Source organism: Dipodomys merriami, unplaced genomic scaffold (assembly GCF_024711535.1).
Source record: "Dipodomys merriami isolate MVZ:Mamm:240054 unplaced genomic scaffold, mDipMer1.0.p SCAF_1031, whole genome shotgun sequence".
NCBI lineage: Eukaryota > Metazoa > Chordata > Mammalia > Rodentia > Heteromyidae > Dipodomys > Dipodomys merriami.
The window spans coordinates 41576-185754 of NW_027202307.1; the positions used below are offsets into that span (position 1 = coordinate 41576).

General features: G+C 45.6%; 1 protein-coding gene across 1 annotated transcript; it reads left to right on the forward strand.

The window, feature by feature from the left end:
* Positions 1–27419: 27419 nt before the first annotated feature.
* Positions 27420–74842, forward strand: LOC138810424 (anaphase-promoting complex subunit 4-like). The gene is given in 27 exon segments (XM_069997529.1): positions 27420–27488; positions 27822–28138; positions 46100–46173; positions 46288–46315; positions 46414–46458; positions 47325–47409; positions 48051–48182; positions 49714–49797; positions 51569–51655; positions 52414–52478; positions 53587–53688; positions 55875–56008; positions 57538–57562; positions 57947–58002; positions 59766–59812; positions 61516–61599; positions 61858–61914; positions 63839–63932; positions 67837–67934; positions 68760–68821; positions 68907–68945; positions 69027–69131; positions 71541–71613; positions 72055–72230; positions 73680–73803; positions 74616–74682; positions 74685–74842. Coding segments are annotated over 27 exon segments (2487 nt in total).
* Positions 74843–144179: the final 69337 nt, after the last annotated feature.

Sequence of the window (144179 nt, forward strand, 5' to 3'; positions counted from 1 at the left end):
CATGCGTGCCTGCGGCCTGGGCAGTGAGGCAGGAATGCGCATGTGTGTCGTCGGCCAGGTGGAGAGACAGGAGGGGAATGCGCATGCGTGCCCATGGCCAGGGCTGTGCTTGTTCATCTGAATCAAGAGGCAGGAAAGGAACACACATGTGTGGCCTGGGAAGGCAGAGTTAAGAAAAACCCTTATACCTAAAATCAGTTCCCAAAGGAAGCAAAGGGTATACACCATGTCTGTCCTTACACGTCTGAGATACAGTGTGTGTGAAAAGAAAATGCACTTCTTTGAAGATAGCAGGAAAGAGGGGGGCAGGGGGAGGTCTGAGTGGAACATACTGGGGCTTCTTTCTTTCTTTTTGTCAATACTGGGGTATGAACTCAGGGCCTGGTTGCTGTCCCTGATCTCTTTCATTCAAGGCTGGAGTGAACAGCTCCACTTCCAGTTTTCTGGGTTCACTGGAGATTAGAGTCTCACAGACTTTCCTGCCCAGGCTGGCTTTGAACTCTGATCCTCAGATCTCAGCCTTTTGAATCACTGGGATGACAGGTGTGAGCACTGTCTGGCTCGTTGGCCATTTTTGAGGTAGACTCTCACTTTATGTCCAGGCCAGCAGGGACTGTGATCCTCCTGTCATCCTGTCTCCCTCTGCTCACTGCCCCCAGCCATGCACTTCCCCCTAGCTGGAACAGCACACACCACCAAGCCCCCCCCCATAAGGTTAAGATGGTGTCTTGAGACCCTGTTCTCTTCCCTGGGCTGGCCTTGAACCATAACTTTCTCCAATCTTTGTCTCCCAAGTAGCTAGGATTATAGGCTTGAGCCACCACATCTACTCCAGCTCCTTTTGATGTTTTTTGAGACATGGTTTCACTACAGAGCCTGGGTTGTCTTTAAAACTACAACTTGAAAGCCTGAGATGTGGGTTGAGTGTGAGAACAACCTCCTCGCAAGTGGGAGGCCCTGCGTTCAGATCTGAGCGTAGAGAATCCCGAAGAAGAAAGGAAGGAGGAATGGAAGGGGGTTCAAGAGAGACACAGAAAGACAGAGAGAACATATTGAACTGGAGGCATTGGCTCAAGTGGCAGAAATCACCAAAACCACCTTCATGGAAATATAGAATTTCTTGACAATAATTTAGCTTCTGCACTTGACATCATTATTTAGGACTTGTTATGCTTTAAAAAGTTATTTCAAAGCTGGGTGCCAGTGGCTCACGCCTGTCATCCCAGTTTCTCAGGAGCCTGAGATCTGAAGATCGAGGTTCAAAGCCAGCCCAGGCTGGAAAGTCTATGAGACTCTGATCTCCAATGAACCACCAGAAAACCGGAAGTGGAGCTGTGTCTTAAGTGGTAGAGCACCAGCCTTGAGCTGAAGAGCTGAGGGACAGCACCCAGTCCCAGAGTTCAAAACCCAGGAGCAGCACACACACACACACACACACACACACAAACACACACGTGTGCACGCACGCACACACATACACACATGCAGAGTTACCTCCATTTAGGAAGTTCATTGTGTCAGTGGTAGTGGTGAAAACTTTGAGGAAAGTATCCATCAGTGGTGCTTTAGCTTAACCATGCTGCCCCCTGCTGGGCACTCCAGAGCACTGTGGATTCTAAAGCCCTGAGATGATAAGGTTCTTGGGGTGCAGATCCCGATAGCTGTGGGGCGCATGCTTGCTGACTGCACCTAAGAAGTACCCCCCACCATCCTGTGACTCCTCAGCCCAGGCTTTGCCACCCACCCTCGCTGGCAGTTGATGGGTTGAAGTTTTTCTCATGTTCCTCCCTAGCTCTTGGGAGTCACTAGTCCCATTCCAAAAACGTTCCTTTTTTAAAAATTATTATTTTTATTTTTTGTGAACATACTGTACAGAGGGGTTACAATTACATGGGCAAGATAATGAGTACATTTCTTATCAAGCATTGCAGCCTCCTCCTTTGTTTACCCTTCACATCCCTTCCCAGCCTCCCTCCCCCCCCCCCGCTCCCCCACCCAATCCCCCCACACACACACCAGAGTTGGAAAGTTCATCCAAAAACTTTTCTTTATAGTATGTCTGAGTGCCTTCGATGGGATCCCAGGGATTAAAGTTAAACATTAGAGCCCAGTGTCCCTGGTTCGTACCTGTCATCCCTGCCACTCAGGAGGCTGAGATCTGAGGATCACAGTTCAAAGGCAGCCTGGGCAGGAAAGTGCATGAAACTCTTATCTCCAGTGAACCACCAGAAAACTGGAAGTGGTGGTGTGGCTCAAGTGGTAGAGTGCCAGCCTTGAGTGAAAGAGCTCAGGGAAAACACCCAGTCCCAGAGTTTAAGACCCAGGAGCAACACACCCACACCCACACCCACACCCACACCCACACCCACACCCACCCACCCACACACACACACACACACACACACACACACACACACACACACACACACTTAAACCTTAGGACACAGAAAGGGTTTAGGGAGAGGTAAGGTAGTGATTTGGTATATAACTTATGTATGTATATATGTATGTATGTGCTTATTTATTTAGTTGATCATGGACTTGAACTCAGGGCCTGGGGGTTGTCCCTGAGCTCTTTTACTCAAGGCTGGTACTCTACTACTTGAACCACAGCTCCAAGTCTGGTTTTCTGGTGGTTCATTGGAGATAAGAGTCCTGCCCTAGGCTGGCTTTGAACCTTGACCCTCAGATCTCAGCCTCCTGAGTAGCTAGGCTGATGAGCATGTGCCTGGCAGGCATTATAATTTTCTTCTTTTTTTTTTTTGGGGTCCGGTTGTGGGGCCTGAACTCTGGGCCTGGGTGCTGACCCTCAGCTCTTCCGCTCAAGGCTAGCAGTCTACCACTTGAGCCACAGCGCCACTTCCGGCTTTTTTCTTTTTGCTTATGTGGTGCTGAGGAATCAAACCCAGGGCCTCAGGCATGCAAGGTAAGCGCTCTACCTCTGAGCCACCTTCCCAGCCCGAGGCATTATAACTTTCAAGGCCTCATGTTGAGGGGTAGAGCACAGCTAGAGGTGGGGTGTATAGCAGATCACTCTCCTCCACAGGCCCATGGCTTTTCAGGGCCCATATTTGGTCACTTTGGGGTTATACAGAACATTCTCTGTGCTTTACCATCTCTGCGTTTCCACACTATTTATCTATCTCTTTTCATGGGTCTGACTTCCAACCCAGACTGAAACTCAGAGGTTAGGAACTGAGTCTCCATTGTGTGTGTCAGTCCTGGGGCATGAACTCAGGACCTGGGCACTGTCCCTGAGCTTCTTTGGCTCAGTGCTAGTGCTCTACCACTTGAGCCACAGCACCACTTCCAGCTTTTTTGTAATTTATTGGAGACAAGGGTCTTACGGGCTTTCCTGCCTGGGCTGGCTTTGAACCATGATCCTCAGATCTCAGCCTCCTGAGTAGCTGGGATGACAGGTGTGATCCATGGTACCCGGCTCAAGAGCTCGGTTTTCTAATCTCTGTATCCCCAAGACCTGGCAGTGTTGAGTGCAGGGGCGGCCTTCCCTGAGAGAGGCCTTTAGGTTAGAATTTGTTCACAGTGAGCTTCCGCTCTTTCTTCTCCATGGTGAGGAGCCTTAACTCAGGACAGCACTGTGGGCATTTGGTGGCTGCTGCTGAGGTGCGGATGACATCTCATTTCCATGGCAACAGGCCTATATACTGACAGTGTTCCTTGGAGGGTGGGGGTGGGGGGATATATATATAGATATAGATAGATAGATAGATAGATAGATAGATAGATAGATAGATAGATAGATAGATAGATAGATGCTTCCTCCCACACTGGAAGAACATCTGTTGTATTTTGGCATTTCTAGTCACCTATTTGCCCCCTCTAAATGTATTTATTCTGAGTTGTCTGTGTACTGTGGTCTGGGGTGGGGAGATGAAATGGATTCAGACAGGAAGAGAAGCAGAGATCAGGTAAAAAATAAATAGGGCTGGGAAGGTGACTCAGTGGTAGAGTGCTTACCTTGCATGCATGAGGCCCTGCGTTTGATTCCTTAGCACCACATAAGCTGAAAAAGCCAGTAGTTCTGTGGCTCAAGTGGTAGAGCACTAGGCTTGAGCTAAAGAGCTGAGGGACAGTGTCCAGGCCGAGTTCAAGCCCCATGACTGACAATAAATAAATAAATTCAATAAATAAATTATTAAATAAAAAATTAAACAGAAAGGACACCAGGCACTGGTGGCTCATGTCTGTCACCCTACTACCAGGAAGCTGAGATCTGAGGATGGAGGTTCAAAGCCAGTCCAGGCAGCAAAGTCCACGAGATGCTTATCTCCAGTGAGCCAGCAAAACCTGGAAGTGGAGCTGTGGCTCAGGTGGTAGAGTACCAGCCTTGAGTGAAAAAAGAAGCTCAGGGTGAGCATTCAGGTGCTCAGGTCAAGCCCTAGGACTGAGGAGAAAAAAAAATCAAATAGAAGATAATTAATAAGGAAAAATGAAGGTCCCCCTAAGAAAAAGGTGTCAGATGAAATTCAGAGGTACAGACAGCCATAGTCTAATACAAGGGAGGGGGGGAAGTGGGGGAAAGGACAGGAAGGATGAGAGGGAGAAGGAGGGAGGGAGGAAGGGAAGGAAAGTGAGGGAGCAAAGAGAAGAAGAGGAGGAAGAGGAGGGAGGGATGGAAGGAGGAAGAAAAGGAAGAGATATATAGAGGTAGATGAGAGATGGATGGGTGGATGGATAGGAGCAGAATGGAGAGAGCGAAGGGAGGGAGGGATTTTTCTTGTAGGTGACCAGGTAGAGGATGCAGCCCTGGGGAGTTGTGTTAGCAGCACTGGTGCCTCTTCCTGGCCGCCATGTTCCCAGAGCTGGCGTGGTGGCCGCACAGACATGGGAAGGCCTGCGGAGGTGGGCCCACCGGCTCACCGTAGACATAACCACAGTTTGTTGTTCTTGTGAGCTAAGAAGAATAAGATTATTAGGAAATAACATGAATTACATGAATAATATGAATATGAATTATTGGAAAAGTTCAACTGAACACTTGCAGTCCATTGACTTAAAAAAATTTTATTGTGGGGCCAGGAAGGTGGCTCAGTGGTAGAGTGCTCGCCTAGCATGCATGAGGCCCTGGGTTCAATTCCTCAAGACCATATACACAGAAAAAGCTGGAGGTGGTGCTGTGGTTCACGTGTTAGAGTGCCAGTTTTGAGCAGAAGCAGCAATCCTGAGTTCAGGCCCCAGGACTGGAAACAAAACAAAACATCCAAAAATTTACTGATGATGTGACATGCAGAGGGGTGACAGTGACATCATTCAGGTCATGAGCGCATTTCTTTGTGGATCATGTCCCCCCTTCTCTCACTCTCTCCCCCAGCTTTTCCCTCCTGTCCCCACTCACAAGTGATAGAGTTCATTCTCCACATGGTGTCCAGTGAGGTCCACGGCTGCCTTGATTCCCCTTCTGTCCCCCTATTTCTATGCCTCCCTCACCCGAAGACAGAGAAACCCACACAGGAGACCAGAGATAAGCAAGCAAAAGTGAAGAAAAATCCTCTTTCCATTTCTACTCTTTTTTTTTTTTAAGTAAATGACATGCAGCTCACCAAGGTGAATAACGTGTCAAAGACACACGGAGAGCACACACCGAAGTTCAGCCAGGGAATAATGTGGGCACATCTGGACTCAGACACCATTCTCTTGCATGCATGTATGTGTGTGCATGTGCACGCATGGGTGGGCACACATCCATGCGCAATGGGCACACATGCACATTGCACACACATGCACATATGTGCATGCACAATGCACGCACACGCACACACACATGTACAGGCGGGTATTCCTGGCAGGACCGGGGTTTGGAGCCAGCCTCCGGCTTGCTCTGCAGGCACTCCACTGCCCACGCCCTCAACCCACCCTGCCTGAGTTAAGGTGTTCATTTGGTCATCAGCAAGCCGGTCACACCAAGCTGCCCCCGGTGGGTACCTTCCCGCCTGTGGCCACGAGGGGTCACCCGAGGGTCGAGACAACTCCAGGGTGGATTCCCAGAGCATGGCCAGGTGGGATTCGATCAGAAGCTCCAGGCCCCTCGTCTGCCTTCGGTGGGTGGGGCGGGAGTCGGGGGGTGGGGGCCCTCAGGGTGTGGGTCGTGCACAGGTGGCATTGATCCCCTGGCTGTGGAGGCCTAGCTGCCTCACACAGATACAGACACACAGACATAGACAGACACACACACACATGCCCAGGCATCTCTGCCCCCCCAGGCCCGGGCCCATGTTTGAAATGCAGACTGTCATGTGAGGAGGCCCGTGTGCAGTTTGTGTGCACTGCCCCTCTGCCCACGGGCACTGAGGGGCCGGCGGGTGGGCGGGGCTGGGTCCAGGAAAGACCCCCCAGAGATGGCAGTAGAAGCAAGGGGGTCTCCCTGTGTCCTTATCCCCATCGGTCCATCTACCCATCCATCATCCATTCACCCATCCATCCACCTACCATCCACCACCCATCCATCCACCCGCCATCCATCCACCCATCCATCCATCCATCCACCCACCCATCTATCCATCCATCCACCCATCTGTCTATCCACCCATCCATCCATCCATCCATCCATCTACCCCATCCATCATCCACCCATCCATCCATCTTCCATACATCCACCATCCATTTATCTATCTACTCATCTGTCCATCCATATGTATGTAGCTGTCATTTATCATTTATCCACTTTCAATCATGTATCATCTATCCATCTATCTCTTATCAATCATCTACAATTTATCCAGTCTATCAATCATATTATCTACTTCCCTCCTTCCCTCTCTCCCTTCTTCCTTTCTTTTCTTCCCTTCCTCCCTCCCTTCTGTTCTCTCCAGCTCTCACCCATCTCTTGTCTGTGTCTGTCTGTCTGTCTGTCACCTGTGGAGTTGGTTCTTGTGACTACAGAGTTTGGCAGCTGGGATCCTGCCAGTGGCAGTGGGGTCGGTGGTTGTGGTGGGTGTTGTGTCTGGAGGCTGGGGGGTGGTCTGCTGCCCCCTGCTGGCCTCCCTGCCTCGGTGGATCCGGTTCTCCTCCCAGCTGTAGTGACTTGCAACCCCTGTGTGGCATGATGCTGTGGCTGCACTGGGCTGTGAATGAAGAACTCATCTTCTGTGAAAGTGCTTCCCACATGGACTCTGGGCATGACCAGGCCCCTTGACACTGACATACCAGCAGAGCTGGGCGTGTGCACAGCAAACCCTCCGTCTCCCTGCCCAGAAAGCCATGAGTGGCCACGTGGTTCTGAATAAATCTGTGACACGCTTGCACTTGAGTATTGTAAAAGTCAAGAATTCGGCCCTGTGTCCCTTCTGGAGGCCTTGGACAGGGAAGGCAATGAAGAAAGTACACATGATGTGAAATACGGAAGCATCAAGTATTGTTTATTACCAGTACTGGAATTTGAACCAAGAACCCTGTGTTTGCTAGGCAGACGCCCCACAAACTTGAGCCCCACTTCCCATCTCCTTTCACAACAGTGTTGTGAAAGCCCCACACCTCCACTCCTAGCCAGCCTCAGGCCTCCTTCTTCCTCACTCAAGACTTCTGTCTGGCTGAGATTATAGATGTTAACCACCATACTTGTATTCTCTGTAATTTTTTGTTTTTTGGGCCCAGGATGGCTTTGAACTATAATCTTCCCAACTGCCCAGAACCGGATTTGTTTGGACGTCTTCGTGTTACGGAGCAATGGAGATTCAAGAGGATGACGTGAGTGTCCTTAGGAGGAGGCAGGGGGCACAGTGCTCGTGTGGGGTGTGTGGGGCCTTACACGAATCTCGGTTCATGCAAGAAGTGGCCAGGGTGAAGGCAAGCAGATGGCGGAAGCTCAGAGCAGGCCTTCGGGAAGGAAGTGGCGCTGTGGCTCAAGGGGTAGAGCACCAGTCTTTGGCCGAAAGAGCTCAGGGACAGCGCCTAGGCCCCAAGTTCAAGCCCCAGGACTGGCACAGAAAAAGAAAAAAAGGAAAATTAAAAAAGAAATAACGAAGCTAAATCACAGCAAAGACGTGCCACGAGGCATAACAACATCTGCCTCGTGTTATTTCTGTCACGGAAGCCATAAGGAAGCTTTGAAATTTCCTTTTGCTCCCTTTTCCTTTATTTTTTCCTTTTCCTTAAACAAACAAGGCACCTGCCTCCCCACAGCCAGCGCCACCTGCCCCGCGCTCAGCTCTGCAGAGGACATGGTCGGAGAAGTGAAGGAAGGCACACGTGGTGTGGGGTTGGTGGCTGCCCTCTCTACATTAGCAGTGTTTTGGGGATCACTCGGGTGATCCAAGTCAGATCGGTCTACCTGGGCTGGCTTTGAACCTCAGTCCTCAGATCTCAACCTCCTGAGTAGCTGGGATGACAGGTGTGAGCCACAGCAACCCACTTCCTCCCTCTCTCTCTCTCTCTCTCTCTCTCTCTCTCTCTCTCTCTCTCTCTCTCTCTCTCTCTCCCTCCCTCCCTCTTTTCCTTGGGCTTGAACTCTGGGCACTGTCCCTGAGCTCCTTTTTTGCCCAAGGCTGACGTTCTACCACTTGAGTCACAGCAAACACGCCTAGTTTTTTTTTGGCGTAGTTTACTGAAGATCAGAATCTCTCAGACTTTCCTGCCCGGGGATGGCTTTGAACCTCGATCATTGGATCTCAGCCTCCTGAGTAGCTGGGATGGCAGGCGTGAGCCACTGCGCCCCGCCTGCTTCATCTTGTTTTGGATGCAGAATCCAGGCACTGTTGGCTGGTGGTGCATCTAAGCGAACCCTGGCTAGGTTTCTCCCTCCCTGCATTTTCTCCTTCACCTCTGTGCCAGTCCCTGGGATCTGGAATTATCCTGCCACAGAACCTCTTCATCTGTTCCTCAGTCATCTGCCTCCCCAGCCTGCCTTCAGTGCCCATTCCCTGGCTCTGCTCCACTGGAGTTTGTGGTGATATCATCTTCCTCCTCCTCCAGCTTTGGGCCCCACCACACCCCAAGCACTGAACTCCTGGATGCTGAGCTCTGCCACGAACCCTTCCTTCATCCTCCAGCCTCTGCCGACTTCATTTGATTCTTGCCACACCGTTGGTAATTCTCTATCTGAAATCGCTTCCAGTCTCGCAGATCTTTGCAAAGATCCTTCTGGAATAACATGTGGTTAAATGGCCACTTCATTTTGGTTTCATTTCTCCACTTGGCTTAACAACAACAACAACAAAGGCCAGTCCTAGGGGCTCACGCCTGTCATCCCAACCACTCAGGAGGCTGAGATCTGAGGATTGCGGTTCAAAGCCAGCCTGGGCAGCAAAGTCATGAGACTCTCATCTCCAATGGACAACCAGAAAACTGGAAATGGAGCTGTGGCTCAAGTGGTAGAGCACCCAGGTCCTGAGTTCAAGCCCCAAGATAGGTATACTGTACACACACACACACACACACACACACACACACACACACACACACAGATGAGATTTCAGCCCTCATGGAGTGGCAGTGTCTGCTCCTGCCAGTTAACACCATCGTTTTCCCTTTTGTCTCGGATGATGGTGTTTTGCACATGGCACCATTAGACCAGGGGTGAGCTGGAATTGTCCTCTCACCGGCCAGCCCCGGCACCTTGCAGTGGATGTTCTATGGACTCCTTCCTGTGTGTTCTGGTGCCTTCTTGAACAACTCCTTGAAAGACCTCCCACGGTATTTGTCAGCTCCGGTCAACCACCTCTGCAGGCCAGGTCAGCCAGTGGACCAAACCTTTCTCCTCCAAGGAGAGAGAAGTAAAACGTCAGAACACTACATATTGCTCACAGGGTGGGAATATTAAAAAAAAAATTAGGTTATCATAGACTGTCCTTGGAAAATTCTGTAGCCCCAATTCTGACCTGAGCCAAACCATCGGGAAAAAACACTTCTCTACACGATCTTCCTCCCTGGACATGGCCCGTATCATACATACCGTATCATACACAATATATAGTATATATTACATATACTGTGTACTATTTAATATAAGTTATTTAAGTATAACACATGTATAATGTATAGTATGTATATATTATATAATATATAAACAGTATATTTAAATAACATTTAGACTATAACATATTTAAATATATATATATTTAAATTATATATTATTTAAATATGTATATATTTAAATATATTATATTTACTATATTAAATATAATCATATATATGCATATATACATATATGTGTATATATATATAGACCTATATCTATATAGATATCTATATTTATGTCTATATCTAATATCTACAGATCTAGATCTATCTATCTATCCATCTATCTATCTTTCTATCTATCTATCTATCTATCTATCTATCTATCTATCTATCTATCTATCTATCTATCTTCTGTTTATCTATCTATCTATCTACAAGTCTTTGCTCACTTGGGCTTGAATCTTTGTATCCTCTGGAAGGTTCTGGAGCTTTCCAGATGTCTGAGGAGAGGCTGATGTGGGATTGGCCCCATGTGTGGATGGAGTTGGGGTGTGGAGAAGTGCAGTGGCCCCTGGTCCCACAGCAGCACACACCGGGGTCTTCTGCCTGGGAATAGCCCCTGGGTGGATGGGGATGCATGTGCATGTGCACACACACAAACACACACACACACACACACACACACACACACACACACACACACACACACACGGCTCCTCAGAGAGCGTTCTCCAGTTCCTGGTAGACTTTAGGAAGGCGTCCATTGGTCTCCACGTGTAGAATGTTGTTTGACTTAAAAGCGTGTGTTCTCCTTTGCATCTCTCCCGCTGTCCTCCAACCAACCAGGTGTAAGGCAGGGCACTCAGAGCAGTCAGCTGCCTGCACACGGGCCCTGGTTAAAGCCCAGCAAACTCACCATCAGGAGAATGGAGGCAAGGCAGCCTCGCCATGGCTGTGAAGCTTGTTTGTATAGTGCATGTCAAAAATGACCTGGAGGATGAGGTCTTAAATGCAAAAGCTTTATGGGTGCTTGGGGGCAAAATAACAATAAGAATAACAATAACAATAGCACAAATATAATAATACTAATAACAACAACAATAATAATTATAATAAATGAAATAACACTCCCCCAAATGAGACCGTGAGATGTTCAAATGCTACTTATATCTTTTGCTTTATGCACTCTCCAAATGTAATTTGAGAAAATATGCCATTATTCTCTTTTTTTAAATCTTTGGTTGGTTGTGGGTCTTGAACTCAAGACCCCGGATGCTGTCCCTGAGCTTTTCTGCTCAGGGATGGAGCTCTACCACTTGAGCCACAACTCTGCTTTTGGCTTTTTGAGTGGTTCATTGGAGGGATAAGAATCTCACAGACTTTTCCTGCCTGGTCTGGCTTCTAGCCATGATCCTCAGCTCTCAGCCTCCTGAGTCGCTGGGATGACAGGCGGGAGCCACCAGCGCCTGGCTGTATACCATAATTATTTAGAAGCTACTAGAATAAAAAATGCAAGGAAAGGAATTGACTATTCTAGAAATCTCAGGTTGAGGAAAAGTGCACGCTAGGGAAGTGCTGTACACACAGCTCCTTGGGCGTTTGAAACAGGCCTTTCTGGATACCTCCGGCTGTCCTTGAACTTGATATTCCCCTGGCACGCTGGGACTACAGAGGTGTACCATGACACTTGGCAAACAACATCTGTATTTAACAACCTAGTCGTCAGCCTGAGCTCTAACTAGGGCTGTTTTCTCTAGTGAAGCCGCTCTTAACTCCCTCCTTCCCTTCCTCTACTACCACCACCATCACGTGTGAGAGCCATGTTCTTCAGTAAGACAAGAATTGTGTCCTCCTAAAAAGAGTCCTTTGTTGGGGCTGCTACCATCATCACCGCAAATGGTACATATACGTCACAAAGTTCCTAGAGAGAGAGATTGGGTCACGCAGCCCATGAATGGACACAGAATTTAAGTGTCCGGCTGCCAGCCTTCAAAAAAGCCAAGTGAGGGCATTCGAGGCTCTGGGTTCAAATCCTGATACTCACTCTCGTACACACACACACACACACACACACACACACACTAACACACACACAACTTAGAGAAGAACATAGGTTGAAGATGACCTCATATGTGACAATGATTCATTTTCTTTGCAGATTTCCATGCGCATCTATAGACTAGCAGTAGCAAAAGCAAACAAAACAACAAAACAGAACTATGGTGGCCCTCTCAAATTGAAAAAATGAAAAACAAAGCCAAATTAAGCCCATGGTTCTGTCAGCTTCAGGCCTCCCACCAGGCAGAGAAAGTCGTTAAATAACACGAGGAGAATGCTCTAGAACCAATATACACACTGTGCCGAACAATCCGGTACTTGAGACATTGAAATGATAATTGTCCATTTGGTGACAATCATACAGATTAAGGTTAATTTCTGTGATTCTCAGCCACTCAGGAGGCTGAGATGTGAGGATCGTGATTGGAAGCCAGCCTTGTCAGGAAAATTGATAAGGCTCTCATCTCCAGTGAACCACCAAAAAGCTGGAAGTAGAGCTGTGGCCCAAACGATAGAGCACCAGCCTTGAGCACAAATTGCTCAGGGACAGTGCCCAGGCCTTGTGATTAAGTCCTAGGCTTGACACACACGTGTATTTTTGTTGGTCATGGTACTTGGACTCAGGGCCTGGGCGCTGTCCCTGAGCTCTTCAGCTCAAGACTAGCGCTCTACCAGTTGAGCCACAGTGCCACTTCTGGTTTTCTTGTGGGTTATTGAAGATAAGAGTCTCAAGGACTTTCGTGCCCTGGCTGGCTTTGAACTGCTATCCTCCCTCCTCCCCCCACCCAATTATACCCCCCTCCCCCCCCACACCGACATTGTAAAGTTGGTTTTGACATGACATTTTGTACTTCTCATTGTTGCAACAGGTCCACCTGAATCCTTAAACGACTTGTTTGTCCCCATCTCCTCCACATGTTATACTGACATCAAATATAGTGAAAGTGGGGGTTACACTGTGGGGGAGGAACATACAAAGCAACAAAGAAATAATCTTATAAATGCGTTAGAAACACATGCATGAAAGAAACGAAAACATTAAAATACATATTTAAGGGTTCATTTTCCTAACATCACATTATCTGACCTTTTCTGCTTGACTCATACCTATACTAGATATTGCAAATAAGGGAAACCATAGGACCTATGCTTCTTTGGGCCTGGCTTACTTCCTTCCCTCCTCCCTGTCTTCCTTCCTTCTTCCCTCCTTTCCTTCCTTCTTCCCTCCTCCCTATCTTCTTTTCTTCCTCCCTCCCTCCTCCGTCTTCCTTCCCTCCTTCTATCTTCCTTTTCCTTCCCTCCCCCTTCCTTCTCTCCCTCCCTCCATCTTTCCTTCCTTCTTCCCTCCTCCCTGTATTCCTTTCTTCCCTCCCTTCTTCCTTCCTTCCGCCTTCCCTTTTTTCTTCACTCCTCCCTGTATTCCTTCCTTCCCCCTTCTTCCTTCCTTCCTCCCTCCCTTCTTCCTTCCCTTCCTTCTTTCCTCCTGTCTTCCCTCCTGTCTTTTCTTTCCTCCCCCCGTCTTCCTTCTTCCTTCCTCCCTATCTTCCTTTCCTCCTCCCTGTCTGCCTGCTTGCCTTCCTTCCTTCCTTCCTTCCTTCCCTCCCTCCATTGTTGTGTCCCCTGGGATGAGGAGCTAAGGTACAGAGAACTGGCACACAGACTGGGCTGAGCTGTGTAAGCCTTGGGGTTGGTTTGTGGGAGATTCTTAGGAAAGTCTGGGGGTTGGGGTGGGGCTGGGACTGCTGATGACAGGGCATGGCTGGGGGGCAGACCAGAGGGCTGGTGATGAGAGTTTTGAGGTTCACCTTTGGTGCTGACAACAGGTGGGGTAGTGCGTGGTACAGTATCTGCCCCAGAAGCATTTTCCTTGTGCCAGAGGTTGGTTATCATGTGTGTGTGTGTGTGTGTGTGTGTGTGTGTGTGTGTGTGTGTGTGTGCATATGGTGTTTTCTTTTTCCAGTGCTGGAGTTTGAACCTGGGGCTTCATGCTTATTAGGCAAGTGCAGTACCACTGAGCTATAGCCCAGGTACTGTTATATGTATATGATGTTGTTGACCTTTTATTTTTGATGCCAGTCCTGGGACTTGAACTCAGGGCCTGGGTGCTGTCCCTCAGCTCTTCAGCTCAAGGTTGGCACTCTACCCCTTGAGCCACAGCCCCACTTCTGCTTTTCTCATGGTTTATTGGAGATAAGAGTCTCACAGACTTTCCTGCCCAGGCTGGCTTTGAACTATGATCCTCAGATCTCAGCCTTCTGAATCTCTGGGATGTCAGGCAGATGCCTGGCTACTTCCTTGCTTTTTAAGTTCCCGATTAAGAAGACAGATGTCAGCATCTGCTTCCCACCTAGGCAGAGCCGAAGACTGATCATTAGGGAAATTTAAACTTCATTAATTACCCCATGTTCATAAGAGGCTCGGAGAGAACAGGAGTGCTGCTTAAGTAAATATGTTCTCCTCCCCAGGTGACGGCTCCCCTGCCATTCAGACACAGGCATCAGGGTTGGCTTTTTTGCCATTTAATTTTAATTTTAGTGGGTTGGGCCATTAAAAAACATTTGGGTTACCGAGCATTTGATCAGCTTCTTCCAGCAGGTTCTCTCGCAGAAACTGCTCTGTGCAATTTTGAAGCTACAAGCGATGTCTAAATCTAAAGTGGTTTATTTTATGTTACGTGTTTATTTTTACTTTAAAAAATTGTTATTATAAAGGTGATGTACAGAGGGATTACAGTTCTATAAGTCAGATAAAAAGTACATTTCTTTTTGGACAATGTTTATCTTGTGTGTGTGTGTGTGTGTGTGTGTGTGTGTGTGTGTGTGTGTGTGTGTGTGTGTGTGTGTGTGCTGGTCATGGGGCTTGAACTCAGGGCCTGGGTGCTGTTCCTGAGCCTTTGGATTTAAGGCTAATGCTCTACCACTTGAGCCACAGAGCCACTTGTGGCATTTTTGGTGGTTCACTGGAGGTAAGAATCTCATGGACTTTCCTGCCCAGGCTGGCTTTGAACTGAGATCCTCATATCTCAGCTTCCTGAGTAGCTAGAATGACAGGCGTGAGCCACTGGCGCCTGGCTCTAAGTTTGCTTATTTATTTTTTATTAGCACAGAGCATTCCATCTGTGAATAGCTGCAGCCGCCATCTTCTGGTTCCTTTACCCGGGAGTCCATGAATGCTTAAAGATTTTTCTTGTCAATTGTAGCCCAGGTTTAAGGGGACAGAGAAATGTCAGTTGATAAGTGAATGTTTCATGCTGAATTGTCCCATGTCAAGATTTCTTGACCTCCCATTACCCCACCCCTCACCTCCCAATCTCCGAGACGCTGAATAAAAATTGTGGTTATGTGTGTTGCTGTTTGATTGTCTCTTGCTTTAAAATTTAAATATTTTCCTTAAAATTTAAATACTTTGTTCATTCTGAGTCTCAAAAAGTGATTTCAAGCCAAGCACCAGTGGCTCACGCCTGTCATCCCAGCTACTCAGGAGGCTGAGATCTGAGGATTGTGGTTCAAAGCCAGCTCGGGCAGGAAAGTCCATGAGACTCTTATCTCCAATGAACCACCAGAAAATCGGAAGTGGAGCTGTGGCTCATGTGGTAGAGTGTCAGTCTTGAGTGAAAGGCTCAGGGACAGTGCCCAGGCCCTGAGGTCCAGCCCCAGGACTAATAAAAAATAAAAAAATAAATCTCACAGTTTTATTTCCTCTCCTTTTTCCTCCCCTCTCCTTGATAACTCAGGCTTCTCATTTGTGAGTAAGCTGAAATACAAATTCCTAAAGACTCCCTTAAAAAAACTGTCTTCCTCAAAACCTCTCCTTTGCAAGTTGTTATAACTGATTGTGACCGTCTGTTTGCACGGCTCTCACTATTTTTCCTTTTCACAAATCTGACCACCTTAGAAGCTGAGATCATTCTTGAGTTATTTTGGTCCATCAGTTGCCTGGTGAAATTTAAAAAAAAAACCCACATACAACCCAGTAAACACTCAATAAAGACTGTATAAATAAGTAAGTCTTCCCCTTGGAGATCTTTCATGGACCTTTCTCTCTTCCTCATTTGGTACCTTAATTATGTCAATTACTGTAAGTGTTCCGTTCCTGATTGCTGCAAGAATTCAACCCATTTACCCTCGAAGAATGGTTCTTATGAGAAGCAAGCAAGCCGGACATCAATGTCAGGAAAAGGACATCATATCACCACATATCTGATGCATCTGGGTCCAGGATTTCTTCGTTCTGTCACAGCAGGGGTCATGTTTTCCCTGAGGGGGTCACTGCCATGACTCTCAGGGGCTTTAAACATTGCTTGTGGTCCAGTCCCACACACACAGAAGAGTCATGAGGTCAGACTTCACTGATAAACCTTACATGACTTCCCCAAACCAAAGACAGCCAGCCTTCCATATTCACCTGGGCCACATCTATGGGTCCAACCAATGGTAGACAGAAAATCTCTGCATCACCGGCCACCAGTGACTCATGCCTGTAATCCCAGCTATGCAAGGAGGCTCATGGTTCCAGGCCAGCTTTTGCAAAAAGTTAGTGAGACTGCCTGCCCCACCCCCCACCTCAATAGAAAGAGCATGGTGGCACATGTCTATAATCTCAGCTATATGGGAGGTGTAGGTAGGAGGATCAAGGTTTGAGGCAGGCCCAGGCAAAAGCATGATGCCCTTTCTGGAAAAAAAATAGAACCTAAGGAAAAAAGTATTTGAGCTTATGTTTCAAATGGTAGTGCTTCTGCCTTGGAAGAATGAGGCTCTAGATTCAAATCTTGGTGCGAGCCCCAGAAAAATCTTTTGGTGTTCTATTTCTCTCCAATCCTCTTTCCCACATCAGCCTCTAACTGGCTCCCTGTACCCCAAGTCGTCCCATCCCACATTGCATTGCAGACCGCAAGTGAGCTGTGCATTTCCACTGTTGAACTACGGTTTCCTCAAGCACGATTGTCATCAGAAAGCTAGCACTGGAAATAGGGCTGATTCTCATTTTTTGGACTTTTTTTTTTGTCCTTGCACCCCCCCCCCACCATGGTTTTAATTCACTCGGTTCGCAGCCGGGAAGCTTAGCCCAGCAGTACGGAGCTGGTGCCACTGCCTTGCTCATATGTCATATGAGCATCAGTGGCTCATGCCTGTCTTCCCAGCTACTCAAGAGGCTGAGATCTAAGGATCACTGCCCAGGAGAACTCAGTGGACAGTTCCCATGCAGGAAAGAAACATAAAGATGAGGGTGAGCAGAACCTCCATTTTGCTGAGTTTAGAAGCTTTGTCCCTCAAGGAAGAGGAAGAGAACAGTTGAATGAATGAACCTGCCAATTACCAATGAATGAATGAATGACCAGCAACTACTAACCAACTAACCAATCACCAATGAATGAATGAATGAGCCATCAAGTACTAACTAACCAACTAAACAATCACCAGTGAGTGAATGAATGAACTATCAACTACTAACCAGCCAACCAACCAAACAATCACTAATGAATGAGCCATCAACTACTAAGCAACCAACTGACTAGATAAACATCCAACCAGCTAACCAATAACCAATGAAAGAATAAACATCCAACTAACCAACCATCAACAAATAAATGAGCATCAACTACTAACCAACCAACTGACCAGCCAAAACTAACCCAAAAAACATCCAACCAACTAACCAATAACCAATGAAAGAATAAACATCCAACTACCAACCAACCAACAACAAATGAATGAGCCATGAACTACTAACCAACCAGCCAACTAGCTAAAACTAACCAAAAACATCTAACCATCAAGCTACTTACCCACTGCCAACAAATGAGTGAATAAACCAATTACTAACCAGCTAACCAACTCACCAAACATCCAATCACCAACAAACCAATCACCAATGAATGCGTGAATGAATGAACCAACTGCCAACCAACCAATGAATTAACCAGCCAAAAAGCCAACCATCAACCAACCAAGCAGGCAGGCAAACACTGAATAAGCCAGCCAGTCCACGGCTGCCCACTCCAGTCCACGCAGCTCTCTGTGGTCCGGGATCTGCAAGGGCCACCTGGAAGCCTGGAGCATGGAAGCCAGGCTGCCCAGATGGTGTGGGAGGTAGGGGAGGCAGTGGGGAGGAAGGAGTAGGGAGCAGACAGTTGGGACAGGAGCAAAGAAGTAGCAGAGAAGCTTACTGAACCACACCCAGGCATGCTCCTGTGGCTGCTCCTGGTGTCTTGTCTGTGTCATGTGTGATCCAGGTAGAGCCCTGTGGTTCTGACTCTGCCTGCCCGTGGCTGGGTGAGATCTCCATCCAGGCCTTGGGCTGTGAAGTGGGGTAACATGACAACAGATGAAGCAGGTCCTCCGGGTTCTCAGTCCTGGGTCTCCACTTGAGGTTTCATGAGGCACCAACCATGCACGCAGAATGCTAAGGCCCAGCCACCGGTGGCTTTCTCTTATCCAGCTACCTCTACGGGTGGCATTCTCTGGCTATAGCTAACCAGAACAGAGTGAAGCAACAGGAAATATATATCATATGAGCGTCAGTGGCTCATGTCTGTCTTCCCAGCTACTCAAGAGGGTGAGATCTGAGGATCACAGTTTGAGGCTAGCCCAGGTTGGGAAAGTCCATGAGACTCTTAGCTCCACTGGACTGCAAAATGCTGGATGCAGGGTTGTGGTTCAAGTGGTAGAGCGCCAGCCTTGAGCATAAAACAAAAAGCCAAGGGACAGTGTCCCAGGCCCTGAGTTTTATTTCTTCCAAGGTGGCTGTGAACCTGGCACATTTCCACTGTTTCAAAACCATTTCCTCTTTGCACTGACCACACAGAGGAGGCAGCTCGTCCAATTGCTTGTGCCATGGGCGAAATAAAAGACCCTGGCTTGCTTTGGCTTTTAAGCACATTTTCTTTTGCACATGCTTTCTTGTCCCTCCCAAATGGAGCCATCCAATTACTCTCCTCTTTGGTCTTTTAATTTCACATTTTTTTTCCTTTTTCTTTTTTGTATACTTGGAGACTGCACTGAATTCGCAAGCAAAGCACCCAAAGAGCATTTAGATGAAAAGAAATGTATTTTACCTTGTAGCCACGTCACCTGGACTAGCCCTTGTGTTAAACCAAGTGAAGAAAACAAGGTTCTTATCACTATTATTATTATTACTTGCTCATTGTGGGGCTTGAACTCAGGGCCTGGACACTGTCCCTAAGCTTTTTTTTTTCCCCTCAAGGCTAGCACCCTAGCATATTAAGTCACAGTCTTTTGGGCAGCTAACTGGAGATGAGAATCTCACAGACTTTCCTTGCCAGGTCTGGCTTTGGACTGTGATCCTCAGATCTCAGCTTCCTGAGTAGCTGGGATGACAGGCATGAGCTACCAAGCACCAGCCACCTTCAACTTTTCTTGAGACTCCTCCCCTCCAACACCACAGTCCCCTCTTCTGCAGTTTCCTCGCTTAAACCTGGGGTGCTGGCCATTCCTTGTAGGCCTTTCATCCCCTGCCTCACCATTCCACCAGAACATGCGAGTGGGTACAACCTCCCTCCCCAAATCTGGGAGACATGAGTCTCAGCTTCGCCTGCTCTGAGAATAATGATGAGGCCTTTGCTGAATTCTGAAGGTCATGGCCGGGTGGGAAGGTGGAGTTGCAGTCTCTTTCCTGTGCCATCTGTTCCCCGTGGATCTCGATGCTTCTAGGTACAGCATGTCTGAAATCCCCCATCATCTTTTCCAAGTGGGTGCTGGGCCTTGCTGGTGCGTTGGGGTCTGGGTTGGCCACAGTCGTGGTTGACACTGAGCGCTTGTGGTGCCTTGTGTGACTGGGTGATTTGTGTGTGTGTGTGTGTGTGTGTGTGTGTGATTTTTTGGAGAAGGCATGGCATGGGGTGTTAGAACAAGTGGGGGAGGGGAAGAGAGAATGCTGGACATCTTTTCTGAGCAGAGACACAACGAGGAGGGGAGTGGTTTCCTAGGAGATGGAGCTCTTCTTTATTTAAAGTTTTCCCAAAGAAAGATTTCTGTGCTGGCTTCTGTTCAGTTACTAGATGAGGGGGAGACAGCCTGGGAGGCCCCACTCAGCTCTGCTCTCCGTCAGGAGCCATTGTGGGTCAGCTGAGTCCCCCCCCCACCCCACCCCTTGTCCTCCCTGCTTCCCTTTCCTACAGCGATCCTACCGAAGGCAGTGGGGCTTGGCTTCCCAGGACTGAGAATCAGTACCTTGTTGGAGAGGGAGGAGGACTCTGTTTGCCTGAGTGCTTGTGATAAGTGTCTCGGCCAGTGGAAGGTGATAGGAGTCAAAACATGGGTGAAAGCACACGACGGCTACCACCCTGCCCCAGGCCCCTGATTTCAGCATCTTCCTCAGCTCAAGGGGCGACCAGTCTTCCTCAAGGTTGAGCGAGGTTGATGCGGACAGCACTGGGATATTGCACAGTGCTGGCTTGGGCTCCTGGTGTGGATCTGGGGAGATCTGAGGGCCTGATGCTGAGATCTGAGGATCAGGGTTCAAAGCCTGCCTGAGCAGGAAAGTCCGTGAGACTTTACTGCCAATGAGCCACCAGAAAACCAGAAGTGGCACTGTGGCTCAAGTGGTAGAGTGCCAGCCTTGAGCTGAAGAGCTCAGGGACAGTGCCTAGGCCCTGAGTTCAAGATCTATGACTGGCACACACACACACACACACACACTCACAGAGTGGAATGGCTCAAGTCTCTAGAGCTCTAAGTTCACACAGGAGTGTAGGGTCGGAACACGTCTTGTCACTTGGTCCCACAAGCATGTCAATACTGTAAGACAGCTATTCTCTCTGTTTTTTTGGTGGTCATGGGTCTTGAACTCAGGGCCTGGGCACTATCTCTGAGCTCTTTTGCTCAAAGCAGGCCCTCTACCAACTTAAGCCACAGTGCAACTTCTGGTTTTTTGGTAGTTTATTGGAGTCAAGACTCTTATGGACTTTCCTGCCCTGGCTGGCTTTGAACTGTGATCCTCAGATTTCAGCCTCCTGAGTAGCTGGGATGACAGGCGCCTGGCTTGTAGAATTCTTGCAAGGGCAGTGAAGAGCCGGGCAGCTGGCAGGGTCTGATCAGCACAGCCAATGACACCCGCAGCGATCACCCATCTTTGCTCCCATCCTCAACCAATCAGTCGCTGTAGGCCTATTTAATTAAATCTACCAGTTGATCTGATCACAGGAAGGTTTCCTTTCTTATGGACATAGACACTTTAACCACTGGGAAGATATGCCCTACATTTAACATGATGAATTGCCATTTTGATTCATATTAAGTCTCTGGTGAATCTGTGTAGTGTAGGTCAGCTCTCCTGGATTCCTCCCACTCCACAGGGATCCAAAAACTCAATTAGTTGTCTTCATTAGTTACTATCTCTTCTTCTCATTAACTAATGGCATGGGTCTCTTTCTGGGCCACCCAACATGTTATTTAACATTATTCTGTCTCAGATTCATACAAGGCTTCAAAAGGTAGACAGGAGCTGTGGACAGGAACCGTGGACAGGAGCTGTGGACAGAATACATAGCTCAGCTACTCTCAGGGTTGATTCCAAATCGTTCTATGTTGATACAAGTGTCAAAAAGGCAGATGGGCAGGGGCAGAGGGAAGATACCTGCAGTTTCGGTTATCCGTTTTCTATTGTTGCTTTAAGAAATCATCACAGCCTATTGCTGGTGGCTCCCGCCTGTCATCCTAGCTACTCTGGAGGCTCAGATCTGTGGATCAAGGTTTGAGGCCAGCCTGAGCCAGGGAAGATCATGAGACTCTTATCTGCAAGGAACCACCAAATTAAATAAATAAATAAGGGCAGATAGAGAGTTGTGGCTCAAGTGGTAGAGCGCCAGCCTTGGGCAGAAGAGCTCAGGGAAGTGCCCAGGCCCTGAGTTCAAGCCCCACAATCGACAAAGAAAAAAAAGAAAAAAGATCATACACTGGGCCTCACTCTGAGTCTGGGAAGAACATTACCATTTCATGAGATCCTGATGGTCTCCTGGGGTCAGGGGTCAAAATCATCACAAAAGCTGCCCATGTGTCCTCAGAGATTCACAGTGAACTTCCTCAGGCCAAACGAAGTATCTAGTCTTGGGTGCTGTTTAACTTGGTTTCTCAAATTTGATATTTTAACATTTTGGGGTGAGTGTGTGTGTGTGTGTGTGTGTGTGTGTGTGTGTGTGTGTGTGTGTGTGTGTGTGTGTGTGTGTGAGTGAGTGCCAATCCTCTGTCTTGAACTCAGGGTCTGGGCACCGTTCTCCACTTTTGTGCTCAAGGCTGGTGCTCTATCACTTGAGCCACAGCTCCACTTCTGGCCTTTTGAAGGTTCATTGGAGATAAGGACTTTCCTGCTGAGCTTCTCACCACGATCCTCCAATCTCAGCCTCTTGAGTGGCTGGGATGAAGATACAGACTACGGGGCAGTTCTTGTTCTCACTGGGCCAGCCTGGACTGAAGAAGAGCACAGGTTAGCAAATCCATCCCTGGGGCCGGCCCGGACCACCTTGCTGTCCATCGTGTCCCCTGTGGGTTTTCTTCATGTTCTCCATGCTGGTGTACTGAGGCTGCCAGCTGTCCCCAGCTGTTCCTAGCTCTAGGCCCCCTTTCTGGGCGCAGGGCTTGGACGTGTTTGTCGAGGGCATGTGTCCTTGCTTTCTTGGCTGGTGACTTTTCTGACACAATAGCTTGGGCACACCCTGCTGCCTTCCATTCTCTGCAAACATTCCAGCAGAAGGCCTCCACAAAGGCGGCTCAGCACCTGGCCAGTCTCAGACAGCAGGACTTAACTGGGCCTTTTCAGGATCGACATGAGCTGGCCCCACCCTCAGAGACAAGAGGACAGGGGACAGACAGACCCCCCCCCAGCCCTGTGAAGGACAAGCAGCCCTTTACTAGTGGGTTCCATCAGCCCAGGGAAGGATTCTAAGAGGCCTTGTCTTGCCTTGCATTGGGGCTTATTGGCTGGTTTGTGGCTGTTTGAACTGCACTGCATCAGGGAACATCCTAGTACTTGAGACACAAAAGCCACAGGCCTTGAATGACCACAGGAGGGCCACTAAATTGTGCTCCACATCTTGGCACAATTGAACAATGCTTAGTTAGGTCAAAACTTTGTCTATCATTCTCACAAAGACCCAAGTGGATTTCCCATGTCTGTCTTTTTTTTCCCTTCCTTCCTTTTCTCTCTCTCTGTTCCCTCTCACCCCTTTCTCTTTGATGCCAGTCCTGGGGCTTGAACTCAGGGCCTGGGTGCTGTCCTTGAAGTTCTTTGGTTCAAGGCTGGTGCTCTATCACTTGAGCCACACCTCCAGTTCCAACTTTTCTTGGTGGTTCATTGGAGATCAGAGTTTCACGGACTTTCCTGCCTGAGCTGGCTTCCAACCACGATCCTCAGATCTCAGTGTCCTGAGTAGCTAGGATGACAGGTGTGAGCCACCAGCATCTGGCACTATTCAGAGCTATTTTTATTTAATGCAACAAATTAGGCAAGTTAGGTGAAATAGTTAATATTCCAGAAGGATACAAATTCTCAAAAAAAAATTCCCAAGAAGAAATAGAAGTCTAAATAGGTCTGAAATATATAGAGGTTGAATTAGTAATTAAAAATCTTCCTACAGTGCCACCCCAGTGCCAGCTGGTGTCAATAGCAAATTTTACCAGGCCTTCAGAAAATTTCAATAACACCATGCTAAATAAACATGTTCAGGAGGAAGGATGGGCTACGTTCAGCTTGACAGTGCTAGTGCAGACTCAAACCCAGATAAAGGGGGCACAGGACAAGGAGCCAAGGAAAATCTCTTCCCAGGAGTGTAGCAGCATCCTCTAAAACCAAAAACGTTCCAGAAAGTGAAATGAAAACCACAATGAAAAAAATCTCTAAAGACACACAGAAATATCCACTGTCAGAAAGCCCCACATTCTTATACACTGGGAAAATTAAAATTTTTAATTTTTTTGTGCTTGTACAGGGAATTGAACTCGGGTCCTTTTAGCCTTTTATTATGATTGAATTTTAAAAAAGTTACATACCTGTCATCCCAGAGACTCAGGAAGCTGAGATCTGAGGATCACAGTTGAAAGCCAGCCTGGGCAGGAAAAGTCCGGGAGACTCTTATCTCCAAGGAACTACCAACAAAACCCAAAGTGGAGCTGTGGCTCAAGTGGTAGAGTGGCAACCTTGAATGAAAAAAGCTCAGGCAATTTGATGTTAGTACACTAGACACATAGATGTAAATATGACAATAAAATCCCTATGTGCAATTAATTTATGCTAATCCAGAAGGAACAAAAGAAAGCGACTCAGACACAAGTAACTGTGCCTTGCCTACGGCTATCATCGGAAAAGCATTTACTAGCATTCACTGATAATTATTACACGTGAGGTTGGAAATTAGCAATTTTCTCCTGTCATTCCTTCAGCATTTATGACTTGCATGAAAAACCTTTTGTTTCCATTGTTCACTATGTGGGGCATCCCAAGGGAGTAATGATTTATATAATGAATCATGGTCAATAATGGTCATTATTGATTTTTGCTTATACATTTATGTATATTTGGTGTATATGCTGGTCCTGAGGCTTGAACTCAGGGCCTGGGTACTGTCTTTGAGCTTTTTCACCCAAGGCTGGTGCTCTACCACTTGAACCACAACTCCACTTCTGGTTTCTGGTGGTTCATTGGAGATCAGAATCTCATGGACTTTCCTGCCCGGGCTGGCTTTGAACAGCCAATCCTCAGATCTCAGCCTCCTGAGTAGTTGAGATGACAGGCATGAGACACCAGTGCCTGGCCCAAGGATATTTTAATCATGATCCTTGGTGATCTCAACCTAGTTTTCCCTGTCCCCTTCTCCACCCCCACCCTACCCCCAGCCCCTTTGGCTGGGTATTTTGAAAGTGATGCTGAGCACTCTGGAGATGAAGCTGAATGCAAGCGCAAGTTGAACTGGAAACGGGTTTAGTGAGATGTTATTTATGAAGCTCGAATCAGCTCCTTAGAGACTTAGGTTGTTGGTAGCTTGCCCCAGAGAGAGAAAGACTTTCTGGTACAAGAACAAGTCACAATTGCCCTGTTCATCTCCTTGCTCTTTCTGGATGTGAAGCTGTGGGATAGATAAATGGATTAAAGTAGATTGCTGGCAACTGTGAAAGTGGAAGGAAAAAACCTGTTGAAATTGTTCTGGGAAGGGGAGAAAGAGTGCTAGAAGGGGTGGGACTGCAATATATTGATAATCTGTGTGGAAATGTACAATGAAACACCTGTAATACTAATACAAGCTAACGTATATGCATATACATTATAGACATACAGAAAGAGGCACTCTGTATTGCATGCATGCATGCATGCATGTATGTATGTATGTATGTATGTATGTATGTATGTATGTATGTATGTATGTATGTATGTATGTATCTGGCATTGCCTCTCTCTCAGTCCTCGGTGAGAATTTGTTTTTCTCAATAAGCATTGCTGGGGAATACAGTCAGACCCCTTGTCTCATTAGAACGCACTTTCCTTTGGGGTGGTGAGGAGGTGTGCCAGGACATCATAATTTGTCACATCAAGGAATGGCGTTTCAGATTTGAAAAAGCTGCCTGGCTCCTGATATAGTTTTAATGAAAGGTCTGTGGTTCACAGAGGCCAAGTTGTTTGTAAAAATGTGTAAAAGTAGCCGGGTGTCAGTGGCTCACACCTGTCATCCTAGTTACACAGGAGGCTGAGATCTGGAGGATCATGTCTGGAGTCCTCGCTGAGATCTGGAGGCCGGAGTCTGGAGGCCCAGCAAGGGGCAGCAAAATCGGCTGGACATAGTCCCCTGTGGACAAAGCCGGGTTGCCATTCCGATTTTAAGGAGAAGTCTAGAACCAGCGGGCCGCAGTCCTGCTAGGTCCTGCACAGGAAGCCGGTGCAAAGTGGGCCGGGGCCTGGCTTGGCGACAGAGCACCCACCCGAGACAGACGGTCTGCACGCGAACGAGCGGGTGTGAACTGTGAACCGTGTGAACAGGCGTGACAGGTGTGATTCCAGCTCGAGTGTCGGGGAGGCTGGGGACTGCGGGGTGCCCTGGACCCCCCATCCTGCTTGCACTTATCTCAGTCTGCACCTTCCCAGGGATCAAACTCCGGGCCTTGAATTTTGGGCCTGCAGGCTGCACTTTCCCCTTGAGGCTGGCGCTGCACCGCTTGAACCACAGCTCCACTCCGGGTTTTGTGCTGGTTAGCTGGAACTCTGGAGAACCCCGCAGACTTCCCAGCCTGGGCTCTGATACGGGTTCCAGGGGAGATGGCGGTGGCCCTCGGCTGCGCCTAGGCTCCTAAAAGGCTGGAACCAAGCCTAGCATGCGCCTGGCCACCTGGCCAAGGCCACCGTATGCAAATTACCGCCTGTCAATCATACCTCTCAACCTATCAGAGGCCCCCACGGAGGAGTTTAGCCAATCAGAGGCACCCAGGGGCAGCCCCGCCCACGGCCTGGGCCCCTTCATCGCCTCAGCGGCCAGCAGGAGGCTCCGCCAACTGGGGTTTGGCCTCGGGTATCCCCCAGTTCGACCCAGTGCCTGGCGCTTGATGTGGGCCGCCGCCCCCAGCTAGGGTGCTCGCGATCCCGCAGGGCAGAGGCGGGGGTGCAGGCCCGCTGGTGGGGCACGCGCCTGCGTGTGCTGTGTGTGCAGCCTCGGGGGTGTGAACCCCAAATCCAGCCATGGCCCGGCCTCCTGTGCGGTCCTGGGGTGCTGCCGCGCCGCCCGGTTCCTCCCAGAGTGCTCCAGACGCCAATCAACCAACTGAGGTAAACCTGCCACGGGAGGGAGGCGGCCCGACCCTTGACCCCAACCCCCGCCCGCGCGCACGGAGCCGCGGTGAGCGCCCAGGGTCGGGCCTGCGGGGGGCGGGGCTGGGCTGCGGGGACCTCGCTGTCGATCTCTGCGGGTTTTGGGGGTCGAGGGGATCCCGGGGGGCTTGTTGTGGTTCTCTGCGGGTTTCGGGGGCGGGGCCGGGGCTGGGCCCTGGGGATCCCCCTGGGCCCTGGGGATCCCTCCCTTCTCCCGGGTCCTGCACGGGGCTGGCATGGCAGGTGAAGCCCCTGAGGACGCGTGCGTGCAGAAGGGGCGGGACAGTGCGCAAGGGGGATGGTGGTGGGGGCGTGCGCAGGGGACAGCGGGCAGTGCGCATATGTGTAAGGGCGGGGGGAATGGCAGCGGCAGCGCGCGCGGGGGGGGGGGGGCGGGAGCACGGCGGGGGCCTGCGGGGCTGAGCGTGTGTGAGCCAGCACAGGCCTGCGAGCGGAGCCCCGGTTGTGGCACGGGCACCTGCAGAGCTGTCTGCACAAGCCAGGGTAGGAGGAGGAGGAAGGAGAGGAGGAAGAAGAGGAGGAAGGAGGAAAAGGAGGAAGGAGAGGAGGAAGGAGATAAAGGAGGAATGAGAGGAGGAGGAGGAGGCCCCGCCGCCGCCACCGCCGCAGCCGCCAGCGCAGCCATGATCCGGGTGCCCCCTACCTGTCAGCCCCCACAGCCCGGGGCTTCGGCCGCATCAGCCGAAGCCAGTGTGAGTGACTGCCGGTGCTGGCCCGCGCGTGCCCGTGTGCGCGCCTCCCCCCCCCCCCCCCGCCCCCCGACCCCCTCGGGTCGCCCGTCCCGGCGCTGCCCTGCGCCCCCCCTTACACACACACACGCACTCGGGGTGCGGTTCTCCCCCTCCACTGCTACCCACTTGGGATGTCTCCTGGAGCACGCCCCCCTCCACACTGACCCTCTTTCTCTCTCTCTTCCCCCCCCCTAGGAAGGGGCGGCGGCGCCATGCTCCACCGCCGCCAGGGGGACACAGCTGGCTCCCTGCTGCTCCACCCCAAGCTTCCACTGCTGAGCCTCTGTGAGGAAGAGGAGGGTCAGGAAGAAGAGCCAGGCGCGGAGCCCCACCGACAGTAGGAGCCCCACCCTCGGGCCACTGGAGGGGGGAACCGGGGCCACCCACCGACCGACCCACTGGACTGCCCGCCAGCCCACCGGCCCGCCACCCCGCCACCCATGCTGGGGCCGCCCCACCGTGCCCTCGGACCCCAGGGCCAGATTTCCATGCAAGCTCCCTGGCTCCCTCCCAAGTGGATATGACAGGCAGCACCCCAGGCCTGAGCCACCCACCAATGCTGGCCGCTGCCCTGACCGGCCGGGCTACAGGTTCGGCTCTTACCCATACAGGTGAGCCCCGCGCCGGCCGTGCCCCCCCCCACTCCTCACAGGGCTCAAGGGGCTCCCCGCACCCCTGTCCCCTTCCCGGACCACACACACACACACAAAAGGGGTCTCTACTATTCATTCCCTTCAAGTGATTCTTTATTCATTTATTTTTGGGTCTCTCACCCCAAAAAACGGATCTGAAAAATAATGCTTTTTTTTGGGGGGGGGGAAGACTTCTAACAAAGAAGGCGGCCTCTTTCCCCTCCATCATCAAACAGGTTTTATTGGGGGATCCTGGCAGGGGGCAGGTGGGAGGGTGGGTAGGCGTCTGGGTGAATGATGATTTTCTAGTTAAATGCCATTGTCTTCGCCAAGAGCTCCAGCTATCTATTCTTTTTTCTTTTTTTTGGGGGGGGGGTCCGGTCGTGGGGCCTGAACTCTGGGCCTGGGCACTGTCCCTCAGCTTTTTAAGCTCAAGGCTAGCGCTCTACCACTTGATCCACAGCGCCACTTCCGGCTTTTTTCTTTTTGCTTATGTGGTGCTGGGGAATCGAACCCAGGGCCTCATGCATGCAAGGCAAGCGCTCTACGACTGAGCCTCCTCCCCAGCCCATGTGCTCCAGCTATCTAGATTCCAACCCCCCCCACTTCTCCCCTTCTGCCTAATGTCTCCACCCCCACCCCCACCCCCCTATCTCCTGGCTCCATCTTTCCACCCCATCCTAATGATCTGCACCCTTACATTAAAAATCAGGAGAGAGGATTACAGCAAGGGTCACTGCGGCCATCTCGAGGGCAGACTGCTGGTCCCGTGCTGCCTCCCATCCCTGGAGGCCAGGTCGCCCAGGGGTCCAGGCTGGCTGGAGAGGCAGGATTGCCAGGTTCCACCCCCCCTAGGGGGTCGCTGAGGGAGACCTTAAAATCCTGAGCTGGGCAAGGAGGGACTGTGTCTGTAATCTGCTTTTTCATTTGGATTTGTGTGTGTGGGGGGGGGGAGATTTCTTTATTTCTTTATGTTTTTCAATCATCCTCCACACCATGTGTTCTCTCTCTGAGCTGTAAATTTCTCCTGTGTCTACACATCTATTTATACCCACACATTCCTCCCACCTCCCCCTTCCCTCCCTATTTTTTGGGGGCAAACTGCTGGAGCTCCTCAGTTGCAAATGGCTCTCTCCCTGAGTTCAAAATGCAGGGTGTGTGGGAAGGGAGTCCACACGTGAGAGAGCTTTTGTGCTGAACAAAGGGATGGTACTGACCCCGCACGTACGTGCGTGTGTGGTGTGTGTGTGTGTGTGTGTGTCTTACCAGCCCTGAAAATCGCATGGATACTTCCATTTCCCCCACCTTCCCCTTTCATCCATTTTCACAATATGGCAAAATGTCGGTTAGGCAGCATCTTAATGTGTGTGTGCATGTGTGTGTGGGGGCGGGGGAGGAGAGCTGAAGAAAGACTTAGTGAAATGATTCTTCTATGAGCCACTTGGGCAAGCCAAGGTAACTCTTGAGGGAAAAACAAGATGGGATCACGACCCAGCTAGGGGTGGCAACAGCTGGAGCTTCTGATCTTCCAGGGCCCACCTTCCTGCCTCACTCAACAGACAGCTGCAAACTCAGGGAACAGGTACACACCAGCCTGAGCTTGGGATCAAGGTCTGGAAGGAATCTAGAGCAGAATCATCAATAATGCTTTCCCGATATCTCATCCCTTTCTTTATGTGTGTTACTTATTTTCCCATCTCTGGTCTTAAAAAAGCGAATCAGCAATGCTTTGGAACCATTGAGATGGAGAGTCAACGGAAGGCGCTCGTCCCTCTGCCCTGTAGTAGATGATTATTAAAAAAAAAAAAAAAGAATTGGCCAGAAAGGGCGGATGGATGTCAGCCAGATGCCCAGTCATCTCCTCTTGTTTCAGAGTGTGTGTGAGACTCCAGTCTGTGCCCGAGGTGTCTCAGAGTGAGAGGTTCGAGTCCCACCGCCTCCACACATCCTCGAGGTGCTTGCTCACTTTGGAGGTCCCTCAGCTGGCTTCTCCACCTGCTTGCTCCAGGAAGGAGGTGGGCTGGGAGAACTCTTCATCTTTCTTCAGAATAGCTCAGAGGCAGGGGTGGGGTGGGCCATGATTGCAGGTAGAGTTCGCAGGTGAGTACCTTTGGGTCTCCCAGTGATTGGCGTGGAGTGGGTTGGGGCGATGGCAGGGTCTCAGCCCCCGTCCCTCCCCACTCACCCAGTAGGACAAAGCCAGGTTTCCAGCTGTCATGTGTGGACCCCAGGACCCACCAGCAATGGGGAGGGAGGGGTGACAGAAGGTGGGTGCAGAGGAAGAGAAGAGAAAGGGCATGAGGAGAATGTGGAGGGGCAGGACCCGAGTGGGGGTGAGGGGTTCCGACTGGCCAAGGCCTTTGGGGGAGTGGCCACAGGTGGGCCTTTGTGGGGTGGGGGGGACCCCCAAGACGAGGGGTCGGGGTGAGGGGGGAGCCTTTGTTCTCCTCTCCTCCTGGCTGCATGAATTGCCAGTTGGGTTGGCTTTTTGTCTCCTCCTGCCCCCTCCCCCCTGTCATGCATGACGAGGTTGCTGGTGGGAGCAAAAGTAGTTTTAATAGCAACAGCAATGAGGAGCACGCATGGTATGCAATTAAGACAAGAAATTAATAGGAAACCAAGACTTCCCAGGAAGGGTCAGTGGTGCTGTGAAGCGAGGAGTCCCAGCCCCCCTGGGGGCCGTGTTTCTGGGTTGCCGGGCTGGGGTCCCTGCATGGAGATGGTGGCCCATGGGCTCCGGCCTGCCTCCTCTTCTCACTCATTGGCCTTGGCTCTAGGAAGCCTGTCTTGTCTGAAAGTCTGCCTCTGCTACTGGGTGATTTTTTTCTTAGGGGTGATGCAGCAGGCAGAGGAGTAAGTGAGGATAAATGGCAGGATAGGGAAGGGAGGAGAAAAATCCCTCTCGAAAAATCACCCCCTCTGCACACCAGTTGCTTTTTTTGGCTGTTGTGGGGCTTGAGCTCTGTGCCTGGGTGCTGTCACTGCGGGCTTGAGCTCAAGGTGAGTGCTCTACCACTTGAACCACAGCACCACTACCTCCAACCTTTTCCCAGTAATTTACTGGAGACAAGAGACTCACAGACTTTCCCACCCGGGCTGGCTTTGAACCTCTATCCTCAGATCTCAGTAGCTTGGATGACAGGTGTGAGCTGCTGGTGCCTGGCTTCTTTCTCCTCCTTCTTTTATTTAGTCTGGTTGAGAAGAGCGGCTCCTACTGGAGGCGGAGGGAACTGTAGGACCTTGCATCTAGAAAGATGGCAGCAGATTCTTCCCTGTCCTCTTGGCTTTTGGCCTCATGGCCCCCATGGGTAGGGCCTGGTGCAGGGGAGGCCAGGTAGGGAACAGCACCGGGGCTGAAATCAGCAGATGGAGGAAGTGATCTTCAGCAGGGAGAAGCAGGCTGAGTGGATCTGGCTCTCAGCATGTTTTTTACATCATAAGACATCTTTCCAGATCCTTCTCATCTCTGCTGGATTTGAGGATGGGGCGGGAGAGGACAGGGAAGATGATGATGGCATTTTATGTTTCGCTGTTCAAGAATCAACTGACAATGACATCTGTGCTCCCCTCTGTGGGCTGACGTCCCTTCAGTTGTCTGAGGCAGGGTGTGAGGAAGGGGCAGGGAGAACTGGCCGTTTGACTGTGTGTGGTTGGGCGTGGTGGTTCCAAGCTAGTGTGCTTCTCTTTCCTTTTTCCGTTTTGAACTTGAACTTGGTCCCTGACCCTATTGGCTGGCACTCTATCAACGGAGACACGCCTCTGTGGCTATGTGTGGTTCACGCCTCTGTGGCTATGTGTGGTTGGGCATGGTGGTTCCAAGCTAGTGTGCTTTTCTTTCCTTTTTCCGTTTTGAACTTGGTCCCTGACCCTATTGGCTGGCAATCTATCAACGGAGACACGCCTCTGTGGCTGTGTGTGGTTGGGTTTGGTGGTTCCAAGCTAGTGTGCTTCTCTTTCCTTTTTCCATTTTGAATTTGAACTTGGTCCCTGACCCTATTGGCTGGCACTCTATCAACGGAGACATGCCTCCTTCCCCCCCCTGCAGTTCCTCTTTTGAACTACAAAGATAAAGGTTGACCCAAGGGGGTGGGGTGTGGATGGTCTTGGCCAGGCAAGGCTCTTCTGTTTTGTTTTGTTTTTCAGCCCCATCCTCCAAGCTTCCCTGACAATTCTAGAAAGCTCTTCCTCACAGTTGACTCCCATTTTCCCTTCTCTGCCATTGGGTGTGCACAGCCCCATCCTCGTGGAGTCCCTCCACCCCCCTCCCCTACCCTCTCTGTAAATAGAGATCAAAAGGGGAGTTATGGGTCTAATGAGTTGTTCACATTTTATTAGAGTGGATCTCCTCTTTCAACCACAAGGGATTCTCCAGAGACAGGAGATTAGTGGTGGGATTGATGTCCTCTTCCAGGATGCCGGGGCTGGGCCAGCAGCAGGCAGTCCAGAGAGGGGTGGGCTTCAGGGCCTGCCCAGGCCCTGGCGGTGGCACAAAACCCATTGGGTGCCTCAGCCCCTGGGGGCAGGAATGGGAGAGTGGTGGTATGAGCTGGAAGGGCGTGCTCGTGGTTGGATGTCCATGCTCCTCCCAGGTTAGTGGCCTTGTGGCCTTTCTCTGGGCCTTCTCGAAGCTACCGGCACCTGCTCAGGATTTTGGGTGTACTTGGTGCCCCGAAATTCTCTTCACGCACCCTGCTGGAGAACGGGAAGTATGTGAACTTCTCCAGGGCGCGGAGAGAGATTTCAATTCAGCACTTGTATTTAACATTGTTGAGTGACTAGTAGCACCTAATGAAATACACACGTGTGGACTAAGTGAAGGAATGAATGAGTTAATGAAGCTGGGGGCAGGGGTTGTCTGGTCTGGTGGATTAGAGGAAACCGGAAACGTCCAGCTCTGACCTGCTAGAAAGATGTCCACTGCCGGCTTCTCATTTAAGAGATGGGGGAAAGTGAGGCCCAGGGTCTCCAGGTTGATTTGCCTCAGGGCTGGCGGCTCCTCAGTACCCATGTCCAGTGGGTCTTCTTTTAATGGGTGATTTGCTTTCTTATTCTTTCTTTGGGTCCCCCCCTTTGTAATTGATCTTATCTGATATCTTGGCATCTCTTCTCTTTCACATTGTCTTCTTTTAGTTAATTAGATTTTTTTTTTTTGGTGCCAGTTGTGGGGCTTGAGCGCTGCCCCTGAGTTTTTTTTAATTTTTAATTAATTAATTAATTTTGATTTTGCTCAATGCTGGCGGCTCTGCCTCTTGAGTCACACCTCCACCTCTTGCTTTTTGGTCTCACAGACCTTCCTGGCCTAGGCTGGCTTTGAATATTGACCCTCAGATCTCAGCCTCCTGAGTGGCTGGTATTGCAGGTGTGAGCCACTGGTGCCCAACTTCTGTCTTTTCTAAGTGTGTGTGTGTGTGTGTGTGTGTGTGTGTGTGTGATTTCTCTATTCAACTATTCAATAAATACCTGCTACAGACAGATTTGCCAAACATGGGGTGACCACTGGGGCTGGACTCTGTTCTCTGCCTTCTAGCACTGTGGGAACAGAGTGCTTGGAGACCATCTCAGGGCCGGGTGAGATATCTCAGGAAGAGTGTGTGGGGAGAGAGGGATAGTCCATATTACAATTAATTTTTTTTTTTTTTTGCTGGTTGGGGCCTGAATTCTGGGCCTGGGCACTGTCCCTCAGTTCTTCAGCTCAAGGTTAGCACTCTACCACTTGAGCCACAGCGCCACTTCCAGCTTTTTTGCTTATGTGGTGCTGAGGAATTGAACCTAGGGCCTCAGGCATGCAAGGCAAGAACTCTACCACTGAGCCTCCTTCCCAGCCCACAATTGATTTTTTATTGTGATGATAAAGATGACGTGCAGAAGGGTGACAGTTACATCAGTTGGGTTGTGAGCTCGTTTTTCTGTGGACCATGTCTTCTCTTCCCTCGCTCTCTCCCCCAGTTTCTTCCTCCCGTCCCCATCCAGGAGTGGTAGAGTTCATTCTCCACGTGGTGTCCACTGAGGACCACGGCTGCCTTTGTTCACCCTCTGTCGCCTCATTTCTGTGCCTCCCCTTCCTTTGTTGTTGTTGGTTGTTTTCTGATGCAGATCCTGGGGCTTGAACTCAGGACCTGGATACTGTCTTTTGCTCAAGGCTAGTGCTTTATCATTTGAGCCACAGCCTCACTTCTGGCTTTTTGCTGGTGCCTTGGAGATAAGAGTCTCACAGAGTTTTTCTATCTAGGCTGGCTTTGACCCACGATCCTCCTGTCTCAGCCTTCTGAGCTCCTCAGGTGACAGGCCAGAGCCACATGTTCCCCACCCATATTTCAGTTTCCCCCTGAAGGATGAATTGCAGGAAAGGAGGAGAGAGTGGTTTCAGGAGGAGGAGGAAGGACACAGGGAGAAGGAGCTGGTGGAGGGCCCAGCCCTCCGTGTTCTGCACCCCCACTCAGGGAGACACATAACGAGGGGCACGTGCATGCATTCTCTGGCCAGCGGGAAGGGGGCCGGCTCCCTGATCTAGCCGCACCAGAGCTGTCCAGCTGAGGGGCTAGTGAAGGACACACGAAGCAAGCTTCCTCCCTGGCCACTGGCTTTCTTGCTGGCCAGGAGGAAGAAAGGGAAGCTGCTGGTTGACTCTCGGCCAAGACAGAGTTGGATGGGGGCCCAGGCCTGGCTGTTCACAGCGAGGGGCTGGCCTGGGCCCCTGTGTTTCTGGAGTGGTGAAGGCCGTGCCGTGCACACACTGGCCACTTTCACTGGGGGTGCAGAGCAGGCCGGGTGAGGGGTGTGGGGGGGATTGGACAGAAGGGGGGTGCCCAGGACAACCTCTGGGCGTGTCCCAATCCTGTAGCACTTCCTTCCTCAATGTGGACAGAGGAAGGGGCGGGGGCAGACCCCACGCACGGAAGCACCCAGCCCCTGGGGTTGTGGTTTGGACAGATGCCGCCCCCAAATTGATTTTTCACCTTCGAATCTCCACGCTGTGGTTTGCATTCGGAAAGACAATTCACAAACACGAAGCGAGGCTCAGCTGAAGATGTGCTCACTTGCTCTCCCCCCCCTCTCTAGCTCTCTCTTTCTCTCACTCACTCAATGGGTGGGTGCTTTCCTCCACTAGCTGGGCACCCAGCCCTTTTCACTTTAGCTGCTTTTATTCAGGTAGGGGACCTCAGATGGTGATCTTCCCATGCATACCTTTGGCATAGCTGGGATTACAGGTGCAAGCTCTCATACCTGGCCTTTAGCCTGAAGGCCAGATGTGGTACTCTGGGGCTGGAACTGTTGGGGATGAATTTTTAGGGGTCTCTGAAGGGCAGCGCCTGGAGGTAGAGGCACAAGACTATGCCTTTGAGGCCAGAGCAAGAGGGGAACTGAGGAGAGGCCAAGGTGGATCTATAGATGTCAGGCCTGGCTGGGGGTGGGAGGTGGACATGGTGGTCAGAATCCTTCACTGGACTTCCGGGTGTTGTAGGGGGGTGGGAGAGAGTTGTAGGTGAGAGCTTCCTTGGCCTTGAACTAGAGCCACAGCTCTACTTCCCACCTCTCTGCCGGCTCATTGGAGATAAAAGCACTTCCCTCCTCCCGTCTTCTGGGGCCCCATCAGGTCATGCGGATGTCAAAATAGAGGTTGGTGGAAGAGTAAAGAGGGGAAGGAGGAAGAGTGAGGAGGAAGAATAAGGAGCAGGAGAGGAAGAGGAGGAGAAAAAGAAAAAGAGAAGGAGGAATGAGGAGGAGGAAGAGCAAGGAGGAGGAGGAGGAAGCCTTAAGAGACACCTTTGCTCACCTGACTGTGGCTATAATCACTGATGGTTAGCCTGGCTGGCTTCGTCGTTTTTGCACAACCACCTTTTTTGGCTTCCTCCTTTCTGTGTTTTAAAATAAATGGGAACCCAGATGTACAGAGGTAGGAAAAAGAAAAAAAAGCCAATCAAGATCAAGATTTATGGATCTGTGTTCCTGAACAAAGCCCAGTGCATTCATTTATTTACCTATTTCTTTTCTGCTATTTTTCTTCTGGATGCCTGTTGGTGGAGGTGGGTTGGGGAGGAGTGGTAGTGAGTGTAATCTGGGTTTTCGGGTGTGTGTGGTAGGTTCTACAATATTCAGGGAAATCAAGTCACGCCTCATGGATCTGTGTTTTCAGACCTTGGCTGGTGGGCTCCACCTAGGCAGGGGCAGTGATCACAGACAGACTGAGTGACCATGGCTGGGAGTTCCTACCAGGCAGGCCAGGTGTGCCTCTGGAGTGTCAGAATGGGAGCCTTGCTTGTGTGTGTGTGTTTCTCCTTGTTAGAAACTCCAGGAATTGTTGATGAAACTCAAGGGTCATTATTTGTTTGATTTGCACCCACCTCTGCTGGAAATGACTTGAGAACAATTCCACTTTGGCCTACCTAGGGTTCTGGGCCGCAGGTGCCCTATCATAGGGAGGGGCACGTAGAATCTACTGGAGTGAGACGGAGACTAGACTTGAAGGGAGGGAAGGCCTTGCCGGTCTAGCTGTAGTCATGTAGGAGGAGGGCTGAACCAATTGCACCTGTGTTGGTCATTCGGTCTTCATCTAGCTTCATCCTTCTGTGTGGATGCTGTTTCCCCAAATTCCTCCAACTCCATTTCAAAGCTCTTCTCTCCTCTAGTTGCATCCCAAAGGGGGTGTCCGCTGCAATTCTTGATTGTTCTCCTCAGCTAGAAATAAGCTCTGAGCATGTCTGTCCTCGAACTCCTGTCCTCATCTCTGTTCCTAGCATTTTTCCTAAGTGGTTTTGGGGTCAGGTCTTATGAGGGTTTTTCACCCCTTCGTCATCCCAGGTCCTCTCTCTGTCCTTCCGTTTTCTGGAACAAACACGATCTTACTTCCTTAATCTTCCCGACCTCTTATTTATTTAGTTGGTCATGGGACTTGAACTCAGGGCCTGGGCGCTGTCCCTGAGCCTCCTTGTGCTCAAGGCTAGCACTCTACCACTTGAGCCACAGCGCCACTTCTGGTTTTCGAGTGGTTCATTGGAGATAAGAGTCTCACAGGGACTTTCTTGCTCATGCTGGCTTCGAACGATGATCCTCAGACCTCAGCCTTCTGAGTAGCTAGGATCACAGGCATGAGCCATTGGCGCCCAGCTGTTTTCTTTTAAAATTTATTCTGTGCCTATTTACAAAGGTGCTTTGGTTTCAAGAAGAAAAACCCAAGAAGGTTACTTCTGAAATACACACGATCCTTTCAAGAACCTTCTCCTGGAGTCTGTTTTGCCGGTGAATCCACATTTATTTACAGAAAGCAAGATGAGAGCACTTAAGGGAAAACACAAGTAGGTTTCTAGACATAGGGAACTTGAGATCATTAATGTTTTTGAAAAAATAAAAAAATAAAGGGTGGGGTGAAAGCTCTACAGGCCTTTGGTGTGAATCTGACTAGGATAGTCTCCCATTGGTACTTGTGACTGGTCTCTGCTGGTGGTGACTTCCGGCAGCTACGGTGCTGATGGGATAGATGTCCTTGGAGGCTCGTGGCTGGCCCTTGGCATTCTGTGTCAGGTTCATACGTGGAGGCCTCAGGAGACTGGCCTTGTGTGATTCTCGCTGCCCTTCAGAGGCACAGAGACAGGGGCTGCAGAACTTGGGGTGGCACTGATACCAGCCAGGTTTCCGAGTAGGTCTCCTGAGAGTTGAGCTCCTGGTGTGTGGCCTGCTGGGGGTGTAAGGCACGGTTTACATTGTAAGTGAAGGAACTCCTTATCCGCACTGGCTTTGGGACGTCCCCCAAAGTGCCCTTCTAGAGCCTTGTCTCTTCGCACATCACACAAGGCTGATTTGGTTCGAATGAATGACTAGAATTCCTGCAAAATAGCCCATTTCCAGGTTTTGATGTACTTTGTGGAGGACAAGAGGGCGGGAAATTGCCCCGCACGTGGTGATCCTGTTTCCCACAAGGCTGAGTTCTGGCCGCTGTCCTCTCCACCTTCCCCTTTCCTGCTGTACATATGTCCCCAGCGCCCCCCTGTGCATCTGGGAGACCGTCTACTCTCCTGCGCCTGTCTCTGCCTGCATTCTGTCTGTGTATTCGGACTCTATGTGGAGATTGACTGTGATTCTCCCTACTCAAGAATGGCCGGCGGGAGTGCTGTTTCAGTGATGGGTTTTTTAATCATTGTTGTTTTTAAAGGAGCTTTCCAGAAAGGATGTGAAGCCAGGTGTTGTCACTTTCTCCTATCATTCTAGCTACACCTGAGGCAGAGATTGGGAGGATGGAGTTTCTAGATCAGCTAGGGTAAAAAATTCAGGAGAATCCAGGTGCCTATTGCTCATGCCTGGAACCCCAGTTTCTCTGAAATTTGAGGATTGAGGTTCAAAACCAGCAGAGGCATAAAAATCCTCGAGACTCTTATTTCCAATGAACCACTAGAAAATCAGAAATGGAGCTGGGCTCAAGTGGTACAGCACTAGGTCTCTAGCAAAAGAGCTAAGGGACAGGTTTATGATCATTGTCTGAAAATCCATGGGATGGAATGGCTTCCTTGCTCACCCATGATCATAATAGGCTGAGGTCTCCCAAGTGTGTAGGTGGCAGTACAGAATTGTGTGGTGAGTTCAAGGCTGGTGCTGTACCACTTGAGCCACAGCACCACTTCTGGTTTTCTAGTGGTTCATTGGAGATCAGAGTTGCACAGACTTTCCTTCCCAGGCTGGCTTTGAGCCATGATCCTCAGATCTCAGCCTCCTGAGTCACTGGGATGACAGGTGTGAGCCACTAGTACCTGATGTATTATACCTGGTGTATATAATACACCTGCTGTATTATGAATGTATTTTGTTTTGAGATTTCTCCGATGCAGCCAGCAGCTTTGGCGGCATCTTGGATACATTTCATGTCTTGTCTCTCCCGATGTCTCTTAGAAGCATGTGGGTTCTTTGGCCAGTGGATGAGCTCAATACTTCTTGAGAACCTGTGGGACCCCTGGGTGTCTGTTTATTTAGAGGATGTGGCCCCTCCGTCCGCAGCCTCCCCTGCCAGCCGGGTTGGGGGGTCAGTGGCTGGCATCCAAAGAGAGCAGGATCTACGGGGTCATGCGTGTGGGGCAGTGCTATTTGGGTGTGGTGGGGGACTGGGACTGCCCTGCAAATGCAGAGCACAATCAGCCTGGGCGCCGTGTAGCAACCCCTCCCCCCCAGCCTGCCCCCCATCCAGACTGAACAAGACTCTGTTCTTTTGCTGGGAACATTTTTGAATTTCAACCTAGAGGAAGGGGCAGATGGGTCCCTGATAGTATGTCATCATCCCCTCCCCTCCGCTCCCCTCCCCTTCCTTTTCCTCTCCCCTCTTCCCCTTCCCTTCCTTTCCCTCCTTTTCCCTCCCCTTCTGTTCCCCTTCCCTCTCCCCTTCCCCCTCTCCCTCTCTCCTCTCTTCCCTCCCCTTCTTCTTTTCCTTCCTTGGAGACAGTGTGCCTGTATTTGCCCCAGAATATCATTCTTTATTCCTTTGCATTCAACACAGTTTGACATTTTGCATGATTGTCTGGGTACTAGTATTAGATGTCATCTTATCCTTCTCTAATAATAATTTTAACAACCAAAAGTCAATTGGTGTGTGTGTGTGTGTGTGTGTGTGTGTGTGTGTGTGTGTGTGTGTGTGTGTGTGTGTGAGTGTGAGTGTGTGTGTGTGTGTGTGTGATAGTACTGGGGCTTGAACTCAGGACCTCCTTTGCTCATGCTCAGATTTTTCTCTCCTGGCTGACACTCTACTACTTGAGCTATGCTTCCTGTCTCTAAAAAGTCAGTTTATTAAAGTGATACTTTAATAAATTAGTAATTAATTAAGTGGAGTAAAGGTACTCTACCATTTGAGCCATGTATCAAGTTCATTGTCGCATTTTTAAATTTATTGTGCTTGTCCTGGGCTTTGAACTCAGGGTCTGGGCGCTTTCCCTGCGCTATTTTTGCTGAAGGCTGGTGCTCTACCACTTGAGCCACAATTCTACTTCTGGCCTTTGGTGGTTCACTGGAGATCAGAGTCTCATGGACTTTCCTGCCCAGGCTGGTTTCAAACCTCGATCCTCAGCTCTCAGCCTCCTGAGTAGCTGGAATGACAGGTGTGAGCTGCCAGGTGCCTCCATTTTAATGGGGGGGGGTAATCTATTCTGAGATCTTGGCAGAACATGTAAGTCAGGGAGTCACAGATGCTCATCTGGAACGTTCTCCATGTCCTCAGACTTCCTCCAAGGAAGTTTGTCTGCTGGTTCTCCATGGAGGTGACCTTTGGGCTGGCTCTTGGTTGGAGCTCTCTCCCTAGTGTCTGACTGGTTCAGCCACCCTCCCGTGAGGCTCCCCACTCCTGAGTATCGCCTCTGTGGCTACACGTGTTACTCTGGTATCTTTGCAATCGCTGGCCTAGTGCTCTTCAGGGAGGTCAGCCATGAGTCATATGCAGACGAGGCCCCAGGACCCCTCTGACTAGTGTCAGCGTGTCCATCGGGAGCTGAAGTAGAGTCGGCTTTCTCGTGCCTAAATAAATGCCGTACTTCCTGGGGGTAAAACTCATGTTATCTTGTGTCAAGTCCTGAACAGAGGATTTGGCCTGGGCTGAAGTGTGTGTGTGTGTGTGTGTGTGTGTGTGTGTGTGTGTGTGTGTGTGTGTGTGTGTGTCTGTGTCTGTGTCTGTGTGTGTGTCTGTGTGTCTGTGTGTGTGTCTCGGTGTGTGTGTGTCTGTGTGTGTGCTGGTCCTGGGGCTTGAACTCAGAGCCTAGGTGCTTTTCTGAGCTTTTTTACTAAAGACTAGTGCTCTACCACTTGAACCACTGCTCCACTTCTGACTTTTTGCTGGTTCATTGGAACTAAAGACTCCCATCAGACTTTCCTGCCCAGGCTGGCTTTGAACCACGGTCCTCAGATCTCAATCTTCTGAATGGCTAGAATTGATAGGTATGAGCCACTGGAGCCTGCCTCAGAACCCCACCTTTTATTTCAGTGTTCTCTCTGCTTCTCTGCCAAGGTGTACATTCTCCACAGGCATGGTCTAATGCTGTGTCCTTGTTCATAGGGATTTTGTTTAACATCACTTATGTGTTTATGTGTTGCAAGCTAGCTGGTATTCAAAGGACATTTAATGCCCACCTTTGCCTGCTTAGTGTTGGGAGAGCAGCAGGAGAAGGGGATGGAGCAGAGGTCCCAGCTGGGACTTTGGATGAGACCAAAATGTGGGTTGTGTTGGACTTTATCCCATGAGAAGATAGAAGCTGGGGTGGGGTCCTCAAATTGGGTAAAAATCTCTGACTGGGGGAAGACTCTCTTGATTTTTCAATTTGTTTTCCAATTTTTATTTTTATGTAGGTCATGGGGCTTGAACTCAGGGCCTGGGTGCTGCCCTTGAGCTCTGATTTGCTCAAGAGTAATGCTCTACCATTTGAGCCACAGCTCTACTTCTAGCTTTTTGTGGTTCATTGGGGATAAGAGTCTCACGGACTTCCCTGCCTGGGCTGGTTTCGAGCCACAATCCTCAGATCTCAGCCTCCTGAGTAGGTAGGAAGACAGGCGTGAGCTACCAGTGTGGAAAAGGAGAGGATGGGAGAGACCGTTGGGAAGACAAGCTAGAGCAGGGCCATGGGGATGGTGCCATCTGCCCAGGCCATGGGCAGCTTTGCCCTGGCTGCGGTGGGGGAAATGTCTGCCTGTGTCTGCTCTCTCAGGTCCCCAGTCCTCAGGGAGGTGAAGGCCTGCTTGTCTAGTGGAGCCTGGCTCACAGGTTTTCTGCTGGCTGGGCCAAGCTGTCAGCTCCCTCCTATTGGGAGATAAAGAGGAGAGGAAAGTCGTGCGGCCCACATTGGCATCACCCCGGGGCGAGGTTCGCATAGGGCACCACAGCCTCTCCTTGCTCAGGGAATGGCAAAGAGCCGTCTGCAGCCACTGCCGCCGCCTCCAGTGTAGAGAGCAGAGGACATGCAGGGACCCCCAGCTCTGCAAGGAGTGTGAAGGTGTGGGTGATCGGAAGGTTCTAGTTTCCAGATCTTTCCTTCCCGCCTGCCTGTCTTCCATTGCCAGAGACAGTGCCAGCCCTCCCCTCTCCCCTTTGTGGCTTTTTCTTACATGTCAAAAGAAGAGGGTGTCTCTCATTTACCTAGAATTTCACTACCTAGCTAGTCCCAAGGTGTTAATGCTCCTAAGGTCATAGAAAATGATAATAAGAAATACTGGTGTTAGAGGAAGCATGGTGTATGTGTGTGTATGTGTGTGTGTGTGTGTGCGTGCACGCATGCGTGTGTACACACATATGCACCAGTCTTGGGGCTTGAACTCAGGGCCTTGGCACTGTCCCTGAGCTTTTGTGGTGGTACTCTACCCCTTTGGGTCACAGGCCCCTTGACTGGACCCAAAAAACAAACAAACAAAAACCAAAGATTATCAGTGTATATTCTGGTTGTAAACAAGTGTCACATAATCCAATATTGGGCAAAATTAGATTTCTTTTTTTGGGGGGAGGGTTCCAATTGTGAGGCCTGAACTCTGGGCCTGGGTGCTGTCCCTCAGCTCTTCAGCTCAAGGCTAGCACTCTACCACTTGAGCCACAGTGCCACTTCTGGCTTTTTTTCTTTTTTGCTTATGTGGTGCTGAGGAATCGAACCCAGGGCCTCAGGCATGCAAGGCAAGCACTCTACCACCGAGCCACCTTCCCAGCCCCGTCCTTTGGAATTTTTTTAAATGGTTAAACATTTTTCATAGCTCGAATTCTATCTGTTGGAGATACCTCTTTGGAAAAATGTGGCTTCTTGGCAAAGATAAGTGCAGTAAACTCTAACTTTGTTCTTTCTATACTCCTGTCCTCTACCCTTTGGTCAAGCACCAGCTGCCGTTTGCCAGTCTAATCAATGCCATCATGGCCTTTTACCCAGAAAATATTTCAGCAGTAGTTGTACAGGCTCGGAAGCATTCTTATGAATATGTATGAATAAGTGTGAATAAGATATGCATAATGTAAATAAGTAGGTCACACATGAGGACCCCCTGCTTTGACTCCAGTTCTTTCATTTCTGTGTGGTCTTTTGCCTCTTGCTACCTCTTCTATCGTGGCTGGTAGGGCTATGATGACTGAACTTCTCTGCCAGGTGTTTCACAGTGACAGTCCTTTTCTGAGCTGTGGTACACATCCAGTCAGCTCTGTAAACTACTAAATCCTAGTGTCAACTTTGTCTGCATCATTAGTACTCTAAGAAAAAAGCAAATTGCTTTTGTAAAGTGAATATATATTCTTCATTGCTTAATTTTTATCTAGGTAAATGTAAGGACTTAAAATTCTTTGACGGGCTGGGAAGGTGGCTCAGTGGCAGAGCACTTGCCTTGCAAGCATGAGGCCCTGGGTTCGATTCCTCAGCACCACATAAGCAAAAAGAAAAAAGCCCGAAGTGGTGCTGTGGCTCAAGTGGTAGAGTGCTAGCCTTGAGCTGAAGAGCTAAGGGACAGCGCCCAGGCCTAGAGTTCAGGCCCCACTACTGAACCCAAAATAAATAAATAAATAAACAAACAAATAAATAATATTCTTTGAAAGCTTATCACTGAAAAGTAGCAACTGCTTTTATTTTGGTGAACAGTTTTCCACGTTGCTTGATATGTTCAAATAGAGATCTATGTGTGTACTTTTATTAAGTCAGTGAGCTGTAAACCCTCTGTACATCACCTTTATAATAACAATACAATTTTTTAAAGTTAATGATGCTTCCTATTTTCATACATAATTTTTTTCTTTTTGGCTCAATAGAGATAGATTTATCACATTAATGTTAAATGCCTGCATAGCAATTCACTCTTTCATATATTCTAATTTACTAAATATGACTCCTATGGTGGTTTTAGGTAATTGTCAGTTTTGGGTTTTTATAAGCAATGTTGTATAAACATTCTGAGTACTTGAAATAACTCTGTGTAATTACTCCTTAGATTAATTACTAGAAGTAAAATTTCCAAAAATGCTTTCAAAATAGTATAGACAAGTAAAGCTTGCAGTAAAGGTAGACTGAGGGGCTAGTGAATCTGGGTGATGTTGAATTTGGGGAAGGGAGGATTAAAAAATTTACTTTTCTGCAGGGAGCCTGTGGCTCACGCCTGTAATCCTAGCTATTCAAGAGGCTAAGATCAAAGCCAGCCTGAGCAGGAAAGTCCATGAGACTCTTATCTCCAATTCACTACCACAAAACCAGAATTGGCCCTGTGGCTCAAGTGGTAGAGCACTCACCTTGAGGTGAAGAGCTGAGGGACAGCACCCCGGCTAGAGTTCAAGGCCCAGAGTTCAAACCCCACTACCAACCACCCCCCCCTAAAAAAATAATTTTTTCCCTCACCTCCTCCTCACTGATTAAATTTTACTAACTTGATATCAAATAAATTTGTAAATCCTGAATGTTAACTGACAACTTGATGAAGGGCCTGAAAGAAATAGATAACAAGGTGGTAGCCTGGCATTTGAAATATACATGAATCCACAGTGATTAATCCGTTATCAGATAATCAGTGAATCTTCTAGAAAGTGAGAGAAGCAGACCATATTTGTACTTCCTATCCCAGCTCACTTACTTGCTAACTGTGTTCTCAATACTTGGTACTCATGGTTTAGAATTGTTTCCTGTTAAGTCTAGAAACTCAGGATAGCTACTTTGTGTAAAAGTGTGAAAAATACTTCTAAATTCCCATTCTTTCATTTGCTAGCTTATCTGTTTCCAGTCTTATCTGAAAATGACAAGGGGAAATAAACCTATTTATAAGCCAAGTGCAGTAGTACATGCCTATAAACCCACATGCTGTTATCCCAGCTACTGAGACTGTTGCAAAGTTTATGATATAGTCTCTTGTACCTGCTGTTTTGTCAGATGGCAAATGTATGTAAGCCATAGAACCAGTAATTAAATGATATATTAATTGCACTGTTCTGTAAAGTTACTTTTAGTAGCAAAATTTCTTAGATTTGAGTTAAAAAATCATATATTTTCAGTATCCCAATACTGAGTATATATGAAAGGTGGATTTTGTGTGTGTGTTTTTGTTTTTGTTTTTATCTGGCATAAGAGCTTGAACTCAGGGCCTAAGTGCTGTTCCTAAGCTTTCATGCTGAAGGCTAGTGCTCTATTACTTTGAGGCACAGCTCCACTTCCTGTTTTCTTGTGGTTAATGGGAGATAAGAGTCCCACAGACTTTCCTGCCGAGGCTGGCTTTGAACCATGGTCCTCAGATCTCAGCCTCTTGAGCAGCTAGGATTACAGGCACCTGGCCGAAGGTATTTTATGCTAAGAAAGCTGTTTTTGTTTTTGCTTTGGGTCTGGTTGTGGGGCCTGAACTCTGGGCCTGGGCACTGTCCCTCAGCTCTTCAGCTCAAGGCAAGTGCTCTACCACTCCAGCCACTGCGCCACTTCTGACCTTTTTTTTTCTGCTTATGTGGTGCTGAGGAAGCGAACACAGGGCCTCATGTATGCAAGGCAAGCGCTCTACCACTGAGCCACCTTCCCAGCCCAAGAAAACTGTTGAATAACAGTAGGTCCATTTGTTTTTACAAACAAAAGAAATTTCTGCTTTTATCATTTCTTATTTGTGATTATTAGACAGGTAAACTATCTGTGCCATATCTTTACTTTTTGTTGTTGTTGGTTGTGGGGCTTCAACTCTGGGCCTGGGCTCTGTTCCTGAGCTCTTTAGCTCAAGGATAGCCCTCTACCACTTGAGCCACAGCACCACTTCTCATTTTCTGGTGGTTTATTGGAGATAAGAGTCTCACTGAGTTTCCTGCCCCGGCTTGCTTTGAACGGTGACACTCATGTTTCAGCCTCCTGAGTAGCTAGGATTATAGGCATGAGCCATGAGCCAGGGTGTCTTGTATATCTTTACTTCTTAAAGTTATGGAATGAGTCTTTAAAAAATATATTTTTAATAGAAAGAGAAGTAACTTATTACTGTTTGTGTAATGCCTGTTTCCCTTCCTTTTAGTGTTCTAATATCGTTCTATAATGCTGAAGATGAGTCAAACATTCTCTTACCCAAGCTGCCCACATTACCAAAAAAGTAAGTATCAGAGTTGTATTTCTTTGGACTTAATCTTGCAGGTTAATCTGCTTTAAATATTGGTACATACTTCTCTCATGAGTATCATTTTACCTTTGTCTCTCCTTTCTCTCATTATAGCAGCACCTCAAAAATATTTAGGTAAAATATACTTTTTTGTTGTTTTCAAATAAAATAATGTTTTTTTTTAGTTGAAAGAACATGGTTGAAAGATGACTCAATTTATTTTTATATTGTAGTGAGGAGAATTCTGATGAAATTATTAAACGCTTGGGAGATGTCAGGTAAATCTAATTTAAATAAGTCACTTTTCATATTGGAGGAACATTTCCAAATTTTCAGGAGCAAATCTTTTGTTATGTTATCTCATTGTAGACACGCTGTGTCTTCAAATAATAGATGTCACCGTCTTGCTGTTTTTACTGTGTGCTCGTTCTTTGTTTCGTGTGTTAGCAGTAATGCAGTATACTTGTTTTTAATAAGTAAAAGGGGATAGTACTAGAATTTTTAAAATTTCAATTTTAATTATCCAAGTTCTTCATTGTGTCATATCCATAATAAAACTGTTTTGTTATTGGCTGTATGTGAATACAATTATTAGTATGTTATGTTACTATAAATGCTTAATGTTAGCTATAAGAAATATATATTGTTCTTTGGAAACAAAAGAAATGGCCTGCTGTGATTGAATATTGAGAGTTGCTGTGTTTGCTTAGTGTATCAGTTTTCCCCACAGAGGAATTTTAGCACTCAGATTAGATTAAAGCAGTAACAATTGATATTTTGGCTAAAAAAACCACAGTCATCTAAAAGAGAGAAGAGGAACCAGCAGGAGGGAGAAAGGAAAAAGAGATGGTGAGGGAAGGTGAATATATATGTATGACAATACCAGCATGAAGCCCTACAGAAACTTAGGAAGGAATAGATAGGGAGGAAGGATAGTTAAGAAAGAGTAATATAGATTAGGAGTAAATTTGATCAAAGTGTATTATATTCATGTTGTAAATATCACAGTGTAACACTTTTGTACTATAAGTTCATGCTAATTATTTTTTAAAGATAGTGTAGAAATAAAATCCACAAATATAAAAAACACCCACAATCATCTGTGTTGTTCACTGGTTCTCTGCTTGTTACATTTTTTTATTAGATTAAATATTCTTGTCCTTGGAGGAAGCTCTGGATTTATTGAGCTTTATGCTTATGGGATGTTCAAAATTGCTCGAGTCACAGGAGTGAGTTTTTCTTTTAGGTTTCCTGTATTATTTCTCTTAAAATATAGTGGCTAGTTTACTTATGGAATAAGAATAACATAGTAAGTTTTATTTTTATTTTTTCAGTTTCAATTTGTTTTTAAATAATTAGAGGATTTTTTAAGCTAAAATAATGATATTACTATAGAGATGAGAAACTTTTGGTGGAATTACTCATGCTTTTTCCTTTAATGAAAAGATTGATCTGATCCACTTGACTGTGATTTAACTGGAGCCTAATGAAAGCTATCGGAAGCCACTCTTTGTTGAGTACTGAGTCTCCTACTACTGCTAAATCAGTCTTCTCCAGAGCCTTTTTCATCTCGCTCTCACAATTCCCCAAGGTGTAGAAAATATCATAGCCTTCAGGGAATTTGTTCATCAACCTTTGATGTGCAACTGTTGATGGGATTGGGATCAGAAGTTTTAATGTTTATAGGTCTTTGTGACTAGGAGGAGCCCTTTACCTGCTTTACCTACCTTTACCTGCTACATGAGTATAGCTGAAACCAGAAGTGTGTGTCACAGCTTTCTAAAGTTGTGTATAAATTGTTGCTTCCAGTATTACAAAGTGCACCCTAGCAGTGATACCACATGTATGAGGGTGTGTGATTATTTTGCAGATTGCTGGCACTTGTCTTGCATTGTGTCTATCAAGTGATTTGAAATCATTATCAGTGGTCGCAGAGGTTTCCACTGGTGATGCTTCAAAGGTTTCATACTTTCAGCTATGTAATTGTAGAGATTAAGAATATGTTTTAGTTTTTCAGTTGTTTTTTAGGGTGGTTGGTGCTGAGAGTTGACAGGACGTACGAGCATGCTGTCCACCACTGAGCTGGGTCCCCACCTCTGTGGGTTTGTATCTATATCTCACTGTATTCTAATGGGCAGCAAAATAAAACATCTCCGTGGAGTTTCTAAATTGTACATATTGAATGCTGTTGTAGTACTATTATTTTCCACATAAAAACAATGTTTTGATGATCTACAAATTGGTTCCTATAACAGAATTACTTGGTTTTGAGCATTTTCTTGGGACTCAGTTATTAGTAATAATAAGGGCTGATATTCATCATTTATTATATGCCAAACCCTTAGTGCCTTAAACACAACAACATATGGATAGGCACTGTTATTATACCTGAAGAAAGTACTGGACACATACAAAAGCTCATAATTGGAAAGTGATACTAGGCAGTCTGCATTCAGGTTCTGTGCCTTTTTTCTCCTTCTAATGAGAGGAAGGCTTGCTTTGTAATCCAGACTGGCCTAGAACTTCAGGTTCTCCTGCTTTAGCCTCCCAAGTGTTGGGATTACAGGTGTGCACCATTAGGCTCTAAACATGCTTTTTGTGTAAAACATTTAAGTATTGGTGAGGGCTCTTTTATTGTGTGTAGCATACATAATAAGATTAGGAAACTGTTTGGGCTCCTGTTATTTAGATTGTACCTTTGCTTTGCCAAGAAAACTTCCCCAGTGTTTCCTCTGAAAATCCTATATGTTTATCCTAAGTATGTGTGAATTTTCAAACAAAGTAGAACAAAAGGATAGAAGATGTGAGGACTGCTTAGTGTCTTCAATAGCATGCTGTTCAGTGTTCCAGAGCACCCTAGACATAGAATTCACAACAATGGTAGTACACATTTGTGTCTTAAGGCTGAGCAACTGTGATCACCAGGCTGTATTTGTGCTATAATAGAGCAGCTCTTTTTTTTCTGTGAAATTTGTAAAAGTTTTTTTTTTTGTTTTTTTTGTTTTTTTTTTTTTTGTCCTGGGGCTTGAACTCAGGGCTTGGGCACTGTCCCTGAGCTTCTTTTGCTCAAGGCTGACATTCTACTACTTGAGCTACAGTGCCATTTTTGGCTTTTTCTGTTTATGTGGTACTGAGGAATCAAATCTAGGGCTTCATGCATGCTAAGCAAGCACTCTACAACTAAGCAACATTCCCAGCTAGTAATAGATTTTTTTTTAATGACAACTTCTGTGCGATACAACTGGTAAGGGATATTTTCTTTGTTTTTACCAGTAGTATTTTAATGCCTTTTGATGCCTTCCCTTGGTTCTGATGCCTCCAACTTGGTTATGTTTCAAAGGGGACAGAATTATGATTTGGTCTTCCTGATACTTAGTTACATCTTTGCTCCTCTTTAAGTTAGAGGATGCACACGTGTGCGCATGCACATGTGTGTGTATGTGTGTGTGTGTGTGTGTGTGTTTTACAGGAACAATTTATCTTTAAAAAAGTAAATACATCTGATTATGACTCAATTTATTCTTGTTTTTCAGCTTGAAACCAATCTGCTCTACTCCTTCTTACATGAAGTAACTCAGATGGCCAGGAAGTTTATTCACATTTCAGCTCTGTTGCAGGTATTTATTCATCACTTGCTTTCTAGTAGTATCTACTGTAACATTTGTAATTTTATTTTTTAAAACTGACGTCAGTTGGATGTCTATTCTGCTAATCTTACAATATTTATTAAAGCCAGAAAAAGTAATTTAATTAATCTACTCATCCAATCCTATCACCTCCAAATGAAAGGGAAAAAATAGTCAATCTTTTAAATGTTCCTGTTAATGTTACTTATACTTTATTGCAAATAAAATAGTCTTTTTATGATTTTAGGTTTTGATCATAACAAAGATACCCCAAATTAGTAGATAATTTTGTAGGTTAGCAGTTTGGACTAAACTCAGCCAGAAAGTTGTGGTGATCTGTACCTGGTATGGCTCATATCACCCAGCTTGATCATGCAAGCTGATATGTGTCCCTGGCTGAAGTGGCTTTGCCTCTGCCCTGCATCCCTCATCTTCTAGCCAGCTAGTCCTGTGCTGTTTCTAGGGTAGTGGCAGCAAAGGTTTCAAGAGTACACATTGAGGGATGGGAATGTGTCTCAGTGGTAGAATGCTTGCCTCACATGCATGAAACCCTGGGTTCGATTCCTCAGTACCATGTACACAAAAAAGGCTAGAACTGGAGCAGTGGCTTAAGTGGCAGAGTGATAGTCTTGAACAAAAGAAGCTCAGGGACAGTTGCCCAGGCCAAGTTCAAGCTCAGGACTAGCAAAAAATTAAATAAATAAGAGTGTAAGTTGAACTGTGGTTGGTGGGACACTTCTATAATCCAGCAATTGGGAGGCTCAGGCAAGAGTATTATAATATCAACTTGAGTTATATAGCAAGCTTGGGCTATATAACAAGATCCTGTCTCCCTCTCCGTCCCCTCAAAAAAAAGTGCAAGTCAAGATGTATAAACAACTTGAAAGCCCTGGCCTCAGCAGTGTTTTTTCTGCTATGTTCAGTTAGAGCAAGTTATAGGGCAGCCAGGTGCAAGGTGAGGAGAATAAGTCAGGATAGAAGAACTGTAAAGAATTCAGGCCATTTTTTTCATTATTGTTCTACCACAGCCATTAATTTACTTGATGGCAAATGTAACTAGGTGTCGAAATCTTTTAAGGGTCCTCTGACAGTTTAATAGTTGAACAAATTAACATTTTGACAGTGTAATAAAACACAGCTTAAATAATAAAATGTAAAAGATGTTTGTTTTACTAGGTATAGAAATGTTCTTTTGAAATGAAGGAAGGGGTAACACTGTGCAAAAAAGAAATGTACTCATTACCTTTCTTATGTAACTGTAACCCCTCTGTATATTACCTTTACAATAAAATTTAAGTATAAAAAAAGTTCCTTTCTAAAGTTCTAAGAATCATTGATTCTTTGGTAAAAATAGTTGTTACCAAACAGTTAGACCCTGGTGGCTTACACCTGTAATCCTAGCTACTTAAGAGGCTCAGATCTTAGGATCATGGTTCAAGGCCAGCCCAGGCAGTAAAGTCTATGAGACTTTTAGCTCCATTTAACCACCAGAAAATAGGAGGTAGCACTGTGGTTCAAGGTGGTAAGGAGCTAGCCTTGAGCAAAAGAGCTCAGGGACAGTCCCCAGACCACAAGTTCAAGCCCCACAATTGGAAAAAAAAAAAAAAGAAGTTACCAAAGGTTAGCTATGGTCTTCTCTTTTCCTTTGGCTTAACTAAGTTAATTAGGGTGGTTGAAAGTAAGTTCTGGATTTTTTGTGACCTTAAATAGCACATATTAGGTAGAATGTGGGTTTAAAATATTTTTTTCTTTTTGCTAATAGTATATAAATTTGTCACTGACATGTATGTGTGAAGTATGGGAAGAAATACTGATGCAGATGGATTCTCGTCTCACTAAGTTTGTGCAGGTAATGTAACTGATATTTCCTGTGGAAAGAGTTTAAAAGTCTATTTGCTTTATATGCTATATGAGAAAGGTCAGTTTAATTTATGAAATATTAAGACCATAATTTCTTCAGACAGCTTGGCCTAATGACTATTTTCACAGAAAATATTTGCAAAAAGGAGTCTATATTAGGTTTTGTTACTATAACAAAGTACCTGAACTTGGGTAATGTATACAGAAAAGAGGTTTATGTATCTTCCAGTTTTGTAGACTAGAAGTCCCAGATTGTGTGGCTCTGTTATTTTCTTCCTCTGGGAGATGGCATCTTGGCAGAGGGATCACTTTGTGACGCAGGAACCAGAAAGTGGAGAAGGGTGGTCTTGCTCTTTTAGAATAACTCACTCTGCAGGATCTAACCAGGTTCCTATGAGAACTACATTTTCTTCACATAGCAGCACCCTCAGTGACCTAACCACCTCCCAGTATGCCTTACCTCTTAAAGATTCCACTACCTCAGCAGCATCATAATACATGAACCGTTGGGGGACAAACCATATCAGATCCATAGCTGACTCTTCCACCATTGGAACAACTTAATGCAGTGGGTGTGCTTTGGGAATGAGGAAGCTATTGAAACAGCTGACTGGTTGTCTCCAGTCACTGAACCTCAGATATTTCCTGTATATAAGGGCTTGAGAGAAGACAGAGGAAAGAACAGTGAGTAGATGTACTTTATAAGCTGCAAAACATGTACCACATATTTCTTTTTATTTTATCTAGGAAAAGAACATAACCACATCAGTACAGGATGAATTTATGCACTTGCTGTTGTGGGGGAAGGCAAGGTAATAAACTCTTCCTTTTCCTCCCTTCTCCCCCGATTGGTTGTAGGGCTTGAACTCAGGGCCTATGTGCTGTCCTTAAGATCTTTTCGCTCTACCACTTTGAGCCACATCCCTGCTTCCAGTTTTTTGAGTGGTTAACTGGAAATAAGACTCTCACAGAGACTTCTCTGTTTGGGCTGTCTTTTTTTTTCTGTACTGGAGCCTGAACTCTGGGCCTAGGCTCTGTCCCTGAGCTCTTCAGCTCAAGGCTAGCACTCTACCACTTGAGCCACAGCGACACTTCAGGCCTTTTCTGCTTATGTAATGCTGAGGAATCCAACCCAGGGCCTCATGCATGCAAGGCAAGCACTCTACCACTGAGCCCAGCCCTGTCTGGGCTGTCTTTGAATCACAATCCTTAGATATCAACCTCCTGAGTAGCTAGGATTATAGGCATGAGCCACTGATGCCCTGTTTCACCTCTCTCTCCCCTTTTTAAATCAATTGATTTTAAATGTAAATAAAAATGAATAATTCATTTGTCCAAATGAAATAGAAAATTCTGGTATAAAAAGAGTATTAGGAGTATAGATCTCCAGGTTTTTTGATACACCCTTTTGGGTTAATGTGATCATTTTGTACAGAAATTTTAGTTTTTATGTTGCCAAACTAAACTTTTTCTTTTTGGTATCTTAGAACTTTCCCCATCTTAAGCGCATGAAAAGGTTAATCTGTATTTACTTCTGGAATTATTTTTTATGGTTTTCATTTATTCCCTCCCGTGTTTCAGATGTGATTTCCATGGTGCTTTGTGGAAACCTCTGCCATCCTTTTCCTAAATGCTTACATTGGTACAATATGGCTTAGTGAGCATTGCCCTTTGCCTTACTAAGCCAAGTCCTTTTTAATATGCAGTGTATCCTCATGTGTACTTAAGTGTGTTAGGGTTATTTTTTTGTTTCTTTTTGTATACAAAAGAAAGTTGTATTTTTTTAAGAAAGTTTTATTTTTGTTGGGAGTAGTTTTACTTTGTTCCAAAATCTTGTTTTTTTCTTTGAAATCTATGATTTTAAGCAATGTGTACAGATTTTAGATGGAGAAATGACTAAAACATCCTTTTACATTGTAGTGCTGAACTTCAGCCCCTTTTGGTGAACCAGCTAACTGTAAAGGTGCTGTTAAAGTCATCATATTCCAGTATTCAGAAGTTGGTTATAAGTCATTTGCAGAGGTATAAAGATGATGGACATTGCTTTGGTCTTTCTGAAAATTTACCTTTATTGTCTGGCATTTTCTTCTGGAATCTTTCCTAGCTGAATTTTTTTTTTTTTTGTCAGTCATGGGGCTTGAACTTTGGGCCTGGGCACTGTCCCTCAGCTCTTCAGCTCAAGGAGAGTTTTCTACCACTTGAGCTACAGTGCCACTACCCTGAAAATTTTTTAATAATAATTTTTAGTGAGATTAAGTGATTATATAAATGTCACAAATTTCATAGTACTGTAGGATAGTGATATTTTGTTAAAATCACAAACACATTTTAACCTTTGCAAGGCAAATTGTCATTATCTTGGTCTATAAAGTTTGTGAATTCTATGAGCTTTGACAATATTTCTTCTGCTTTGGGTGATAAATATATTTCTTTCCTTTTGCTTAGTGTTAGCTGTTCCCTCTTTCCCTCTCATCCCTCCCTCCCTTGAGTTCTTTAGTTCATTTTCATCAATGCCCAGTGTAGCTGATGGGTTCCTCTGTTGTATTTTTTCACCTGTTTCCCTCTGATTCCATGCCCTCCTCCTAGCTTCCCTTAGATGTGTGCACATATATACCCCATATGAGGTCAAGAACATGGAGTCATTTAGAAATTATATGGCAGATTAAGTAGATGTCCTTTGTTTCTTGAGTCCTGTTTACTTTGTCGTATTTCCTTGCGTTTTGGATTTTAACATCCTCATATCAGGAAGAACATGTGCTATTTGTCTTTCTGCTCTTGTCTTACCTCACTCACACTGATTCATTTTAGTTCCATCCATTTCTCTGCATCTGGGTTGTTTCTATATCTTGGCTATTGATTGTGAATAGTGCCTAGCTGAAATTTTTGCATTGGCATTTGAAGGGGAATCTTGGCACACTCAAGGGTAAAGATTATTTCTGCTTCATGAAATAATTTTTCACTATCTTTTCACCAAGCAAGTCTCCCATCTGGATCCCCCCACTATACTATAAGGTATATTTTGAAATAGGGCATATATTCCTTTTTTTGTTCCACAGAGAAAATTGAGTATGTTGTATATTTTATCTTGTAAAACATATTGTGTATTTTTCATTCAACACCCTAGAATTTTGTTCTGAGTCTCATTTTACCAGGATGAAACTGAATTAGTTATATGGATGGCCCAAAGATAGTACATGGCAGAGCCACAATTCCTTTTAGTGTTCCAGGTCTCGTGTTGTTCCTATCCGTAGCTGCTTGAGTGACAGTTTTACAAGCGGATGCTGAATGTTCAGTTTAAATTTGTATACAGCCCGTTATGTAATGCCTTCTGCACTGGTCTTTCTATACTTTGTTCCACAAATGTCTGGTCTTTTTACTCTTCTTTTTCCTTTTCTTGCAATGCTCTGGGTCAAAACCAGGGTCTTGTATATGCTGGGCAAGGATTCTACTAGTGAGCTATATCCTCATCCCTGTAGAATGTGTATTCCTCAGTAAATCCAATAGAATACCTCTCACAGATGCTCCTGTTCCCTTCTTTTTGATCAGTCCCCATATTTTTTCACCAGTCCCCATATTAACTCATATTACACTTATACCCTTGTCCTATGCATTCCCCTCAAGGTATTTATGGCCATTGGGAAGATTACACTGTATGATTGTGTGGTTGAGACCTGTCTCCCCTGTTATGCTGTAATTTCTGTGGTCACAAGGACCTGATTCTTGTCAGCTTTCTGTCCCTAGCATCTAGCACAATGTCTGACACAAAGTTGGATCTCAAAAACTATTTGTTTAGTATCGGATAGATATGGGTGAACAAGATTGCCTACTGGCTCTCTTTAAAGTGCCAAGATTGGGGCTAAGGGGTAGCTTAGTGGTTGAGCACTTGCTAGCTTATGCAAGGCCCTAGCTTCATCCCTAGCATTGCGCCTCCCCTCAGATAGTGCCAGGACTGTGAAACACAATTTGTTCATATAAAATTTAATCGTATTGTCATGTATATTCATTTCAGTAGATGATAGCCAGATGATTGTGCTTATGTTTATAGAACTAGAGATACAATTTTTTTAATGGCAAGAAAATTAAATAGTTACCTTAAATTTTTATTTCTGAAAAATTGGAACTGTCTACCACTGCCTACCACCCTGACTAAGTAATGATACTATGTCTCCTGTGACTAAGTAATGATACTATGTCTCCTGTTGTGCTAGTGGCTCAGAGTCTTTATTGTATTATTTGAGTGAACTGAAAGGAATGGCTTCATGGAAGCAAAAATACAAACCCCTTGGACTGGATGCTATGGGAATTGAAGGTAGTGATTTAATTTCTCAACAGAATATATTAGGTATAGTTTACTTATTTAACAAGGACTATTTCTTTATATTTTTTATTTCCTTTTAGATGCTATTGATTGTGAATATTTACATTTGAAATTAATAAGAACCTTACACACATACCTGTAATCCCAGTGCTTGGTATGCTAAGGCAAAAGGATTGTAAGTTTATTTAATCATACAAAGAGTTTCAAGTCTATGAAATTTAACTTTGATTCAGTTTTTAATCTATTTATATTTGGCTAGTATGTCCAGTACAGTAAGATACAGTTTAGGAATACATTTTACTTTCTCTTTCTGTTGAGCTGTTTTTCTTTTCTTTTCTTTCTTTCTTTTTTTTTTTTGGTGCCAGTCTCAGAACTTAAACTCAATTCCTGAGTGCTGTCCCTGAGCTTTTTTTCTCAAGGCTAGCATTCTACCATTTGCTCCATTTCTGGCTTTTGGTGATTAGTTGGAGTTTATGAATCTCCTGGATTTTCCTGTGTGGGCTGTCTTTGAACTGCAGGCCTCAGATCTCAGCCACCTGAGTGTCTAGGATGAGGCGTGAACCGCCACAGCACCAAGCTTCTCAGACTCTCTTGTCATTCCTGGCTGTTGGCTCTTTGAGCTTTCTGCACTTGGCTTCTCCTGGAGAACTTTGTCACTCACCAGTATTCAGTACTTCTGAAACTAGTTTTAAGTTGTTCTTTACTCTTTATTTTTCTAAGTTTATAATACATATGCTTCCTCCTGTTCACTGTCATTATGATTGGGCTCTAGAAAGTGAAAACCCCAGCACTTGCTCAGAAGACAAAGTGAGAGGAGAAATGACATTGCTTTTCCTGTGTTTTGGAATATTTTTGGAATTTACATTTGCTGAGAGCAAATATGATATACTAAGTTTTCTAGGATTACCTCTCACGATGAATAGAAAGTATTTAACTTCTTGATCCTCTTAAGTAGAAAAAATGTCACTACGAAGGGTTACAGATGGAGGAACAGAGCAGTGGGGGAGGGCTTTAGTGTGGTCTGGTTGTGTTAGGTAGGGGTGAAGGTATTAGTTAGGTAGAACACAGAAAACTTTGTTTTTCACTGGTGCTGCAAGAGAATGTTAGTTACCTTACTTGATAACATAGGAGTGCTGCAATCTTTGATTTCCTAGTAGGGTGATTGATACTGATCCACCTCTCAGTGATATTATGAAACATAAAAAAAAATACTTGTACTGCTGGGAATGTAGCTCACTGGCACACTGTTGTCTAGTATGCACAGGCTCCCGGTTCAGGTCTTAGGACCTCAAGGAAAATCAGTACAGGTATTATTTGCTTACTGTAATTATCACATAGAAGTAAACTTAAAGAGTTTATAAAAATTGAACTCATCTCTGTATTCAGAAAGTTCACCAAAATGAAAATGAGTTTGATTTATAATACTTAACGTTTTTTCATTTGTGTCAAATCCAAGAGAGTTCAATTTTTGAGACCTCATTTATTTGTTGGACTAAAAGATTAGTTTCATAAAATGATGTCCAGTGGTATCAGACATTGTGACATAACATAAGTTTATAGTAGTAACTTCCTCTTGGAGTCAGTTTTTTTTTTTTTTTTTTACTGATTAGTAATTTTTTAACAAAAAATGTGGGAAAATTTTTTCCTCACTTACTTGCAGAGTTAGGAAAAGAATTCATATGTCACAGAATGCTGGGAAAGATTCAGTTTTTTGGAAACACAGTTACAACCAGATAGTATCATTTATTTGCTTAATTTTTGAAAGAATCGAGATGTGTTTTGTTTTTGATTGCCTTAATTTTAGGAATGTAATAATGTTTGGCTTGTAAAATCTGCTCTTCTAAGGGCTTAAATCCTGACAAGACAAAGAAGAACAGTAAGGTTTATTTTACTCTGTGACAGTTGAACAGTACTACATGAACTGCACATGACTTTTTTTTTCTGATTTGTTTATCTTTTCAGAGTTATAGACATTAGTATAAAGAATTTCAAGGCATTTTTCCAGTGGCTTTCTGTGGGTAAGTTAACTTTAACATTGTTGTTTTAACACTTTTGAAAACTGTGGAAATACATCTTAGATTTGAATTAGTCTGTTAAAATTTCAAATACTTATAAAATAGTATAATGAGCCTCCTTGTTTCCTTCTTTCACCCAGCTTCAACTGTTGTCCATCTATGGCAGTCCTATTTCACCTACTCCATGATTCCCCCATAGAAGTATTAAAGCTAATTTGTAACACCTGTGCCCCTTACACTCACTAGTACAGTGATCCCTTACCTATCTTGGGAGTTAAGTTCCAGACAACCCCGTGATAAGTGAAAATCCCATGCTCTATTGTGGTTCATTTATTGCTCTGGAAAGTAACTACCTGATAGGTGAGGGATCACTATTTCTGGTTTGTTTCGTTTTGTTTTTTAACCCTGGGATGCAATGAAGCTACAATACAGCGAGGGACAACTGCATTTCCTTAGGTTAAAATTTAATGTTTGAGCCCTTGCTATATATTGGGCACGGGTATAAGATTTTCAAAAAGCCCTTCAGTAGCTTGTGTTACATTTTACACTCTGTTCTTCAGTCTCTAGAGCTGTGTGGTCCATGGTGGTAACCACTAACTAGCCTGTGGCTGTTGAATTGATGGAAATCATCTAAAATTACACATTTAGTTATGTAGTCAGGCTAGCCTCTTTGAAGTTCCTAGGACTCACAGATGATCACTGACAGCACAGAACTGGGATCTTGCTATTACATTTTCATGGGCAGTGGTGCCCTTGCTAAGTGGTACACAGACTTCTTTAGGACTTTCTTTGTAATGCCACTACGTCTTTGCCATTGGGTAGGCAGTTTAATTAACAAATACCTGTTGACTTCACATGAGATGGTTTGATCACCACTCTGAGGTACTTGCATTTTTTTAGGCCCATTTATACTGCTATTTTTGTGAAGTATATTCTTTAAATAATGAAACAAACATTTCTCTCCAACATATGCAACATTTAGTTTTATGTCTCATATTTGTTAAAATTTAGAGTGAAATACAAGATAAATTCCTTTTGATATGCTAATACTGCAAAGTGTCCAAATGTTCAGTTCTAATATTACAAAAGCAGACTTTATGCTTATCACTCTACTATAGTTACTTTTGTTTAAAACCTGAATGTGATCTTAAGTTACTTGAATTCTTGGTTGGATATTTTTGTTTGTTTCCTTTTTTTCAACTATATGATTGATAGTTGGAATAGGGAACTGGAGTTTTTTCAGGCTAGCTTGTTGCAGATCTGAGTTTTAATTAGAATAAATTGCAATATTAAAAGTAGGACTTTAGAAATCCTTTCTCTGATGGGATTAGTGGTTTAGTTTTACTTATAATTATTGCGTGCTCTAACTAAGCATCAGCAGTAGAAGAGCAGTGAGTAACGGCTCAGTTCTTATCTCCAGAATGTGACACTGTTGTCACCCTGGCTTTGTCACTGACACAAGGTTATAACTTTGTTGTCTTTTTTTTTGTAAAATGTAATTTCCATGAAGGCATTTTTACTGCTCTGTCCCCAGCAGCATAATCAATAAGGTTTTGTTTGGGGTGAGGACCAACAATCCTGAATATATTTTAGATCCTGATTAAGTCAGATTTTAGTTCATACTAAATTGTTCAAAGAGAAAGTTTTTTGTAGTAAAAAGAAACTGTTCAAATGGAAAATTTAGTTCAGTAAACCTCATTTGGTCTTTGAGGTATATCTGTAATAAAAATTACATTTCAAGATAATTTTTAACTTTGTATTTCCAGCCATGTTGAGAATGACCGAAGACCATGTGCTTCCTGAGCTGAATAAGGTATGCACAGAAGTACTTATGGCCAGCCCTGTGTGTCAGCAGGTTCCATCTCAGTAGATTCAACCAACCACCAATGAAAAATATTCTGAAAATAATGCATCTGTTCCAAACATATGTACTTGTTTTTCTCTTTACTATTCCTTACACAATACAACAATAGTTATTTACATCGTATTAGGTGTTACAAGCACTCTAAATGGGATTTAAAGTGTACAGGAGGATGTGTTTTCTTATATAAAGATCTTGAGCACCTGAGGATTGTGTTATCTGTGGGGGTCTTAGAACCAATCTCTCAGATAACAGGGGACACCTGTGTAATTTCCTTACCTATTGTCCTGATTGAGCTCAGCCTTGCTCATGGTTTTGGTACTCTTACAGAGTTAGATAACAGGACGTTGGTCTTGTTATCTAAATAAATTTGAGTGGTTGCATAATATTTTCATCTCGCGGAATACTGTTACGGATATTTGAATTTACAATTTTCATGTTTGAATGAGGTTGTATAATTCTTACAACATAGCATCCTTATACTCTTTAACTGCCTTAAGTCTTTTTATTATTGTGAAAATATTGTACAGAGGGGGTTACAATTACATGGGCAAGATAATGAGTACACTTCTTATCAAGCATTGTAGCCTCCTCCTTTGTTTCCCCTTCCCATCCCCGCTCCCCCACTTAACCCTCCTCCCCCCCCCACCAAAGTTGTAAAGTTCGTTTTCGACATATGACTTGTACATCTCATTTTTTTTAGTCCAGTCGTGGGGCCTGAACTCTGGGCCTGGGCGCTGTCACTCAGCTCTTCAGCTCACGGCTAGCGCTCTACCACTTGAGCCACAGCGCCACTTCCAGCTTTTTTTTTTGCTTATGTGGTGCTGAGGAATCGAACCCAGGGCCTCATGCATGCAAGGCAAGCGCTCTACCACTGAGCCACTTTCCCAGCCCTTGTACATCTCATTGTAGCAATGGGTCCACCTGTATCCCTACTTAAATGATTTGTTTTTTTCCCTTCCCCTCCACAAATTATAACAACATCAAATACAGTGATAGCAGGGGTTATTCCGTGGGGGGGGGGGACATACAAATGAACAAAGAAATAATCTTATAAATGTGATAGGAACAATCGCATGAAAGAAAAAAAAAACATTTGAATACATATCTTAGGGTTCATTTCCCTAACATCAACTTATCTGACCTTTTTGGCTTGACTCAGACATATACTAAGTATTGAAAACAAGGGAAACCATGGGACCTATGTTTCTTTGGGCCTGGCTTCCTTCACTTAATATAATTTTTTCCAAACCTTTCCATTTCCTAACAAATGGGGAAATGTCATTCTTTCTGATGGAGGCATAGAATTCCATTGTGTATATATACCACATTTTCTTGATCCACTCCATCTACTAAGGGGCATTTGGGTTGGTTCTATATCTTATGCCTTAAGTCTTAAATGCATTTTTATTTTCCTTGAAATATAAGTACTTAAATGTTGTACCTAAGTTGAAGCCTGGAAATGAGCAGTTTCTTTCTGTGAGGATGTGGAAAGAAGCATTCCCTGAAAGCGAGCTTAGAGAACAGCCAGCCTCCTCCTTGCTCTCCACAGCCCACTCACCTGCACCCAGGCCCAAACTGTGGATTCAGGCAAATTATTGGGAAGCTTTCTTTTTACCGTGATTTGTTTTCTTTTTGCCCCTTTTTGTTAATAGATAACTCAGAAAGATATCACATTTGTTACTGAATTTCTTACTGAACATTTCAATGAGGAAAGAAATAGCTATTTTTACAATTAAGTCACTTTGAAAATAATCACAGCAAAGATGGTTCATGGTTAAAAAGTAATGAGCAATTACTTTTATAAAAAGACTAATTTTAAAAAGACTAAACATAAAGTCTATAAGTAGACTTCTGTCTGTATGTATCTTACAATCTGCAAAAAACTAAATGCAATGGATAGCTGTTTTATAAAATACATATTGAGTTTGTTAATTTTAAGATTATTTTCTTAATATTTTGAGCTTTTAGAAATAAACTATGTTTGTTCTTTCTAGGCTCCAGACTTTTCTAATCGAAAAAGAAAATACTTTAATGTTGAAAAAGTTGGTCAGGTATGGGCTTTCTATTGAACTTGGTTTGATTTTTAAGAACGAATTTTAAGACTTTGTACTGTTAATTCATATTATCTAAATTTTATGGAAAATAATACAATGCCAGTATAACTGGCATTGTTGTTTATTTTCTCAGCTGTCTTTGATGTACAGCTTAATAGAAGACAGCTAATTTTAATGTCTACCTATGTGTTTATTCTGTTTTAATATGCTAATTTGCTTAATGTATATAAGGAAAATCTAACTTCAAGCAGGTGTGTGTCCTTGGAAAGGAGAAAGTACTGAACTAGTTTTGTCCTTTAACTGAGGATATTCTTTAATATTATACAAAATCCTTCCAAGTGTTGGTCTCTTGGAAGTTTTTAATGTGGAATCTAAAATTGTGTTTAGTAGACACTTCATACTCAGTTTCATTAAAAATCTCTCCATCTTCCTTGCACTTTGAAAGGCACTTTTACTCATGCTTGTTTTCATAGCATCATAACTTGGTCTTTTTAGAAATATTGGTTCTGTGGCTTTTACAGATCTTTTTAAGTACTGACGCCTTCCATTATACATTATAAATATGTGACTTCAGTCTACTCTAATCAGTCTTTAGTTACTGTGAAGCTGTCAGGCACTCAGTAACAGATGCAGGTGCCAACATTTTGAGTTTTGCTTAAAAGTTGCTTTTTTTTTTTGAGACAGGGTCTTGCTCTATAGGCCTTAAACTTGTGATATTCCTGCCTCATCCTCTTCTAAGTGCTGGAATTACAGGCCTTTAGAACCAAGTTTAGCTGAAATGTTATTTGCAATAAATATTTTAGGTTGTTTTGTTCAAAGTCACTTTATTTTCAAAAAAATACCTGCCAAAAGTAAGAGTTTGAGGGGGTAGAGGGATGGATGAGTATGCATGTTCAAAGGGGTAACATTGACCAAGACATATTTGTCCATAAGCTGAACCATGGCAACTCCTTGTACATCTATTTAATAAAATAAATAAAAATTTTAAAATTAAAAAATACCTCACAAACATCTAAGTATGAAGAACCAGTTTGTCCCCTAGTCTTTTGTTTCTAAGTAAAAATGGAATGTCATTTTTAAAATATTTATTTATTTATTATTGTGAAAATACTGTACAGAGGGGTTACAATTACATGGGCAAGATAATGAGTACGTTTCTTATCAAGCATTGTAGCCTCCTCCTTAGTTTCCCCTTCCCATCCCTTCCCATCCTCCCCCTTGGAATGTCATTTTTTATAAAATGTCTGCCTTTACAACTGAAACAAGACAGTTTCAGTTTTTCTTCAAGACAACTTTGCATGCTTTGATGTGTTGTAAAATCACCCGTGTGCCTCCTAACTCTGACTCAAAAAACGTTAAAAGATCTGCCATCAAGACTTGAGAATTAACAATTTAATAGTTCTATCAGGATAAATGAAACTGAATATGTGACAAAGAACACAAGAATTTGGTCTACTAGGTGAGGGGTGCAGGTACTGGCTGTTCTTTCTTCCACACCTTCAGTGCAAATGTTGACACCGTGAAAGGGCAAGTGACACCTTGGCACTAAAGCTGGCATTAACCTTGTAGTCAATGGAAGCATGCTGAGCACTCTCAGGGATGGGGCTACACTGTGAGAACTGCCCTTGTGGAGCATACTGTCAGTTGGTACTTGTAAAACTAAAATATAGCCCTGATAGGTAAGGTTAAAATATATCTTGAAAATGAACCACAAAATGTAAACTCTGGTTTCTACATTTACTATACTCTGACCATTTAAGTCATTTTCATGTTGTCTAGAATTTGTCACCTCACTTAGAAAAATAATGTACCTTCAGAGAACCTGGCAGTACAACAAGATAACTTAGTAACTAGAATAATGTTAAATACAGATTAGAGCCTGAATCATTGCTTAACTGAAAAAAATTTAAACTATTTTTAGTATTTGAAAGATGAAGATGATGGCCTTGTGTCACCCCCTAACACGGAAGGAAACCAGTGGTATGACTTCCTCCAAAACAGCAGCCATCTTAAAGGTACTTTATGAACCAAGCAGATGTTGGCCATGTTTATACATATTTGAGATTAAAGAGTAACCTCAAAATTTGTCTAATTTCTTCAGGCTTACTTGGCATGTCCATTTTATTTGATTAGAGAACAGCATTTTAACAAGTAGAGTATGATGTCACCATGATAGATAGAAAACACCCTGAAATTAACTGTGCTGTGGTACATTAACTATGCTGACACTAAAATTATTTTTTCCCTCCTGACACCAGCCAGTTATGATACCAGCTGAAGGTCCTGCAATGCAATTCATTGCAATTATGACACTGAGCACCCACAATGATCATTAGCCTCCAGAGGGAGGAAGGCTCAGTCTGCTAGACTCCTCACATCACATCAGTCCCAAGAGCTAGGTTCCCTTACCCACACCTCTGTGGGACTTGACTATGGGACATATGTCCCAACTTTCTCCCTTAAGTTGGCATAGCTTCCAGACTGGTGTACAATGCTCAGGAACACATTCAGCTTTCCTTTCCAGACTGTTTGTAATAAAAATTTAACTTGGGCATAGCCCAGTGGAAAACATCATTCAGGGTTTGATATGGAGGAAGAGGCCACAGCTTTTAGATCCTCCCAGCACTCAACATGTTCATCAACCAGGGAGCCATCCAAACCTCCCCAGTGTCTTTTTTTTTAATTATTAAGAAGGTTAGTAAAGAAGGGTTATGGTGGGCTGGGAAGTTGGCTCAGTGGTAGAGGGCTTGCCTTGCATGCATCAAGTCCTGGGTTTCATTCCTCAGGACCACATAAGCAGAAAAAGCTGGAAGTGGCTCTGTGGCTCAAGTGGTAGGGTGCTAGCCTTGAGCTGAAGAGCTGAGGGACAGCTCCTAGGCACAGAGTTCAGGCCCCAGGACCAGAAAAAAAGAAAAAGAAAAAGAAAAGAAAAGTTATGGTTACGTAAGGCAGGTAAAGATTACATTTCTTTTTTTGACAATGTCACCCTTTCCCTTGCTCTCTCCCAGTTTGTCTTGGGTTTTTGATGGAGGCTTCATTATAATGATTTAGTCACTGGGGTAGAATTCAACCCCAAGCCCCGATTCCTTTCCTGCAGTCTGGCAGATGGAGCTGAAACTTATAAGCTTCTGGTTAAGGCATAGACTTTCCACGCCACCCAACCCTGAGGCTTTGCAGGAACCTGCCAGAGTGGCCACATTAAAATTGGCCATCATGGGCTGGGAAGATGGCTCAGTGGTAGAGCGCTTGCCTTGCATGCCTGAGGCCCTGGGTTCGATTCCTCAGTACCACATAAGCAAAATGAAAAAAGCCGGAAGTGGAGCTGTGACTCAAGTGGTAGAGCTCTAGCCTTGAGCTGAAGAGCTGAGGGACAGCGCTCAGGCCCAGAGTTCAGGCCCCACAACCGGACCCCCCCCAAAAAAATTAAAATTGGCCATCACATTTACTACTCAGGATATCTGGGTTTCAGGAGCTGAGTTTTGGGAACTGGCGACAAAGGCAACATGTTTTTCTGTAATTACCTAGTATGTCACCTCTTGAACCTTAAAGTGCTGAAATGATTATTTTTTTTTACCTAACACAGCTGGTAAGGGAAGTGCTGAGTGTGGGAGAGACAGTCTCAGAGCCATTTGAGCTGGTGGGCCTGAGTCACAGCTTGATTCACAGCTCTTTTCATCCCAGGCAGTTCCAGAGGCCCAGTAGGCCTCTTTGTTTTTTTTCCTTTTAAGTTGGAGAATAAGATGAGTTCTTATGGATATTGTAATACTGTATAAAAAAGCCATTTTAAAATAAAAAGCATACTGAATACAACAGCAAAAAAGAAACAAAGCTAGCAGTGGCAGAGTATCCTGGACTGCTGCTGCTATCACATTGTGGCAGAGTTGAGAAGAAAGAACAGGTTTCAGTACATAGCTTATGGTTTCCAATGCCTTCCATTTTTCTAATAGCCAATAGCATTTTACTGTTGGGCTTTGGTGTAGGACTAAGCATGAGAAGGACCAAGCGAATGTAGTTGTATTAAGTGGACTGGATTGAAGGGAGATTCTGGTCATTTATTTTAACAAGGTATGTCGAAAGTATAATGAGAATTCCACCATGAAAAAGTATGGACTATAGTAATCAAAACAGCTTGGTATTGGCATAAGAACAGACCTCAGGACCAATGGAATAGAATTGAAAACCCAGAAATGAACCTACAGACCTATAGCCATCTAATCTTCAATAAGGGAGCTAAAACAATAGAATGGAAGAAAGACAGCCTCTTCAGTAAATGGTGCTGGCAAAATTGGTTAACTACATGCAGAAAACTAAAGCTAGATCCTTATATATCACCCTGCACCAGAATCAACTCCAAATGGATCAAAGACCTTGAACTCAAAGCAGACACTCTGAAAACATTACAGGATGGAATAGGAGAAACCCTAGGTCTCCTTGGCTCAGGCCGAAATTTTCTGAATAGAGACCCGGAAGCACAACAAATCAAAGAAAGGTTGGACAAATGGGATTGCATAAGGTTGCAGAGCTTCTGCAGGGCAAATGACATAGCTAGCAAGATCAATAGAAAGCCCACGGATTGGGAGAAGATCTTTACTAGCCATACAACGGACAAGGGTCTCATATCTAAAATATACTTGGAACTCAAAAAATTAAACCACCCAACAACAAATTCCTCAAAGAAACAACTGCCCAATAAATAAGTGGGCGAAAGACTTAAAGAGAAGCTTCTCTGAAGAAGAAAGAAGGATGGCCAATAGACACATGAAGAAATGTTCAACATCCCTAGCCATAAAAGAAATGCAAATCAAAACAACATTGAGATATCACCTCACTCCAGTTAGAACAGCAAAAATCAAGAACTCTAACAACAACAGATGCTGGAGGGGATGGGGACAGAAAGGAACCTTACTTCATTGTTGGTGGAAATGTAAACTTGTTCAACCACTTTGGAAAGCAGTATGGAGGTTCCTCAAAAGACTTCACATAGATCTCCCCTATAATCCAGCAATCCCACTTTTGGGCATTTACCCAAATGTTTACAAACAAGACCACACTAAAGCTACCAGCACAACTATGTTTATTGCAGCATTATTTACCATAGCTAAGATATGGAACCAACCCAGATGCCCCTCAGTAGATGAATGGATCAAGAAAATGTGGTATATATACACAATGGAATTCTATGCCTCCATCAGAAAGAATGACATTTCCCCATTTGTTAGGAAATGGAAAGGTTTGGAAAAAATTATATTAAGTGAAGTAAGCCAGGCCCAAAGAAACATAGGTCCCATGGTTTCCCTTATTTGCAATATCTAGTATAGGTATGAGTCAAGCGGAAAAGGTCAGATAATATGATGTTAGGAAAATGAACCCTTAAATATGTATTTTAATGTTTTCGTTTCTTTCATGCATGTGTTTCTAATGCATTTATAAGATTATTTCTTTGTTGCTTTGTATGTTCCTCCCCCACAGTGTAACCCCCGCTTTCACTATATTTGATGTCAGTATAACATGTGGAGGAGATGGGGACAAACAAGTCGTTTAAGGATTCAGGTGGACCTGTTGCAACAATGAGAAGTACAAAATGTCATGTCAAAACCAGCTTTACAATGTCGGTGTGGGGGGGGAGGGGGTATGATTGGGTCGGGGGGAGGGGGTGGCTGGGAAGGGAGGTGAAGGGTAAACAAAGGAGGAGGCTGCAATGCTTGGTAAGAAATGTATGCATTATCCTGCCCATGTAATTGTAAACCTTCTGTACAGTATGTTCTCAAATAAAATAAAATAAAATTTTAAATTTAAAAATAAAAAATAAAAAAAAATAAAAAAAGAAAAAGTATGGACTGCCTCTGACAATGGATTATTTTCTCCTAATCATTGGTTTGCTATAGTTTTTGTTTTGTTTCTGTTTTTGTCTGAAACCAGAAAGCCCTTTGCTGTTTCCTTATTATGCTCGAAAATCATTGCATTTTGTGAAAAGGCAAATGGAAACCATTATTGATCAGTGTTTGCAAATGACAGCAGTAAGTTGGGAAGAAATGCATGTCTTCGTGTGGGAACAAGAGTATAGTATGTCTCGTCTATGTAAATGAACATATATATTAGGATAAATTGTAAAAATGCTGATATTCAACTCGTTTTGATTGTCAAAATTGGCAGTTTCTTATGGCTTGGTTATATCCATAGTTAATTCCTTATATAAATTTATTTTACTTTATGTATTTTTAAAATTATTATAAGGTAGGCACTTATGGCTCATGCCTGTAATCCTAGCTTCTCAGGAGACTGAGATCTGAGGATCGAGTTCAAAGCCAGCTAGGGCAGGAAAGGCCATGAGGCTTATCTCCAATAAACCACTTAGAAAACCAGAAGTGGCACTGTGGCTCAAGTGGTAGAGCACTAGTCTTGAGCTGAAGAGTTGAGGGACAGAGTGCCCAGTCTTGAGCTGAAGAGCTGAGGGACAGAGTGCCCAGGCCCAGAGTTCAAGCCCCTCCACCGACAAAAAAAAAAAAAAAATTATTGTAAAGGTGATGTACAGAGAGGTTACAATTACATAGGTCAGGTACTGAATACTGTACATTTCTTTTTCAACAATGTAACCCCCTCCCTCATTTTCTGCTCACATAAATTTAAAAATTATCGTCTTAGTAAAGTATCTTTAGTGTTTTATTTGCCCCCCCAGATCAATCTCAATACAGTCTTAGTCCCAGAGCTGGTGTGTCTTGTCAGTGACTGATGTCATGAGACCAGAGGGAGGGAGTGGTCTTTTAGCACAGGCCAAGCAGGCTCCTCACCACTAGCTGCTCCCCTTCTCTCTAATGATGTTTCCAAATCTTGCTTTTCTGTAGGATGAAATTGGAAAATCAATGAATCAAGCCATCTGTATTCCATTATATAGAGATGCTAGAAGGTTATCTTCTTTACCTGTTAGGTAGTATAATTTAGCAGCAAGTTTGAATTTTTCTCTTTTTTTTTTTTTTTTGCTTTTGTTTTAGTGAGGACTCTGCGCGCAGATTGTTCACATTTCCTTTTCTGTGTGTGTCTCCTCGTCTTGTGTAAACAGTAGTTTTTGTTCTAAACTTAAATAGCTAAATACATTACTTTTCTTTCCTTAGGTGGAATAATAAAAGTTCAAATCTACAGTACCTTCTTTTTACTATTTTAGAAGACTCACTGTATAAAATGTGTATCTTAAGATTAAGGCATACTGATATTTCCCAGTGAGTATTCCTTTGAAGTTTGAACCGAAGAGATGAGAGCTTAATATTTGTAATAATAATAAGCCATTCAGCTTCCCTCCAGCATTTCGGGTTTCAGCGAAGCTGCCTCATGACTTTAGGTTTGCATTCAGTATTCTCAGTTCTCACATCTGGGAGATGGTAATGCTGAATTGAGAAGCTATTTGATCCCTTCTTGTTCTAGAGTTTTAACTTTTATATTAGTATATAGCCTCGTATATAAGTTTTTTTTTAAAAATAGGTTTAGGAAAATGACAGCAGACCTGTGTTATATCTAAGAACACTTAGTGATTCAAAACTGTGTTAGTAAGTACTTTATAGAAAGGCTTTTTTAAATTTTAGGTTAATTATCTTTCATCAAATAAGAGCTCTTGCCCACAGAGACTTTTTGAGATTCCAAAGTAAACATTCTGAAAATCAAATGATATTCAGGGTTCCATTAGCATTTTAAATCGTTTTAAGTCTCACTATGAAGGTACTAGTTTATTTTTGTGTGCCACTCTGGGGTATGAATTTAGGCTCTGGGCATTGTCCCTCAGCTTTTGTGCTCAAGGCTATTGTTTTCCCACTTGAACCACAATTCCACTTTTGACTTTTTGGTGGTTAATTGAAGATAGGAGTCTCCTGGATCCCTGCCCAGGCTAGCTTCAAATGATGATCTTCAGATCTCAGCGCTGAGTAGCTGGGATTACTGACATGAGCCACCAGCACATAGCTAAAGGGATTTCTTTTTTCATTGTCAAGAGGGGTTACAGTTAATAAGTAAGATAATAGGTACATTTCTTGTCTAACTTGTTACCCCCTGCCTCATTTTTGTCCTTTCCCTCCCCTCCCTAATCCTCCCACTTGCCAAATTGTACAGATCATTTCCAACATATTGACTTGTGAATATGGCTATTGTATTGGATCCCCCTTGTCCTTTGTCTCACGATTCTGTTCTCCTTTCCCTTCCCTAATTCAGATAAATGTATGTATAATACCAGGGTACCAAAATCAAATACAGTGACAATAGGGGATAAACCGCAGGGGGAAGAACACACCAAAGAAACAAAAAGTACATAGTACATTAAAAACAACAGGGCTGGGAAGGTGGCTCAGTGGTAGAGTGCTTGCGTTTCATGCCTGAGGCCCTGGGTTCGATTCCTCAGCACCACATAAGCAAAAAGAAAAAAGCCAGAAGTGGCGTTGTGCCTCAAGTGGTAGAGCACTAGCCTTGAGCTGAAGAGGTGAGGGACAGCGCCCAAGCCTAGAGTTCAGGCCCCATGAACGGAACCAAAAAACAAAACAAAACAAAAACAACAATAACAAAGAAAAACCTCATGTTTCCATGTCTTGGAGTTCATTTCACTTAGCATCATCTTATATGGTCATATGTACATAGCTCTTGAGCTATTTTTCTCATCTGTTAAAATTATCCTAGAAGTATACTAATTATTGAAAATAAGGGAAACAATGGGACCTATTTTGGGGGGGTGTCTGGCTTCACTTGATAGGATTTTTTCCCAGTCTTTCCATTTCCTTACAAATGGGGCAGTGTCATTCTTTCTGATGGAAGAATAGAATTCCATATATGTATATATATATATATATATATATATATATATATATATATATATACACACACACACACATGTGTGTATGTATGTATACATATGTGTGTATGTATGTATACATATGTGTATCACATTTTCTTTTTTGTTGGTCATGGGACTTGAACTCTGTGCCTGGGCACTGTCCCTCAGCTCTTCAGCTCAAGGCAAGTGCTCTACCACTTGAGCCACAGTGCCACTTCCAGTTTTCTGGTGGTTTATTGAGGATAAGAGTCTCACAGACTTTCCTGTCTGGACTGGCTTTGAACTGCATTCCTCAGATCTCAACCTCGTGAGTAGCTTGGGTTACACGCGTGAGCCACTGGCCCCCAGCTTTACCACATTTTCTTGATCTATTGATCTACTGAAGGGCGTGTGGGTTGGTTCCATATGTTAGCTATGGTGAATAATGCGGCAATAAACCTAGTTGTGCTGGTAGCTTTAGTATGGCCTTGTTTGTGGTCATTAGGGTAAATGCCCAGCAGGTGATTGCTGGGTCATAGGGGAGCTCTATGTGCCTTTTGAGAACCTTCACTAAAGGGAATTTTTGAATTCAAGATGTTAGTTTTCCTTAGTTATGGCCTTTAGCTGCTTAGTGATTAAGATTTTAAACCAAGCTGGTTTGCCTGACTAAGTGTTTAAATTATAGTATTCTGGAGTGGAAGTGGTAGTGTTGGTCTGGGATTTGGGAAGTAGATATGTGTGCTAACATTGCCAGTCATGTTTGTTCAGGCATTTAGATTTATTGGCTATGTAGTTGTTCCATAGGGTCTCATTCCCCTCTCTCCTTTCTTTCTTCAAGATCTGTAAGTAATGGACTAATTGCTGTGAAATTTGGGAGCTTCACCTATGCTACAACTGAAAAAGTCAGAAGAAAATAACGCCCAAGCCTGATTTGGGACAGAAGCATGTGTGATGTATGTGTAGTCAGTGCTATGTCAGATGTGCTGTCAATAAAGGGGCTCTGTCATTTGTAGGGGGGCAGATTTTCTTTTACTTTGATTCTTGTTAGCTCTGTTCACTCAGTTATATATAAGGTATAACTCATGAAATTTTCACAGGCTTAAGGCCTAGCCATTTATGTTCAGAGTTTTCTAGAACAGTGATAAAATGTCACAGATCATTTTGTTTGATCTGATGATTACTTATTTTGTTATAACTAGTTATATTTGTGAAAATTGATATAAAAGTATAAACTGATAAGGTGTTTTGTCATTGCAGGGAATATCACCTATGGTTTTATTTTGTTTTTGCTTAGTGTCAGCATGTTATGTGGTTATGATCATTTCTGATATAACAAAATGCATCTCACTTCCAGCAACTACAGCTGTTTAGATGCCCAGTTTTATGATGATGAAACTGTAACAGTCATTCTTAAAGACACCATGGGACGTGAAGGAAGAGACAGACTCTTGGTCCAGTTGCCATTGTCGTTTGTGTATAACAGTGAAGATGCTGCAGAGTATCAATTCACTAGAACTTATGCCACAAGGTAACTAACTACCTTAGTGGTATAGGGTCTGTGTGGTTAAAGTTAGCTTTAGTTTTTTAAAGGTAGGATCTCAAAAAGAGCTGAAGTGTGGCTCAAGTGGTACAGTACCAGGTGCTGAATTCAAAACCCAGAACCACCAAAAATTTAAAAAAGAAGTGTCCCATTGTGTATCTCAGGTTGCCTCGCCTTGAAATAACCAGGCTTGTCTCAAATTCATGAAGTTCTTGCATGGTCTCCAAGGTGTTGAGTTGTCAGTCATATGGTACCAGGCTTAGCTTATATTTAGCTATATTTACCATATGCCAAGAATTCCAGTTTCTTACATATGCTAGGCAATGTTTTTTTAGTTACTGGTCTACCCATACAGACAGCTGAGCAGAAAACCTCCTGCTTTGTTTTTTTTTTCTTTGTCCATCATGGGGTTTGAACTCTGGGCCTGAGTGCTGTCCCTCAGTTCTTCAGGTCAAGCCTAGCACTCTGCCACTTGAGCCACAGTGCCACTTTGGGTTTTGTGGTGGTTTATTGGAGAGAAGAGTTTCACAGTCTTTCCGGCATGGACTGGCTTTGAACCATGATCCTCCTGAGTAGCTAGGATTACAGGAATGAGCCACCAGTGCCTGCCTGGCTTCCTACTTTGTATTTTTAAAATCCGAACTTCATACAACACACTGAAACCCACCAAACACTGTTAGGAAAGATGAGGAGGAGACTAATTGCTATTAAATTTAGGAGGATCATCTACCCCACAACTGAAAAAAATCAGAAGGTAAGTCTTCCTTCATGCTACAAAGTCTTCCCAAATGTTACAAATTTCCTAATGTTACAATTGTATGTTACCTCAAAAATTAAAAAACGGGAAAAAATGTGCCGACTTTAATCATTGTCTTGTCCCTTGCTTTAATATTAAACTAGGATTTTTTGCTAGAATAAGATGAGGAATTATTTGGAATGGAGAAGAGGACTTCATTTGAGTTATGTTTTAAAGGATAGCATTAACTTTAGTTTGTTGTCACTAATAATTATAAACTTGCCTTTAGTGTTTTCCAGAATTGGGACCCCAGTTCCATTGCAGAGTCTATAGTCAGTTCTAGGAGATAGTTTTAGTTGCTTGAGGATTTAAAGTAATGAGATTCCTTCTCTAATTTAAAAACATGAGCATCTGCTCTCCTTGAAAGGGAATTGAGGACTGGGTGCATAGCTCAGTTGTGCAAGGCTTGAATTTAATCTCTAGTACTGTATCCTCCCTCCCCATCACCCAAAAAACAAAGGGCACCAAGACCTTACTAAAATGAAGCCAAGGCTCTGTGGAATGTAGTATTTTTACAGACTGTCTTGTCACCTGGGAATGGAGTGTGGGTGGGAGTAGGACCCCAGTTGCCCCAAACCCCTCCTCTAGTGAATGTGGGAGGTGGAGGTCCTGTTTGATTCCTGGGCTGGTTTTTCCTCCAGGCTAGATGAACAAAGCAGTGTTATTCCCACATGCACCCTGCACTTTGAGAAGCACTGGCGGTTACTGGAGAGCATGAAAGCTCAGTACGTTGCTGGGAATGTTTTTCACAAAGTGTCCTGTGTGGTGAGTATGGCTTTGTTTCTATGCAGCATCCTATGAGTACTCAAGCATGTCATCTCCAAGGCTCATTCTCTGCTTGTCATTCTGTCCCTTGGTTTCAGTTAACTGAGCAAGCAGCAGGCTAGTTATTTTGTTTTCTTGTTTGGAGAAACTTTGAGTAATTAAGAGCAATTTCAGAGCGAGGTGCTGGTGGCTCACGCCTGTAATCGTAGTTACTGAGGAGGTTGAGATCTGAGGATCTTAGTTTGAAGCCAGCCCAGGCAGGAAAGTTCAAGAGGCTCTTATCTCCAATGAATTACAGAAAAAGCCAGAAGTGGCTCTGTGGCTCAAGTGGTAGAGTGCTCACCTTGAACAAAAGGATAGCACCCAGGCCCAGAATTCAAGCCCCAGGACTGGCAAAAATAGTTTGGCTTCTAAGTTACATAAATTCACCATGTGCTGTGTGGAGATCCTTTTATGTAAAATGAAGGTGGAATTGGGTGATTTTATAGTAAATTGTTAAAAATATAACTTTCCTATAAATCTATACTTTGCTTAAAGCTTCTGATTTCTGCTTCGTTTTATAAAATTTGTTTGCAAAGCCATTAGTTAGAAAATTGTTAATGTAACTCCTGACACCAGTGGCTCATACCTATAATTCTAGCTGCTCAGGAGCTGTGGCTCCACTAGAACGCTATGAGCAAAAGATGCTCAGGCCCCATGTTCAAGTCCCAGTTCCAGGTGCATGTGCGCTTTCACACACACACACACACACACACACACACACACACACACACACACACACACACACACACATTAATGTGCCTTTTCTTTAGTTAAGTTCAAGTCTCCATCATGTAAGAGTATTTGAAATGGACATCGATGATGAATGGGAGCTGGATGAGTCTCAGATGAAGAGAAGGAAGCCAGTGGTAAGCCTGTGAAGATCAAGGAGGAAGTGCTGTCCGAGTCAGAGACAGAGGCCCACCACGCCTCTGCTGATGCTCCAGCCCCAGAGATAGTCGTCAAAGTGGAGAAGCTTGACCCTGAACTGGACTCATAATCCAACTTGCCATTGTTTATTACATGTTACTGTGGCAGCCTTTGGATCACTTGGACCTGACATGAGCCGATGAATCATTGCTCAGTGCAACGTGAATGATTGTTGGCAAGTTCATGATAAGATAAAATTGTTGGAAAGAAGTTGGTGATCATAGCACAGGTGTGGTCCTAGAATGCTCTAAATGGAACTGTGACAAATGTTCTGCTTTCCCATCCCTTTTCTCTCTGTCTCTCAAGTGTCACCAGTCACCACTCCATCTGAGAGTACTCTAGTGCTAGATTGCATAATGTTCAGGTAGATAACCGCCACACAGTTAAAATAAGGGCCTACTTGTTTCTCACACCTAATAGGAACCATGATCAAAACATGAATTCTGTGATTGTTGCAGTTGATCAATGTCTACTCCCTGACAAATGGAGAATAGTTTTCAGCTTGTGGAATACTTGGGATTCAAATATCCAGCCATCTCTCTGCGTTTTCCTTTATTCCCTCACACCATGTCCCTCCATGAATATAGGACTACTAACTTTATTTTAAAAATCCTAGGTGACATCTCATAGGTTTTGACCTCTGTTAAGAGACTTAGCTGGATCTAGAACCAAAGGATTCAGAGATATGGAATCATTCTGTGATGATGGCAGAGCACGGGAGTGGCCCCTATCACCAAGCAGCTGGTATAGAAAGCAATCAGCTTACTCTGACAGTGGAGGGGGCAGGTATGTGACTGGAGATTTTCAGCTCAAAATGCTTGCTTTAGGGCAAGCAGTGGGGTGTCAGGACTTCAAACCTGATCTTCTTATCTTCCCTGATCCGTGGGGGACTTGGATTACTTATTCTGACATTTAAAGGTAACTTCTACCATGAGCTTTCAAGACAGGAGCTTTCAGAAGGTGGTAGTGGTGTCTGTAAGTGCATATTTTGGGCAGACCCCTTGTTAGTATGCCTGGGCTTTGGGAAGGTAGGGTATTAATGCACTTGAAGTACATCTGACTGCAGTCTGGATTCAAATAATCCTTACCTGAGCTCTGCAGTGAGTTAGCGATCACATGTTTATGATGGGATTTGTCTTGTGAACCAGACAATGGCCTGTTGAATGTGAGGGGTGATGGACTTGGACTCTGTACTCCCCAGGAGAGACCTCTGTGCTTTTACATGTGCATCATGACTGGTTTTGCGCTTCAGACACTGGTTCCTTTTCTATATCTTCATGGCCAGTATAGCTTGAGCTCTATTTCCAACAGCTATGTGGCTCTTGGTGGGCTTGTGTGTAGGGTAGACTTGAGGTGTACGCAGGTGATTCTGAACCCCAGGACAAAGATCAGTTATATATAACTCCAAGGAGGCATTGAGACTGCCCTTCAGAGTAGAAGATACTTGCAGGAGATATGTATCTCAGTTCCCATAGTGAGGTCCTGGGGACCTCATCTAGCATAAAAACATTGCAGGCCTGAACTTGGGGGGAAAGAGAGCATGATGGACATAGATAAGATACCACTCTGTGGTCACCATCATCAGCATGCCTAGCGGGAAATGGAAAACAGAACATGTTTAGTATACCTCAGTCTGTACCCAGATTCTCCAGGTTATAGGCCATGGCAGAGAGGAAACAGTGAATAGCAGGTGCTTCTCTCTAGACGAAGGCTTCTACAGGGGCTCTCTTGTGAATTGCTTTACTGTGCAGAGTTGTTAGAAATATTCAAGCACTAACTTTTGCCCCTGTATGATGCCAGAGTCTTGAAGTGAGCATGCTTATCTGTGTCAAAACTGCAAACTAGCTCACAAGTATTTAAGTTCTTGAATGACTTTGAGCTGGAAGATTCTTCATTGTTACAGATGTCCCTGGCATGATGGGAAGTTCCAAAGTCCCCCTTCACTACGGCACTGTGTTTGTCGGAATCCCCCGCCTCCCCAGCATGAAGAGGGAAATTTTCTTCTCACGTGGTTACATTTTTACTGGCTTGCAAATTATAGCCAGGCAGATAATACTACCTATAGTTTTTCCAAGGAATACCTGTTTGGTATTTTTATCTCATGGAGCCTTCAATAAATGGGTGCTTGAAACGTGTGCAACTTTCCCCCCATGATCTGTAACTTTTGGAAATGTCCCCTAAATTTGGGCACTGGGAGTTTACTTTGTGTTCCCCTTCAGACCAATATTGCTCATGGCTGATGTGATGAAAATGTACTCATGTCTCCACTGTATGTGTCACACATTCTGGATGTCTTACAGCAAGGGGAAAGATGGTATCCCACAGGAAATGATCTAGGTAATTCTCATTCTGCTTGTATTGTCAGGTGCATGCTGAGTGAGACAAGTGTATCCCCATGATACCTTGCTATGTCTGAATCTATGTCTGAATCTTTGGTGGGTGACCAAAGGAAATTGACTTGCTACAGGCCTCACATGGCCAAATTATAGGCCCTAGTATCCTCATGGGGATTTGGGCTGGGAGCTCATTCAAAATTTCTTGATGGGGTTTCAGGGGTACTTGGGAAGGCATGGGCTGGGACTCTTTGGAGGTAAATGTGGAATCTCTCCACCAGCATTACAGGCAGGTCTTCAGGAAGACTTGTCTCTGCTTTTCAGGCCCCTCAACTGATTGAATTGGGCCCCTCAATGCTAAAATGATCTTTCCAAAAAATCAACTGATTGATGACACTGATCACTTCTCCAGGTACTAATCCACCTTAGACCAGTGTTTGGTTAGAGTTTGGGAACTGTATCCACAACCAACAAATAAAATTGGTCATCATGGAAATACAGTGATCTGTTTTCTGGAGAACCTAGTCTCTGAAGAGAAGACAGATCTGTTTTACGGTGTGACTCTTCTGTATAGCTGCATTTCGAACTCTCCAGTTACTTAGTTACCAGGACACTGTGACCAGAGCAGAAGTTAAAAATCCCAGTAGGTCTCCGACCTCTCGAGCAGCATCTCAGAATACTTGCACAGAATGAACTAGCTTCTGGTATCTAGGTGTGTGTACAGTGTATTTCCAGTTGTCCTGTGAATTATCCCGTATTGCTATAGCCAATGCCATTTCTAGAGGCATCTATGGATCTAGACCTATAGATGATACAGTAAAGTTTCAGTGGTAGATATTTAACTTATCTAGCATACGGTTGGGCATCTTTATTTTTTTATATGATTAGTAGTTGTCTAGCTCTTAGGTGGTTAATGTTATATGGCCTTGGTAATTACCATGTGAGTAATTTCAGAACCAAGGAAGTAAGTTCTGTGCCTCCCTAGTGATCATATCTGGTTTGTATACTTCAGTCAGTCTTCTGTACCTTGCACATGTCTCTGGTCTACAGAAGTTAGCTGTTGACTGTAGGCAGACCATTAAGAGTTCTGGAATCATCACTTCAAAGATGAAGACTGACCAGGGGTGAGCCCTTGGAATGTGTGAAGATAGATCCAAGCACCAGCTTGGCCCAGGGATGAATCTTTCCTTCCCATTGCAATTATTTTTGGAGTACTGGTGAAATGCAATGGGTTTAAACATTCTGCTCAACTAATGTGGGGTTTCTTGCTGGTCTCCTGTACCTGTGCCTGACCTCTTGCCAGAGTGGGAAGTTCTCTAGTCATTTCCCTCTGGGAGATACTGCTAGTCATTCTCAGTGCAAAACCTAAGTGAGCTGTGTTAGGCCTTGGTGACATGGACTTCTTTCTGGGCGAATCCTATTCTTCTGTGTGTCTCCAGGAAATGTTGGCTTGAAAAGTATTTTTGTAATCTTACCCATGGCCATTCTGTGTCCTGCTGGTTCCACTCCTGAGATAGAAACAGAGTGAGGCTTGCTGGATCTATTTCCTATCCTTTTAGGAAGGTCTATAAGGTGAATTGCAGTTTCCTGGCAAAATATGAAGCAGTAATTGCAGGCTAGCTTTGATAAGTACTGATTGATGTTGCTGATTATTAGGGCATACTGTTCAATTTGTTGTGCTCCCAGTAGGCAGAGGAAACAACTTGAACTATCCAAGAATGGACTAGTGACCTTCTCTTCGGTATCAAAAGACAGGAGTAGGCCCAGAGAGGCCGGTCTGTATTCAGGCAGTCTGTAGACATATGTGGTGTCTATAGATGGTCTCATATCTGATTTTACTTAAGGTGTGGTCTTGCTGTTATCGGCATCATAGAACCTTCTCTCTGTCTAAAAATACCTTCTAGATGAAATTCTTATCCTATGACTGAAGAATAGACCACTGTAGCTGGAGGAAGTGTGTGCGTGGGGGGGGGGGTAGATGCATGCCTAAGCTGGCTGTGATGTCAGCTTCTAGGGATAGGTCATGTAGATGTTAAAATGTGGGCCATTTGATACATTTCTTTTCAGTGGTAGGGCTGGGGAGGCCCAGTGCCTGCTAGGGTGACATAGCCTGGGTGGGATCTGTGTCTTAAGTGCTTGTAGATCTCTCTGAAAGAATGAAGATCTCTTGTGTCTCAGGATGGTTGGTATACTCTACTCTGTCCCTGGAATGGGTGACTTGTATGGTGGTTTAGTCTTCTAAATGCCTAGATTATACATAAACAGTGTACACCATAAGCTATGAGGGAGGAGATGTCTACTAAGAATAAATATCTACCACAGCATTGTAAAACACTTCTCCTGGTTTAAAGGTCAGATGCAATTGCCATTCCAGTGAGAGGCAGTTGAATGATCTCAGTGTGGTACCTTATGGAGAGTTTGGAGTCTGTGTCATTTGCTGACAGAACCAGAGTGGGAAGTCTGAGTATGGACTCATTGGGTGCCCAAATGCAAAGCTGTCTGAGTGCTAGGCAAGTCACCCTGTCTACTTGACAGTAAGTACATCCCAGGTTCTGGCCTTGGCAGACCCTACTTTAAGTTACGATAATCCCGTAATTCCCTCTGTCTCTTCAGACTTACTTGTGTTTCATCTTCTGGGCTCTGACAAGCCAGCCAATCCAATGGCTATTAGTATACATGATTGACTATCCTTATGTTAGACTGTTTCTCTTAACAAAAGATGAAGTATATCTTTGCTCATTGGGTGGACTTTGAATAACTGTTTTGGGTGCCTTCTAAGAAGCCACAATATCATAGCAGCTCATTTTTGGTTTTATTTTACACTGAGCCAATCTATTTAACAGGACTCTTCCTCCTTGTCATAGAAATATCATCATGAGTCCAAAGGTGAAGACTGAGATCTGATATCCGGGTCATTGGGAATCTGAGCTGCCTGTTCTTGAAATTTAAATGACAGATTTGCTACTTATAGTAGTTGTATTCATTGGAGCTCCCAATAGTCAGGAAAAGAGAGAATGGTTTGTCAGGTATACCTTTCCTACTGATTCCTGCATGGACCTCCTTCCAGTATTGTCCCCTTTACTCTGTCAAACCCCATGAGAGTTAGGGCAGAAAGTAAAGGTAAAAGACCAGTTATCTTTTGCTCCTTCAGACTGACCCCTAGTTTCTGAGCTCACTCGAAGATGTCTTCGAGCAGTATTCCAAAATGTCATGTGTGCTATAAATATCTTCAAAACTGGAGGGTCCTTTGACTTTGTGGTAAAGGAAGAAAATGCATCCTTGTTACTTAGGTGGAAGTCAGAAGTGATATTTCTGTGTACTTTAGGCATCTAAAACCATCACTAAAGATAATAGGGCTCCAAGGCTTTCCTTGTAGCTCTATCTCCCATAATGTAGCATCTAGGTGCTTTTCAGAGCACTTGCTACTTCCTCATCCTAAAATCTAACTGCTGCAGTGTCAGTAACATGTTCTGTGGTATACTAATGATCAGTGATTTTTCTATTGACCATGTTGGGACAGGGAACAAGAGAGCTGGGTGAAACTGAGGCCTCACCTAAGGCCTATTGGCCTTCCCATAAAAACACCAAAGTAACAGTCACTGAGGAATAAGAGAAGGTATTGTCCATATTTATTGATATGTAGTAAAAGGCAGGGAGGATGGTAGTGCTCAAGGTTTCTTGGGCATGACAGCTATGAAAGCTTAATATGGGCTAGTATCTGCCTTTCAGCAAGAGACTCCAAATTCTGAACTGGAAAAAACCTGGTAAAATGCCAAGGGGGACTTCCCTTCTGCACTTAGCTTCTTTTTGTGCATCTCTTCCAATAGTTACCTTGAACCACCTTTTGAATGAACTTCCTCGTTCTAGATGGCCATAAAGGAAATGCAAGTCAAGACAATATTAAAATTCCCTTTCGCTTCAGTCAGAATGACAAGAATTGAATATGATTTGGGGTGTGTGTGTAGGGAGGAATTTGGTAATAGTGGGAATGTAAATTAGTATGACCACTATAGAAGACAGTATGAGATTCCCCAAATTAAGAACAGAACCATTGCAAATCAGGATAGAGTAAAGGCACCTGCCCACACGTTCGTTGCAGTACTCGCAATAGCCAAGTTATAGAAGCAGCCCAGGTGCAAAAGGATCAAGAAAATATGTGTGTATATTTATATATCTTTATATAGATTGCCACTGACACCCTTGACTGCACTTGTGCTTATTACCTTGTACCTCCTCAGAATGAAAGCTTGATCTACATTTCATCTGGTGCAAAGCGTTTCCTGGACTAAATTGGGCTTGAAATATATGGAATATACTAAGCCTGTTCCTGAGGGGATTTTGCATTGTACAAGCTGACACATACTGTGAATGTGAGAGAAATTCTTCAACTACAGTCCCTACACTCACAATGGAAGGAGTGACCTTATAGTTAACATCAGCTTCTTAAACTTCCCGAAGCAGACTGGGTACTTCCTGCAGTCATCCCGTGGCTCATGACTAGTTTGGGTGAAGGGCAGACTCAAGGTGAGAAAGGCATCTCTCAATTGACGAAGATAAACTGTGTCCCCTTAGGAAGGAATCTTGAATGCCCTTCTGGGTGGGCAACTTTCTTCACCATGGGTCAAATTGCCCCTGCTCTAATTTTCCTGTGCCTATTTTGAACTACCTGAGACTTGAACAGAATTATCTTGAAGTAGTTGTACAAAGGGGTTTCAATTCCACTTGTAAGTTTGAGTAAAATGCTTCTTGGACAATTAGTCCCCTTCATCACTCTCCTCCATCTCTCCCTCCCACTCCTTTCTGTGCTATTGAAAGAATGCCTGTGTGTAGCATTGGTTTTGTTCAGGAAGTACCACACTTGGTTGAGTCCTTTAACTTTACTGATGTTCTCACAATCTCCACTGATGTTCTCACAATCTCCACAGGAGTTTTGACTCCTATGTTATCAAGAATCAGAGTGGATATTACCTAAAGTGCCACATGGGATGAGGCTAAACCAAACTGCAGCAAGTCAGAACACTGGTGCCTCTTCAGGTATGTCCTATACCTAATTTCAGACATTGGAAGCTCCAGGTCAACGGTAGATTACAATGCTGTTTTCATGGTAGCTGCCTTCCATTTTCTTCAGGAAATTTTTAATCTTTTGCAGGCTGTAGAAATTGCCTGGGAGGCAAATTGGCAGGATCTACCGATAACCTGCTATTGATGCTGCCATTTGCAGACTTGAGGAATTTCTTTTCTCTGAATAGTCTGGTTGGTATTAAGCTGGGGCAGAATCTGGTATCTATGGCTATGGAGATTTTAATTCTGAGTAATCCTGGTAACATTAAACACACTGCAACCCGACTTCTGTATAACAAGTGAGTGTTTTTGATAACACAAGTCATTCTGTAGGAAACCAGAGCTGTCAGCCTGAGGTGCTCCTTTCTGAGAAGCTGGCAAAGAGCACTTCGGATACAGACAGCCAATAATCAGGTCCCTCCTCCTCACTTTGGAGTGACATGCCATTTGGTCAGTCACAACCATAAATGGTAAGAGGACCCCCTCAAGGTAGCTGACCTTGTTTGGTCAGCTGCAGCTACATGGTGGAAATGACAGGTCCCTTATCTACCATTTGGGCAGCTACCAAATTCTCAGCCACCATTATGAAGTCCTCTGCTCATATGGCTGCATGAATTTGCCCACATCTAGCATCTCCAGATGGTAAAAATCACCCCAGACAAAGACAGGTGAGAGAATTAGGCTTGTCTGTGTCCTTGTGGGTTTCTGGGCTGGTACTTTCCAAAGCTACTTTATTAAGAACAGATGTATAGTACATTGAGTTGGAGATTGCACATTAGCTGCTGTGTCAGTGACTTAGACTCTGGTTCCTACCTGTATAATAAACTGACCTGGGCTTCACTCATAACAGAATATGGACTAGTTGCTCCATAGTGGTATGCTGCTGGGGTCTTGAATTCTAGGATGTCGACTTTTCTCCTGTGGATTTCTGGATTACTTCATAGATCCTTAGTTTCTCTGTCACTCAAGACTCTGGGAATATACCAGACAAACTGCCTGAGTGATCTTGAAATATCATTCCAAGTGGGTGCTTGACTATGCATTGGGGTAAAGATTTTCTTGTCATTATGGATAAGAACAGAAGACTAAGGTAGCCTTGAAGGACAACTCACAGTTCCTTATGGGGCTAGGTATAGCTTCAACAGCAAATGAATTGCAGGTCATTGACAAAGCCTTTTTATTCTATTGAGATTACACGTATTTTCTACTGAAAAGGTGCCTCATCTTGGCTTGGGGTCTATTAGAATATGGGCCATCCTTGGAAGAGCTGCCTATCATCGCAGTACTCATCCAGATACCAGGAAAGAAGGATCTTTTTTTCCAGAGGAAACAATGTGCAGTGTCCATGGATGAAAGCTTGATAGTTCTCTGGCTGTGTCTTCCAGTATTTGGTGAGAAGTGTAGGCATGCCACTGCTTTGAGGACTGAGCACACTTCTTTCCAGGATTTTCAGAGTGTGTCTGTATCCTTGTTTTAACCTGTCTTCCTGATTTGCACAGGGAAATGCCTTGTATTGCATCTAAAGGAAAAGCAGACAGGAAGTGGGCAGAGATTCTCTGGCTGTCTTGATCTAGTTCCTTGTTTGTCTAGAAGGAAGTTTTGTGGTTAGGTCAAACTGTTGACCTTTCTGAACTCTCTTGTCCTTTTGGCTTGATAGCAGACATTATCCCTGAATTTTAATTGCGAAGGGAACATTACCACCTGATTCTGCTTAGGTGGCCCACGTTGATCAGTGAAGTTTCACTTGGGCACCAGGAGTTGTTGAATGATTCTGGGTCACAACGTTTTTAGGAACACCTTCCTGGGTATAGGTTGTTGACATGACACTGTCAGTGACCAGATGTGGTGGGTCATTGAATCTCTCCTAAATATTTGTGATCCTGACTAGAGGCTTTCGATACAAGTGCATATGTCCCTTCTGTATTCCTCTTAGCAATATGTAGCAGATCATCTTGGCCAAAGTCAAAGCACTTCTGGGTTCAGAATCTAAGATCCAGTAGTCCTAGACACCTGTGATATTGGGGAAAAAAGGAGACACTTTGTGATAATTCTAAGAAAAAAGTGCTCAGAGCAAATAGTGGGAAAGAAACTTGCTTCTGCAGTTGTATGCTGTTCTCTCCATAGATACTTTTTTTGGAGGGGGGCTGTGATTCTTCCACATCAAGAAACTTAGAAATCCTAAGCTGTATTCCTATGCATCCTTCTGTTATATGGGAAACTGATTGTGAGATACACAGAACCCATGTTTTGAGAGGTTGAATTGTGCGTTTTTATTAGAAAGCCAGTAATGCAAATGGACCTGTGTCCTCCAAAGAACTTGCAGCCTCCAGTACATTTAATACTCTTGGGAAACTGAGATATGAGGGTACTGAGCTATGAAGGTACTAAAGAAAGAGCAGAAAACAATCTCCACAGACCAGATGAACTCTAATGGAGTGTTGAAGCAGAGGTAGAGAGGCTTAGCTAGGGTCACGGTTAGGGGGCAGGTTCCCAGGGAGGTTGAGAGTTCAGAGTCTTGCAAGTTCATGGCACAGGTCTGGCAGGTTCCGGGACCTATTGTCCAAGTCCCCCACCCCATCTGCCTCGAGGAATTCAGGTGCCAATCACCCAGGGGTGAGGGCAGGGAAGTGGAACCCACCTCCAGAATTTTTGGAAAGTCCACATCATCCACCAAGTTGGCACTGAGGATGAGCTGGCAACACTGAACCGTGTCCATACTTCTAACATTGCAAAGTGTTTGAACTACAAGGTCAAACTACCAATTTGGTAGGATTCTTCAGCCTTTTTAATGCTGACATTTTGGGGCTGGATCTTTATCATGGTAGGTGTCCTCTGTGCACACTGTAGGGCATTTATCAGCAGCTATTGACTAAACTTCCTAAGGACTAGCAGTTTATACCTCCCTGGTATGGCAAAATGAGCTTCAGAAGTTGCAGGACTTGAGTGGTGTTTCAGAGGCCTGTTTGTCTCAGTCATTATCCTTTGGGATTTTATGACTGGCACTTTGGATTCTTTTACTCATGACGATTGAGTTCGAGGCAAATAGCACATGCAAGATGGTTCCCTCCTCAGAGCTGCTGATCTTCCTTGGAGAGTTAGTTTAGTTTGGTTCATCCTCTAAGCTAGTGGTCCTTACTGGGGACTTTTTGCATACAGAGACAATGTGTACTCACTAGTCCTTCCACCAGTAACTAGCAGACTAGCTCACTCAAAGGCTAAGCACTGGCGGGTTCAGAATCTAAGCTTCAGTAGTGTTGTCTACCTGAAGCATACTGAAGCTGTGGGAGTTATAAAGGCCACACCTGAATAGCTAGTACTCGGAGCAAGACATTTTTCTTCAGCCCAAATGGTTTGATCATTTCCTTGAAGTATGAGAAGACATAGGTGGAATTCTTCATTAGGATATTACCAGAGGACCAGGGATGTCAGGACATTTGTTGTAAGGACTGTCTTCATGTGATAGAGAAAGAGGCAGGTGATTGGATAACGGGTCAATTGCATTTATTTCTATAGAAAATGCCTATAAATTGCCTATTTTAGCCATAGAATATGAATCTGTGTTGACTTGCCTTGAAAGAGCTAGTAAACCCATAGCAGCTGGTTATCAGGAACTATCTGCCTTGTGTTAGAGCAAGTGGCATGTCTTGTTCTATGATAGGCTCAGTGGCTTTGAGTTGAGACTGAACCCCGAGACTCATCTCAGATTGGATCAAGTAGATTCTATGTAGATACAGATGACTCCAGACATTGTCCTTAAAAATCTGTTTTCTTGATAGCTGTCATATGGTATTCCCCTTATGTTGAGCTGATGTGCAGGTTTTATATGTCCATCCTAGGTTCTGATTATGAATGGGTCAATGAGTACCATTGGGAATAACAGGAGAGGCCAGCCTGGCTAGATGTCTATAACATTGTCTTAGTATCTAGACCCTCATTTGATCTAGAAAAATATGGATGTTTTGGGGGTACTGCTGGTATTATTGGAGCATTATCACACCTAAAATGATCAAAGCTCAGTCTACACAAGCACCAAAGAGATCTGTGGGCTTCACTTGCTGTTAAGAAATAATCATATAGGCTCTTGTCTCATGATGACATCCCTATGTGCAGCCCCAGTGGCTCTCACACATGGCCTGACCTCTATTCTTTGGTGTCACAGGATGTCCCTGTCATCCTGAAGCTGGCTGGAAGGAGGGCTTATGTCTGCTTTGTGTCCTGTCTAGGAGTTGTCCATTGGAAAGATGGACATGCTGATTGCCATGGCTCTGTGGCGATGGGAGTTCAAGTACTGGCTCTTGGGTCTGCCCAATGCTGTGGTTTTGGACAGGAAATCTTTTCTGTGATATGTCTCTGATCTTGAGTGACTGGTAGGAGAACTTTGGGATGTGGTGCTTTGTAAAGGTCGTTGTTCCTTTTCAGTTACTTCAGTAAGGCTGAGTATCTGGAAATTTCCTCATGTACTTGGGCTGAATTACCTATGATGATTTCCATGGGAAGGTCAAGCAGGTTCTCACTAGCAATAAGGTCAGACTAGTATTCATGTGCTGGACAGAATTAACCACATTTTTCCTTTGCTTGTAATGAACAAACTGTGCATCTCTGTCTGATGTTGCACAAAGGGAGTATTGTGAACAGCTTATGGGTTTCTTGGGTTCATGAAGAGTATCGTGTTGGTGGAACTGAGTCTCTTCAGAGAAGTGTCCCCTAGAGTTGTTCATGCTCTTACAGTGAGCAAATCCTCATGATGATGAGCTGCATTACAAGTGCCTTCTGCACTCTGAGGGCCCTATAACCACTGTGAAATGCTTACATGGGGGAAGACATCCAGTTTCCATAAAGAACTTGCTATTTCTCTATAGTCAAAGATGCGGCTGTTGACAGTCTGTTTTGTTTGGATTTTAAGAAAGGTAACAGAAGTATCTTTTCAGCTTCCTGATTCCATGCAGGTGGTGAACCTGCTCTTCAGGGTCTAATGACCTCAGCTCATGTTAGCTGGCAGCAGCCTGGCTGTTGCATTTTCAGGACATTATCAAGCATGTATTCTGTAATGTGCTGCATTGTCAATCTTGTAACCATGTCAGCATCTTGAATTCTGTGTGAAGGGAAAGAATCGTTTCACTTGCAAAGTGCCATTGAAGTATTCCTTAATTTCCTGAATGCTTGAACTATGAAAGGCAGAAGTGACCTTACTGTTCAGAAGCTCTTGAACTAAGATGTCCTACTGATACTGATTGTTGGATAAAACAGGTTTGCAGAGAAAAGGCCGTTGGTTAAGACTGCAGAGCTTGCATTCCTGGGGTCTAAGACTTGTCCTAACACTAAGGAGTAGCCCAGATGGAAAGCATGATGGGAAATAGTCCCTCATCATAACTTGTAAAGACATCATTGTTTGGTCACTGCATTGTACACATTCCTAGAAGAACACAGAACACTAAGCTCACAATTATGTGCAGTGTCCAGAGGACAGCAGTCTATAGCTGAGGGAACTGTTGAATAACAGTTCAAGGAAAATGAGCAAAAGTTGCTTAATCTCTCAACCCCAGAAGCATAAGCCTCAGCAAACTGAGTGTGGCTGTGTTACCTTTGTGAACTCCCTTAATGCCTCCTATTCATGCAAAGTAGCACGGCTTCAAGGAAATAACAAAAGCTGTTGCTCTGAACGACCATGGCTTAGGAACAGATTCAAGTTAGGAATGATAGTCTTCCTTGGCAAAGGGTACTTGAGCTTTTGAAGTCATAAAAAAGTAGGTGGGCACTCCAAAGAGGGATTCTGATAATTGCCTTTACAAGGCCAGAAAATCTATAGGACTTAACAGATTTTGTCTTTACAGGGTGAAGAAATCTTTTACCTAAGTTGGATGTTCTTCAGTAGAAGATCTCTGGCTTTTTCCCCAGAGAACTCTGCTCACAATACTGGTAATCAGAGTTTGAAGGCGCTGCCTGTGGTCCTATGCAGCAAAGACCTCAGAGTATTTGGCCTTTCTGTGTGAAAACTGACAGCTATGTCAGGACCCTTCTACCTCATTAGTGCTGGGCTACCCTTTACCATTGGGACCTGTCCTAAGCATTAGTTTAATTCACATCTTCTGGATAATGGAGGTATATTCCATTGTGACAAAATGTCTATAGACATCTAACTGGTGGAGGGGTGAGTGTTTGCAGAGAACTGGGTGAGATACTTCTGGAGCACCTCTGTGGTAAGACATGCTGCACAGCTCTGGTATGGTGCTAGATGAGGTACTAGAATGTAAGCATTTCCTCTATAAATTAGGAAGGAAAGTCTAATATTCTAGAGAGGATGTGTCAGTTTCTCCACTGAAAATAATTTAGACCCCCTTGGAAATACTTTCTCTAGTTGGGCCTGAGAGTTATTTCCTCTTCCAGTTTCCCATTCACTGCTAATTCTTGTGGAACTTGTTACTCATGTCATGTTTTCTGGACTGGGCTATGCACAAATATACCTACTAAGGGATCTGAATGGCCATGAACTTCATAGCCTTGTGTGGGCTACTTTTGCTCATATCATCTGCCTACAGGATCTAGATAAGAGGTGCTGGGCCTTATTGATGTTTTTCTCTGCCTGAGTGACATGAGAACTGCTTCTTAACTAACTTGCCCAAGCCAGCTTCACAGTTTTTCACTCCTCTCGAGTTGTGGTGCTACATCTGTATTGTGCCAGAGGAGCAAACATCAGGCAACTTGCTTCAGGGAGCTGTTTGATAGTTGTGGGGGCTTCTTAGCACATGTTTGATATACTGGGACTGGGGGGCATTCCTTGCTGGAAAGGGCTTAATTATTACAGTAGCTTCCCCAGCCCCCTTACAAGATATCTGTGGCCTGAGTCGATTTATTTGGACCTCAGAGAATGAGAATGAACCATGAAGTTCTAGTGTTACTAAGAGTTCCCTTCAGGTAGAGACAGATGTCTTTGGACCTGTGCCTCATTGTGAGAAGGTCGAGCATACATTCTTGGTTTGTTGTATGCCTGTAAGTGTTCCCTGAACATTCTGGTTGGAAGAATTCCATCCTGTCTCTCACCAGGACAGGCTACCGTGGCCGGTGATAACAGAAATATGTAACAAACTGGTTGTGTGTAGATGTGAGCTTGGATGCATTTGTCAGACTCCTTGACTGAAATGACACATCTCTCTAGGGTAGGATTTTTCCCTGCCCTGTAACTTCCAGAACATGGCCCAGGTGAGGGCTGCCCTGTGAGAAGGTTTGGGATTCCATGCTCCTTTTTCTGCTGCCGCCTTGGTTGATTGCTATGGAGCTGAAATGTCTTCCTGTGCTAGGCTTGCTATATGTGCTGTGCTATTTTGAAGGAGAATGTCTTTTGTCAGGCATGTGATGATTTTTTAAATAAGTTTTTTTATTGGGAAAATACTGTACAGAAGGTTTACAGTTACATTAGAAGGTAATGAGTACATTTCTTATATAAGTACATTTCTTAAATAAGGTTTTTTATCGGGAAAATACTGTACAGAAGGTTTACAGTTACATTAGAAGGTAATGAGTACATTTCTTATCAAGGATTTTTGCCTCCTCCTTTGTTTTTTCCCCTACCATCCTTTCCCTCCCACCTCCACAACTTGTGATGTTTTTATATTAATGCTGCTAGGTGTCTCTTGACTTTCCTATCACAGGATTAGGGCTTCACGTGCTCATCAGGTTGTGTTGCTTTGTGAAACCATTCTCATGTGCTCCACTGTACCCAAACAGAACATGACTCATTCTTGGTGCTGAAAACCCAGCTTTGTATTAAGGACATCTTTTGGAGTCCTCCTTTTCCATTCAGTATGACAGATCTGGTTCCAGGTTTGATGAAAACTTGGAACTCAGTATTCTCCCTTTTAGGATGTGGCTGATTTTTGAGCACATGGCCAGTTCAGGCTCCATTGATCTCACTCCAGCCCTCTAGATGCAGGCTTTATTTGAAACAGGGACTAGTATAGCCAGATCGATTATCAGGCCAGCTACTTCTACCAACACAATTAGCCAGGGGGATCTATGGTCTCTGCTTGGGTGTTGTCACCTCAGCTGTGACCCTCCAAAGTCAGACTTCGCATGGTGTGGATGCTGCTCCAGACTTTTAGCTTGGTTGGTACTTCGGGCACACGAGATGTTGTAATGGTATTGAGAGAATAAAACACAAAATGGCAACAGCCATTTTGAAGGATGGAGGACTGCTGAGGTTAGAAACTGAGGAGCCTTTAGTTCTGGGTGTTTCTAGGACCTGATCATCTACATCAAGGAAAGGGAAGACTTGGTCAGGCTTGAGGTTGTTGCTAAAGACAGCTTCTAGTGAGTACATGGGATATTTAGTGTCTTCCATATTGATCTGTTCCCACTGCTATTCAAAGGGTTATGATTTAGTGCATGGTAGGAGACAATTGCAGCTTCTGGAGGTGGCCCATTCAGTTCAGCTTGGCATAAAATGGTTTGAACCTTATCAGAATGAGGAGGATATTGTCACCTGACTTTGTAATTTTGGACCAATGTTGGCCATTGAAGTTGGCCGATTGAGGCCATTTCATCTGTGCCGTCCAGCACATCTATAGGATTTGCAGGATGGCAGCTATAGAGAGGCATAAAAGATCTCTCCTTACATCAATGTAGCAAGACCCAGTATTGCATTTGATGTTACCTTGCATGAAAGAGAATGATTTTCCAATTATAGTGGAGCATTGTGAAGACTGCAGAAGTACCCTGGTCTACTGAAGCTTAGAATTTGAATCGCCCTTAAAGAAGCCATGGTTGGAAGTGGCACTGTGGCTCAGTGTTAGAGTGCAAGTTTTGAGCAAAAAGAGCTCAGGGGCAGTATAAGCCCTATGACTAACAAAAAAATGCCTTGGTCAGTACCTGTCTGCCTCCAGTTGGGGAAGAGAGACAATAAACACAAATCTCAGCACAGAAAGGGCACCTGATTGGGTCTGGGTCTAGCCTGTGGTGGATGAGTGACTTGGTCCCCTTTGATTTCTAGATGGCATAGAGGTCTCTATAGGCTGAAGAGAGTAGCAGGGAGCACAGTTTTCATGATCAACTCTGATTTGTTTGTCAATTGTTGAAGGCAGCAGTGGCTAGCACAGAAGAGTCTTCAAACTTGGTGTAGAGATAGGCAGGAGGCCTTATCTTGCTGCTCTGACCAAAATCGGTTTTGGCATTTGGTTGTAGAATTCTCTATATTCCTCTCCTGATTTTTAAGTAATATTTCAAAAATTGAAAGGTTTTCTTGGTCTCTGGACAGATTGAAAAGTTGGAATTGTTTAGATTTTCTCTTAAAGAACCAGTTTGTCTATCCCACTACTGAGCTGCTCGGCCTGCCCAGTCTTGTCTTTTAGGCTCCATGCTTTATCTGTGGAGATGTTACAAATGACAGGATTTTTAGCAACATGGTCCTCTTCTTCCTGATGCCATTATGTAGATGCTGTACTAAAACAATATCCCTCTGGAATCAAGACAGTCTGTGCGGTGGAGTTGATAAACCTAAGCCTAAACCTCACCCTAACCCTCCCCCTAACCCTAACTTTAACACTAAACCTCACCCTAGCCCTCACCCTAACCCTAATCCTAACCCTAAACCTCATCCTAAAACTCACCCTAACCCTAACCCTAACACTCACCCTCACCCTAACCGTAACCCTAAATCTCACCCTAACCCTAAACCTAATCCTCACCCTCACCCTAACTCTGAACTTAACTCTAACCCTAACACTAACAATAATCCAAACCCTAAACCTCACCCTAACGCTAACCATAAGCCTCACCCTCACTCTAGCCCTCACTCTAACCCTATTCCTAACCCTAAACCTCATCATAGCCCTCACCCTAACCCTAAAACCCTAACCCTGACACTACACCTAAACCTCACACTCAACCTCATGCTTGGCCTTAAGCCTAAGCCTAAGCCTAAGACTAACCCTAACCCTTACACTCACCATCACCCTAAACCTACCATTAACCCTAACCCTAACCCTTAAACTAGCCCTCAATCTAATGCTAAATCTAACCCTAAAACTTGCCCTCAGCTAACCCTAAAGCTCACCCTCACCCTCACCCTCCGCCTAATACTAAGCCTAAGCCTAACCCCAACCCTAACCCTAACCGTAACCCTCAGCCTAACCCTCACCCTAACTCTCACCCTCACCCTAACCCACACCCTAAACCTAAGCCTAAGCCTAACCCTCACCCTAACCGTTACTCTAACCCTAACCCCAACCCTCACCCTAACCCTAACTCTCATCCTCACCCTCACCCTAACTCTAATGCTAACCCAAACCCTAATCCTAACCCTCACACTCACCCTCACCTTAACCCTAGTCCTAAACCTAACCTTAATCCTAACCCTCAACCTCACCCTAAATCACAACCTAATCATAAACCTAACATTAACCCTAACCCTAACCCAAACTCTAACCCTAACCCTAAACCTAAACCTCAACCCTGATCCTCACCGTAACCATAACCCCAATCCTAACACTAACAATAACCCTAACCCTAACCCTCATCCTAACCATATTCTTCACTCTAAATCTAACCATCACCCTAATACATACTGTCACCCTAACCCTAACCCTAACCCTCACACTCACCCTAACCCTTACCCTAATCTTAATCGTAACCCTAAGCCTAACCCTCACCCTCACACTGAATCTCACCCTAACCCTAAACCTCACCATCACCCTCAGCTTAATGCTAAGCCTAATCCTAAACCTAAGCCTAACCGAAGCACTCAACCTAACACTACCCCTAATCGTAATCCTAACCCTAACCCTAACCCTCACCCTCATCCTAACCCTCAACCTAACCCTACCCCTAACACTAACCCTAACCCTAAACCTCACCCTAACCCGAACCCTAGCCCTCACACTCACCCTAACCCTAACCCTAACACTAACCCTAACACTCACCCTCAACTTAATCCTAATCCTAATCCTAACCCTAATCCTCACCTTCACCCTAACCCTCACCCTAACCCTACCCCTAACACTAACACTAACCCTAACCCTAAACCTAACTCTCCCCCTAACCCTAAGCGTAACCCTACCCCTAACCATAACCCTCACACTCACCTTCAATCTAAATCTGATCCTAACACTAACCCTCACCTTCACCCTAACCCTCACCCTAACACTACCGCTAACACTAACCCTAACCCTAACCCTAAACCTAACTCTCCCCCTAACCCTAAGCGTACCCCTACCCCTAACCATAAAGCTAACACTCACCTTCAATCTAAACCTGATCCTAACCCTAACCATCACCTTTACCCTTACTGTCACCCTCACCCTAACCCTACCCCTAACATTATCATTAACCCTAACCCTAACTCTCACCCTATCCCTAAACCTAACCCTCACCCTAACCCTAAACATAACCCTCACACTCACTCTCAGTCTAAGCCTAAGCTTAACCCTAAGCTTAAGCTTAACCATAACCCTCACACTGACCCTCACCCTCACCCTAACCCTATCACTAACGCTAACTCTAACCCTAAACTTCACCCTCACCCTAATCCTAACTCTAATCGTAACCCTAAACATAAACCACACCCTAACCCTAAACCTCACCCTCAACATGAATGTAACCCTAACTCTAACCTAACAATAACCCTAACCCTAACCCTTACCCTCATTCTAACCATAAACCTCACCCTATACCTAACCCTGAAACTAACACTTACCCTCACCCTAACACTAACCCTAACCCTAACACTAACACTCACACTAACCCTAACCATCACCCTAACATTAAACCTCACCCTAAGCCTAACCCTAACCTTCACCCTCAACCTAGCCCTCACTCTAACCCTAACCCTCATCTTCATTCTAAACCTCACACTAACCCTAAACCTAAGCATCAATTTTAACCTCACCCTCACCCTAACCCTAACCCTAACCCTAACCCTAGACCTTACCTTAATCCTCACTCTCAGCCTAACCCTCAGCTTTACTCTTACCGTCACCCTCACCCTAACCCTCACCCTAACCCTAACCCTCATCCTAACCTTCACCCTGACCATAATCCTAAGCATCACCCTAACCCTAACCCTCACCCTCAACCTAACCATCAGCCTAACCCTACAGCCTAAGCCAAACCCTCACACTAACCCTCACCCTTACCCTAGCCCTCACCCTAAGCCTAATCCTAACCTTAACCTTAATCATAACACTAAACCTAACATTAACCCTAACCATCACCCAAAACTAATCCTCATCCCCACTCTCACCCACAGCCTAAAACTAAGCATAAGCCTAAACCTAACCCTAACCCTCACCCTCACCCTCACCATAACCCTAATCCTAAACCTAACCCTAACCCTAACCCTAAAGCTCAAACTAACCCTCACCCTAACCCTAACCCTAACACTAAACCTAACCATAACCCTCACCTAACTGTCTCCCTAACACTAACTCTAACCCTACACCTCACCATCACCCTAACACTAAAAGTCACCCTCACCCTCACCCTCACAATAACTCTAACCCTAACCCTAACAATAACCCTAACCCTAACACTAAACCTAACCCTAACCCTCACCCTAACACTCCCCCTAACCCTTACACTAAGCCTAAACCTCATGCTCACACTAACCCTAAACCTCACACTCACCCTCACCCTCATGATAACTCTAACCCTAACCCTAACAATAACACTAACCCTAACACTAACCCTAATCCTCACCATCACCATAACCCTAAACCTAACCCTAACCTCACCCTAACCCTAACCCTAACCCTAACCCTCACCCTCAGCCTCACCCTCACCGAAAACTTAACCATAACATTAACAATAACCCTAACCATAACGCGAATCCTAACCCTCACCCTCACCCTAACCCTAACCCTAACCCTAACCCTCACCCTAACCCAAAACCTCAACCTCACCATAACCCTAACCCTAACACTCACCCTAACCCTAAACCTAACCCTAATCCTAAACCTTGCCATAATGCTAACCCTAGCCCTCACACTCACCCTTGCCCTCATCCTAACCCTAATACTAACCCTAAACCTCATTCTATCCCTCACCCTAATCCTAAACTTAAACCTCACCCTAACCCTAACCCTCACCCTCACCCTCAGCCTAACCCTAAGCCTAAGCCTAACCCTAACCCTAACCCTGACACTCAAACTCACTCTAACCCTAACCCTAAAACTAACACTAACCCTAACCCTCACCCTAACCCTCCCCCAAACCTAACTATAAACCTAAACCTCACCCTCACCCTAACGCTAACTCTAGCCCTTAACCTCACACTAAAACTAACCCTAATCCTAACAGTAACCCTCACACTAACCCTAACCACCACCTTAACCCTAAACCTCAACCTAACACTATCCCTAACCCTCACCCTCACCTTAGCCCTCACCCTCATACTCAAAATAAACCTCACTCTAACCCTAAAACTAATCCTCAATCTAACCCTCACTCTCACCCACACCCTCACCCTCACAGTAACTCTAACCCGAAGCCAAACCCTAAACCTTACTCTATCCCTAACCCTAAGCCTAACCCTAATCCTCACGCTCACCCTAACCCTAACAATAACCCTAAACCTAACCCTCAACCTAACCCTCTCCTAAACCTATATCTAATCCTAAACCTCACCCTCACCCTCACCCTAACCCTAACCCTAAACCCCACCCTAACCCTAACCCTAACCCTCACCCATACCCTCAGGCTCACCATAACTCTAACCCTAACCCTAACAATAACCCAAACCCTAACCGTAACCATCACTCTAACCCTAATACTCAACCCCAACTTCACCCTCAGCCTAACCCTAAGCCTCAGCCTAACCCTCAACCTAACCCTCAACTCACCCTCACCCTAACCCTAACCCTAACCCTAACCATAAACCTAATCCTCACCCCCACCCTCACCCTCAGCCTAACCCTAACTTAACCCTAACCCTAACCCTAAACCTAACCTTCTCCGGAACCCTAACCCTAACCCTAAAAAAACCCTAACCCTCACCCTAACCCTAAACGTAACCCTAACCCAAACACAAACCCTATCCCTAAACCAAACCCTAAACCTAAACCTAATACTCAGCCTCACCCTCACCCTAACCCAAAACATAACCCTAACCCTCACCCTAACCATAAGCCTAACCCAACCCTAACCCTCACCGTAACCCTAACCCTAACCCTATCACAAACCCTAAACCTAACCCTAACCCTCACCGTAACCCTAACCCTAACCCTAAACCTAACACAAACCCTAACCCTAACCCTAACCCTAACCCTAAACCTCAGCCTAACCCGAACCCTAACCCTCCCCCTCATGCTCGGCCTAAGCCTAAGCCTAACCCTAACCCTCACCCTATCCCGAACCCTAACACTAACCCTAACTCTAACCCTAAACCTCACCCTTACCCTAACCCTAACTCTAACACGAACCCGAAACCTAAACCTCATCCTAACCCTAAACCTAACCCACACCCTCACCCTCACCGTAACCATATAACCCTAACCATAACAATAACCCTAACCCTAACCCTAACCCTCACCGTAACCCTAACCCTCACCGTAATATTTACCCTCACGCTTACACTAACCATAACGCTAACACTACCGCTCTCACTAACCCTAAAAATCAACCTAATCCTCATCCTAACCCTCACCCTAACTCTAACTCAAAAACTCACCCTAACCCTAAGCCTAACCCTTACCCTCAACTTAACCCTAACCCTCACGCTCAACTTAAGCCTAACGCTAACCCTCACCCTAACCCTAAACTTAACCTGAACCCTAACTCTCACCCTAACACTAACCCTAACACTAATCCTAAGCCTCACCCTCACCCTCACACTCACCCGCACCCTCACCCTCACAGTAACGCTAACGCTAACCCAAACCCGAACCCTAAACATCACCCTAACCCTAAAACTCACCCTCACCCTAGCTCTCACCCTAACTCTAATCCTAACCCTAACCCTCATCCTAACCCTCCCTATAACCCTAACCCAAAACCTCACCCTATCCCTAACCCTCATCCCCACCCTCACCCTCAGCCTAATCCTAAGCCTAAACCTAAGTCTAACCCTAAACCTAACCCTAACCCGCACACTCACCCGCACCCTCACCCTCACAGTAACTCTAACCCTAACCCTAACCCTAACCCTAACCGTAACCCTAACCCTCACCCTAACCATAACCCTCACCCTAACCCTCAGCCTCACCCTAACCCTAACAATAACCCTAAAACTAACCGTCACCCTAACCCTCCCCCTAACACTATATCTAACCCTAAACCTCACCCTCATCTTCACCCTAACCCTAACCCTAAACCCCACCCTAACCCTAAACCTAACCCTCACCCACACCCTCACCCTCACCATAATTCTAACCCTAACCCTAACAATAACCCTAACCCTAACCTAACCCTAACCCTAACCCTAACCCGCACCCTCAACCTCACCATAACTCTAACCCTAACCCTAACCCTAACCCTAACCATAACCCTAACCCTCACCCTAACCATAACCCTCACCCTAACCCTAACCCTCACCCTAATATTTACCCTCACTCTAACACTAACCCTAACGCTAAAACTACCGCTCACACTTACCCTAACAATCAGTCTAAGCCTAAACCTCACCCTAACACTAACCCTAACCCTCAAAATCACCCTAGCACTCACCCTAACCCTATCATCCTCACCCTAAACCTCACACTAACCCTAACACTAATCCTCAATCTAATCCTCATCCTCACCCTAACACTAAACCTAACGCTCACCTTCATCTTTATCGTAACGCTCAACCTCAGCCTAACCCTCATCTTTACCCTTACCGTCACCCCCACCCTAACCCTCACCGTAACCCTAACCCTCACCCTAACCCTCACCTAACCCTAATTCTACCCCTAAACCTCACCCTCACCCTAACCCTAACCCTCAACCTCAACCTCACTGTAACCGTAAAACTAACCCTAAACCTAACAATAACCATAACTCTAAACCTAACCCTCACCTCAGCCTAACCATAACTCTTACCCTAACCCTAACCCTCACCCTAACACTTACTCTCCCTCAAACACTAACCCTAACCCTAACACTAACCCTCACACTAACCCTAACCCTCACCCTAATCCTAAACCTAACCCTAATAATAACCCTAACTCTAACCCTAAACCTCACCCTAGCCCTCACCTTAAACCTAAGACCTACCCCCACCCTCACCCTAACCCTAACCCTCATCCTCACCCTAAACCTCACACTAACCCTAACCCTAACCCTAATCCTCAATCTAGCCCTCAGTCTAACCCTAACACTTACCCTAAACCTAACCCTAACCCTCACCTTTATCTTAACCCTCACCCTCAGCCTAAATCTCAACTTTACCCTTACCATCATCCTCACCCTAACCATAAACCTCATCCTAACCCCCACCCTAACCATAAACCTAACAATCACCCTAAACCTAACCCTCACCCTCAACCTCATGCTGAGCCTAACCCTAAGCCTAAGCCTAACCCTTACCCTAACCCTCAGGAGAGCCCTCTCGCTTACCCTAATCCTAAACCTAACCCTCATCCTAACCTTCACACTATCCCTAAACCTCACCCTAACCCTGTCCATCACCCTAACCCTAACCCTAATCCTAATCCTAACCCTAACCCTAACCCTCGCACTCACCATAACCCTAACCCTAACCCTAATCCTACCCCTAACCCTAACCCTAAACCTCAACCTCACCCTAGCCCTCACCCTAACCCTAAACCTAATCCTAACCCTCATCCTAATCCTCACCCTAACACTAACCCTAAATATCACCCTCACCATCAGCCTAACCCTAAACTTAACCCTAACCCTCAACCTAAACCTAACCCTCACCCTCAACATAACCCTTACCCTAACCTTCAACCTAACACTAAACTTAACCTGAACCCTAACTCTCACCCTCACCCAAACCCTAACCCTCACCCTAAACCTAACCCTAAAACTCACCCTTAGCCTAGCTCTCACCCTAACCTTAATCCGAAACCTAACACTCATCCTACCCCTCCCCCTAAACCTTTCCCTAACCCTAACCCTAACCCTAACCCTCACGTAAAACCTCACCCACAGCCTAACTCTAAGCCTAACCCTAAACCTAACCCTAACACACACACTCACCCTCACCCTAACCCTAATCCTAAACCTAACCCTAACCCTAACCGTACTACTCTCACCCTAACCCTAACCCTAACACTAACCCTAAACATAACCCTAACCTAACCCTCAACCTAACCCTAACTCTAACCCTAAACGTCACCCTCACCCAAAACCTAACTCTAACCCTAACGCAAACGCTAAACCTCACCATAACCCTAACCCTATACCTAACCCTCACCCTCACCCTCACCGTAACCTTAACCCTAAACCTAACCCTAACAATAATCCTAAACCTAATCCTAACCTCAACCTAACCATAAACCTCACCCTAACCCAAAACCTGACCCTAACACTTACCCTCACCCTAACACTAACCTAACCCCAACACGAACCTTCAAACTAACCCTAACCCTAAACTCACCCTAAACCTAACCCTAACCCTAACCCTCACCCTAACCCTAACCCTAACCCTAAAACTCACCCTAACACTAACCTTCACCCTCACCCTCAACCTCACCGTAATTCTAGCTCTAACCCTAACAATAACCCTAACCCTAACCCCAACCCTAACCCTCACCCTCAGCCTCACCCTCACAGCAAACTTTACCCTAATCATAACACTATCAATAACCCTAACCCTAAGCCTAACCCTAACACTAATTCTAATCCTCACCCACACAGTCACCCTCATCTTAACCCTAAACCTAAACCTAACCCTCACCATAACCCTAAACCTAACCCTAACCCTAACACTAACCCTAACCCTAATCATAACCCTAAATCTAAACCTAAACCTAAACCTAATCCTCAGCCTCATCTGCAACATATCCCAAACCCTAATGCTAACACTCACCCTAACTCTAAGCCTAACCCTAACCCTAACCCTAAGCCTCACACTCACCCTCACCCTAACCCTAATCCTAAACCTAACCCTAACCCTAACCCTAACCCTAACCCTAACCCTAACCCTAAAACTCACACTAACACTAACCCTAACCCTCACCCTCAAACTCACTCTCAGCTTAACCCTTAGCCTAAGCCAAACCCTTACCCCAACCCTCAACCTCATCCTAGCCTTCAGCCTAACACAAATCCTAACCCTAACCATCAACCTAACCCTAACCCTCACCCTCACAGTAACCCTTACCTAACCCTAACCCTCACCCTCACCCTAACCCTAATCTTAACCCTAAACCTCAACCTAACCCTAATCCTCATCCTATCCCTCCCTGTAACCCTTAACCTAACCCTCACACTAACCCTAACCCTCACCCTCAACCTCACCATCAGCCTAACCCTAAGTCTAAGGCTAAACCTAACCCTAACAAACACATTCACCCTCACCCTATCCCTAATGCTAACCCTAAACCTCACCCTCACCCTCACCGTCAGTGTAACCCTAAGACAAACCCGAACCCTAACCCTAACACTGACATTCACTCTAACCCGTAACCTAATCCTAATTCTAACCCTAACCCTAACCCTCACCCACAGCCTCAACTTAACCCTAACTCTAACCGTAAACCTCACCCTCACCCTAACCCTAAACTTAACCCTAACTCTAAACCGCACCCTAACCCTAAGCCTAAACCTCACCCTCACCATAGCCCTCACCGTAACCCTAATCCCAACACTAACCCTCATCCTAACCCTCCCCATAATCCTAACCCCAACCCACACCCTAACCCTAATTCTCACCCTCACTTTAACACTCAGCCTAACCCTAACCCTAACCCTCATACTCACCCTAACCCTAACCCTAATCCTAATCCTAAACCTAAACCTGACCCTCAGCCTAACCCTCACCCTCACCCAAGCCTAAACCTAACACTAACCCTAACCCAAAACCTCACCCTCAGCCTCACCCTAACCCTAACTCTAACCCTAAACCTCACACTCACCCTAACCCTAACCCTAACGCTAACCCTAAACTTCACCCTAATGCTAACCCTAAACCTCACCCTCACCCTAGACTTTACCCTAAACCTAATCCTAACGCTAACCCTCATCCTAACCCTACACCTAACCTTAACCCTCACCCTCAACCTCACCCTCAGCCTAACCCAAAGCCTAACACTAAACCTAACCCTAACACACAAACTCACCCTCACCCTAGCACTGTCCCTAACCCTAATCCTAAACCTAACCCTCATCCTAACCCTCACCCTAAACCTAACCATCAAGCTCACCCTAATCCTCACCCCCACCCACACCCTCAGCCTAACCCTAATCCTAACCTTAAACCTAACCCTAACCCTCACACTCACCCTCACCCTAATCTTAATCCTAAACCTAACCCTAAACCCCAAGCTAACCCTCACCCTAACCTTAACCCTAACACTAACCCTAACCCTCGACCTAACCCTCCCCCTAAACCTAAATGTAACCCTAAACCTCACCTTAACCCTAACCCTCATGCTCACCATAACTCTAACCCTCATCCTAACCCTAATGCTAAAAGTAAACCTCACCCAAACACTAACGCTAACCCTCATCCTCACCCTAGCCCTCATACTAAACCTAATCTTAACCCTAAACCTAACCCTCATCCTAACCCTCACCCTAACCCTGACCCTAACAATAACCCTACCCCTAACCCTAACCAACACCCTAACCCTAATCCTCACCCCAACCGTGACCCTCAGCCTAAACCTAAGCCTCAGCCTAACCCTCAACCTAACCCTCACACTCACCCTTACACTAACCCTATTCCTAAATGTAAATCTATCCCTAAACCTCAACCTAACCTTCTCCCTCACCCTCACCCTAACCCTAACCCTAACCATAACCCTGTCCCGCAGCCTCACCCTTACTGCAAACTTAACCCTAACCAAAACACTAACAATAACCTTAATCCTAAACATAACCATAACCCTAATCCTCACCCTCAGCCTAATCCTAACTTAACCCTAACCCTAACCCTAACCCTCACCATAACCCTAACCCTCACACTCACCCTTACCCTAACTCAAATCCTAAACCTAACCCTGTCCTAACACTAACCCTCACCCGCACCCTCACCCTAACCCTCACCCTAAACCTAATCCTAACCCTAAACCTCACCCTAACACTCACGCTAACCCTAACCCTAAACCTCACCCTAACCTGAACCCTAAACCTCCCCCTCATGCTCGGCCTAAGCCTTAGCTTAAGCCTAATCCTAACCCTAACCCTCTCCCTATCCCTAACTCTAACACTAACCCTAACTCTAACCCTAAAACTCACCCTCACCCTCACCCTAACTCTAACACTAACCGGGAAGCTAAACCTCATCCTAAACCTAACACTAAACCACACCCTCACCCTCACCGTAACCGTATAACCCTAACACTAACAATAACCCTAACCCTAACCCTAACACTCACCCTAACCATAACCCTCACCCTAACCCTAACCCTAACCCTAATATTTAGCCTCACCCTAACACTAACCCTAATGCTAACACTACCGCTCACACTAACCCTAAAAATCACCCTTACCTTAAACCTCACCCTAACACTAACCCTAAACCTCAACCTCGCCCTATCACTCACCCTAACCCTAAGCCTCATCCTAACCCTAAACCTCTCACTAACTCTAACACTAATCCTCAATCTAACCCTCACCCTCACCCTAACCCTAAACCTAACCCTCACCCTAACCCTAACCCTCATCTTTACTGTAACGCTCACCCTCAGCCTAACTCTCATCTTTACCCTTACCGTCACCCCCACCCTAACCCTAACGCTCACCCTAACCCTAATTCTACACCTAAACCTCACGCTCACCCTAACCCTAACTCTAACACTAACACTAACACTAAACCAACCTCACTCTAACACGAACCCTAACCCTCACCCTCACCCTCAATGTAACCGTAACCCTAACAATAAACCTAACAATAATCATGACCCTAACCCTAACCCTCACCCTAACCATAACCCTCACCCTAACCCTAAACATCAACCTAACACTTACCCTCACACTAACACTAACACTAACCCTAACACTAACCCTCACACTAACCCTAAACCTCACCCTAATTCTAAACCTAATCCTAATCCTAAACCTAACTCTAACCCTAACCCTCAAACTAGCCCTCACCCTAACCCTAAGTCCTAACCTCACCCTCACCCTAACCCTAACCCTCATCCTCACCCTAAACCTCACATTAACCCTAACCCTAACCCTAATCCTCAATCTAATCCTCACCCTAACCCTAACCCTAACCCTAACCCTCAACCTAACCCTATCCCTAACCCTAACTCTAACCCTAAACCTCACCCTCACCCTTACCCTAACCCTAACCCTAAAACTCACCCTAACACTAAACTTCATCCTCACCCTCAACCTCACCGTAATACTAGCCCTAACACTAAAAATAACACTAACCCTAACCCTAACTCTAACCCTCACCCTAAGCCTCACCCTCACCACAAAATTAACGCTAACCATAACACTAAAAATAACCCTACCCTAAGAATAACCCTAAACCTAAATCTAATCCTAACCCCCACCTTCACCCTGATCCTAAACCTCACACTAACACTAAAAGTAATCCTCAATCTAAACCACACCCTCACCCTAAACCTAACCTTAACCCTCACCCTAACGCTAACACTCACCCTTACCGTAATCCTCACTCTCAGCCTAACCCTCAACTTTTCCCTTACTCTCACCCTCACCCTAACCCTCACACTAACCCTAACCCTCATCCTAAACCTAACACTAACCCTCACCCCCTACTAAACCTCACCGTAACCCTAACCCTAACACTAAACCTAACCCTAAACCTAACCCAAAACCTCACCCTAACACTAACACTAACCCTAAACCTCATGCTGACCCTAACCCTAACCCTAATACTAATCCTCACCCTAAACCTAAACCTTACCCTAACACTTACCCTCAACCTAACAGTAACACTAATACTAACACTAACCCTCACACTAACGCTAAACATCACCCTAAACCTAACGTCACCCTAACCCTAACCCTAACCCTAAACCTAAACCTCATCCTAACCCTCACCCTAACCGTAACCCTAAACATCACCCTAACCCTAACCCTCACCCTCACTTTTAGCCTCACCCTAACCCTAAGCCTAAGCCTAAACCTAACCCTAAACCTCACACTCACCGTAGCCCTCACCCTAACCCTAATCCTAACTCTAACTCTCATCCTAACCCTCAACCTAACCAGAACCAGAACCATGATTCTAAACCTAATCCTCATCCCCACCCTCACCTTCAGCGTAGCCCTAACCCTAAGTCTAACCCTAACCCTAACCCTCACATTCACCCTCAGCCTAACCCTAATCCTAACCATAACACTAACCTTAAACCTAAGCCTCAACCTAACCCTCACCCTAACCCTAACCTTAACCCTAACCCTCACCGTCACTTTAGTCCTCACCCTAACCATCACCTCAAAACTAACCCACACCTTCACCATAACCCAAACGCTAACCCTGACCCTAAACCTACCCCTAACCCTAACCCTAAACCTGACCCTAATCCTAACAGTAACCCTCACCCTCACCTTAGCCCTCACCCTAACCCTAATAGTAACCCTAAACCTCATCTGAAACCTCACCCTCACCCTAACACTAACCCTCACGCTAACCCTAAACCTAATTCTAACCCTCACCCTAAACCTACCCGGACCCGCACCCTAACCATAACCCTTACCTCAACCTCACCCTCAGCCTAACACTAAGCCTAACCCAAACCCTAACCCTAACCCTCACACTCACCCTCACCCTAACCCTAATCCTACCACTAACCCTAACCCTAACCCTAAACCTCAACCTAACCCTCAACCTAACCCTAACCCTAACACTAACCCTAACCCTAACCCACAACCTAACCCTCTCCCTAAACATAATTCTAACCCTAAACCTCACACTCACCCTAATCCAAATCCTAACCTTGACCCTAAATCTCACCCTAACCCTAACCCTCACCCTTACCCTCACCCTCACCCTCACCATAACCCTAACCCTCACCCTAACCCTAGCACTAAACCTCACCCTACCACTAATTCTAACCCTCACCCTCACCCTAGCCCTCACTCTAACCCTAATCCTAACCCTAATCCTCATCCTAACACTCACCCTCACCCTAACCCTAATCCTAACCCTAACCCTCACCCTCACCCTTACCCTCACCCTCACCCTCACCATAACCCTAAACCTCACCCAAACCCTAAACTTAAACCTCACCCTAACACTAACCCTAACCCTCACCCTCACCCTAGCCCTCACCCTAACCCTATTCCTAACCCTTACCCTAACCATAACCCTCACCCTCACGGTAACACTAACCCTAAACCTAACAATAACACTAATCCTAACCCTAAACCTAACCCTAACCCTAATGCTATTCGTAATCCTCACCCTCAGCCTCACCCTCACTGCAAATGTAACCATGCCCATATCACTAACAATAATCCTAACCCTAAACCTAATCCTAACAATCACCCTCACCCTAACCCTAATCCTAAACCTAACCGTCACTCTAACCCTAACCCTAACCCTCATCGTAACCCTAACCCTCATCCTAACCCTCACCCTAACCCTAAACCTCACCCTAACACTAACCCAAATCCTCACCCTCAACCTAGCCCTCACCCTAACCACCACCCTAAACCTAATCCTCATCCTAAATCTCACCCTAACCCTAATCCTAACCCTCACCCTAACCCTAATAGTAACCCAAACCTTCAACCTAACCCTACCCCTCAACTTCACTGTAACCCTAACCCTTAACCTCACCCTAACGCTAAACTTAACCCGAACCATAATTCTCACCCAAACGCTAACCCTAAGCGGAACACTTACCCTAACCCTCACCCTCATCCTCAGCTTAATGCTAAGCCTAACCCTAACCCTAAGCCTAACACAAGCACTCACCCTAACACTAACCCTAATCCTAATCCTAACCCTAAACCTAACCCTTACCCTCATCCTAACCCTCACCCTAACCCTAACACTAACACTAACCCTCACACTAACCCTCCCCCTAACCCTAACTCTAACCCTAAACCTCATACTCACCCTAACCCAAATCCTAACCCTGACCCTAAACCTCACCCTAACCCTAACCCTAACCCTCACCCTTACCCTCACCCTCACCCTCACCGTAACTCTAACCATAAACCTAACAATAACACTAATCCTAACCCTAAACCAAACCCTAACAATAATCCTATCCCTAACCCTCACCCTCAGCCTCACCCTCGCTGCAAAGGTAGCCAGAACAATAACACTTACAAAAATCCGAACCCTAACCCTAATCCTAACCCTCACCCTCACCCTAACCCTCATCCGAACCCTAACCCTCACCCTAACCCTAAGCCTCACCCTTACCATAACCATAACCCTCACCCTAACCCTAACACTAACTCTCACCCTAACACTAACTCTAACCCTAAATCTCACCCTCATCCTCACCCTAACCCTCACCCTCACCCTGACCCTCAGCTAAACCCAAAGCCATAGCCTAACCCTAACCTTAACCCTCACCCTCACACTAGCCCTCACCATAACCCTAACTGTAACAGTAACCCTAACCCTAACACTCACACTAACCCTAACCCTAACCCTACCTCTAACCCTAAACCTCACCCTGACCCTAACCCTAACCCTAACCATAACTCTAAATCTCATCCTAACCCTAACCCTAACCCTCAACATCACCCTCAACCTCACCCTTAGCTTAACCTTAACCCTAACCCTAACCCTAAAAATAACCCTAACCCTAAACCTAACCCTAAACCTCACCCTCACCCTAACTCTAACCCTAACCCAAACCCTCACCCTAACCCTAACTCAGACACTAAAATTAACGCTAAACTTCACCCTAACCCTAACCCTAACCCTAACCCTCATGCTAGCACATACCCTAACCCTAATCCTAACATTAACCCTAACTCTAACCCTCACACCCACCCTCTCCTTAACCTTAATCCTAATCCTAACCCTAACCCTTACCCTAACCCTAACTCTAACCCTAACCCGAACCCTAACCCTAACCCTAATCCTCAACCCCACCCTCACCCTCAGCCTAACCCTAAGCCTGTCCCTAACACTAACCCTAACGCTAACCCTAAACCTCACCCTTACCCTAACCCTATCTCTAAACCTAACCCTAAACCTCACCCTGACCCTAATCCTAACCCTCATCCCCACCCTCAGCCTCAATGTAACTCCAACCCTAACCCTAACAATAACACTAACCCTAACCCTAACGATCACACTAACCCTAACCCTCACCCCCACCCTCAACCTCAGCCTAACCCTCAGCCTAAGGCTAACCCTAACACTAAACCTCACCCTCATTCTCACCCTAACCCTAATCCTAACCCTAACCCTATCCCTAAACCTCAACCTAACCCTCACCCTTACCCTAATGCTAACACTAAACCTAACCCTCACCCTCACCCTTACCATCCCCCTAACCCGAAGTGTAACCCTAAACCTCAACAGCACCCTAACACTAACCCTAACCCTAACCCTAAACCTCACCGTAAAACTCACCCTAATCCTCATCCTCACCCTCACTCTCACCATGCCCGTAACTATAACCCTAACCCTAACAATAATAGTAACCCTAACCCTAACCCTAACAATAACCATAAACTTCACCCTGTGCCTCACCCTCACCGCAAATGTAACACTAACCATAACACTAACAATAACCCTAAACATAACCCTAAGCCTAAGCCTAAGCCTAAGCCTAAGCCTAAGCCTAACCCTCACCCTAACCCTAACCCTAACCCTAACCCTAACACTAAACCTAAACCTAACCCTAACCCCCACACTTACCCTCACCCTAACCGGAACACTAACACTAACCCTAACTCTAACCCTAAAACTCACCCTCACCCTAACCCTAACTCTAACCCTAACCTGAAACCTAAAACTCATCCTAACCCTCACCCTCACCCTCACCCTCAACATAACCCTAACCCTAACCCTAACAATAACCCTAACCCTAACACTAACCCTCATCCTAACCATAGCCTTCACCCTAACCCTAACCCTCACTCTAATACTTACCCTCACCGTAACACTAACCCTAACCATTACACTAACCCTTACACTAACCCTAACCATCACCCTAACCCTAAACCTCACCCTAACCCTAACTCTCACCCTCAACCTATCCCTCAACCTAACCCTAACCCTCATCCTCACCCTTAACCTCACACTAACCATAACACTAATCCTGAATCTAACCCTCAACCTCACCCTAAACCTAACCCTCACCTTACCATAACCCTCACCCTCAGCCTAACCCTCACCTTTACCCTCAGCCTCAGCCTAACCCTAAGCCTAAGCCTAACCCTAACCATAACCCTCACCCTAGCCCTAACTCTAACCCTAATCCTAACCCTAACACTCATCATAACCATTAAACTACCATAACCCTAACCATCATTCTAAACCTAATCCTCATCCTCACCCATACCCTCAGCCTAACCGTAAGCCTAAGCCAAACCCTAACCCTAACCCTCAGACTCACCCTACCGTCAACCTAATCATAAACCTAATCCTAACCCTAACATTAAACCTCAACCTACCCCTCACCCTAACCCTAACACTAACCCTAACCCTAAAACTCAACCTAACCCTCCCCCTAACCCTAACTCTAACCCTAAACCTCACTCTCACCCTAACCATAATCCTAAAACTAAACCTCACCCTAACCCTGATCCTAACACTCACCCTCACCCTCACCCTTACTGTAACTCTAACCCTAACCTTAACTATAACACTAACCCTAAACCTAACCCAAACCCTAAACCTCACCGTAACTCTAACCCTAACACAAACCCTCACCCTAATCCTAATCCTAACCGTCAGCCTCACCTTAACCCTAACCCTAACCCTAACCCTAACCCTCATTCTCAACATAACCCTAACCCTAACCCTAAACATCACCCTAACGCTAACCCTAACACTCACGCTAACTCTAGCCCTCCCCCTAACCCTAATTCTATACATCATCCTAACACTCACCCTAACGCTAAAACCCTAACACAAGCACTCACCCTCAGCCTCACGCTCCGCCTAAGCCTCCGCCTCAGCCTAAGACTAACCCTGACCCTCACACTCATCCTCACCCTTACCCTAACCATAACACTAACCCTAACCCTAACCTTCACACTAACACTCCCCCTAACCCTAACTCTAACCCTAAACCTCACACTCACCCTAATCCTAATCCTAAACCTGACCCTAAATCTCACACTAACCCTAACACTAACCCTCACCCTTACCCTCACCCTCACCCTCACCGTAACTCTAACCCTAACCATAACAATAACACTAATCCTAACTCGAAACCTAAACCTAACCCTAATCCTATCCATAACCATCACCCTCAGCCTCACCATCACTGCAAAAGTCACCAGAACCATAACACTAACAATAATCCTAACCCTAACACTAATCCTAACAATCACTCTCACCCTAACCATAATCCTAACCCTAACCCTCACTCTAACCCTAATCCTAACCTCACCATAACCCTAACCTTCATCCTAACCCTTACTCTAACAATAACCCTAACCCTCACCCTCACCCTAGCCTTCACCCTAACCCTAATCCTAACCCTATTCCTCACTCTAACCCTAACCCTAAACCTCACCATAAACCTCACACTCACCCTAACCCTCATCCTCACACTAACCCTCACCCTAACCCTAAACCTCACCCTCACCATAACCCTAAACCTCATTCTAACCCCCACCCTAACCCTAACTCTAAACCTAAACCTCACCCTAACAATAACCCTAACCCTCACCCTCACCCTAGCCCTCACCCTCACCCTAGCCCTCACCCTAAACCTAATCCTAACCCTAATCCTCATTCTAACACTCACCCTAACCCTAACCCTAACCCTCACCCTAACCCTAATCCTAACCCTAACCCTCAACCTAACCCTAACCCTCAACCTCACTGTAACCCGAACCCTAAACCTCATCCAACCCTAAACTAAACACAAACCCTAACTCTCACCCTAACGCTAACCCTAACCCAAACCCTATCCCTAAACCTCAACCTTAACCTCACCCTCAGCTTAACCATTAGACTAAACCTAACCCTAAGCCTAACACAATCACTCACCCTCATACTAACCCTAACCCTAATCCTAATCCTAACCCAAACCCTAACCCTCACCCTCATCCTAACCCTCACCCTAACCCTAACACTAACCCTCACCCTAACCATCACCCTAACCCTAAATCTAACCCTAAACCTCACCCTCACCCTAACCCTAACCTAACCCTAAACTTAAACCTCACACTAACCTTAACCCCTACCCTCACCCTCACCATCAGCCTAACCCTAACCCTAAACCAAACCCTCACCATAACCCTAACCCTAACCCTAATCCTAAACCTCACCCTAACCCTAACCTTAATCCTCACCCTCAGCCTCACTCTCACTGTAAACTTAACCCTAACCATAACACTAACAATAACCCTAACCCTAACCCTAATATAACCCTCACCTTCACACTCACCCTCAACATAACCCTAACCTTAACCCTAACAATAAACCTAAACCTATCCCTAACCCTCATCCTAACCATAACCTTCACCCTAAACCTAACCCTCACCCTAACACTTACCCTCACCCTAACACTAACCCTAACCATAACACTAACCCTAACCATCACCCTAACCCTAAACCTCACCCTAACACTAACTCTCACCCTCAACGTAGCCCTCAACCTAACCCTAACCCTGATTCCCACCCTGAACCTCACACTAACCCTAACACTAATACTGAATCTAACCCTCACCCTCACCCTAACCCTAACCCTCACCCTTACCGTAACCCTCACCCTCACCCTAACCTTCACCTTTACCCTTACAGTCACCCTCACCCTAATCCTCACCATAACCTAAATCCTCATCCTAACCCTCACCGTAAAGGCAAACCCAACCATCACCCTAACCCTAACCCTCACATCACCCTCAGCTTCATCCTAACCCTAAGCCTAAGCCTAACACTAACCCTAAACCTAAACCTCAACCTAACCCTCCCCCTAACCATAACTCTAAACCTAATCCTCACCCTCACCCTAACAATAATCCTAACCCTAAACCTCACCCTAACTCTGATCCTAACCCTCACGCTCACCCTCACCTTATTGTAATTCTAATCCTAACCTTAACTATAACACTAACCCTAAACCTAACCCAAACCCTGACCCTCACTGTAACTCTAAACCTAATCCTTACCCTCAGCATCAACTTAACCTTTACCCTAACCCTAACCCTAAATCTCACCCTAACGCTAACCCTAACCCTCACCCTAAATCTAGCCCTCACCCTAACCCTAATGCTAACCCTAAACCTCATCCTAACACTCACCCTAACCCTAAAACCCTAACCCTAACCCTCACCCTCACCCTCACGCTCTGCCTAAGCCTCCGCCTCAGTCTAAGACTAACCTTGACCCTCACACTCACCCTCATCCTAACCCTAACAGTAACACTAACGCTAACCCTAACCCTCACACTAACCCTTACCCTAACGCTAACTCTAACCCTAAACCTCACCCTCACCCTAACCCTAACCCTCACCCACACCTTCCCCATCCACCTAACATTAAGCCTAACCCTAACCCCAACCCTAACCCTAACACTAACCCTACCACTTAACCTACCCCTCACCCAAACCCTAACCCTCACCCTCAACCTAGCCCATACCCAAACCATAAGCCTAAGCCTAACACTCACCCTAACCCTCACTCTAACCCTAACCCCAACACTCACCCTAACCTTAACCCTCACCCTCACCCTAACTCTAAACCTAACCTTAACCCTAACCCTAACCCTCACACTCACCCTCACCTTAACCCTAACCCTAATCCAAACTAACACTAACCCTCAACCCCACACTAAAACTCACCCTATCCCCAACCCTAACCCTAACACTAACCCTAACCCTCACCATACCCCTCACACTAACCCTAAGCCTAACCCTCACCCTCAACCTAGCCCATACCCAAACCCTAAGCCTAAGCCTAACCCTCATTCTAACCCTAAACCCAACACTCACCCTAACCCTAACCCTCACCCTCACACTCACCCTAATTCTAAACCTAACCCTAACCTTAACCCTAACCCTCACACTCATCCTCACTTTAACCCTAACCCTAATACTAACCCTAACACTAACCCTCACACCCACACTAAACCTCACCCTAACTCTAACCCTAACACTAACCCTAACCCTAACCTTAAACCTCAGCCTCACCCCAACCCTAACTCTAACCCTAAACCTCACCCTCACCCTAAACCTAACCCTAACCCTAATCCTAAACCTCACCCTAAACCTAAACTTTACCCTAACACTTACCCTCACCCTAACACTTACACTAACCTTAACACTAACACTCATACTAACGCTAACAATCACCCTAAACCTAAACCTCACCCTAACCCTAACCCTAAACCTCACCCTCACCCTAGGCCTCACCCTAATCCTAACTCTCATCCTCACCCTAAACCTCACACTAACCCTAACACTAATCCTCAATCTAACCCTCACCCTCACCCTAACCCTAAGCAGAACCCTCACAATTACAATAACCCTCACCCTCAGCCTAACCCTCACCTTTACTCTGTCACCCTCATCCTAACCCTCACCCCAAAGCTAACCCTCATCCTAACCCTCACACTAACCGTAACCCTAACCATCACCCTAACCCTAACCCTCACCCTCGACTTCAGCCTCAGCCTAACCCTAAGCCTAAGCCTAACCCTAACCCTCATCCTAACTCTCAACCTAACCATTAACGGAAGCATCACTCTAAACCTAATCCTCATCCCCAACATCACCCTCAGCCCAACCGTATTCCTAACCCTAACCCTAAACCTAAACCTAAACCTCAACCTAACCCTCACCCTAACCCTAATCCTAACCCTCACCCTCACTTTAGTACTCAACATAACCCTCACCTCAAACCTAACCCACACCCTCAATGTAACCCGAAACTTAACCCTCCCCTAACCCTCCCCCTAAACCTAAACCTCATCCTAACCCTAACACTAAACCTCACCCTCACCCTAGCCCTCACCCTAACCCTAATTGTAACCCTAAACCTCATTCTAACCCAAACCCTAACCCTAACCTTAAACCTCACCCTAATCCTAAACCTAATTGTAACCCTCAAACTAATGCTAACCCTGACACTCACTGTAATCCTAACCCTAAACCTCAAACTAACACCAACCCTCACACTCACCCTCGCCCTCAGCCTAAACCTAAGCCAAACCCTAATCATAACCCTAACCCTCATACTCACCCTCACCCTAACCCTAATCCTAACCCTGACACTAAATCTCACCCTAACCCAAACCCTAACCCTCATGTTTACCCTCACCCTCACCTTCACCGGAACTCTAACCCTAACCCTAACAATAACACTAATCCTAACTCGAAACCTAAACCTAACCCTAATCCTATCCCTAACCCTCACCCTCAGCCTCACCATCACTGCCAAGGTAACCAGAAACATAACACTAACAATAATCCTAACCATAACCCTAATCCTAACCCTCACCCTCACCCTAACCCTCATCCTCAACCTAACTCTCACCCTAACCTTAACCCTCTCCCTCACCATAACCCTAACCCTCATCCTAACCCTCACCCTAACCCTAACCCTAACCCTTAACCTCTCCCTAAAAATAACCCTAATCCTCATCCTCAACCTAGCCATCGCCCTAACCCTAATCCTAAACCTAATCCTCATCCTAACACTCCCCCTAATTCTTAACCGAAAACCTAATTCAAAACCATCACCCTAACCCTAAACTTAACCCGAACACTGTCACCCAAATGCTAACCCTAACCTGAACCCTAAACCTAACCCTCACCCTCACCCTCAGCTTAATGCTAAGCCTAATCCTAACCCTAAGCCTAACCCAAGCACTCACCCTAACATTACCCCTAATCATAATCCTAACCCTAACACTAACCCTCACCCTCATCCTAACACTCACCCTAACCCTAACACTAACCCTTACCCTAACCCTCACCCTAACCCTAACACTAACACTGACCCTAACCCTAAACCTCACCCTAACCCTAACCCTAACCCTCAAGCTCACCCTAACCCTAACCCTAACACGAACCCTCACACTCACCCTCAACTTAATCCTAATCCTAATCCTAACCGTAATCTTCATCTTCACCCTAACCCTCACCCTAACCCTACCCCTAGCACCAACACCAGCCCTAAACCTAACCCTAACTCTCACCCTAACCCTAAGCCTAACCCTGCCCCTAACCATAACCCTCACACTCACCTTCAATCTAAACCTGATCCTAACCCACACCCTCACCTTTACCCTTACTGTCACCCTCACCTTAACCCTACCCCTAACACTGTCACTAACCCTAACCCAATCCTCACCGTAACCATAAACCTAAACCTCACCCTAACCCTAACCCTAACCCTCACACTCACGCTCAGTCTAAGCCTAAGCCTAACCCTAAGCTTAAGCATAACCCTAACCCTCACACTGACACTCACCCTAACCCTAACACTATCACTAACGCTAACTCTAACTCTAAACTTAACCCTCACCCTAAACCTAACTCTAACCCTAACCCTAAACATAAACCACACCCTGACCCAAGCCCTAACTCTCACCCTCACCGTAAATGTAACACTAACCCTGACCTAACAATAACCATAACCCTAACCCTAACCCTTATTCTAACCATAACCCTCACCCTAAACCTAACCCTCAAACTAACTCTTACCCTCACCCTAACACTAACCCTAACCCTAACACTAAAACTCACACTAACCCTAACCATCACCCTAACATTAAACCTCACCCTAAGCCTAACCCTAACCCTCACCCTCAACCTACCCTCACCCTAACCCTAACCCTCATCCTCACTCTAAACCTCACACTAACCCTAAAATTAATCATCAATCTTAACCTCACCCTCACCCTAACCCTAACCCTCACCCTAACCCTAGACCTTACCTTAATCCTCACTCTCAGCCTAACCCTCAGCTTTACCCTTACCATCACCCTCACCCAAATCCCTCACCCTAACCATAACACTCATCCTAACCTTCACCCTGACCATAATCCTAAGCATCACCCTAACACTAACCCTGACCCTCAACCTCACCATCAGCGTAACCCTAAAGCCTGAGCCTATCCCTAACACTAACCCTCACCCTCAACCTAGGCCTCACCCTAACCCTAATCCTAACCCTAAACTTAATCATAACCCTAAACCTAACACTAACACTAACCATCACCCAAAACATAATCCTCATCCCCACTCTCACCCACAGCCTAACTCTAAGTCTAAGCCTAACCCTAACCCTAACCCTCACACTCACCCTCACCATAACCCTAATCCTAAACTTAACCCTAACCCTAACCCTAAACCTCAACCTAACCCTCACCCTAACCCTAACCCTAACACAAAACCTAACCCTAACCCTCACACTATCTCCCTAACCCTAATTCTAAACCTAAACCTTACCCTCACCCTCAACCTAAACCTCAAACTCACCCTCACCCTCACCATAACTCTAACCCTAATGCTAACAAAAACCCTAACCCTAAAACTAAACCTAACCCTAACCTTCACCCTAACTCTCCCCCTAACCCTAATTCTAACAATAAATCTAACCCTCACCCTAACCCTAAAGCTCACCCTCACCCTCACCCTCACCATAACTCTAACCCTAACCCTAACAAACCCCTAACCCTAACACTAACCTTAACCCTCACCCTCACCATAACCCTAAACCTAACCCAAGCCCTCACCCTAACCCTAACCCTAACCCTAACACTCACCCTCACACTAACCCTCATTGAATACTTAACCATAACACTAACAATAACCCTAATCCTAACCCTAATCCTAACCATCACCCTCACCCTAAACCTAACCCTAACCTTCACCCTAATCCTAAACCTCAACCTCACCGTAACCCTAATCCTAACACTCACCCTAGCCCTAAATCTAATCCTAATCCTAAACGTTGCCATAATGCTAACCCTAACCATCACACACACCCTTGCCCTCATCCTAACCCTAATCCTAACCCTAAACCTCATCCTATCCCTCACCCTAATCCTAACCCTAAACCTCACCCTAACCCTAACCCTCACCCTCACCCTCAGCCTAACCCTAAGCCTACCCTAACCCTAACCCTCACACTCAACCTCATCCTAACCCTAATCCTAATCCTAACACTAACACTAACTCTAACACTAGCCCTCCCCCTAACCATCCCCCAAACCTAACTCTAAACCTAAACCTCACCCTCAACCTAACCCTAACCCTCACCCTCATCCTCACCCTCAGCCTAACCCTAAGCCCACCCTCACCCTACCCCTCACCCTAACCCACCCACTAAACCTAACTGTAAACCTAATCCTCACCCTCAACCTAACCCTAACCCTAAACCTCACCCTAAATCTCACCGTAAGCCTAACCCGCACCCTCACCCTCACCCTCACTGTAACTCTAACCACAACCCTAACAATAAAACTAACCATAAACCTAACCCTAACCATAAATCTCACCCTCAGCCTCACCCTCACTGCAAACTTAAACCTCAACATAACACTAATATTAACCCTTACCCTAACCCTAACCCTAACACTAACTCTAACCCTAACCCTAACCCTAATCCTCACCCCACCCTCACCCTCAGCCTAACCCTAAGTCTAACCCTAACCCTAACCCTACCTTTAACCCTAAACCTCACCCTCACCTAACCCTATCTCAAACCTAACCCTAAACCTCAGCCTAACCCTAACCCTAACCCTACCCACACACTCACCCTCATGGTAATTCTAACACTAACCCTAACAATAACACTAACCCTAACCCTAACCATCACCCTAACCCTAAGCCTCACCCACAGCCTCACGCTCAGCCTAGCTTTAAGCCTAAGCCTAACCCTAACCCTCACCCTCACCCTAACTGTAATTGTAACAATAACCCTATCCCTAAACCTCAACCTAACTCTCACCCTTACCCTAATGCTAACACTAAACCTAACCCTAACCCTCACACTCACCCTCACCCTCACCCGAATTATAACCCTAAACCTCACGAGCACCCTAACCATAACCCTAACCCTAACCCTAAACCTCACCCTAAAACTCACCCAAACCCTCACCCTCACTCTCACCATGACCTTAACTCTAACCCTAACCCTAACAATAATACTAACCCTAACCCTAACACTAACACTAACACTAACCGTAAACCTCACCCTGAGCCTCACCCTCACCGCAAACTTAACACTAACCATAACACTAACAATAACCCTAACCCTAACCCTAAACCTAAACCTCACCCTAACCCTAAACCTTACCCTTAACCTCATCCTCACCATAAACTTAACCCTAACCCTAACCTTAACAATAACCCTAAACCTAACACTAACCCTAACCATAACCATAACCCTCACCATAAAACTAACAATTGTCCTAACACTAACCCTCACCATAACCCTAACCCTCATCCTCACCCTAAACCTCACTCTAACCTTAACACTACTTCTCAATCTAATCCTCACCCTCACCCTAACCCTAACCCTAATCGTAACCCTAGCCTCAACTTGACCCTTAATGTCACCCTCACCCTAACCCTAATCCTCATCCTAACCCTCACCCTAACCATGGCCCTAACCATCATGCTAACCCTAACCCTCAACCTCACCCTCAGCCTCAGCCTAACTCTAAGCCTATGCCTAACTCTACCCTAATCCTCACCCTCACCCTAGCCCTCACCCTAACCCTAATCCTAACCCTGACTCTCATCCTAACCCTAACGCTAACCCTAAAAATAACCCTAAACCTAACCCTAACCCTCATTCTAAACATAAACCTCACCCTAACACTAACTCTCACCCTAACACTTACCCTCACACTAACCCTAACGATCACCCTAACATTAACACTCACCCTAACCCTAAACCTAACCCTCATCCTGACCCTAGACCTCAACCTAATCCTAACCCTCATCCTCACTCTAAACCTCACACTAACCCCCAAAACGAATCCTCAATCTAAACCACACCCTAACCCTAACCCTAAACCTCACGCTAACCCTAACCCTCACCCTTACTGTAATCCTCATTCTCAGCCTAACCCTCACCTTTACCCTTACTGTCACCCTCACCCTAACCCTCACACTAACCCTAACCCTCATCCTAACCCTCACACTGATCATAACTCTAAGCATCACCCTAATCCTAACCCTCACCCACAACCTAACCCTAACACTCACTCTCACACTAACGCTCACATTAACACTAACTCTAACCCTAAACCTCACCCTCACCTTAACCCTAAACCTCAACCTCACACTCACCCTAAGCCTAACCCTAAACCTAACTCTAACCCTCACCCAAACACTCACACTCACCCTCACAGTAACCCTAAACCTAATCCTAAACATAACCCTAACCCTCACCCTAACCTTAACACTAACCATAACATTAACCCTAACACTAATCCTAACCCTAACCCTCACCCTAACACTAACTCTAAAATTTAACCTCACCCTCAACCTAACCTTAACCCTAAACCTCACCCTAAACCTAACCCTAAACCTCACCCTCACCCTAGCGCTCAGCCTAAACCTAATCCTAAACCTAACCCTCACCCTAAACCTCACCCTAACCCTCACCCTAACCCACACCCTAAACCTAATTCTAACATTCATCCTAAACCTAAACCTCACCCTCAACCTCACCCTCAGCCTAACCCTAAGCCTAACCCTTAACCTAACCCTAAACCACACACTCACCCTCACCCTTACCCTAATCCTAACTCTAACCCTAACTCTAACCCTAACCCTCACACTAACCCTCATCCTAACCCTAACCTAACACTAACCCTAACCCTAACCGTCAACCTAACCCTCACCCTAAGCCTATCAAACCCTAAAACTCACCCTACTCCTAACCCTAACTCTAACTCTAATCCTAACCCTAAACCTCACACTAACCCTAACCCTAACCCTCACCCTCACCCTCACCCTCACCCTCAACGTAACCCTAAACCTAAAATTAAAAATAACACTAACAGGAACCCTAACCCTCAACCTAACTGTAACCCTCACCGTAACCCTAACCCTCACCCTAACACTAACCGTAACCCTAACACTAACCCTCACTGTAACCCTAACACTCACACTCACCCTCACCCTAAACCTCACCCTAACCCTAACCCTAAACCTAAACATCAACCTCACCCTAGCCCTAACCCTAACCCTAATTCTAACTCTTACCCTCACCTAACCCTCAACCCTTATCCTCACCCTAAACCTCACACTAACCCTAACCCTAATCCTCAATCTAACCCTCCCCCTCACCCTAACCCCTAACAGTCACACTTACCCTAACCCCCACCCTAACCCTCACACTTATCTTAACCCTCACCTACAGCCTAACCCTCAACTTTACCCTTACCTTCACCCTCACATTAACACTCAATCTATCCCTAAACCTCATCCTAACCTTCAAGCTAACCATAACACTAACCATCACCCTAACCCTAACCCTCACCCTCAATCTCACCCTCACCCTAACCCTAATCCTAACCATAACCCTAACCCTCACCCTCAGCCTCATGCTCACTCCAAAAGTAACCATAACCATAACACTAACAATAAACCTAACCCTAACCCCAATCCTAACCCGCAACCTCACCCTAACCCTAATCCTAACCCTAACCCTCAACCTAAACCTAACGCTCCCCCTCACTGTTACCCTAACCCTCATCCTAACCCTCACACTAACCCTAATCCTCACCCTCAGTGTAACACTAACTCTCACCCCCAACATCACCCTCAGCCTAAGCCTAAGCCTAACCTTATCCCTAACCCTAACCCTCACACACAACCTCACCCTAACCCTAATCCTAACCCTAACCCCATCCCTAAAAATCAACCTAACCCTAACCCTCAACCTAACCTTCCCAATAGCCCAAACTCTAAACCTAATCCTCACTCTCAACCTAACCCTAACCCTAAACCTTACAATAAATCTCACCGTAACCCTAACCCTCACCATCACCCTCACCCTCACCAAACTCTAACCCTAACCCTAATAATAACACTAACCATAACCCTAACCCTAACCATAAACTTCACCCTCAGCCTCACTCTCACTGCAAACTTAAACCTAACCATAACATTAACATTAACCCTTACCCTAACCCTAACCCTAACCCTAACAATCACCCAAAACCAAATCCTCAACCCCAGCCTCACTTTCAGCTTAAACCTAAGCCTAAGCCTAACCATAACCCTCACCATCACCCTCACCCTAACCCTAATCCTAACCCTAACCCTATCCCTAAACCACAACCTAACCCTCACCCTCAACCTAATACTAACACTAAACCTAACCCTAACCCTCACCCTAACCCTCCCCCTCCCCCTAAATCTAACCCTAAACCTCACCAGTACCCTAAACCTAACCCTAACCCTAACCCTAAACCTCACCCTAAACCTCACCCTAACCCTCACCCTCACTCTCACCATGACCGTAACTCTAACCCAAACCCTAATAATAATACTAACCCTAAACCAAACACTAACACTAACCATAACCCTCACCCTGAGCCTCACCCTCGCCGCAAAATTAACACTAACCATAACACTAACAATAACCCTAACCCTAACCCTAAGCCAAACCCTAACCCTTACCCTAACCCAAACCCTCACCCTAACCCTAACCCTAACCCTAATCCTAACCCTAAAACTAACCCTAACCCTAAACCTAACACTAAACCTCATCCTAAACCTCACCCTAAACATAACCCTAACCCTCACCCTAAAGCTAACCCTAACCGTCACTCTAACCCACACCCTAACCCTCACACTAACCCTAACCCTAACACTAACCCTAACTCTAAACTTAAACCTCTCCATCACCCTAAACCTAACTCTAACCCTAACCCTAAACCAAAACCTCACCCTAACCCTAACCTAACCCTCACCCTTACCCTCAGCTTAACCGTTACCCAAACCCTAAAATAACCCTAACACAAACCCTAACCCTAACCCTCACCCTCACCGTAACCCTAACCCTAACCCAAGCCCTCACCCTAAACCTAACCTTAAACCTAACCCGAAACCTCACCATAACCCTAACCCTAAACCTCGCCCTGAGCCTCACCCTCACCTTAAATTTAACCTTAATCATAACACTAACAATAACCCTAAGCCTAAACCTAATCCTAACCCTCACACTCACCCTAACACTAACCCCAACCCTAACCCACACCCTAACCCTAAACCTAACCCTAATCCTAAACCTCGCCATAATTCTAACCCTAACCCTCACCCTCACACTTGCCCTCATGCTAACCCTAATCCTAACACTAAACCTCATCCTAAACCTCACCTTAATCCTAACCCTAACCCAATCCCTCACCCTAACCCTAACCCTCAACCTCACACTCAGCCTAACCCTAACACTAACCCTCACACTCAACCTCACCCTAACCTAATCCTAACACTAAACCTAACTCTAACGCTAACCCTAACAGTCACCCTAACTCTCACCCTAACACTAACTCTAAACCTAAACCTCACCCTCACCCTAACCCTAACTCTAACCCTAACCCTAAACCTAAGCCTCACCCTAATCCTAACCCTTACCCTCACCCTCACCTTCACCGTAACCTTAACGCTAACCCTAACCCTAACAATAACCCTAAACCTAACACTAACCCTAAACCTAACCATAACCCTCACCCTAACTCTTCCCCTAACCTTAACTCTAACCCGAAACCTCACCATCACCCTAATCCTAAACCTCACCCTCACCCTCACGCTCACCATATCTCTAACCCAAACCCTAAAAATAAACCTAACCCTAACACTAACCCTAACCCTCATCCTCACTGTAAACCTAAACCTAACCCAAGCCCTCACCCTAACCCTAACCCTAACCCTAACCCTCACCCTAACCCTAAACCTCAACCTCACCGTAACCCTAACCCTAACACTCACCCTAACCCTAAACCTAACCCAAATCCTAAACCTTGCCATAATGCCAACCCAAACCCTCAACCTCACCCTTGCTCTCATCCTAACCCTAATCCTAACCCTAACCCTCACCCTACCCCTAAACCTCATCATAACCCTTACCCTAACCATAACCCTAACCATCATGCTAACCCTAACCCTCAAACTCACCCTCAGTCTCAGCCTAACCCTAAACCTAACCCTAAACCTAACCCTAAAAATAACACTAAACCTAACCCTAACCCTCATTCTAACCATAAACCTCACCCTAACCCTAACCCTCACGGTAACCCTAACCCTCACCCTTACTGTAATCCTCATTCTCAGCCTAACCTTCATCTTTAACCTTACAGTCACCCTCACCCTAACCCTCACACTAACCCTAATGCTCGTTCTAAACCTCACCCTGACCGTTACCCTAAGCATCACCCTAACCCTAAACCTCACCCAAAACCTAACCCTAACACTAACCCTCACACTAACACTAACTCTAACCCTAAACCTCTCCCAAACCCTAACCCTCACCCTCACCCTAACCCTCAACCTAACACTAAGCCTAACCCTAACCCTAACCGTCACACTCACCCTCACCCTCACCCTAAACCTAATCCTACCCATAACCCTAACCCTCAACCTAACACTAACACTAAACCTAACCCTAACCCAAACACTAACCCTAACCCTAACCCTCACCCTAACCCTAACTCTAAAATTAAACCTCACCCTCACGCTAAACCTAACCCTACACCTCACCCTAACCCTAACCCAAAACCTCACCTTCACCCCAGCAATCACACTAACCCTCATCCTATCCCTAACCCTCATCCTAACCCTCACCCTAACCCTAATCCTAACACTCACCATAAACCTAACCCTCACCATCAACCTCATCATCAGCCTAAACCTAAGCCTAACCCTAAACCGAATTCTAACCCACACACTCACCCTCACCCTAACCCTAATCCTAACACTAACCCTAACTCTAACCCTAACCCTCACACTAACCCCCACTCTAACCGTAACATAACACTAACCTTAACCCTAACCCTCACACTAACCCTCACCTAAGCCTAACGCTAACCCTAAACCTCACCCTAAACCTAACCCTAACTCTAACACTAATCCTAACCCTAAAGCTCACCCTAACCCTAACCCTAACCCACACCCTGACCCTCACCCTATATGTAACCCTAAACCTAAAATTAAAAATAACCTTAACACTAAACCTAAACCTCACCCTAACTGTAAACCTCACCCTAACCCTAACCCTCACGCTAACACTTACTCTCACCCTAACACTAACCCTAACCCTAACACTAACCCTCACACTAACCCTAACACCCACCCTAACCCTAAACCTCATCCTAACCCTAACCCTTACCCTAACCCTCACCCTCACCCTAGCCCACAACCTAACCCTAATTCTAACCCTTATCCTCACCTAACCCTAACCCTCATCCTCATCCTAAACCTCACATTAAACCTAACCCTCATTCTCACCCTAACCCCTAACCCTCACACTTACCCTAACCCTCACCCTAACCCTAACCCTCACCCTTATCTTAACCCTCACCCACACCTTAACCCTCAACTTTCCCCTTACCATCACCCTCACCCTAACACTCACCCTATCCCTAAACCTCATTCTAACCTTCAAGCTAACCGTAACCCTAACCATCAACCTAACCGTAACCCTCACCCTCAGTCTCACCCTCAGCCTAAACCTCAGCCTAAGCCTAACCCTAACACTAACCCTCACCCTCACCCTAGCCCTCACCCTAATCGTAACCCTAAACCTCATCCTAACCATCACTTTAATTCTAAACCTAACTATCACCAAACACTAATCCTCACCCCCACCCTCACCCTCGGCCTAAGCCTAAGCTTAACCCTAACCCTCACACTCACCCTCACCCAAACCTAATCCTAAACCTAACCCTAACCCTAAACCTCAAACTAACCCTCACCCTCACCCTAACCCTAACACTAACCCTAACCCTAACCCTGACCCTAACCCTAACCCTGACCCTAAACCTAACCATAACCCTAACACTAACCCTCACACTAACCCTAACCCTCACCCTAAACCTAAAACTCACCCTAACCCTAACCCTAACCCTCAACCTCACCCTTAACCCTCAACCTCACCCTAACCCTAATCCTAACCCTAACCCTCACCCTCACTTCAAAGGTAACCTTAACCATAACACTAAAAATAACCCTAAACCTAACCCTAACCCTAACCCTCACCCTCACCCTAACCCTAATCCTAACCCTAACCCTCACCCTAACGCTAAACCTTACCCTCACCATAACACTAACCCTCATCCTAACACTCACCCTAACCCTAATCCTCACCCTCAACATGACACTAACCCTAACTCCCACCCTCACCCTCAGCCTAACCCTAAGCCTAAGCATTACCCTAACCCTAACGCTCACACTCACAGTCAGAGTAACCCTAATCCTAACCCTAACCCTAAACATAAACCTCACCCTCAGCCTCACTCTCACTGCAAACTTAACCCTAACCATAACACTAACAATAACCCAAACCCTAACCCTAACCCTAACCCTAACTCTAACCCTAAACCTAACCCTAACCCTAATCTTCACCCCCACCCTCAGCCTCAGCCTAACCCTAAGCCTAACCCTAACACTAACCCTAACTCTAATCCTAAACCTCACCCTCACCCTAACTCTATCTCTAAACCTAACCCTAAACCTCACCTTAACCCTAACCCGAAACCTCACCCGCACCCTAACCCTAACCTTAAACCTAAAACTCAACCTAAAACTCACCCTAACCCTCACCCTCACCCTCACTCTCACCGTGACCGTAACTCTAACCCTAACCCTAACAATAACACTAACCTTAAACCTAACCCTAACCATAACCCTCAAATGAGCCTCACCCTCACTGCAAAATTAACACTAACCATAGCACTAAAAGTAACCCTAACCTTAACCCTAAGCCTAACCCTAAACCTAACCCTCACCTTAACCCTAACCATAAACCTAACCCTAACCCTAACCCTAACCCTGAAAGTAACACTAACCCTAACCATAACCAAAAACCTCAACCAAAACCTCACCCTAAACCTAAGGCTAACCCTCACCCTAACCCTAACCCTCACCTTGACAATCCGCATAAGCCTAACCCGAACTCTAACCCTCACCCTAACCTTCACCCTAAACCTAACCCTAACACTAACCCTAACTCTAACCCTAAACCTCACGATCAACCTAAACCTAACTCTAACCCTAACTCTATACCTAAACTTCAACCTAAACCTAACCCTAACCCTCAGATTAACCCTCACCCTAACCCTAAACTAACACTAACCCTAACCCTAACCCTCACACTAACCCTCACTCTAAGCCTACCCTAACCCTAACCCTAACCCTAACCCTCACCCTCACCCTCAACATAACCCTAAACATAAAATTGAAAATAACCCTACCAGGAACCCTAACCCTCAACCTATCTGTAACCCTAATCCTAAACCTAACCCTCACCCTAACCCTCCCCTTAACCCTAACTCTAAACCTAAACCTCACCAGCACCCTAACCCTAACCTTAAAACTAAACCTCACCCTAAACCTCACCCTAACCCTCACCCTCACCCTCACTCTCACCGTGACCGTAACTCTAACCCTAACCCTAACAATAACACTAACCTTAACCCTAAACCTAACCCTAACACTAACCATAACCCTCAACCTGAGCTTCACCCTCACTGCAAAATTAACACTAACCATAACACTAACAATAAACCTAACCTTAACCCTAAGCCTAACCCTAACCCTAAACCTCACCTTAACCCTAACCATAAACCTAAACCTAACACTAACCCTAACCCTAAAAGTAACATTAACCCTAACAATAACAAAAAAACTCATCCAAAACCTCACCCTAAACCTAACGCTAACCCTCACCCTAATCCTAACCCTCACCCTCACAATCCGCCTAAGCCTAACCTAAACTCTAACCCTCACACTAATCATCACCCTAAACCTAACCCTAACACTAACCCTAAACCTCACAATCAACCTAACCCTAACTCTAAACCTAACCCTATACCTAAACCTCAAACTAAACCTAACCCTAACCCTCACACTAACCCTCACCCTAACCCTAACCTAACACTAACCCTAACCCTATCCCTCACACTAACCCTCACGCTAAGCCTAACTCTAACCCTAAACCTCACCCTAACCCTAACCCTAACTCTAACCTAATCCTAACCTTAAACCTCACCCTAACCCTAACCCTAACCTTCACCCTCACCCTCACCCTCAACGTAACCCTAAATTTAAAATTAAAAATAATCCTAGCAGGAAACCTAACCCTCAACCTATCTGTAACCCTAACCCTAAACCTAACCCTCACCCTAACACTTACCCTCACCCTAACCCTAACCCTAACTCTAACCCTAATCCTAAACCTAAATCTCTCCCTAACGCTAACCCAAACCGTCACCCTCACCCTCAATCTCACACTCACCCTAACCCTAATCCTAACCCTAACCCAAATCCTAACCATAACCCTCACCCTCAGCCTCACCCTCACTCCCAAAATAACCTTAACCATAACACTAACAATAAAACTAACTCTAACCCTAATCCTAACACTCACCCTCACCCTAACCCTAATCCTAACCCTAACACTCACACTAACCCTAACCCTCACCCTCACTGTAACCCTAACCCTCATCCTAACCCTCACCCTAACTCTAATCCTCACCTTCACTGTAACACAAACGCTCACTCCCACCCTCACCCTCAGCCTAACCCTAAGCCTAAGCCTAACCCTAACCCTCACACTCACCCTCACCCTAACCCTAATCCTAACCCTAACCCTATCCCTAAAAATCAACCTAACCCTAACCTTCACCCTAACACTCCCAATAACCCTAACTCTAAACCTAATCCTCACCCTCAACCTAACCCTAACCCTAAACCTCACCATAAATCTCACCTAACCCTAACCCTCACACTCACCCTCACCCTCACCGTAACTCTAACCCTAACCCTAACACTAACACTAACCATAACCCTAACCCTAACCATAAACCTCACCCTCAGCCTCACCCTCATTGCAAACTTAAACCTAACACTAACCATAACACTAACATTAACCCTTACCCTAACCCTAACCCTAACCCTAACCCTAACTCTAACCCTAACCCTAAGCCTAACCCTAATCCTCACGTCCACGCTCAGCCTCATTCTAACAATAAGCCTAAGCCTAACATTAACCCTAACTTTAACCCTAAACCTCACCCTCACCCTAACCCTATCTCTAAACCTAAACCTAAACCTCAGCTTAACCCTAACCCTAACCCTACCCGCACCCTCACCCTCACTTTAACTCTAACCCTAACCCTAACAATAACACTAACCCTAACCCTAACCATCACCCTAACCCTAATCCTCACCCCCAGCCTCACCCTCAGCCTAACCCTAAGCCTAAGCCTAACCCTAACCCTCACCCTCACCCTAACCCTAATCCTAACCCTAACCCTCACCCTCACTCTCACAATGACAGTAACTCTAACCCTAACCCTAACAGTAATACTAACCCTAACCCAAACCCTAACACTAACCATAACCCTCACCCTGAGCCTCACCCTCACCGCAAACTTAACACTAACCCAAACACTAACAATAACCCTAACCCTAACCCTAATCCTAAACTTAACCTTAACCCTAACCCAAACCCTCACCCTAACCCTAACCCTAAAACTAACCCTAATCGTAACCCTAAAACTAACCCTAACCATAACCATAACCACAAACCTCATCCTAACCCGCACCCTAAACCTAACCCTAACCCTCACCCTAAACCTAACCCTAACCGTCACCCCCACGCTCGGCCTAAGCCTAAGCCTAAGCCTAACCCGAACTCTAACCCTCACCCTAACCCTCACAAACCCTCACCCTAACCCTAACTCTAACACTAACCCTAACTCTAACCCTAAACCTCACCCTCACCCTAACCCTAACTCTAACCCTCACCCTAATCCTAAACCTCACCCTCACTGTAACCCTAACAGTAACCCTCACCTTAACCATAAACCTAACCCTAATCCTAAACCTCACCATAATGCTAACCCTAACCCTCACCCTCACACTTGCCCTCATCCTAACCCTAATCCTAACCTTAACCTCATCCTAAACCTCACCCAAATCCTGAACCTATCCCTCACCCTCACCCTCAGACTAACCCTAACCCTAACCCTAACCCTAACCTCACCCTAACCCTAATCCTAACACTAACCCTAACCCTAACCCTAACCCTCACCCTAACCCTCCCCCTAACACTAACTATAACCTAAACCTCACCCTCAACCTAAACCTAACTCTAACCCTAACCCTAAACCTAAAACTCAACCTAACCCTAAACCTTACCCTCAACCTCACCCTTACCGTAACCTTAACCCTAACCCTAACCCTAACAATAAACCTAAGCCTAACACTAACCCTAACCCTAACCATAACCCTCACCCTAACGGTAACCCTCACCCTAAAACTTACCCTAACTCTCACCCTCAACGTAACCTTAACCCTAACCCAAACAATAACCCTAAAGCTAACACTAAGCCTAACCATAACCATAACCCTCACCCTAACGCTATAACTCACCCTAACACTATCCCTCACCCTAAAACTAACCCTAGTCCTAACACTAACCCTCACACTAACCCTAATCATCACCTTAACCCTAAACCTCAACCTAACCCTATCCCTAACCCTCACCCTCACCGTAGCCCTCACCCTAACCCTAACCCTCATTATCACCCTAAAACTCACTCTAACCTTAACACTATCCTCAATCTTATCCTCACCCTCACCCTATACCTATCCCTAACCCTCACCCTCACCTTAGCCCTCACCCTAACCCTAACCCTCATTATCACCCTAAAACTCACTCTAACCTTAACACTATCCTCAATCTTATCCTCAACCTCACCCTAACCCTAATCCTAATCCTCACTCTAACCCTCATCTTGACCCTTACTGTCACCCTCACCTTAAACCTCACCCTAAACCTAAACCTCATCCTAACCCTCACCCTAACCATGACCCTAACCATCATGCTAACCCGAACCCTCAACCTCACCCTCAGCCTCAGCCTAACCCTAAGCCTAAGCCTAACCCTAAACTTAATCCTCACCCTCACCCTAGCCCTCACCCTAACCCTAATCCTAACCCTGACCCTCATCCTAACCCTAACCCTAACCCTAACCCTAAAATAACCCTAAACCTAACCCTAACCCTCATTCTAACCATAACACTCACCCTAACCCTAAACCTCACCCTAAAACTTACCCTCACCCTAACACTAACCCTAACCCTAACACTAACCCTCACACTAACCCTAACGATCACCCAAAACCTAACACTCACCCTAACCCTAATCCTAACCCTCATCCTCACCCTAGCCCTCAACCCAACCCTAACCCTCATCCTCACCCTAAACCTCACACTAACCCCAAAAACGAATCCTCAATCTAACCCACACCCTAACCCTAACCCTAACCCTAACCCTCACCCTAGCCCCAACACTCACCCTTACCGTAATCCTCACTCTCAGCCTAACCCTCAACTTTACCCTTACTGTCACCCTCACCCTAATCCTCACAATAACCCTAACCCTCATCCTAACCCTCACCCTGACCATAACCCTAAGCATCACCCTAATCCTGACCCTCACCCACAACCTAAACCTAACACTCACTCTCACACTAACCCTCACACTAACACTAACTCTAACCCTAAACCTCAACCTCACCCTAACCCTAACCCTCACCCTCATCATCATCCTCAGCCTAACCCTAAGACCAACCCTAAGCCTCACCCTAACCCTCACACTCACCCTCACAGTAACCCTAATCCTAATCCTAACCATAACCCTAACCCTCACCCTTACCCTAACACTAAACTTAACCCTAACCCTCACCCTAACACTAACTCTAAAATTAAACCTCACCCTCAACCTAAACCTAACCTAAAACCTCACCCTAACCATAAACCTAAACCTCACCCTCACCCTAGCCCTCAGCCTAACCCTAATCCTAACCCAACCCTCACCCTTACCCTCACCCTAACCCTAATCCTAACACTCACCCTAAACCTAACCCTCACCTTCAACCTCACCCTCAGCCTAATGCTAAACCTTACTCTAAACCTAAGCCTAACCCACACACTTACCCTCACCCTAACCATAATCCTAACCCTAACCCTAACTCTAACCCTAACCCTCACACTAACCCTCACCCTAACCTTAACCCTAACTCTAACGCTAACCCTCACCCTAACCGTAACCCTAACTCTAACCCTAATCCTAACCCTAAACCTCACACTAACCCTCACCCTCACCCTCACCCTCACCCTAAATGTAACCCTTAACCTAAAATTAAAAATAACCCTAACACGAACCCTAACCCTAAACCTAACTGTAACCCTCACCCTAACCCTAACCATCACCCTAACACATACCCCCACCCTAACACTAACCATAACCCTAACACTAACCCTCACACTAACCCTAACACTCATCCTAACGCTAAACCTCACCCTAACCCTAACCCTAACCCTAACCCCCAGCCTCACCCTAGCTCTCACCCTAACCCTAATTCTAACTCTTATCCTCACCTAACCCTAAACCCTTATCCTCACCCTAAACCTCACACTAACCCTAACCCTAATCCTCAATCTAACCCTCAACCTCACCCTAACCCCTAACCCTCACACTTACCCTAACCCTCACACTAACCCTAACCCTGACCGTTTTCTTAACCCTCACCCACAGTCTAACCCTCAACTTTACCCTTACCTTCACCTACACCCTAACAATCAATCTATCCCTAACACTCATCGTAACTTCAAGCTAACCATAACACTAAACGTCACCCTTACCCTAACCTTCACCCTCAATCTCACCCTCACCCTAACCCTAATCCTAACCCTAAACCTAATCCTAACCCTAACCCTCACCCTCAGCCTCACGTTCACTCCAAAAGTAACCTTAACCATAAAACTAACAATAAACCTAACTCTAACCCTAATCCTAACCCTCACCCTCACCCTAACCCTAATCCTAAACGTAACCCTCACCATAACCCTAAATTTCACCCTCACTGTAACTCTAACCCTCTTTCTAACCCTCACCCTAACTCTAATCCTCACCGTCACTGTAACACAAAGCTCACTCCCACCCTCACCCTCAGCCTAACCCTAAGCCTAAGCCTAACCCTAACCCTAACCCTCACACTCACCCTCACCCTAACCCTAATCCTAACCCTAACCCTATCCCTAAAAATCAACCTAAAGCTAACACTCACCCTAACCCTCCCACTAACCCTAACTCTAAACCTAATCCTCACCCTCAACCTAGCCCTAACCCTAAACCTCACCCTAAATCTCACCTAACCCTAACCCTCACCCTCACCCTCACCCTCACCGTAACTCTAACCCTAACCCTAACACTAACACTAACCATAACCCTAACCCTAACCATAAACCTCACCCTCAGCCTCACTCTCACTGCAAACTTAAACCTAACACTAACCATAACACTAACATTAACCCTTACCCTAACCCTAACCCTAACCCTAACTCTAACCCTAACCCTAAACCTAACCCTAATCCTCATGCCCACGCTCAGCCTCATTCTAACCCTAAGCCTAACCCTAACATTAACCCTAACTTTAACCCTAAACCTCACCCTCACCCTAACCCTATCTCTAAACCTAACCCTAAACCTCAGCTTAACCCTAACCCTAACCCTACCCGCACCCTCGCCCTCAGGTTAACTCTAACCCTAACTCTAACAATAACACTAACCCTAACCCTAACCATCACCCTAACCCTAATCCTCCCTCCCAGCCTCACCCTCAGCCTAACCCTAAGCCTAAGCCTAACCCTAACCCTCACCATCACCCTAACCCTAATCCTAACACTAACCCTATCCCTAAACCTCAACCAAACCCTCACCTTCACCCTAATGCTAACACTAAACCTAACCCTAACCGTCACCCTAATACTCCCCCTCACCCTAATTCTAACCCTAAACCTCACCAGCACCCTAACCCTTACCCTAACACTAAACCTCACCCTAAACCTCACCCTAACCCTCACCCTCACTCTCACCATGACCGTAACTCTAACCCGAACCCTAACAATAATACTAACCCTAACCCAAACCCTAACACTAACCATAACCCTCACCCTGAGCCTCACCCTCACCGCAAACTTAACACTAACCATAACACTAACAATAACCCTAAACCTAACCGTAATCCTAAACTTAACCCTAAACCTAACCCAAAACCTCACCCTAACCCTAACCCTAAAACTAACCCTAATCGTAACCCTTAAACTAACCCTAACCATAACCATAACCACAAACCTCATCCTAACCCTCACCCTACATCTAACCCTAAACCTCACCCTAAACCTAACCATAAACCTCACCCCCACGCTCAGCCTAAGCCTAAGCCTAAGCCTAACCCGAACTCTTACCCTCACCCTAACCCACACCCTAACCCTCACCCTAACTCTAACCCTAACACTAACCCTAACTCTAAACCTAAACCTCACCCTCACCCTAACCCTAACACTAACCATCACCCTAACCCTAAACCTCACCCTCACTGTAACCCTAACAGTAACCCTCACCCTAACCATAAACCTAACCCTAATCCTAAGCCTCACCATAATGCTAACCCTAAACCTCACCATCACACCTGCCCTCATCCTAACCCTAATCCTAACCTTAACCTCATCCTAAACCTCACCCAAATCCTAAACCTAACCCTCACCCTCACCCTCAGACTAACCCTAACCCTAACCCTCACACTCAACCTCACCCTACCCCTAATCCTAACACTAACCCTAACCCTAACCCTAACCCTCACCCTAACCCTCCCCCTAACACTAACTCTAAACCTAAACCTCACCCTCACCCTCACCCTAACCCTAACTCTAACCCTAACCTTAAACCTAAACCTCAACCTAACCCTAAATCTTACCCTCACCCTTACCCTCACCATAACCTTAACCCTAACCCTAACCCTAACAAAAACCCTTAACCTAACACTAACCCTAACGCTAACCATAACCCTCACCCTAATGGTAACCCTCACCCTAACACTTAACCTCACCCTCACCCTTAACGTAACCTTAACCCTAACCCAAACAATAACCCTAAAGCTAACACTAACCCTAACCCTAACCATAACACTCACCCTAACGCTATAAGTCACCCTAACACTAACCCTCACCCTAAAATTAACCCTAGTCCTAACACTAACACTCACACTAACCCTAACCATCACCTTAACCCTAAACCTCAACCTAACCCTATCCCTAACCCTCACCCTCACCCTAGCCCTCAATCTAACCCTTACCCTCATCCTAACCCTAAACCTAACCCTCATCCTAACCTTAACGCTAAACCTCACATTAACCCTAACCCTCATCCTCAACATCAACCTCAGCTTAACCCTAACCCTAACATTAATTCAAACGCTAACCCTCACCCTCACTCTCACCCTAACTCTAAACCTAACCCTAAACGAAACCCTCACCCTAATCCTAACCCTATCCCTGACCTTCACCCTAACCCAAACCCTAATCCTACCCCTAACCCTCACCCTCACCCTAAACTTTACCCTCACCCTAACCCTAAACCTAACCCTCATCCTAACACTAACCATAACCCTAACCCTCACACTAACCTTAACCCTAATACTATACCTCACCAAAACCTTAACCCTCAACCTCACCCTCAACCTCACCCTCACCCTCACGCTAACCCTCACCCTCACTCTCACCCTAAAAATAACCATAACCCTAACCTCACACTAAACCTCACTCTGACACTCACCCTCACCCTCAACCTAAGCCTAAGCCTACACCTAAGCCTAATCCTAAACCTAACCCTCACTCTCACCCTCACCCTAAACCTAAACCTTACCCTAACCCTAAACCTAACCCTAGTACTCACCCTAACCCTTACCCTCACCGTCACCCTAACCCTAAACCTAACCCTCACCCTAACCCTAACCCTAACCCTCACCCTCACCGTAACCCTAACACTAACCCTAACTCTCACCGTAAACCTATCCTTAACCTTAATGCTATCCCTAACCCTCACCCTTCCGCTAAACCTCCCTCTAACCCTTACCCTCACCCTATCCTTCACCCTAACCCTAACCCTAACACTGAACCTAAACCCCATCCTCACCCTAAACCTAACCCTAAGTCTCACCCTCTCCCTCAACCTCACCCTAACCCTAACCCAAACCCTCAACTGAACCCTCACCCTAACGCTCACCCTAACCCTCAACTTAACCCTAACCCTCACCCTCACCCTAACCCTCACCTTAAATCTTACCCTCACCCTAAACCTAACCCTAAACCTAACGATAACCCTCACCCTCACCTAACCTAACCTGGATCCTAACCCTCACCCTAAACCTCAACCTAACTCTAACGCTATACCTAAACCTCACCCTCACCCTAAACATAATCCTAACCCTTACCCTGACTATAACCCTAACCCTAACCTTAATCCTATCCTTAACCCTCACCCTAAAACTCACCGTAACCCTAACGCTAACACTAAAACACACTCTCATCCTAACCCTCACAATTATCCTTATCCTCACACTAACCCTAACCCTAACCCTAATCCTCACATTAACCCTAACCCTCACACTAACCCTAACCGTACACCTCACCCTACCCCTCACCCTCACCCTAACCCTAACCCTAACCCTCACCCTAACTCTAACGTTATCCCTAAACCTCACCCTCACCCTAAACCTCATCCTAACCCTTACCCTCACTATAACCCTAACCCTAACCCTAACCCTAATCCTCACCATAACCCTAACCCTCACCCTAACCCTAACCGTCACCCACACCATAAAACTCACCCGAACCCGAACCCTCACCCTCACCCTAAACCGATCCTAAACCTCACCCTAACCCTAACCCTCAATCTAAACCTAACTCTAACCCTCATCCTCATACTAAACCAAACCCTCACCTTAACCCTCACACTAACCCTCACCCTAACCCTAACGCTAACCCTAAACCTCACTCTCACCCTAACCCTCACTCTTATCCTTATCCTCACACTAACCCTAACCCTAACCCTAATCCTCACATTAACCTTATACCTCACCCTAACCCTACCCCTACCCCCTCAACCTACCCTTCACCCTAACCCTAACCCTAATCCTCACATTAACCTTATACCTCACACTAACCCTACCCCTACCCCCTCAACCTACCCTTCACCCTAACCCTAACCCTAATCCTCACATTAACCTTATACCTCACCCTAACCCTACCCCTACCCCCTCAACCTACCCTTCACCCTAACCCTAACCCTAAGCCTAACTCTGACACTAACCCTATCCCAAACCCTCAACTTCACCCTAACCCTTACCGTCACCGTCACCCTAAACCTCACCCTAAACCTAACCCTCAACTACACCTCACCCTAACCCTAACCCTAACCCTCACCCTAACCCTCACCCTAATCCTAACCCTATCCCTAACCCTCACCCTAACCCTAAACCTACCCCTAAACCTAACCCTCACCCTCACCCTAACCCTTACCCTCACCCTAACACTAAAACTAACACTCGGCCTAACTATCATCCTAACCCTCACACTAACCCTAAACCTCACCCTAACCATAACCGTAACCCTCAGCCAAACCCACTTCTTAAACCTAACCCTAACTCTCAACCCAACCCTAACCCTAACCCTAACTCTAACCCTCATCCTAACCCTAAACCTCACCCTCACCCTCACCCTCACCCTCAGCCTAACCCTAACCCTAACCTAAACCTAACCCTGACCCTCACACTCACCCTCACTCTAACTCTAACGCTAACCCTAACCCTGAACCTGACACTAACCCCAACCCTATCACTAAACCTCACCCTCACCCTAAACCTAAACCTCACTCTCACCCTAACCCTAACCCTAACACTCACCCTAAACCTAAGCCTTAACCTAAACCTCACCCTCACCTTAAACCTCACCCTAACCCTTACCCTCACCTGAACCCTAAACCTAACCCTCAGCCTAACCCTCATCCTAACCCTAACCCTAAACCTAACCCTCACCCTAACCTTAACGGTAATCCTAACCCTAACCCTCACATTAACCCTAACCCTCAACCTCACCCTCAACCTCAACCACATCCTAACCCTAACCCTACCCCTAATCCAAACACTAACCCTAACCCTCACCCTAACTCTAAACCTAACCAAAACCCTCACACTAATCATAAATCTAACCCTAAACCCTCACCCTAACCCTAATCCAAAACCTTACCCTCACCCTCACTGTAACACTTACCCTCATTCTAAACCTTACCCTCACCCTAACCCTAAACGTAACCCTCAGCCTAACCCTCATCCTAACCCTAACCGTCACCCTAACATTAACCCTAACCGTAAACCTGACCCTCATCTAAACCCTAACCCTCAACCTTACCCTCAACCTCACCCTCATGCTCACACTAACCCTCACTCTAACCCTAACCCTAACCCTAATCCTCACCCTAAACCTAACTCTAACCCTCACCCTCATACTAACCCTAAACCTCACCTTAACCCTCATCCTAAACCTAACCCTAACCCTAACGCTAACCCTAACCCTCACTCTCACCCTAACCCTCACCCTAACACTTATCCTCACAGTAACCCTAACCCTAACACTAACCCTCACCCTAACCCTAACCGAACCCTCACCATCCCCCCAACCATCACCACCACCCTAACACTCACCTACACCCACACACTCACTCTCAGGCTCACCCCCACCCTAACCATCACCCTCACCCTAAACATCACTCTAACCCTAATCCAAACACTAACTTTAACCCTAATCCTCACCCTAACCCTAATCCTCAACTTAAACCTCACCCTCACCCTAATCCTCAACCTAACCCTAACCCTAAGCCTTTCCTAAGCAAATCCCTCACCCTCACCCTAACCCTAATCAGAACCCTAACCCTAATCCTAAACCTAACCCTAATGCTAACCTTAAACCTCAACCTCTCCATAACCCTCACACTAACACTTACCCTCAAACTAAACATAACCCTAATCCTAACCCTCACACTCACCCTAACCATAATACTCACACTAACCCTAATCCTCAGCCGAAACCTAACCGTCAGCCTAAACATCACCCTAACTCTAACCGTCAACCTAACCCTCACACTCACCCTAACCCTAACCCTAATCCTAGCCCTAACTCTAACACTAACCCTAAACCTCAACCTAACCCTCACCCTAACCTTAACCCTAAAACTAACCCTAACCCTAACCCTCAACCTAACCCTCAAACTAACCCTAAACCTAACCCTAAACCTCACCCTCAGCCTCACCCTAATCCTAACCCTAAAACTAAACCTCACCCTAACCCTAAACCTAAGCCTCAACCTCACCCTCACCCTCACCATAACTCTAACCCTAACACTGACAATAACACTAATCCTTACCCTAAACCTAACCCTAACCCTAACCATAATGCTAACACTCACCCTCACCCTAACCCTAATCCTCACCCTAACCCTCACCCTCACAGTAACCCTAACCCTCATACTAACTCTCACCCTAAACCTAACCCTAACCTTAAACCTTACCCTAACACTAACCCTAATCCTCACCCTCACCCTAGCCCTGAACCTAACCCTAATTGTAACCCTAATCCTCATCCTAACCCTCACCCTAACTCTAACCCTAACCCTCACCCTAACCCTAAACCTAACCCTAAATCTCACCCTAACCCTAAACTTAATCCTCACCCTCACCCTTAGCCTCAACTTCACTCTACCCCTAACACGAACAATAAACCTATCCCTAAACCTAACCCTAAACTTCGCACTCACCTTCACCCTTACCCGAATCATAACCCTAAACCTAACCCTTACCCTAACCCTCCCCCTAACTCTCACCCTAATACTAACTCTAACCCTAAACTTCACCCTCACCCTAAACCTAACTCTATCCCTAACTCAAACCCTAAACCTAACCCTAACAATAACCCTAACACAAATCCTAACCCTCACCCTAACCATAAACATCACCCTAACCCAAACCCTCACCCTAACACTTACACTCACACTAACACTAATCCTAACCCTAAAACTAACCCTCACACTAACTCTAACCCTAAGCCTAACACTAAACTTCAATGTAACCCTCAGCCTCACCCTAAACCTAACACTAACCCTATCCCTAAAGCTCACCCTCACCCTCCCCCTAACACTATATCTAACCATAAACCTCACCCTCACCCTCACTCAAACCCTAACCCTAAACCCCACCCTAACCCTAACCCTAACCCTCACCCGAACCCTCACGCTCACTGTAACTCTAACCCTAACCCTAACAATAGCATTAACCCTAACCCTAACCATCACCCTAACCCTAATCCTCACCCCAACCCTCACCCTCAGCCTAACCCTAAGCCTAAACTTAACCCTCACCCTAACCCTCACACTCAACCTCACCCTAACCCTAATCCTAAACTTAATCCTATCCCTAAACCTCAACCTAACCCTCACCATCACCCTAACCCTAACACTAATCCTATCCCTAAACCTCACCCTAACCCTCCCTCTAACACTAACTCTAACCCTAAACCTCACCCTCACCCTAACCCTAAACCTCACCCTAAACCTCACTCTAACCCTAAACCTCAACCTCATCCTCCACCTCACCGTAACTGGAACCCTAATCCTAACAATAACACTAACCCTAACAGTAACACTAACCCTAACCGTAACAGTAACCCTAAGGGTAACCATAAACCTCACCCTCAGCCTCATCCTCAGCCTAACCCTAAGCCTAACCCTAACCCTAACCCTCACCATAAACCTAACCCTAACCCTAAACCTATACCAAACCTTAACACTAAACTTAACCCTGACACTAAACCTAACCCTAATCCTCAGCTTCACCCTCACCCTAATGCAAACCCTAATCCGAACCCTCACCCTAACCCTAGCCTAACCCTAACCCTAATCCTAACCTTCAAACAAACTCTACTCTAAACCTAATCCTAAACCTAACCTTATCCCTAAACCTAACCCTCACTGTAACCCTCAACCTAGCCCTCACCCTAACCCTAATCCTAACCCTAAACCTCATCTTAACTCTTACCCTAACCCTAACCCTATCCCTCACCCTCATGCTCGGCCTAAGCCTAAACCTAAGCCTAACCCTAACCCTAAACCTCACCAGAACCCTAAACCTACCACTAACCCCAACTCTAACCCTAAACCTCACTCTCACGCTAACCCTAACTCTAACCTTAACCCTAAACCTCATTCTAACCCTCACCCTCAACCTAACCTGAACCGTAACCCTAACCCTAACCCTAACAGTACCCCTAACCCTAACAGTAGCCCTCACCCTAACAATAACCCTCACCCTAACACTAATCCTAACCCTCACACTAACTCTCAAACTAACCCTAACCATCAACCTAACCCTAAAACTCACCCTAACCCTAACACTAACCTCACCCTCACCCAAGCCCTCACCTTAAACCCTAAGCCTCATCCTCACCCTAAACCTCACCCTAATCCTAACACTAATCCTCAATCTAACCCTCACCCTACCCCTAACCCTCACCCTAACCCTAACTCTAGCCATAAACATCACCCTCACCCTAACCCTAACTCTAACCCTAACCCTAACACTAAACTTCACCCTAACCCTAACACTAACCCTCACATTAACCCTAACATTCACCCTCACTCTCACCCTCAGCATTACCCTAAGCCTAAGCCTAACACTAACCCTAACCCTCACACTAACCCTAACCCTAACACTAACCTTAACCCTAACCCTCAACTTCAACCTCACCCTCAACCTAACCCTAAACCGAACGCTAAACCTAACCCTAATACACACACTCACACTCACCCTAATCCTAATCCTAACGCTAACCTTAACCCTAACCCTAAACATCCCCCTAACTCTCACCCTAACCCTAACGCTATCACTAACCCTAACCCTAACCCTCAACCTAACCCTTATCCTAACCCTACTCTAACCCTAAATCTCACCTTCAGCCTAACCCTAACTCTAACCCTAACCCAAACCATAAACCTCACCCTAACCCTAATCCTAAACCGCATCCTTACCCTCACCCTCACCCTACCCGTAACCCTAAACCTAACCCTAACAATAACCCTAACCCTATTCCTAACCCTCACCCTAACCATAAACCTCACCCAAAACCAAACCCTCAACCTAAAACTTACCCTCACCCTAACACAAACTCTAACCCAAAAACAAACCTTCACCCTAACCCTCCCCCTAACCCTATATCTAACCCTCAACCTGACCCTCACCCTCACCCTAACCCTAACACTAAACCACACCCTAACCCTAACCCTAGCACTCAACCTCATGTTCGGCCTAAGCATAAGCATAAGCATAAGCCTAACCCTAACCCTAACCCTCACCCTAACCCTAATACTAACACTAACCCTAACTCTAACCCTAAACCTCACACTCACCATAACCCTAACTATAACCCTAACCCGAAACCTAAACCTAAGCCTAAACCTAACCCTCACCCTCACCCTCACCATAACCCTAACCCTAACCCTAACCCTAACAATAACCCTCATCCTAACCATAACCTTCACCCTAAACCTAACCCTCACCCTAACACCCACCCTCACACTAACCCTAAACATCACCCTAACCCTAAACCTCACCCTAACTCTAACCCTCACCCTCAAACTAGCCCTCAACCTAACCCTAAACCTAACCATCATTCTAAACCTAATCCTCATGCCCACCCACACCCTAAGCCTAACCCTAAGCCTAAGCCAAAACCTAACCCTAACCCTCACATTCACCCTCACTGCAAACCTAATCCTAAACCTAACCCTAACTCTAATATTAAACCTCAACCTAAACCTCACCCTAACCCTGATCCTAACCCTCACCCTCACCCTCACCCTCACTGTTACTCTAACCCTAACCTTAACTGTAACACTAACCCTAACCCTAACCCAAACCCTGACCCTCACCGTAACTCTAACGCTAACCCAAACCCTCACCCTAACCCTAATCCTAACCCTCACCCTCACCCTAACCCTCACCCTCACTGTAACCCTAACCCGAATCCTAACCATAAACCTCACCCTAACGCTAACCCTAACCCTCACCCTAACACTAACCCTCACCCTCACACTAATGCTAACCATAAACCTTATCCTAACACTCACCCTAACCCTAAAACCCTAACCTTAACCCCCACCCTCACCGTCACACTCAGCCTAAGTCTAAGCCTAAGCCTAAGATTAACCCTGACCCTCACACTCACCCTCACCTTAACCCTAACCATAACACTAACCCTAACCCTAACCCTCAGACTAACCCTCACCCTAATGCTAAATCTAACCCCAAACCTCACTCTCACCCTAACCCTAAACCTCACACTCAGCCTCAACCTCCGCCTAACATTAAGCCTTACCCTAACCCCAACATTAACACTAACACTAACCCTAACCCTCACCCTACCCCTCATTCTAACCCTAACCCTAACCCTCACCATCAGCCTAGCCCATACCCAAACCCTAAGCCTAAGCCTAACCCTCACCTTAACCCTCACTCTAACCCTAACCCCAACACTCACCCTAACCATAACCCTCACACTCATGCTCACCCTAACTCTAATCCTAACCCTAACCCTAACTGTAACCCTCATACTCACCCTCACCTTAACCCTAACCCTAATCCTAAACCTAACACTAACCCTCACCCCTACACTAAACCTCACCCTAACCTTAACACTAACAATAAACCTAACCCTAAGCCTAACCCGAAACCACACCCTAAACCTAACTCTAACCCTAAACCTCACACTCACCCTAACCCTAACACTAACCCTAATCCTAAACCTCACCCTAAACCTAAACTTTACCCTAACACTTACCCTCACCCTAACACTAACACTGAACCTAACACTAACGCTCACACTAATGCTAACCATCACGCTAAACCTAAACCTCACCCTAATCCTAACCCTAACCCTCAACTTCACCCTATCCCCACCTAAATGTAACACTCATCCTTACCCTAAACCTCACACTAATGCTAACACTAATCCTCAATCTAACCCTCACCCTCACCCTAACCCTAACCCTCACGCTAACAATAACCCTCACCCTCACCCTAACCCTCATCTTTAGTATTACTGTCACCCTCATCCTAACCCTCAGCTTAAACCTAACCCTCATCCTAACCCTCACCCTAACCGTAACCCTAACCATCACCCTAACCCTAACCCTCACCCTGACCTTCAGCCTCAGCCTAACCCTAAGCCTAAGCCTAAAACTAACCCTAAACCTCACACTCACCCTAGTCCTCACCCTAACCCTAATCCTAACCCTAACCCTCATCCTAACCCTCAACCTAACCATAATCAGAACCATCACTCTAAACCTAATCCTCATCCCCACCCTCACCATCAGCCTAACACTAAGCCTAAGCCTAACCCTTAAACTAACCCTCACACTCACCCTCAGCCTAACCCTAATCCTAACCCTAACCCTAACCCTAAACCTAAACCTAAACCTAAACACCAACCTAACCCTCACCCTAACCCTAACACTCACCCTCACTTTAGTCCTCACCCTAACCCTCAGCTCAAAACTAACCCACACCTTGATCGTAACCCGAACCCTAACACTCACCCTAACCCTACCCCTAACCCTAACCCTCACACTCACCCTCACCCTCCACCTAACACTAAGCCTAACCCTAAACCCAAACCTAACCTTAACACTAACCCTAACCCTAACACTAACACAAAACATAAACCTCATCCTGAGCATCACCCTCACTGCAAACTTAAAACTAACCATAACACTAACAATAACCCTAACCCTAACCCTAACCCTAACCCTCACCCAAACCCTAACCCTAAACCTAAACCCAAACCTAACCCTAATCCTAAACCTAAACCTAACCCTAAGCCTAACCATAAACCTCATCCTAACACTCACCCTAAACCTAACGCTAACCCTCACCCTAACCCTAAACCTAACCCTCACTATCATGCTCGGCCTAAGCCTAAGCCTAAGCCTAAGCCTAACCTGAACTCTAACCCTCACCCTAAACCTCACCCTAAACCTAACCCTAACTCTAACCCTAAACCTCACCATCACCCTAACCCTAACTCTAACCCTAACCCTAAACCTCACCATCACCCTAACCCTAACTCTAACCCTAACCCTAAACCTAAACCTCACCCTAACCCTAACCAAAACTTCACCATCAACCTCACCTTAACCGTAACCCTAACCGTAACCCTAACCCTAACAATAACCCTAAAACTAAACCTAACCCTCACCCTAAACATAACCCTCAACATAACCCTAAACCTCAATCTAAACCTCACCCTCACCCTAACCCTCAGCCTAACCCTAACCCTCATCCTCACCTTAACCCTCACCCTAATCCTAACCCTCATCTTTACCCTTACCGTCACCCTCACTCTAACCCACCCCCTAACCCTAACTCTCATCCTAACCCTCACCCTAACCGTAACCCTAACCATCACCCTAACCCTGACACTTACTCTCAACCTCAGTCTCAGCCTAACCCTAATCCTAAGCCTACCCCTAACCCTAACACTCACCCATACCTTAGCCCTCACCATAACCCTAATCCTAACCCTAACCCTAACCCTAACCCTCAACGTAACCATAACCTTAACCATCACTCTAAACCTAATCCTCATCCCCACACTCACCATCAGCCTAACCTAAGCCTAACCATACCCCTAAACCTAAAC